The sequence below is a fragment of the Rattus norvegicus genome, chromosome 1, assembly GCF_036323735.1.
Source record: "Rattus norvegicus strain BN/NHsdMcwi chromosome 1, GRCr8, whole genome shotgun sequence".
In the NCBI taxonomy this organism is placed as follows: Eukaryota; Metazoa; Chordata; class Mammalia; order Rodentia; family Muridae; genus Rattus; species Rattus norvegicus.
The window spans coordinates 149107814-149251992 of NC_086019.1; the positions used below are offsets into that span (position 1 = coordinate 149107814).

At 37.0% G+C, this 144179-nt stretch overlaps 2 protein-coding genes across 2 annotated transcripts; both read right to left on the minus strand.

Annotated features, from left to right (window-relative positions):
- Nucleotides 1-1510: 1510 nt before the first annotated feature.
- On the minus strand, nt 1511-68175 carry Vom2r42l1 (vomeronasal 2 receptor, 42 like 1). The gene is made up of 6 exons (XM_039101062.2): nt 67840-68175; nt 33680-33959; nt 30631-31437; nt 29710-29937; nt 28893-29016; nt 1511-2796 (listed from the first exon to the last, which is right to left on the minus strand). The coding sequence occupies exons 1-6, from the start codon at nt 68034-68036 to the stop codon at nt 1889-1891; spliced, it is 2544 nt and encodes an 847-aa protein (XP_038956990.1). The 5' UTR covers nt 68037-68175; the 3' UTR covers nt 1511-1888.
- A 29938-nt stretch (nt 68176-98113) lies between these two features.
- Nucleotides 98114-120642, minus strand: Vom2r43 (vomeronasal 2 receptor, 43). Its single transcript, NM_001099512.1, has 6 exons — nt 120437-120642; nt 104499-104778; nt 103307-104113; nt 102124-102351; nt 101574-101697; nt 98114-99012 (listed from the first exon to the last, which is right to left on the minus strand). Exons 1-6 carry the CDS (start codon nt 120640-120642, stop codon nt 98114-98116), a joined length of 2544 nt encoding a protein of 847 aa, NP_001092982.1.
- Nucleotides 120643-144179: the final 23537 nt, after the last annotated feature.

Sequence of the window (144179 nt, forward strand, 5' to 3'; positions counted from 1 at the left end):
CCATGTGAGGACACCTCAGTTCCACTTGGGAGAGAGAAGAAAAAAACCACAGTTGGGAAAGGGGGAAAAGGTACAGGGAAAAGAGGGGAACATGATCTGGTATTGGGTGGAGGAAAGGACAAAAGTCCCGAGGGACCACATTAAGAATAGAAACAGGCAACCTCAGTAGGTAGGGCTTTCTGAAGACCCTCCAAAGTGTATCAGAGACCTGGAAGGTGAGAGACTCTCAGATATCAAATGAAGAGACCCTAGATGAAATGCCCTACAGTGGGGAGAGGGAACTTGTAGAGCCCATCTCCAGCAGAAAGACAGTATATTAAGTATGGGATGAGGTTTCTATCCCACAGTCACAACTCTGAACCATAATTGTTCCTGTATGAAAGAATTGCAGTGATGGAAATGGTGAAGATCCTGAGGAAAAAAAGGTCCAGCAAGAGGACCAAAATGGGATCCAAATCAAGGGGAGACCACAAGGCCTGACACTTACTGAGGCTATGACGATCTCACAAGAAGGGAACTATCATGACTGCCTTTAGAAAGACACAACAAGCAGCTGAAAGTGTCACATGCAGATATTTTCACCTAACCAATTAATAGAAGGTGCTGACCTCTGTTGTTGAATGAGGAAAAAGCTGGAAGATGCTGAGAAGTAGAGCAGTTTTGTAGGAAGATCAGCATTCTCAATTTTACCTGGACTCTGGAGATCTCACAGACACTGGATCACCATTCTGGTAATGTATATCAGGTGATATGAGTCCCCCAAAACAGATCACCCGTGAGTGTAGAATGGATACAGAAAATGTTCATTTACACAATGCAATACTACTCAGCTATTAAGAATTATTAAGACAATATTTCTAAAATATAGAAAGACAAAGAAGTAACAAAGTTCTTCTCATAAATGCTAATTAGACTTTAAAATTTTATGATTCTACATTCTTTATCTTTATTATTGAGACTACAGTAACTAAAAAGTGTGTGAAAGTAATCAAAATTACATTCATTACCTACATCAGATCATTTTCATTTTGTAACTTACCTGCTCTGTTTCTATGTTATTGTGTGCAATGTGTTCCTTAATATTTGTAGTGGTCCTCCAACAACTCCAAATTTACTCCCTTTTTAAACTTTGTACTATATATGTTTTGTTTTACTTATTTCTTTCTTGTTCTACTATCTTACTAGTTATATTTCTGGGTGAGACTTTTAGAAAATGGTATGTGATTAAATGTACTATTTCTTAACCCATACAAGTTAACTCTTATCAATCCCAAACACCATATTTTCAACTTTTTAATGTTGCTTTTTAATTATTCACAATGTCCTTTTAATGCTGCTAATATTTGAACATATGGGGGAATGATTTGGTGGAGCATTGTCATACTGCCAGGATCTAAACTGAAAGAGGATGGAATTTCTTATTTTAAAACATCTTTCTTTGTATCATCCATAGTTCTGTAGTATATCTGTCTCTTATATCAAAATAAAGCATTCCTCTATTTATCAAATATCTGTAAACATTTATCTCACCATTCTTTATTATGGAGCACAACAAAACACACTATAGACATTTTTCCCAAGAAAAGTGAAATTAGAAATTAATTAATAAACCCAGAACCCATTTCCAGCATTTACATTCTTCAACTATAAGCATAAAATAAAGAAATACAGCATTACAGTATTCGAAATGACTGATCATACAGTTTGATTCATGAGAACTGAGATTTAAGCCATGTTTTTAAATTCTAATATATAGCACTCCTTTTCTTTTTTTATTGGGAAAAATTACATGTTTTTTACCTAAAATTTGATTACAACTAGGAGTGTCAGTGGAGACTTGTGAATAAGTTTGGTATAGCAAATGTGTCAGAAAAATTTAATGAATGTTTTAAATTTTAGAATGTATATTCTGAAACTTCTGAAAAGATTTTTTCTCAGGCCTTAACATAATAATGAAGCACTTTGGTGCAAAGATGCAAATAAGAAGCCCTGCACTAGATGCCAATATACAGAAAACTTCCACAGCCACCATAGACTTGCCCTTGGTGCTGTGATAGACAGGAAGAAAGGTGATCCAGACACTGCAAAATACTAGCATGCTGAATGTCAGGAACTTGGCTTCATTGAATGTGTCAGGCAGATTCCTGGCTAAGAATGCAAGGGTGAAACTTCCAATGGCAATGGAGCCTAAGTATCCCAGGACACAATAGAAAGCAAGAATTGAACCTTTGTTACAGAAAATCAAAATGTGGCCTTTTTCAACATATCCATCAGTATCAACAAATGGAGGAGAAGTACCCAGCCAAATTCCACAGAGAATCAGTTGAATCATTGTGCAAATTGGAATGATGAATTTAGGTGCCCCTGATACCAGCAGCCACCTCATTTTTCTACTTGAATTAGTAATCTTGAAGGCCAATACTACAATAATTGTCTTTGCCAAGACAGTAGATGCAGCTACAGTGAACACAACAGCAAATGTGGCCTGCTGCATGATACATGTGACAAAGTTGGGATGACCAATGAAGAGCAAGGGACATAGAAAACAAGAGATGAGGGAGGTGAGTAGAACATAGCTGAGAGTTCTGTTATTGGCCTTGACAATGGGTGTTCCTTGGTGCTTCAAAAAGATACCAAGAACAAAAGCTGTGAGAACAGAGAAGCACAGAGCCAAGATAGCCATAGACATTCCCAATGGATCTTCATAACCCAGGAATACAATAACTTTTTTGAAGCAGTGAGTTCCTCCAGGATTGGCATACTGATCATTTAGACACTTGATACATTGATTCATGTCTGGGACAGAAAAAATATCCTTTATTCACTAGACATATTAATGGATCAGAATTTTATGGTCATGATGGCTTTAGCTATTGTGATAAGTAGAACATTATATTTGGTTGCTGTTTAAGAATTAGTAGCTTCTTCAGCCCTTTCCCTAGCTTTTCCATTGGGATGGGGTGGGAGCGATTAAATGGGTGGAGGAGCACCCTCAAAGAGGCAAAGCAAAGGCAGGGAGAGGGATTGTGGGATGGGAAGTGGTGAAGGGTTGAATGGACATGGGGGTATCATTTTAAATGTAAATTAATATAATGATTGATTAAAAGAAACCAAACCAAACCAAGCAAACAAAAAAACTGAATTAGGCTCAGTCCTATAGTTGGTTGTGAGTATCTGCATCTGTATTGGTCAAGTGCTGGTAGAACATCTGAGGACATAGCCATATTAAGTTCTAATCAGCAAGTATTTCTTAGCATCAGCAATATTATGGGGTTTTGGTTTCTTCAGATGGCGTAGATCCCTAGGTGGGGGCATGGTATCTGGATGGCCTTTCTTTTCTTTTCTTTTTTTTTCTCAGAGCTGAGGACTGAACCCAGTGCTTTGTGCTTGCCAGGCAAACACTCAACCATGAGCTAAATCCCAACCCCTTTCTTTTAGTCTCTGTTCCATATTTTGTTCCTGTACTTCCTTAGGACATAAATATTTCTGAATTAAAATTTTTGAGAAGCGTGATTGGCCCCATCCCTTAACTTGGGTCCATGCCTATCTAATGGAAGTGATCTGTACAGGTTTTATTTTCCCTTTGTTGTATATTTTGGCTAAAGGCATTTGACATGGGCTCCTGGAAATCTTTCAATCCTTGGAGTCTATGATTTTCTAGTAGTTACTAGCAATTCCCCATCCCCTGCTGAAGGGGATTGCAACTCCATAAGATGAATAATATCTTCTAAGTGAATGACCCAGAGCCCCAAGGTACTAAATCACCAACCAAAGTGTATTCATGGAGGGACAAAGGACTCCAACCTGGACATATATGTGTGAGGAGAGAGGCTTGATGCTCCAGCATAGCAGGATGCAAGAGGGGTAAAGTGAGAGTTGTTGAAGGGGTGGAGGAGCACCCTCAAAGAGGCAAAACAGAGGCGGGGAGAGGGGTTGTGGGATGGGGGTTGTGGAAGGGAGACTGGACATAGGGGTATCGTTTTAAATGTAAAGTAATACAATGATTGATTAAAAGAAACAAAATAAAACCAAAGGGTAAAAAACAAAGAAAAAAGAATTAGGAGCATTTTCAAAATCTATGTTCATTGTACAATTATGCAAACCTCTTGACTGTATTTATCTTGCATATTCAAGAAAATTTCAGCAGCTTGTTGTAAAATAATAGAATAAGATAGACTATTGATATTTTTATAACTAAATATATTTCTGACTGAAAATCACAGAGGCACATATTTATTTTTAACATTTCTGTAAACTCTGAAATACAAAAATAGAAAACCAGCTTTTTCCCTGTACATTTTGATACATCTATTAGACATAAGGTTAAAACCATATAGTAAAATCTTTCTGTAATCGATTGAGTATGCAAACACCACATATGTCAGAAAACAGTTCATGAATAGGGATTAAAACCAATCAAAAAGTGCCTAAATCATTTTGTAGTTAAAATCCCTATATGTTAAAACAACACTACTAGGATTCAATGTATGAATTTTAGTAAGAAATTGTACATACCAGTTTTACCAATTTATAATTATGTCTTTCTTTGCTCTCCAACAATATTTACAAACATTTTGATGCAAAATTATTTAATTATGTTCATAAAAATTTGTTCATTTTGAAAAAACAATATATTGTATTATATAAGCCTTACATATGACAACTAAAATTCAAAATTAGAGTTTTCCTCAAAATAAAAGGTCTAAGTTATTTAATCAAATTAAAAAATGATGTCAAAGAATCCATTGAGCACTAAGGATTAGATATCCAGGTACTTCTAACTCACTCTTTGAAGGAAGGAAACTTTCTCACATTAAAGTAGAATAAGAAATAAAAGACCAATTATTATAAATTGACTTACTGACTTCATTAGTGATTTATTTGAAGTACTGCTTATAGTCTTGTTAATCAAGCATGACTTCATGAGATACTTGGAAGTAAATGACGTGGGGAAATAGCTGAAACAGTGAGTCTTTGCCCCTATTATCCTGTTGATTATGAGTAAAATTGTCTAAAATCTTTCTTGTTTGCCCAGTCTACAATGCAGTAAGTATAAAATGAGAATCAGGGAACTCTAGACACTCTGAAGTGCAGATACTCCTGAAAAACCAGAGGAGACTACTCTATTCCCACATTGCCGACACAAGAGGAAAATGTCTAGTGCCATCTGTGCCCCCTGCCCACAGGGACCTAGGAGCAGTGGGGGGCAGGACCTTTCTGGTTGCATCCCTCACCCAGAGTTGAAAGCTAGCCCTACCAGGAGTGCCTACACACATGAGAACAGAGGTAAGAACAACTTTTCTGCTCCAAGTGACCTGCCTGGTGGATTCAGAACACACAAAGGCAGAAGTCCTCTGGGACCGGGCATTTCTGGTTTCTGGCTGTGCGTGGAACTTTTCACTTCCTATCACACACCTCCCTGCTAAAAATCCTGTGGGAGAGAGCTGAACACCAAAAGTACAAACAATCCTGAGACTGCAGGACAGACATCCACTTCTGCCCACCTTTTCCCATATCTGTGGATGAAGAGGAAACTGCATATTGCCTCTAGACACAGAAATATAGGAGCAGTCAGCAGTCCACACCTCTGGTTCTGGTCTGTGCCTAGAACTGAACTGAACCAAACCAGTCAGACAGCTCCCATGGGGTACGGAGTGGAGTGCTAGACCTTCAGAAATGAGGACACTCCTAAGAAACCAAATGATACTACTCTCTGCCCACATTCCCGACCTAAGAGGAAAACGCCTAGTGCCATCTGTGCCCCCCCACACCCTGCACACAGGGACCTAGGAGCAATAGGGTCAGGAGCCTCCCGGTTGCTGCCCTTGCTGAGAGTTGAAAGCCAGTCACCAGGAGCGACTACATGCCTGAGAGCAGAGCAATATGTTGCCATAACTGGCTGAAATAAAACAGCTCTACAAGAGTGCTGGCATACAGTCCTACAGGAGGGTTAAGCCACCGTCAGAAACAGCAAGACAAGTTAACACCAGAGACAACCTGATGGCAAAAGGAAGCACAAGAAACCAAGCAATAGAAACCAAGACTACTTGACATCATCAGAGGCCAGTTCTCCCACCAAAGTAAACACTGGCTATCCAAACACACCGGAAAAGCAAGATTTAGATTCAAAACCACATTGTACCATGATGATGGAGGACTTTCAGAAGGTCATAAATAACTTCCTTGAGGAAATACAGGACAACACCAGTAAATAAGTAGAAGCCCTTGATGAGGAAACACAAAAATCCTTTAAAGAACAACAGGAAAACACAATCAAACCACGGAATGAATTGAACAAAATCATCCAGAAGCAAAAATGGAAATGGAAAAAAAAGGGAAAAGAAAGCACAAAGGGAGACAACTCTAGAGATAGAAAACCTAGGGACAACATCAGGAGAAATAAACACAAGCATGACCAAAAGAATACAAGAGATACAAGAGAGAACCTCAGGAGCAAAAGATACTACATAAAATATTGACACAATCCTCAAAGATAATGTAAAACAGAAAAAAGCTCCTAGCCCAAAACATACAGGAAATCCAGGACACAATGAAAAGAGCAAACCTAAAGATAATAGGTATAGAAATAGGTGAAACTTAAAAGGACAGTAAATATCTTCAACCAAATTATAAAGGAAAACATCCCTAATCTAAAGAAAGTGATGCCCATAAACATACAAGAAGCCTACAGAACTTCAAAAAGATTGGACAAGAAAAGAAATTCCTTGGGTCACATATTAGTCAAAACAACAAAGGCACAAAACAAAGAATATTAAAAGCAGTAAGGGAACAGATCAAGTGACATATAAAGACAGACCTTAAGAATTACAGCAGACTTCTCACTAGGCACTATGAAAGCAAGAAGATCCTGGACAGATGTCATATAGACCTTAAGAGAACACAAATGCCAACCCAGGGTACTTTTATTCAGCAAAACTCTCAATTAACGTTGAGGGAGAAACCAAGATATTCCATGATAAAACCAAATTTACATAGTATCATTCTACAAATCCAGCCCTATGAAGGATAATAGATGGAAAATCCCAACACAAGGAGGGAAACTATACCATAGAAAAAGCACCGCCGGAATCTGAAGGAAACAGACCAGATAAACAGTTCTCTGCACCCAAATCTCATGGGAGGGAGAGCTAAACCTTCAGAGAGGCAGACACGCCTGGGAAACCAGAAGAGACTGCACTCTGCACACACCTCTCGGAGGCCAGAGGAAACCACCAAACACCATCTGGAACCCTGGTGCACTAAAGCTCCCGGAAAGGGTGGCACAGATCTTCCTGGTTGCTGCCGCTGCAGAGAGCTTGTGGGCAGCACCCCGCGAGCAAACTTGAGCCTCAGGACCACAGGTAAGACCAAATTTTCTGCTGCAAGAGACGTGGTGAACTCGGGACACACAGAGGCAGAATTCCTCTAGGACAGGGCACCTCCTGTGTTTACCGGGAGTCCCACACCCGCGGATCCTGGCCCGCAGGAGCTCTCTGCTCCCAGACACCGTGGGAGAGAGACCCCACCGCCTGGTCAGGTGGGCACTCCTGAGGCTGCAGAGCGGAAGAGACCACCAACACTGCCCACCCCTGCCCACATCCCTGGCCCAAGAGGAAACTGTATAAGGCCTCTGGGTTCCCATGGGGGAGGGCCCAGGAGAAGCAGGACCTCTGCGCCTGAGACACTAAAGGAACCTGAAGGAAACAGACTGGATAAACAGTTCTCTGCACCCAAATCTCGTGGGAGGGAGAGTTAAACCTTCAGAGAGGCAGACACGCCTGGGAAACCAGAAGAGACTGCACTCTGCACACACATCTCGGACGCCAGAGGAAAACAACAAACACCATCTGGAACCCTAGTGCACAGAAGCTCCCAGAAAGGGCAGCACAGATCTTCCTGGTTGCTGCCGCCGCAGAGAGCTCGTGGGCAGCACCCCGCGAGCAAACTTGAGCATCCAGACCACAGGTAAGACCAACTTTTCTGCTGCAAGTGACCTGCCTGGTGAACTCAACACACCGGCCCACAGGAACAGCTGAAGACCTGTAGAGAGGAAAAACTACACGCCCGAAAACAGAACACTCTGTCCCCATAACTGGCTGAAGGAAAACAGGAAAACAGGTATATAGCACTCCTGACACAGGCTTATAGGACAGTCTAGCCACTGTCAGAAATAGCAGAACAAAGTAACACTAGAGATAATATGATGGCGAGAGGCAAGCGCAGGAAGCCAAGCAACAGAAACCAAGACTACATGGCATCATCGGAGCCCAATTCTCCCACCAAAATAAGCATGGAATATCCAAACACACCAGAAAAGAAAGATCTAGTTTCAAAATCATATTTGATCATGATGCTGGAGGACTTCAAGAAAGACGTGAAGAACTCCCTTAGAGAAACACAGGAAAACATTAATAAACAAGTAGAAGCCTACAGAGAGGAATCGCAAAAATCCCTGAAAGAATTCCAGGAAAACATAAATAAACAAGTAGAAGCCCATAGAGAGGAGACGCAAAAATCCCTGAAAGAATTCCAGGAAAAGACAATCAAACAGTTGAAGGAATTAAAAATGGAAATAGAAGCAATCAAGAAAGAACACATGGAAACAACCCTGGATATAGAAAACTAAAAGAAGAGACAAGGAGCTGTAGATACAAGCTTCACCAACAGAATACAAGAGATGGAAGAGAGAATCTCAGGAGCAGAAGATTCCATAGAAATCATTGACTCAACTGTCAAAGATAATGTAAAGCGGAAAAAACTACTGGTCCAAAACATACAGGAAATCCAGGACCAATGAGAAGATCAAACCTAAGGATAATAGGTATAGAAGAGAGTTAAGACTCCCAGCTCAAAGGACCAGTAAATATCTTCAACAAAATCATAGAAGAAAACTTCCCTAACCTAAAAAAAGAGATACCCATAGGCATACAAGAAGCCTACAGAACTCCAAATAGATTGGACCAGAAAAGAAAAACCTCCCGTCACATAATAGTCAAAACACCAAACGCACAAAATAAAGAAAGAATATTAAAAGCAGTAAGGGAAAAAGGTCAAGTAACATATAAAGGCAGACCTATGAGAATCATATCAGACTTGTCGCCTGAAACTATGAAGGCCAGAAGATCCTGGACAGATGTCATACAGACCCTAAGAGAACACAAATGCCAGCCCAGGTTACTGTATCCTGCAAAACTCTCAATTAACATAGATGGAGAAATCAAGATATTCCATGACAAAACCAAATTTACACAATATCTTTCTACAAATCCAGCACTACAAAGGATAATAAATGGTAAAGCCCAACATAAGGAGGCAAGCTATACCCTAGAAGAAGCAAGAAACTAATTGTCTTGGCAACAAAACAAAGAGAAGAAAAGCACACAAACATAACCTCACATCCAAATATGAATATAGAGGAAGCAATAATCACTATTCCTTAATATCTCTCAACATAAATGACCTCAACTCCCCAATAAAAAGACATAGATTAACAAACTGGATACGCAACGAGGACCCTGCACTCTGCTGCCTACAGGAAACACACCTCAGAGACAAAGACAGACACTACCTCAGAGTGAAAGCCTGGAAAACAACTTTCCAAGAAAATGGTCAGAAGAAGCAAGCTGGAGTAGCCATTCTAATATCAAATAAAATCAATTTTCAATTAAAAGTAATCAAAAAAGATAAGGAAGGACACTTCATATTCATCAAAGGAAAAAATCCACCAAGATGAACTCTCCATCCTAAATATCTATGCCCCAAATACAAGGGCACCTACATACGTAAAAGAAACCTTACTAAAGCTCAAAACACACGTTGCACCTCACACAATAATAGTGGGAGATTTCAACACCCCACTCTCATCAATGGACAGATCATGGAAACAGAAATTAAACAGAGACGTAGACAGACTAAGAGAAGTCATGAGCCAAATGGACTTAACGGATATTTATAGAACATTCTATCCTAAAGCAAAAGGATATACATTCTTCTCAGCTCCTCATGGTACTTTCTCCAAAATTTACCATATAATTGGTCAAAAAACGGGCCTCAACAGGTACAGAAAGATAGAAATAATCCCATGCGTGCTATCAGACCACCACAGCCTAAAACTGGTCTTCAATAACAATAAGGGAAGAATGCCCACATATACGTGAAAATTGAACAATGCTCTACTCAATGATAACCTGGTCAAGTAAGAAATAAAGAAAGAAATTAAAAACTTTTTAGAATTTAATGAAAATGAAGGTACAAGATACCCAAAATGTATGGGACACAATGAAAGCTGCGCTAAGAGGAAAACTCATAGCACTGAGTGCCTGCAGAAAGAAACAAGAAAGAGCATATGTCAGAAGCTTGACAGCACACCTAAAAGCTCTAGAACAAAAAGAAGCAAATACACCCAGGAGGAGTAGAAGGCAGGAAATAATCAAACTCAGAGCTGAAATCAACCAAGTAGAAACAAAAAGGACCATAGAAAGAATCAACAGAACCAAAAGTTGGTTCTTTGAGAAAATCAACAAGATAGATAAACCCTTAGCCAGACTAATGAGAGGACACAGAGAGTGTGTCCAAATTAACAAAATCAGAAATGAAAAGGGAGACATAACTACAGATTCAGAGGAAATTCAAAAAATCATCAGATCTTACTATACAAGCCTATATTCAACAAAGCTGGAATTTCTATAGGAAATGGACAATTTCCTAGACAGATACCAGGTCCTGAAGTTAAATCAGCAACAGATAAACCAGTTAAACAACCCCATAACTCCTAAGGAAATAGAAGCACTCATTAAAGGTCTCCCAACCAAAAAGAGCCCATGTCCAGACGGGTTTAGTGCAGAATTCTATCAAACCTTCATAGAAGACCTCATACCAATATTATCCAAACTATTCCACAAAATTGAAACAGATGGATCACTACCGAATTCCTTCTATGAAGCCACAATTACTCTTATACCTAAACCACACAAAGACCCAACAAAGAAAGAGAACTTCAGATCAATTTCCCTTATCAAAATCGACGCAAAAATACTCAATAAAATTCTGGCAAACAGAATCCAAGAGCACATCAAAACAATCATCCACCATGATCAAGTAGGCTTCATCCCAGGCATGCAGGGGTGGTTTAATATAAGGAAAACCATCAACGTGATCCATTATATAAACAAACTGAAAGAACAAAACCACATGATCATTTCATTAGATGCTGAGAAAGCATTTGACAAAATTCAACACCCCTTCATGATAAAAGTCCTGGTAAGAATAGGAATTCAAGACCCATACCTAAACATAGTAAAAGCCATATACAGCAAACCAGTTGCTAACATTAAACTAAATGGAGAGAAACTTGAAGCAATCCCACTGAAATCAGGGACTAGACAAGGCTGCCCACTCTCTCCCTACTTATTCAATATAGTTCTTGAAGTTCTAGCCAGAGCAATCAGACAACAAAAGGAAATCAAGGGGATACAGATCGGAAAGGAAGAGGTCAAAATATCACTATTTGCACATGATATGATAGTATATTTAAGTGATCCCAAAAGTTCCACTAGAGAACTATTAAGCTGATAAACAACTTCAGCAAAGTGGCTGGGTATAAAATTAACTCAAATAAATCAGTAGCCTTCCTCTACACAAAAGAGAACAAGCCGAGAAAGAAATTAGGGAAACGACACCCTTCATAATAGACCCAAATAATATAAAGTACCTCAGTGTGACTTTAACCAAGCAAGTAAAAGATTTGTACAATAAGAACTTCAAGACACTGAAGAAAGAAATTGAAGAAGACCTCAGAAGATGGAAAGATCTCCCATGCTCATGGATTGGCAGGATTAATATAGTAAAAATGGCCATTTTACCAAAAGCGATCTACAGATTCAATGCAATCCCCATCAAAATACCAATCCAGTTTCAAAGAGTTAGACAGAAAAATTTGTAAATTCATCTGGAATAACAAAAAACCCAGGATAGCTAAAACTATCCTCAACAATAAAAGGACTTCAGGGGGAATCACTATCCCTGAACTCAAGCAGTATTACAGAGCAATAGTGATAAAAACTGCATGGTATTGGTACAGAGACAGACAGGTAGACCAATGGAATAGAATTGAAGACCCAGAAATGAACCTACACACCTATGGTCACTTGATTTTTGACAAAGGAGCCAAAACCATCCAATGGAAAAAAGATAGCATTTTCAGCAAATGGTGCTGGTTTAACTGGAGGTCAACATGTTGAAGAATGCAGATCGATCCATGCTTATCACCCTGTACAAAGCTTAAGTCCAAGTGGATCAAGGACCTCCACATCAAACCAGGCACACTCAAACTAATAGAAGAAAAACTAGGGAAGCATCTGGAACACATGGGCACTGGAAAAATATCCTAAACAAAACACCAATGGCTTATGCTCTAAGATCAAGAATTGAGAAATGGGATCTCATAAAACTGCAAAGCTTCTGTAAGTCAAAGGACACTGTGGTTAGGACAAAAGGCCAACCAACAGATTAGAAAAAGATCTTTACCAATCCTACAACAGATTGAGGGCTTATATCCAAAGTATACAAAGAGCCGAAGAAGTTAGACCGCAGGGAGACAAATAACCGTATTAAAAAATGGGGTTCAGAGCTAAACAAAGAATTCACAGCTGAGGATTGCCGAATGGCTGAGAAATACCTAAAGAAATGTTCAACATCTTTAGTCATAAGGGAAATGCAAATCAAAACAACCCTGAGATTTCACCTCACACCGGTGAGAATGGCTAAGATCAAAAACTCAGGTGACAGCAGATGCTGGCGAGGATGTGGAGAAAGAGGAACACTCCTCCCTTGTTGGTGGGATTGCAGACTGGTACAACCATTCTGGAAATCAGTCTGGAGGTTCCTCAGAAAATTGGACATTGAACTGCCTGAGGATCCAGCTATACCTCTCTTGGGCATATACCGAAAAGATGCCCCCACATATAAAAAAGACACGTGCTCCACTATGTTCATCGCAGCCTTATTTATAATAGCCAGAAGCTGGAAAGAACCGCGATGCCCTTCAACAGAAGAATGGATACAGAAAATGTGGTACATCTACACAATGTAATATTACTCAGCTATCAAAAACAACGACTTTATGAAATTCGTAGGCAAATGGTTGGAACTGGAAAATATCATCCTAAGTGAGCTGACCCAATCACAGAAAGACATACATGATATGCACTCATTGATAAGTGGCTATTAGCCCAAATGCTTGAATTACCCTAGATGCCTAGAACAAATGAAACTCAAGACATATGATCAAAATGTGAATGCTTCACTCCTACTTTAAAAAGGGAACAAGAATACCCTTGGCAAGGGAGAGAGAGGCAAAGATTAAAACAGAGACTGAAGGAACACCCATTCAGAGCCTGCCCCACATGTGGCCCATACATATACAGCCACCCAATTAGACAAGATGGATGAAGAAAAGAAGTGCATACGGACAGGAGCAGGATGTAGATCGCTCCTGAGAGACACAGCCAGAATACAGCAAATACAGAGGCGAATGCCAGCAGCAAACCACTGAACTGAGAATAGGACCCCCTTTGAAGGAATCAGAGAAAGAACTGGAAGAGCTTGAAGGGGCTCGAGACCCCATATGTACAAGAATGCCAAGCAACCAGAGCTTCCAGGGACTAAGCCGCTACCCAAAGACTATACATGGACTGACCCTGGGTCTGACCTCATAGGTAGCAATGAATATCCTAGTAAGAGCACCAGTGGAAGGGGAAGCCCTGGTTCCTGCTAAGACTGAACCCCCAGTGAACTAGATTGTTGGGGGGAGGGCGGCAATGGGGGAGGATGGGGTGGGGAACACCCATAAAGAAGGGGAGGGGGGAGAGGATGTTTGCCCGGAAACCGGGAAAGGGAATAACACTCGAAATGTATATAAGAAATACTCAAGTTAATAAAAAAAAGGGGGGGGGGGAGAAAAAGAAAAAGGAAGAAAGTAAACTCCTTGCAACAAAACCAAAAGACGAGAAACACACAAACATAATACCACTCTAAATATGAAAATAACAGGAGACAACAATAACTATTCCTTAATATCTCTCAACATCAATGAACTCATTTCCCCAAGAAATAGACATAGATTATCAGTCTGAATATATAAAGAGGACCCAGTAATATGCTGCATACAGGAAAAAACACCTCAGAGACAAAGACAGATATTACCTTAGAGTAAAAGACTGGAAAATGGTCCGAAGTAGCAAGCTCGAACAGCCAATCTAATATTTTAAAAAATTTGTTTTCAGCCAAAAGTCATCAAAAAAGTTAAGGAAGGACACTTTATATTCTTCAAAGGAAAAATCCACCAAGATGAACTCTCAATCCTAAATACCTATGCTCCAAATACAAGGGCACTTATATTCAAAAAAGAAAAAAAAGTTACTGGAGGTCAAAGCACACATTTCACTTCACACAGTAATAGTAGAAGATTTAAATACTGCAATCTCATTAATGGACAGATCATGGAAACAGAAATTAAACAGAGTCAAGGAGAAAGTAGCAGAAGTTATCAACCGAATATACTTAAGAGATATTTATAGAAGATTTCATCCTAAAACAAAAGGATACACCATCTTCTCAGGACCTCATTGTACATTCACCAAAATTGGCAATATAATTGGTCACAAAACAGGCGTCAACAGATACAGGAAGATAGAAATAATCCCATGCATCCTAGCAGATCACCATAGACTAAGGCTGGCCTTCAATAACAACAATAAGGAAATAACTCCCACATATACGTAGAATGAAAAGTGCTTTACTCAATGATAACTCAGTCAAGGAATAAAAAAATAAATAAATTAATTAATTAATTAAAGACTTCTTAGAATTTAATGAAAATGAACGTACAACATACCCAAACTTATGGGAAACAATGAGAGCTGTGCTAAGAGGAATACTCATAGCTCTGGGTGCCTGCAGAAAGAAACAGGAGAGAGCATATATCAGCAACTTGACAGCACACCTAAAAGCTCTAGAACAACAAAAAAAAAAAGCAAATTCACCCAGGAGGAGTAGAAGGCAGGAAATAATCAAACTCAGAGCTGAAATCAACCAAGTAGAAATGAAGAGGGCTATACAAAGAATCAATGAAAGCAGGAGCTGATTCTTTGAGAGAATCAACAAGATAGATAAACTTTAGCCAGACTAATGAGAGGGCATAGCAAGCATGTCCAAATTAACTAAACCAGAAATGAAAAGGGAGACAATGCAATTGAATCTGAGGAAATTCAAAAATTCATCAGATCCTACTACAAAAGCCTGTATCCAACAAACCTTGAATATTTGGATGAAATGGACAATTTTCTACACAAATATCGGGTACCAAAGATAAATCAGGAACAGATAAACCATCTAAACCGTATAACTTCCAAAAATGTAAAAGTAGACATTAAAAATCTCCCAAACCAAAAGAGCCTAGGACCAGATGGGTTCAGTGCAGAGTTCTATCAGACCTTCAAAGAAGATCTAATACCAATATTATCCTAACTGTTCCAAAGAATAGAAACAGGTGGAGAACTACCAAATTGCTTCTATGAAGCCAGAATTACTCTTCTACCTAAACCACAGAAAGACCCAACAAAGAAACAGAACTTTAGACCAATTTCCCTTATGAATATTGACACAAAAATAGTCAATAAAATTCTTACAAACCAAAACCAAGAACATATCAAAACAATCATCCATCATGATCAAGTAGCCTTCATCCCAGGTATGCAAGGATTATTCAGTATACAGAAATTCATCAATGAACTCCAGCATATAAACAAACTCAAAGATAAAAACCACATGATCATTTCATTAGATACTGAGAAAGCATTTGACAAAATTCAACATCCCTTCATGATAAAAGCCCTGGAAAGATCAGGAAGTCAAGGTCCATACCTCAACATAGCATAAGACATGTACAGAAATACAGTAACTAACATTAAACTAAATGGAGGGAAATTTGAAGTAATCTCACTGAAATCAGTGACTAGACAAGACTGACCACTCTCCCCCTACTTATTCAGTATAGTTCTCTACATCCTAGCCAGAGCAATAGACATCAAAAAGAGGTCAAAGGGATACAATTTGGAAAGGAAGAAATCAAAATATCATTATTTGCAGATGATATGATAATATACTTAAGTGACCACAAAAGTTCCACTAGAGAACTACTAGCCTGATAAACAACTTCAACAAAGTGGCGGGGTATAACATTAACTCAAACAAATCAGTAGCATTCCTCTTCTCACAGGATAAACAGGCTGAGAAAGAAATTAGGGAAGCTACACACTTCATAATAGTCACAATTAATATAAAATAATTTGTTGTTATGTGAACCAAGCAAATGAAAGATCTGTATAAGAACTATAAGTCTCTGAAGAAAGAAATTGAAGAAGATCTCAGAAGATGGAAATACTTCACATGCTCATGGATTGGGAGGACTAATAAAGTAAAAACAGCCATTTTGCCAAAAGCAATCTACAGATTCAATGCAATCCCTATCAAAATTCCAATTCAATTCTTCATATATTTAGAAAGAAAAATTTGCAAATTCATTTGGAATAACAAAAAACGCAGAATGGCTAAAACTACTTTCAACAATAAAAGAACTTCTGGAGTAATCACCATCCCTGACCTCAAGCAGTATTACAGAAAAATAGTGATAGAAATTATATGGTATTGTTACAGTGGCAGGCATATAGATCAGTGGAATAGAATTGAAGACCTAGAAATGAACCTACACATCTTTGGTCACTTGATTTTTGACAAAGGTTCCAAAACCATTCAATGGAAAAAAACATAGCATTTTCAGCAAATGGTGCTGGTACAACTGGAAGTCAGCATGTAGAAGAATGCAAATTGATCTATTCTCATCACCCAGTACAAAGCTTAGGTCCAAGTGGATAAAGAACCTCCACATCAAACCAGATACACTCAAACTAATAGACGAAATGTGGGGAAGAATCTCACACACATGGGCACTGGTGTAAATTTCCTCAAAAGAACATCAATGGCTTATGCTCTAAAATAAATAATCGACAAAATGGGACATCATATAATTGCAAAGCTTCTGTAAGGAAAAGGACACTATGATTAGGACCAAATGCGAATGAACACATTGGGAAATGATTTTTACCAATCCTACATCCAATAGATGACTAATATCCAAAATAAAAAAAGGAACTCAAGAAGTTAGACTCCAGAGAGACAAATAATCCTATTAAAAATGGGGTGCAGAGCTAAACAAAGAATTCATAGCCTAGGAATATCAAATGGCTGAAAAGCACCTAAAGAAATGTTCAACATCCTTAGTCATCAGAGAAATGAAAATCAAAACAACCTTGAGATTCCACCTATATCAGTCAGAATGGCTAAGATCAAAGCTCAGGTGACAGCAGATGCTGGTGAGGCAATTATAGAGAGGAACATTGCTCCATTATTTGTGGATTTGCAAACTGGTACAATCTCTCTGGAAATCAGTCTGAAGGTTCCTCAGAAAATTGGACATTGCACTATCTGAGGACCCAGTTATACCTCTCCAGGGCATATACCTAAAAGATGCTCCAACATGCAACAAAGAAACATGGTCCACTATGTTCATAGCAGCCTTATTTATAATAGCCAGAAGCTGAAAAGAAGTCAGATACTCTTCAACATAGGAATGGATAAAGAAAATATGGTACATCTACTCAATGGAGAACTACTCAGCCTTCAAAAACAATGACTTCATGAAATTCATAGGCAAATGGATCAAAATAGAAAATATCATCCTGAGTGAGGTAACCCAATCACAGGAAAACACACAGGGTATGCACTCACTGATAAGTGGATATTAGCCCAAAAGTTCGAATTACACAAGATTCAATCCACCGACCACAGGAAGCTCAAAAAGGATGACCAAAATGCGGATGCTTCAATCCTTTCAAAATGGGAAATAAATATATACATAGGAGGGGATATAGAGGCAAAGTTTAGAGCAGACACTGAAGAAATGGTCATTCAGAGACAGCCCCGCATGTGGCCATACATACACAGCCACCGAACTAGATAAGATTGATGAAGCTAGGAAGTACATTCTGACAGGAACTAGATATAGATCTCTCCTCAGAAACACATCCAGAACATGTCGAATACAGAGGCGAATACTAACAGCAAACCTCTGAAGTGAGAGTGGGCCACCGTTGAAGGAATTAGAGAAAGGACTGAAAGAGCTGAAGGGTCTTGCAACTCCATAAGAACAACAATACCAACCAACTAGAGCTCCCAGGGACTAAATAACAGCCCCAAAAGTATACATGAACTGACTCATGGCTCCAACTGCATATGTAGCAAAGGATTGCCTTGCTGGGCACTAAAGGAAGGAGAAGCCCTTCGTCCTGCAAAGGTTGGACTACCAGTGTAAAGGATTGCTAGGGGAAGGGTGGTAAGTGGGGTGGGTGTGGAGAACACCCTTATAGAAGGGGAGGTGGAGGGATTAGGGGGCTGATTTACAGGAAACCAGGAAAGGGAATGTTTGAAATGTAAATAAGCAATACCCAGTTTTAAAATAATGAAAAAATAATAAATTAGAGAGAGAGAGAGAGAGAGAGAGAGAGAGAGAGAGAGAGAGAGAGAGAGAGAGCAAACTAGACCTGGGATCAAAGCCTTTCAAGAGTTATTGTGTGGTTGGGCATTTAGCTCAGTAGTAGAGTGCTTGCCTAGCAAGCAGAAGGCCCTGGGTTTGGTCCCCAGCTCCGAAAAAAAAAAAAGAAAAAAAGAGTTATTGTGACTTTTGTCTCCAAATGGCATCTCTCTTCCAGTGTCATTGACATCAAGAGTGCTTTCTCCTAAATGATTCCCCTATCAACATCATGTGAAGCACATTTATATGGTTATTCACCTTCAACACCTCTGAAAGTATATTGAATAATTAAATCTTTCACATTTTATGTGTCCTAAGTGGTTTTGCAATTAAATAAAACTATTTCTAAGGAAGCAAACATACTGATCTGAAAATATACAGGAGAGATTCCCTTGCTACACTTATTTTCCCTGCCGGTTGAGCCATCTGGGCACGCCCAGCTGCCCTGAACATCCTGCTATCCCTGATTGGTATCCATTTTCTTGTCACCTCTCTACACTCCTTCATCAGTCCTGCTGAACTGGAACCATAAAGGCAATATTCTCATCCCACAAATACCTTCCCTGCAAGGTCTGCTGAATTCTCTGTGGTACCACCAGCTACCCTGGAACACCTTGGTATCCTCAATGGACCCATATTCTGAAAACATCTTTGAGCACACTGTTGTCTGACAAGCTGAGCTGGAATCATTTAGTTCAAAAATACCCATCAGAGATCTGCTGCCCCAGGATCTATCAGGAGCCTACAAGCTAATAACTGGCAGGTGTTCTTCCTGAAATCATTTTGCCTTAGATTGATATCTAGGATGAACTCTGGGAGGCTTGGCCAATGAGAAAGTCCTTTTAGGAAAGATCCTTGCTAATATTATGCTTTTCTTGTTACTGTTACATATATAGCAACCACTAGGTATTAGCCCATTTTATTGAGCAGATTTCTGCAGAACTATGAAGATGTACTTTCTCGCAGTGATGCTATCATTAATATTTAACGATGATCTCATAAGAATTCCTAGAACTATATGAGTATTTTTGAATCTCTTTTATAGTGGAACTGTTCTTAGCTTCTTTTCTGATAGTTAAAATTGCAATGACAATTCTGTTAGTCTCCCATTGTATTAACAATTAATTGCCTCTTATAAAATAACCAGATGTTTACTACTCAGAACACATTCCAAGATATTGTAAAACCATTAACCACAGGTTATAAAAAGGGAACTGATGATTTATTATGGGTTCTATGACAGAAGATGAAATATTAACTGGCTTTATCTATACAAAACTTCACTAATAACTTAGTTATAGTTTTTAACATTAGATGAACCTGTGGAGCCGTGACAGCTAAAGAATGTTTAGTCATATAAATATTCCTAGTGTATATTCATGTAAAATTCAATATTATAAACTTCTTATTCCATTTATGATTTGTTTTACTGAGTGAACTTGTGATGAACTTTTACCATGTGATCATGTATTATGAAAGATGCATAAGTACTGTGATCAAAGAGAAGAGTGCAAAGATTTTTTTCTTATCTACCTTTTTCATTCATCCAAATTTTTCCTTTTTCTAAGAGAGGAAATTTTGACAATTTAATTATAAACTTTAAAATCACTTTACACAGTGTCCATTTTTCTTTCTGTGAGCAGACTGAAAGTTAGAGCATTGCAGCAGTACCTGCTGACATAGAACAAAGGTCACATTACTTAATCTCCTGCTGTTAGGGTACAGGTGTGCATCACCTAAGCCAGAAGCTTTTTATGCTCAGAAAGAGCAAGAAAGTGTTTAGGATGCTTTAGATATTATCATCAGCATTTTAGTATAGTTAGAGAGCTTGAACATCTGCAGACCTTCCAGTCTTTAAAGTCACACCAGAGTTCTACTTTGTATCCCATTTTAACCTGCTCCAGGCCAGAAGGTTCCTAGCAAGGATCACTGAGGTTAGGCCTCCTCCAAGTATTCGTTTCCAACAGAATTTTCAGGCACTAAAGACATTCAGACAACTAAAGGGCCTTGGAACAACACAATAAAGAAAATAAAAAACAGGGCAATATGACTACTTCACAGCACAGCTACACTACTGCATAAAGCACTGAAGAACCTAAAATAACCAATGCCCAAGAAAATCACTATAAATTCAATCTTGTAAATACAATAGAGGCCTTTAAAGAGGAAATGAATGAGCCCTTTAATGAAATACATATAAGTACAGTCAAAAGGTAGAGGCTTTTAAAGATGAAACAAATAAATCCCTTAAAGTAGTATGGGGAAATACAGTTAAATAGTTGAAGGAAATAAATATAACTGTTTAAGACCTGAAAATGGCAATAGAAGCAATAAAGAAAAGACAAACCAAGGGAATCCTGGAGATGAAAAACCTAGGGAAGAGAAGAGGAACAACAGATGCAAGAATTGCCAACAGTATAGATAGGAGAGAGAATCTCAGGTATAGAAAAGACAATAATGCAAATTTATACCTCAGTAAAAGAATTTATTAAAACTAAAAATTTTCTAATGCCACCTCCCAAAAAATCCAGGAAATCTGGGATAACAGGAAAAAATAATTTAAGAATGTAAGGCATGGAAAAAGAAGGTAGAGTTCTAGTTCGATAGACTAGGAGATATTTTCATCAAAATTATAAAAGAAAACTTTTCCAACCCGAGCAAAGAGATGCTTATAAACATACAAGAATCTTACCGAAAATAAATTAGAGTGGACTGGAAAAATGTTATCTTCCAACAAGTCTACCAAACAAAGAAAAGTATAATAAAAGAGACAAAGGAAAAAGGCCAGGTAACATACAAAGGCAGAAATGGCAGAATATTACAAGACTTCTCAACAGATACTCTAAAAGCTATAAGAGCCTTCATGCATATCTTGCAACCTCTAAAAATACACAGATGCCCAGATATGCTAATATATATATAACAACACTTTAAATTATCATAGAGAAATATTATTTATCCTCAAATACATTCCTATAGAAAATACTACAATTTCCACTCCAAAGGGAATAATAACATCCAAGAAAACAAAAAGGTATCTCTATACCAGCAAAAACAAGGAAAGTACACACAGGCACACATAAGAATGTGCACATGCACACATAGTAACACTGTCAACACTAAAATAACAGAAATTAACTATCATTTTTCATTAATAGTCTTAAACATCAATGGATCAATGAACTCAATTCTCCAATAAAGATGCAAAGGCTAAAAGGATGAATGCAGACACAGGATCCATTATTCTGCTACATATTAGAAACATATCTCAGCAATAAAGATAGACATTAGATTAAAGGGCTGGAGAAATGTCTTCCAAGCAAAAGGTCACAAGAAAAAAGGTAGAGTAGCCATTCTATAGCTAATAAAATAGACTTTCAACAAAAATTAATTGAAACAGAAAAGAAACAAAACTTCATACTCATCAAAGGAAGACTCTACCCTGATGTTATCTTAATTCTAAACATGTATGCCTCAAACTCAATAGCAACTATGTTTGTGAAGGATGATTGATAAGGATTAAATGGTAAATCAAATGCCAAACACTAATAGTGGAAGACTTTAACATCCCAGCCACAAAACCTGACATATCCAACAGAAAAAACTACACAGAAATGATGAAACTACCAGACATTATAAATCAAATGAGCCTAACAAAGATCTACAGACTATTTCATCCAAACACAAGAGAATGTATCTTCTTCTCAGGACATCATGAATCCTACTGTAAAACTGTCCATATAATCAGTAACAAACCAAATCTCAACATATACAAAATATTGAAATACTATATTGTAACTTATAAAATGACCATGAAATAATGATGTACTTCAACAGCAACAGAAACACCAGAATGTCTACACATGTATGGAAATAAAGGACTGTGTACTCAGTGATCTCCAGGACATCAAAGAAGTCAAATAATAAAAACTTTTCTAGAATTCAATGCCAATGAAGCACTACATATTCAAACTTATGGGACACAATGAGAGCAGTGCTATGAGAAAGGTTCATAGCACTGTCTGCACAGAGAAATTAGAATGCTCTCATACCAAGAATTTAAAAATACACAGGAAAGCTCCACAAAAGGAAAGAAAAACATAAACTTAGAATACCTAAGAAAAAAATCACAGATCATATGTACATCAAGAAGAAGGAAGATCAAATGTGGATGCTTCAGTCTTTCTTAGAAGGGGGGACAAAATACTCATGGGTGGAGATACAGGGACAAAGAGTGGAACAAGGACTACAGAAAAGGTCATCTATAGACTGTCCGATATGGGAGTCCATCTCATATAGAGATACCAAACCAGTCATTATTGCTGATGCCAAGAAGTGTTTGCTGACAAGTGTCAGACATGGGTGTCCCATAAGAGGCTCTGCTAGAGCCCTACTGATACAGATGAGAATGCTTGCAATTAACCCTTGGACCGAACAAGGGGACAACAATGGAGGAGTTAGAGAAGTGACTGAAGTAGCTGAAGGAGTTTTCAACACCATAGTAAGAATAGTATCAACCAAATAAACCCCAGCACCCCACCCACACCCAAAGCTACAAGGGTATACAACCAACCAACCAAGAGTATACATGGAGGTACCGATGACTGCAGCCACATATGTAGCAGAGGATAGCATTGTCCAGAATCAATAGGAAGAAATGACCTTGATCCTGTGAAGTTTCTTTTCCTCAATGTAAGAGAATGCTAGGGCATTGAGGTAGGAATGGATGGATGGGAATGGGAGCATCCTCATAGAAGCTGGAAGGGGGGTAGGGAATACAGGAGTGGTGGGAAGGGAATAATATTTGAAATGTAAATACATAAAATATCCAAGAAAAATAAAATAAAATTGTTCTGTTTTAAATAAGATATGAAAATATTAAGTGTGAATTCAAGCATGACTGCATAATTTCCTTGTGAGTCATATGAGAATCCACACGAGTGATTTTCCTGATGAGGGCAAATATAAAACCTGTTTGTTACATAAGTATCTTCTTATAATTTATGTATTTTATAACATTAAATTATTGTAACTTGTTATTGCAGTCTCACAAATATTACAGAGTAAGCAGTTGTTTCTTACACAATACTTAATATAATAAAATAAGATTTCATTTTTTAAAAGAGTAAAGACAGAAAATAAGCAAGAGCATAGATGAAGTCAATCAATTAGAAATAATACAAAAAATCAAGGAAAACAAGAGCTAGTTCATTGAGAAAAACCAAGATGAATAAACCTTTAGCCAATTTAGTCCAAAGACATAAAGACAGTATCCAAATAATCAAAACCAGAAAGGAAAATGGAAACATAACAACAGACAACTAGGAAATTCATTGATTTTATTTCAAAAGCCTGTGTGCAGCAAAATAAAAAAATACAACAATTGTCTTATCTAAATGTAAGGTTTTCCATACAAGTAGGAATTAACAAAGTTAAATGAAGATCAGGCAAACTATTAAAACAGTCCTATAAACCCTAAAGAAATAGAAGTCCGTAAAAGGCACCTGAGAGAAAGCAAGCCCAAGACCAGTTGTTTTTAGTGTAGACTTTTATCAGAGTTTGAAAAAAGAGCTAACACCAACACCCCTGAAACTGCTGAACTAAACAGAAAGAGAAGGAAGACTGCCAAACTCATTCTATGAAGCCACAGTTCTCCTGAAGCTTAAACCATACAAAGATCACACAAAAAGAATTTCAGAAACATTTTTCTTATAAACATTGATGCAAAAATAATTTAAAAATGCTTGTAAACTAAATCATAGGAACACATCAAAAAACACCATCCACCATGATCAATTTGGTTTCATCCAAAGGATGCATGGATGGTTCCATATGAAAAGCATAATACACCATAAAAGCAAACTGATATGAAAAATCATATGAACATCTCATTACATGTTGGAAGAGGCTATAGCAAAATCCAACATTTATTATTTCACTATGAAAGTATTAGAGAGATCAGAATACATGGCACATACCTAAACATAACCAGAAATATACAGGAAGACATGAGACAACATCAAATTAAATGAAGAAATACTAAAGCAGTTCCACTAAGATCAGAGACAAGGCATGGCTATCCCTTCTCTCTAATAATATAGTACTTAAGTTCTAGATAGAGCAATTAGACAAGTAATAGAAATCAATGGAATAAAAACTGGAAAAGAAGGAGTCAAATTCTCATTATTTGTGGATGATAGAACAGTATGCATAAACATAAGCAACAAAAAAAGTTCTTCTAGAGAACTCCAAGAGCTGATAAACAACTTCAGTAAAATGGATGGATACAAATTAACTAAAAAAATAATTGCCTTCCTTATTACAAATGATACGTAGACCAAGAAAGAAATTAGGGAAACAACAGCCCTCACAACATCTACAAATAATTCAACATATGTTCCATGCTCACGTATCAGTAGGATTAACATAGTAAAAATTTCCATCTTTCTGAAAGCAATGTACAGTTTCAGTTCAATGCCATCAAATTTCCAACACAACTCTTTCAGATCTTGATAGTGAAATTCTCAACTCCATGTACTAAAACAAGCAAACATTGAAAACAGGATATCTAAACAATCCTGAACAATAAAAGGACACCTGGAGGTATTTCCATTCCTTATTTCAAGTTGTACTACAAAGCAATATTAAAAAAAATCTGCATGGTGTTGATATAGAACCAGATAGGTTTATCAGTGAAAATGAATTGAAGTCCCAGAAATAACATGATACACCTATGGACTTTGGAATTTTGACAATGCAAAAAGAAAGGATGCTTTTCAAATCATGCATATACAATAATGAAATAAATCCACATCTAACACCTTGAGAAAAAATCAACAATCAAAAAACCCTCAAGTTCAAGTGGATCAAAGACCTCAATGTAAAACCAAATATACTAAGTCTAATAGAAAAGAAAAATTGAAATAGCTTTGAATTCACTGTTATAAGAGACAGCATCCTGAATAGAACGCCAACGGCCCAGGCTCTAAGATCTACAATTGATAAATGGGATCTCATGAAAATTAAAATCTTCAGTAGGGCAAAGTAGAATATCAATAGAAAAAAATGGCATCCTCCAAATTGGGAAAAGATCTTTACCTATCTTCCATCTGACAGCGGCCTTCTATCCAAAATTTATAAAGAACACAAGAAGTTAGATTCTGACATCCCAAAGCAAAGTAAAAAATGGGGTGCAGAGGGAAACAATTTTCAATTCACGAATCTCAAATGACTAAGAAGTACTTAAAGAAATGTTCAAAATCCTTAGTAATCATGAAAATGCAGATTAAAATGTCTTTAAGGTTCTATCTTATACTGATCAGAATATCTAAGATCTGAAATCTCAACTGATATCGCATGGCAAGTGTATGGAACAAGGAAAACACTTCTTCATTGCTGGTGGGAGTGCAAACTTGTATGAGCACTTCAGAAATCAATTCTATGTTTGCTCCCAAAAATTCAAATAGTTCTACCTTAAAACCAAGGTACACCACTCCTATGCCTGCACCTAAAAGTTGATCCTATATACTATGGAGATACTTGCTCAACTATGTTCATAGCATTTTTATTAAAATTACCTGGGAACTGTAAAAACCTTGAAGTCCCTCAACTTACAAATGGAAAAAAGTGTAAAGTACATCTACAAAATAGACTTCTATTCTTTCACTAAAATAAAAGATATGGAACTTAAGAATATCATCCTCAGTGAGGTAACCCAGATTCAAAAGGACATGCATAGTAAGTACTGAGTTATAAGTGAATATAGCCATAAAATAAAGGACAGTCATGCTACATTCACAGATCCAAAGACACTAAACAAAAAGGAAGGCTCACATGACGGTGCTTGAATATCACTTAGAAGGGGAAATAAGATAGTTCCAGAAGCAGATTCATGGAAGGCGCTAGGTGAAAGAGGGTATAGGAAAGTGGTGGGAGGGGTACAGGATCAGGTGTGATAGGAGACAGGGAAGGTGGCCAGATGGCCATAAGAAAGACTGAATTCTGTAGTTGGAAGTAGTGGGGAGGTGGAGAATGTGCCAGAGACCTGGCCTAAAGGAGGCACCCAAGAATCAATGGTGGTGACTAAAATGAGATTTGCAGAAGTCGGGTATGAACCTGAAGAGGTCACTTTCTGTAGCCAGGCAGGAATCCCAGTGGAGGGATAAGTACACCAACCCATCCAAAACTGTGATCCAAAATTTATCCTATCTACAAGACATATAGCAAAAAAGATTGAGCAGAGACTAAGAGAATGTCCAATTAATAACATGCCCAACTGTAGAGCCATTCTGTGTGCAAGCACTAATTCCTGATTCTATCAATGAAGCTATTATGTTTGCATGCAGGATCCTAGTATATCTGTCCTCTGAGGGATTCCTCCCAAAAGCTGACTCAGACAGATTTAGATACCCATGTCAAAACATAGGCTTAAGGTTCTGGGCTTGTATAGAAGTGTGGTGGAAAAGATAGAGGCTCCTGAAGAGGATGTGAACTCCACAGGAAGACCTACACTTTCAGCTGACCTGGACCGTTGGGGTCTCTAAGAGTCTAAACCACCAACCAAAGGGCACACATGGACTGGACTTAGGACCCCAGCACATAAATAGCAGATTTGGAACTTGGTCTTCCTGTAGGTCCTGAAGTACTGAAACAGGGGCTATTCCTAATGCTGTTGCCAATCTTTGGAATAGGTTTGTCTACCTGAGTTGCATTGTCTGGCCTCAGTGGGAGAGGATATGGCTAGCACTGCAGAGACTTGGTGTGCTAGGGTGAGGGGATATGGGAGGTAGTACACCTTCTCAGAAGAAAAGGGGAGAGGACAGTGGGAGGTCCTATAGAAGTGGGAGAAATGAGAATTTAAAAGTTAAAATATTTCTAAATGTTATTATGATGTTAGTCTTCACATGTTTCAAAAAATAAAAACATATTCCTAAACAGCATGGAAAGAAGCTTTTCTATCTCTTGAAGATGTAAATATGCCAATTAACACAGAAGAGATAGTTGATATATATTATGTAACATATAATATGACATCTTCAAATCTCTTTCAATTATGGATAGACAATAGCACAAACTTAACAGTAATGTTATTGTTAATTAATTTAAGGAATTATATTCCTTTATAATTAATAATGTTTTCTTATATTTTTCTAAGCAGTGATATTTAACTTTTTAGGAAAAATATTCAAATATTTTATTTTTCAAGTAATTTATAAATATTACTTGTTATAAAATGCTTTATTTTCAAGATTTTAATATACAAATAGTAGCAAGCAAATTTTAAAATTTCTGAGGCAACGTTGTTTTCAATTACTCAAAATTCACTATATTTAAAAGATAATTTTCTTCAATATTTTCTAGATAGTATTCCATGAAGCTGGTTTTAGCCTACTATTCACTTGTGTGCTTATCATTTCAGTGCTATGTCTCTGAATTCTACATGCATCTTAAATTTAAATTATATGAAACAAAAGGATGTTGGTCTGCAGATTAAATTAAGGTGTACATTTATTATTTACATATGTACCATAAATGCAAAGAATTACTTCCATCTTTCAATAACTTGATGCAGTAAAAATGGCATCAGTATTAATGTATCATAGGATCATTGTCACAAAGAAGATATATCCTTCTAAATATGAAATGTTTATTTCATACTTCTCAAAATTATTCTAAAATTTTGATTTCAAATTCTATTTTGCCTTTCAAATTTATTTATGGATTGTGTACAAATGAAAATACAATTCATGAAAGGACAGCAGGCTCTATCATAGGGCACACTACAAAATACATGCTTTTCAAACAAACTTCAGCATCTCTGAGTATCTACACCTTTTCCATAAGCTTATAGTATGCCTGATAAATAAGAATATGCAACTGACATATCTCAGAGAAGATGAAATTTAGGTGTATTACATAGTGCTATGTTACATCCTGCTGAATTTGAGGCTTAAGAGAAGTGCTATAGTGATTGTTAGAACTCTAAAGCAATTTCCAAAAGAAACTATTTGGTACAATGTTTTGAGAATAATGAATCAAAATGTAGTTCAGGATTTGGGAGAGTTTTTTTTTCTCCATCTTTGTTAGAGAAAGGACTGAAAGAACTTGGGAGAGTTTTAAGTTCCTGATTCTTTTTATTTTATGTTGAGACTTAACTTCACAGTTGTGGTAATTCCTCACTGTGAACTATGTATAAATGAGAGAAATTAATTAATCTAATTAAACCTTTGGTAAGTTAAATGCTTACTTGTCATGTTGGAAATTTCATTCTCTGGGCAGGGTGTACAATCAAAACAGCACACAGGCTTTCCCTGCTGAGGGGATTTTCTGAATCCTGGACTGCAAGGAATACTGCAAATTGAGGTTGGAGACTGAGAAAAATCACAAATGAATTATAAATAAAAATACTTATCTAACTGGAAGTAATTACAATGACATAAACAATGAAAACGTTGAAATGAAAAACTGAAAAAAATATTTTCACATGCATTAAATTGAGAAGAAATGCTTCACTGAAGTTTGTGATTAAAAATTATAGTTGTATTGTGATTTATATAATTGTTTTGAATTATAATTATATCATGACTTATATACACATATGTGCATTTATATGTACATATATATAATCTACATCTATATATCCTAGATAGACAAATACGTAGATAGATGATAGATGATAGATAGAAAGATAGATAGGTGATAGAAAGATAGATAGATAGATAGATAGATAGATAGATAGATAGATAGATAGATAGATAGATAGATAGAAAGATGAATATAGAGATGGATGGATGGATGGAATGATGGATGGATGGATGGATGGATGGATGGACATACAGATTGATGGACAGATAGACATACATACAGACAGACAGATAGACAGACAGATAGAGAGAGAGAGAGAGATAAAGGTAGATACATGTCCTGAAAGCAAGTCTAGGAATATAGGGAATGAGTTTGTAAATAAATTTTAAAATGCTCTATCCTTTGAAAATGATCAAGTCAACCTTGAGATTTTGGGTACTTATATTGCATGTAGAGTTTAACAAGTAAATCCAATAAACCTGTTGATGGCCTGTGTTCCACTCTATTATTTCTTTCAACATATATAATTGTGGACCATGTGGCAGATTTTGGGAAAATGTTCCAATTTTCAGCTTAAATACAGGATTTGGCAAAAAATCCATAGTCTGGTGAATGTCATACTCTGTATCCAGTTTTTCCTTGTGATTCAGGTTCACTTTGTCTCCAGCAGGGTTTATAAATTGGACATTTTTCAGGAAGGAGACCATCTGAAACATTTATTATTTTAGTTTTAACTGTGCCTACAGATTAGGAATGAAAACAGTTTAATCTGTCTCTGATTTTAACTTGTCCTAATAATGTGTCTTAATGACAAGTAGTCTGATATCAGAGGGGGAAAATACCACATATAGGTACAATAACATCAAAATTCCTAAATACTTCTTTCTCAGTGAAGGTATTCCTCTAAAATATGCACAGATGAAATATGAGTGGGAGTAGTTAAACATTCTTCACCTCATTTTCTCTATATTATTATCTGATAAAAAAGTAGGAAATCGAGGTCCTCATTGAAGAAGAAACTGCCAGAATTTTTCTATTATTTGGGACATATTCACTACACATATTATCAATTTCTTGATCATGTAAAAATGCCAGTCACCTTCTTGTTGCCAATAAGAATTTCATGAGAAAGCAACATATTTTGTTTCAAATATTAAAGACATAAAATTCATTTATGGTAGAAATATGGAATCTAGAATTAATAGATTATGAAACTAAGAATATTTCAGTGTTGGCTGCACTAGAGTTAAGGAAACAAAAGAATTTACAATGATATGCAGTGAAAGAATAAAACAATTGGTGTATTTGAAAGAAAAGAGCTTAAAATCTTAAAAGCAACAATATTCATTGGAAAAATTACATCTATGACTCTGTGTGATATGTAGTGGAATAGATATTACCTGCCAAGGGTCAAATTGCAGTTCTTTTCCATCATCTATTTGCAGGCTATCTGCTTGTTGCAGAAGCATTTGTTGGAGTGTGTGAGCCACAGCATACACAGAATTATATAGGTCATAAGTAGTATCACTCAAAGACATTTCAAAATGGTGCCTGTATAACCATCTAAATATTTTTTCCTTTGAACAAGTTTGAAGATTCTTACAATTAGAAAATGACAAAGAACAATTAAAATATATCCACCATAATCTAGCAAGGGAAATGTCATCACTGTAGTTTGAAGGGTATGCTGTCTGGATAAATGTTTTAAAACCAGATAATTCAGGATAGTGATGTGAAAAAGTGAGAGTCCCATAGGAGGAAAGGAGGAGGAATTTTCCATTATTTATGATCATATCCCACTGTGAGGTAGTGACCCAGATTCTTTGGATATCTATTAAATGCCATAGTCTAAAGTTCAACTGTAGAGGAGACTCTTTGTCTCCATAAATGATTACAACTTTTGCTGATGACATCGTGATCTGGTTGTAATAGATATTATACCTTTTCACAAATAATATGTCATCGCTAACAATGACACTCACAAAGGCTAAACACACACTGTTCATTTGCATTTCTCTTCTCAATTCCAAGATAAATTCATAACCTGGGTCATCATCTGAAACAACTGCTCCCACCCAGTTCCAGTTGAAATGGACAATCAAAGAAACCATGGCCAGTGCCAGAGATGTGTCCTTAGGAGTCATCTGATAAAGATACGGATACAGTTCTTGGCTGCTCAAGAGAGGGTGAAATGGCCCGAAGTAAAGCTAAAAGCCATAGAATATGAGAAATAACATGAAAAAGTTGGAATACAAAGTGCTAGTCTCATTGAAGTATTTTATGTTATCTGTGACTATTGTAAATTTTGTTGTTTCCTTAATTTCTTTCTCAGTCAGTTTATCCTTTGAGTAGAGGATGGCTACTGATTTTTTGAGTTATTTTTTTATCCAGCCACTTGGCTGAAATTGTTTATCCACTGTAGAAATTCTCTGGTGGAAGTTTTGAGTTACTTAATTATACTATCATATCATCTGCAAATAGTGTTAGACTTTTTTTTCCAATTTTTATCCCTTTGACTTCCTTTTGTTGTCTAATTGCTCTGTCTAGGACTTCAAGTACTATATTGAAGAAATAGGAAGATTGTGGGCAACTCCTGATTTTAGAGGGATTGCTTCAAGTTTCTCTCCATTTAGTTTGATATTGTCTAGTGGTTTGATGTACATTGCTTTTATTAGGTTTAGACATGAGTCTTGAATTCCTGACCTTTCTAAGGCTTTTAACATGAAGGACTGTGGAGTTTTGTCAAATGCTTTCTCAACATCTAACGAGTTGTTCATGTTTTTTTGTTCTTTGAGTTTGTTTATAAAGTGGTTTATGTTGACACATTTCCTTATGGTGAACTGATGCCTGCATCCCTGGGATGAAGCCTACTTGATCATGATGGATGATTAATTTGATATGTTCTTTCTTGTATTCGATTTGCAAGAATTTTATTGAGTATTTTTGCATTGATACTCATAAGGAAAATTGTTCTGAACATCTGTTTCATTTTTAGGTCTTTGTGTGGTTTAGGTATAAGCATACTTGTGACTTCATAGAAGGAATTGGGTAGTGGTCTGTCTGTTTCTATTTTGGGGAATAGTTTGGACAGTATTGGCATTAGGTCTTCTATGATGGTCTGATAGAATTCTCCACTGAACCCATCTGATCCTGGACTTTATTTTGATTGGAGACTTTTAATGACCGCTTCTATTTATTTAGGAGTTATGGGACTGTTTAGATCTTTTATCTGATGCTGATTTAACTTTGGTACCTTGTAACTGTCTAGAGAAATGTTGATTTCCTCCAGATTTTCCAGTTTTGTTGAATATCGGCTTTTGTAGTAGGGTCTAATATGTTTTTTTTTAATTTCCTCAGATTCTGTTGCTATGTCTCCCTTTTCATTTCTGATTTTGTTAATTTGGATATTCTTTCTGTGCACTCTGCTTAATCTGGCTAAGGGTTTACCTATCTTGTAGATTTTCTCAAAGAACAGTAACATTTGAAATGTAAATAAAATTATCAATAAAAATAACAAAGTGATAGTCTAAAAAAAGTGTGATAAACAGAACTTGGGAATGTTAGGAACTGTACCATTATGATAATTGTACATAATTCCTTAAGTTTTATAGAGTACAGAAAAGGCTAAGTCTGATAGTGAAGCACATCAAATTTCTATTGCACTTAAGTCCAATTCATGCTAAAGAAATGGCATGTGCCTCTAAATGTTTGTGTATTTATGCTTTTAATTCTATGCATCAAAATAGAAAAATTCATTTGCTTACTCTCAACTAGCCTCAGGATAAGAAAGTTAAAAGTGTAGAGGAATTTTAATCCAGCAACATGTTTACACTTAAGGGATGAAATCTGAAGACTTGTAGTCCTATAATATCCTGCTGGGATATATCCATTCCTTGGAAGGCAGGAGACAGAGGTAAGCAGATCACTTAGTTCAAGGTCAGTCTAGTATAAAGAAATTTTCTAGTATAGGAAAGTTTAGGTGCAGGTGTGATAGTACACAACTTTAATCCCAGAACTCAGGAGACAGAGGAATGCATATTTCTGAGTTCTAGTAAGTCAATTGCATTCAATTCAGTAGAGTTAAGCCAGTCTTTTGAGACTCAATGCAAAGAATGCAGTGCAATGGAGTTATTTTGTGAGTTTATGCAGTTCTATGTGTGTCAGTAGAGGCAACTGCAGTCAAAATATTATGGAGACAGAAGATTAAAACAAATTGACAGTGATAGTTCAAGCAAAGGAAATCAGTGAGAAGCTGAGAAAAGCCATATACAATCAGTGACTTTAGGTAAGAGTTTGAGTCAGAATAGTTGAATTGATCCACCTAGGCAGGGTCAGAATGAACTTGAAAATATGAGCCTATTAAGTAGTAATTAGATCAGGCAAATAAATATTATTTTTACAAAAAGAAAATAATCAATGCTTCATTAACATCAGCTTCTTCAAACTTACCTCTGGCCTCTTAGAAATATATAGGAGTGGCCCAACTATGACAGATGGTAACCACATTGGTCCTGTAAGTACAATTAAATATCTTCTCTGATTTTTACAGTAGTAGTTAGGAAGATATTCTTCTCTTTTAGAAGATAAGCTGTTTATTCTCCAATCATCCAGCAGACTACATTCAATTTTAACTAGCAGTGAAATGTTAGGTAGAATATGGGGGTTCATGTTTATTTCTTCAAGGGCAAAATAAAGAGTCAAAATCAAATGGATATTCTTAGTTGTCAACCTGAAAGCAGAAGGAAAGGATGGATGATTATAGAATAGACTCAGCATAATATTAAATAACATTAATATTGTTTATGTATTCAATGCTTGCTTGCTTGAACTAATGCTATAGTGATACAAGCATTGTTACTGTGATGTATTAGAATATCATTTCTCTGTAATTATGTAAGGATTTTAAAAACCTGTTTTAGTAGATTATTATTCAAGTGAGATTCTGTAATTTTGTACTTTTATACAATTTTATTAACATATCTGTTAGCATGGTAGGAAGCATGTCCCCAAAGACAGTGAATCTGCTCATTCCTTTACTTTGGAACTGTAACACTTACCATATGTAAAAAATGCAGGGCTATAAATCTGCTACCTAAACTATGATATTTCTTTTACTCAGAAGCAGGACTGACCAAAACATGGTTTATTTATGGGTAAATTAAATAGATAGACAAATATGTCTACCTTTGTCACTAGCTAAGAAAATTCTTTTGGGTTTAGGCAAATAGCTTTGTTATTTTTAGTCTTTCTATTATATGTAGATTTTTCCTCTTCTAATTCTAGTTGATATTTTCACTGTCTGGTGGTATGCTGTTGATAATAACAATAACATTTTCTATCAGTAGTGAGCTTATGTATCTTCCCATGAATCTCTACATTTATAATGATGTATTTTGCCTTTATTCAATCGTATGAACACAGATTTGGCTGTGGTTATTGTTGCTTTCTTTTGATAAATAAAGGTATGTTTCTTCTTTAGTCACTCAACTCTAATGTGTACATTTTAATCCTATACATTATAACATGATATACATCATTTGATATAAATTTCTTATTCATTTTCACAGTCATGTCTAATAATGTGTATCACTTTATTGATTTTTGTAATGTTCCAGTTTTTCATTTATCTTGTGTAATATTTTTATTGCTTTGTAAGAATGTTATACAATAAAATATATTACCCCACTTTGTAGATGGATGGCTAATATCAAAATGAAAAGAAAATACATATGCTTTATAATTTTGTGATCCTCATGTTTGACTAAAAGGATTTTTGGAGTGTTTTATTTCTTAAACATTTCTGTCTTAGTAATAAATTCTCAAACCTGAAATGTTTTCTAGTGCCTTTCCATATTATATTGAATGTTATTGATATATGTTTTCTTCAATATTATATTTGAATTCTTTTATTTACCCAGTGATATTACTTTTTTATGATATTAACATCTTAAATTGCATAGATCTTTGTCTTCCAAGTATAGTTTTAGAATTTGAACTTGTTTTACTTATGAAGTCAAACCATCAGCTTCTGTGAACTTATATTTATTTCTTTAGTGTTTAAAGTTTTGATATCAAATCTTTTCAAAGTACTTTACATATTCAACCAAACTAGAAAATCTGGATGAAATGGACAATTTTCTAGACAACTACCAGGTACCATAGTAAAATCAGAATCAGATAAATCATCTAAGCAGTCCCATAACTCCTAAAGAAATATAAACAGTTATTAAAAGTCTCCCATTCAATAAAAGACCAGGACCATATGTGTTTAGTGGAGAAGTCTATCAGATTTTAGGAAGACGTTATACTAATACTGTCCAATCTATTCCACAAAATAGGAACAGAAGGTACCTTACCCAATTCCTTCTATGAAGTCACAAATACACTTATACCTCAGTCAAAAAATGCTCAAGAAAAAAAAGAAATTCAGAGCAATTTCCCTTATGAATATCAATGTAAAAATACTCAATAAAATTCTTGCAAACTGAGTCCAAGAACCCAGTAAAACAATCATCCATCATGATAAAGTATGCTTCATCCTAGGGATGCAGGGATGATTTCAAAATATATACATCTATAAATGTAATCTACTATATAAACACAGTCAAAGGAAAAAAAAACACATAAACATCTCATTAGATGGAAAGATGGTGAGAAGTCATTTGACAAAATTCAACACTGCTTCATATTAAAAGACTTGGAAAATTCAGGAACTCAAGGCCCATATCAAAACATAGCAAAAGCAATATACAGCAAACCAGTAGCTAACATCAAACTAAATGGAGAGAAACTTAAAGCAATCCCACTAAAATCAGGGGCTAGACAAGGCTGACAACTCTCTCCCTATGTATTCAATATAGTACTTGAAGACCTAACCAGTGCAATCAGACAACAAAAGGAGGTCCAAGGGATACAAATTGGAAAAAAAAGAAGTCAAAACATCACTATTTGCAGATGATGTGATGATATACTTAATTAACCACAAAAGTTCAACCATTGAAATACTAAGCCTGAAAAACAACTTCAGCAAAGTGGTTGGATATAAAAGAAACTCAAATAGATCAGTAGTCTTCCTCTACTTCCTCTAAATATGCTGAGAAAGAAAGTAGGGTAACGACACCCATCACAGTAGTCACAAATAACATAAAATACCTTGGTAGGGCTCTAACCAAGCAAGTGAGAGAACTGTATGACAAGAACTTCAAATATCTGAAGAAAGAAGGTGAAGACCTCAGAAGAAGAAAAGATCTCCCCTGTTCATGCATTGGCAGGATTAATATTGTAAAAAATGGCCTTTTTGCCAAAAGCAATCTACAGATTCCATGCAATCCCCATCAAAATTTCGACTCAATTTTTCATAGAGTTAGAAAGAGCAATTTGCTAATCTATTTGGAATAACAAAAAAACCCAGGATAGTAAAAACTATTGTCAACAATAAAATAACTTTTGGAGAAATCACTGTCTCTGACCTCAAGCTGTATTACAGAGCAGTAGTGATAAATACTGTATGGTGTTGGTACAGAGACAGACAGGTAGATCAGTGGAATAGAATTGACAAAGAAATGAACCCACAAAATTAAGGTCAGTTGATCTTTGACAATGGAGCTAAAACCATCCAGTGGAAAAAAAAAGATAGCATTTTCAACCAATGATGTTGGTTCAACTGGAGGTCAGCATGTAGAAGAATGCAAATTGTTCCATTGGTTCCATTCTTCTCACCTAGTGAAAAACTCAAGTCCAAGTGGATCAATGACCTCCACATAAAACCAGATACAACCAAACTAATAGAAGAAAGAATTGCGAAGAACCTCGAACACATGGACACTGTGGAAAAATTCCTGAACAGATCATCAATGGCTTATGCTCTAAGATCAAGAATTGACAAATAGGGGCGCTTGCCTAGGAAGGGCAAGGCCCTGGGTTCGGTCCCCAGCTCCGAAAAAAAAAAAGAAGAATTGACAAATAGGGCCTCATAATAATGTAAAATTCTGCAAGGCCAAATATACTGTTATTAGGACAAAATGGCAACTAACACATTAGGAAAACTTCTTTAACAATTCTACATCAGAGAGAGGGCTAATATTTTATATATACAAAGATTTCAAGAATTTAAACACCAGAGGAAAAAATAAACCTATTAAGTTGGGTACAGTGGGGTTGGGTTTTTAACTCAGTGGTAGAGCGCTTGCCTAGTAAGCATAAAGCCCTGGGTTCGGTCCTTAGCTCCGAAAAAAAATGGGTACAGAGCTAAACAAAGATTTCTCAGCTGAGGAATTTTGAATGACTAAGAAGTATTTAAAGGGATATTCAATATCCTTACTCTTGAGGGAAATGCAAATCAAAATGAGACTGAGATTCTAACATGCAGCAGTCAGAATGGCTAAGATCAAAACTGCCAGTGACAACAGATGCTGGTGATGATGTGGAGGTAGAGGAACACTACTCAATTTTTGGTGTGACTGCACACTTGTACAACAACTTTGGAAATCATTCTGCAGGTTCTTCAGAAAATTGGTCATAGTACTACCTGAGGACCCAGCTGTACCACTCCTAGATATATACCCCAAAATGCTCAAACATATAACAAGACCTGCTCCACTATTTTCATAGCAGTCTTATTCATAATAGCCCTAAGTTGAAAAGAACCCAGATGTCCTTCCAAAGAAGAATGGATACAGAAAATGTGGTACCTTTACACAATGGAATACTACTCAGATTTTGAAAGCAATGACTTTATGAAATTCATTGGGAAATGGATTGAACTAGAAAACATTTTCCTGAGTGAGGTAAACCAATCACAAACACAAACACACACATGCGCACACACACACACACACACACACACACACACACAGAGAGAGAGAGAGAGAGAGAGAGAGAGAGAGAGAGAGAGAGAGAGAGAGAGATAGTATGTACTCACTGATAAGTGGATATTAACCCTAAAACTTGGATTACCCAAGATACAATCCACAGACCAAATGAAGATCAAGAAGGATGACTAAGTCCAGATACTTCAGTCCTTCTTAAAAGAGAGAGCAAAAATATTCATAGAAGAAGCTATGGAGACAAATTTCAGAGCAAAGACAGAAGGAATGAGCATTCAGAACCTGGAACCCATCTCACTTGGAGACATTGCATATATATATATATATATATATATATATATATATATATATATATATATATATATATATATATATATCTCCACCAAACCTAGACAATATTGATGAAGTCATGAAATGCATATTGACAGGACCCTGATATAGCTGTCTCCTGAGAGGCTTAGCCAGATTATGATGAAAACAGAGCGAAACACTAGCAGCAAACCTTTGAACTGCGAATGGAGTCCCCATTGGAGGAGTTACAGAAAGGACTGAAGGAGCTAAAGGGCTTCCAACCCCATAAGAACAACAATACCAACCAACCAGAGCTCCCAGGGACTAAACCACTACCCAAAGTGTACAAATGGAAAGGCCCATGGCTACAGCTGCATATGTAGCAGATGTTGCCCTTGCTGGTCTCTATTGGGAAGAGAATCCCTTGGTCCTCCTAAGGCTTGATGCCCAGTGTAGGGGAATGCCATAGCAGGGAGTAAAGAAGGAGTGAGTGGTTGGAAACAGGAACCTCCCCATAGAATAAGGGGTCTGGGAGTTGGGATAAGTTTTTTATGGATGGGAAACTGAATAGCATTTGAAATGTAAATAAAAATATCTAATTAAAAATTTAAAAAAATTTGGTGACATAACTAATCTTTTCACACTTCCTTATTTGTTTGAGGACCATTTACTCACTAGTTCTGGTGTTTGAACTATGGCTAATGGTGTTTAGCTGGAGATTATCTCTTTAACATATCACATATTTTTTTCTGCTCCCAAACATGAAAATGGCATGGTATTTTAAATCTTGCATTCACTGTTAATTTTTAGTCTCAAATTTTGGGGTCATCATTTGTTTATAATCTTATGAAAATCCTAAGTTTTTAGGATAAATATAGCTCATTATTAATAGTGACAATCCTAATTTCTTATTTTCTTGCATCATCTGTATTTCTTTTAGATTTCTTTGGCTTTATTTTATTTAATTTGCTCTGCTCTGAAAATACAGTGTGTGTGAATAGCAGAAATATGTAGACTCAAATATCCCTCTCTATAAAAATTGATGAATATTTGTAAATGATAAGTGCTAGGTGTCAGTTTTCTAGAAGGACATGGTTTCTAGTGGAAAAATTACAACTTTGAGGTTCCATAGGCAAAAGAATGTCAGCAGCATGAATTACACTAAATGGGTGTTTTCAGGAGGAAAGTAAGTACTGTGAAAACAGAATATAAAAAAAAATTGTCCCTGATAACACTTTGTACTATATGGGAGAGAGTGATTTTCAAAAGCATTCATATAATCTTTTATATATAAAATAAAAGTATCTTCAATCAAAATATAGGATGCACACTATGAATTATTTAATATTCATATAAGATACAGATATTGCCAAAATGAAACGAAATTCTATCATTCAATTTACAAGCATTCTGAGACTCTGAGATCATTAAATAAAACTATATATAGTGAAAGAAATCTCTCCTGCTTCCATCTATCAACAAATTACATGTTATTGCTATTTTGGTATTTTTGTCTTCCAGGAGAATTTGAGAATTGATTTTCTTATGTCTTTCAATAATTGTATTGGGATTTTGAACATGATTGCAATGAATCTGTAGATTGCCTTTCGGAGGATGGCCATTTTTACTATGTTAAGTCTGCCAGTCCGTGAGCCTAGGTGATCTCTCCATTTTTTGAGATCTTCTTGGATTTCTTTCTTGAGAGACTTGAAGTTATTGTCATACAGATCTTTTACTTGCTTGGTTAGAGTTATCCCAAAATATTTTATATTATCTATGGCTATTATGAAGAGAGTTGTTTCCCTACTTTCTTTCTCAGCCTGTTTATCATTTGTATAAAAGAAGACTAATGATTTGAGTTAATTTTGTGTCTGTCCACTTTACTGAAGTTGTTTATCAGTTGGAAAAGTTCTCAGCTTGAAATTTTGGGGCTGCTTATGTATACTATACTATCATCTGTAAATAGTCATACCTTTATCTCATCTTTGCCAATTTGTATCCCCTTGGTCTTTTTGTTCTTGTTGTTGTTGTCTTGTTGTTCTAGCACTTTGAGTACTATCCTGAATAGATATGGAACTGTGGGCATCTGTGTCCTGTCTACGATATTAGTGGGATTGCTTCAAGTATCTCCCCATTTAATTTGTTATTGGCTGTTGGTTTGAAATAAATTGCTTTTATTATTTTGAGTTTTGAGCCTTGATTTCCAGATCTCTACAATATCTTTAACATGAGGGGATGCTGTATTTGGTCAAATGGCTTTTCTACATCTAAGGAGATGATCATGTAATTTTTTTCTTTGAATTTGATTATATGATGGATTACATTAATGGATTTTAATATATTGAACTAATCATGAAGCCATGGGATGAAGCCTACAAGATCACAGTGATTAATGGTTTTGATACTTTTTCTATTTGGTTGCAAGAATTTTTGGGTATTTTTGCATCAACAGTAATAAAGCAAAATTGATCTGAAATTCTCTTTTTTGGGGGGGTTGGGTCTTTGTGTGGTCTAGGTATCTGAGAAATTTGACTTCATAGAAAGAATTAGGTATTGTTCCTTCTGTTTTTATTTTATGAAATATTTTGAAGAATATTGGTATTAGATCTTCTTTGGAGGTCTGGTAGAATTCTACTGGAAAGCAATCTTATCCTGGGCTTTTGTTGGGTGGAATTTTTTAAATGACTTCTTCTATTTCCTTATGGGATATGCACCTGCTTAGATAGTTTATGTTTCATTAACCTGGCTACTGGTGAGAGTGGGGTGTTGAAAGATTCCACTATTATTGTGTAGGGTTCAATACATGTTTTGAGCTTTAGTAAACTTTCTTTTATAATTATGGATGCCCTTGCATTTGGAGCATAATATTCAGAATTCAGACATTCTATTATTGCTTTTCCTTTTGAATAATATGAAGTGTCCTCTGCACCCAAATCCCGTGGGAGGGAGAGCTAAACCTTCAGGGAGTCAGACACACCTGGGAAACAAGAGGAGTCTACACGCAGCCCACATCTGACTCCGGAGGAAACACCAAAAGCCATCTGGAACCCTGGTGCACTGAAGCTCCCAGAAAGATCTTCCTGGTTGCTGTCGCTGCGGAGAGCTCATAAGCAACACCCCACGAGCAAACTTGAGGCTCTGGATCATAGGTAAGACCAACTTTTCTGCTGCAAGCGACCTGACTGGTGGCCTTGGGACACAGAGAGGCAAAATTCCTCTAGGACCAGACACTTCCGGTTTTTAGCCAGAGTCCCAATCTCGCGCTCCCTGCCTCCAGCTCCCAAACCCTGTGGGAGAGAGAGCTCACCGCCAAGACAGGTGGGCACTCCTGAGACTTTAGCGTGGAAGAGACCACCAACACTGCCCACCCCTGCCCACATCCCTGGCCCAAGAGGAAACTGTATATGGCTTCTGGGTTCCTTGGATAAGAGCACAGGAGCAGGAAAACCACTGTGTCTGAGACACCACCGGAACCTGAAGGGACCGACCAGATAAACAGTTCTCTGCACCCAAATCTGTGGGAGGGAGAACTAAACCTTCAGAGAGGCAGACACGCCTGGGAAACCAGAAGAGTCTACACTCGGCCCACATCTCTGACTCCAGAGGAAAACACCAAACACCATCTGGAACCCTGGTGCACGGAAGCTCCCTGAAAGGGCGGCACAGATCTTCCTGGTTGCTGCCACCTAGGAGAGCTCATAAGCAACACCCCGTGAGCAAACTTGATCCTCGGGACCGCAGGTAAGACCAACTTTTCTGCTGCAAGCGACATGCCTGCTGAACTCAAGACACAGGCCCAAAGAAACAGCTGAAGTCCTGTAGATAAGAAAAACTACACACCCGGAAGCAGAACACTCTGTCCCCATAACTGGCTGAAAGAAAACAGAAAGAAAGGTCGACAGCACTCCTGACACACAGGCTTATAGGACAGTCTAGCCACTGTCAGAAATAGAAGAACAAAGTAACACTAGAGATAATCTGACGGTGAGAAGAGGCAAGTGCAGAAACCCAAGCAACAGAAACCAAGACTACATGGAATCATCGGAGCCCAATTCTCCCAACAAAGCAAACACGGAATATCCAAACACACCAGAAAAGCAAGATCTAGTTTCAAAATCATATTTGATCATGATGCTGGAGGACTTCAAGAAAGACATGAAGAACTCCCTTAGAGAAACCCAGGAAATCATAAATAAACAAGTAGAAGCCTACAGAGAGGAATCACAAAAATCCCTGAAAGAATTCCAGGAAAACACAATCAAACAATTGAAGGAATTAAAAAATGGAAATAGAAGCAATCAAGAAAGAACTCATGGAAACAACCCTGGATATAGAAAACCAAAGGAAGAGACAAGGAGCCATAGATACAAGCATCACCAACACAATACAAGAGATAGAAGAGAGAATCTCAGGAGCAGAAGATTCCATAGAAATCATTGACTCAACAGTCAAAGATAATGTAAAGCAGAAAAAACTACTGGTCCATAACATACAGGAAATCCAGGACTCAATGAGAAGATCAAACCTAAGGGTAATAGGTATAAAAGAGAGTTAAGACTCCCAGCTCAAAGGACCAGTAAAATATCTTCAACAAAATCATAGAAGAAAACTTCCCTAACCTAAAAAAAGAGATACCCATAGGCATACAAGAAGCCTACAGAAGTCCTAATCGATTGGACCAGAAAAGAAACACCTCCCGTCACATAATACTCAAAACACCAAATGCACAAAATAAAGAAAGAATATTAAAAGCAGTAAGGGAAGGGGTTGGGGATTTAACTTAGTGGTAGAGCGCTTGCCTAGCCCTGGGTTTGGTCCCCAGCTCCGGAAAAAAAAAAAAAAAGCAGTAAGGGAAAAAGGTCAAGTAACATATAAAGGCAGACCTATCAGAATGACACCAGACTTTATGCCAGAGACTGTGAAAGCCAGAAGATGCTGGACAGATGTCATACAGACCCTAAAAGAACACAAATGCCAGCCCAGGTTACTGTACCCTGCAAAACTCTCAATTAACATAGATGGAGAAACCAAGATATTCCATGACAAAACCAAATTTACACAATATCTTTCTACAAATCCAGCACTACAAAGGATAATAAATGGTAAAGCCCAACATAAGGAGGCAAGCTACACCCTAGAAAAAGCAAGAAACTAATCATCTTGGCAACGAAACAAAGAGAAGAAAAGCACACAAACATAACCTCACATCCAAATATGAATATACCAGGAAGCAATAATCACTATTCTTCAACATCAATGGTCTCAACTCTACAATAAAAAGACATAGATTAACAAACTGGATATGCAAAGAGGACCCTACATTCAGCTGCCTACAGGAAACACACCTCAGAGACAAAGACAGATACTACCTCAGAGTGAAAGGCTGGAAATCAACTTTCCAAGCAAATAGTCGGAAGAAGCAAGCTGGAGTAGCCATTCTAATATCAAATAAAATCAATTTTCAACTAAAATTCATCAAAAAAGATAAGGAAGGACAGTTCATATTCATCAAAGGATGAAATATCTATGCCCCAAATACAAGGGTACCTACATATGTAAAAGAAACCTTACTAAAGCTCAAAACAAACATTGCACCTCACACAAAAATAGTAGGAGATTTCAACACCGCACTCTCATCAATGGACAGATCATGGAAACAGAAATTAAACAGAGAAGTAGGGAGACTAAGAGAAGTCATGAACCATGGACTTAACAGATATTTATAGAACATTCTATACTAAAGGAAAAGGATATACATTCTTCTCAGCTCCTCATGGTACTTTCTCCAAAATTGACCATATAATTGGTCAAAAAACGGGCCTCAACAGGTACAAAAAGATAGAAATAATCCCATGCATGCTATCAGACCACCACTGCCTAAAGCTGGTATTCAATAACAATAAGGGAAGAACTCCCACATATTCGTGGAAGTTGAACAATACTCTACTCAACGATAACCTGGTCAAGGAAGAAATAAAGGAAGAAATTAAAGACTTCTTAGAATTTAATGAAAATGAAGGTACAACATACCCAAACTTATGGGACACAATGAAAGCTGTGCTAAGAGGAAAACTCATAGCTCTGAGTGCTTGAAGAAAGAAACAGGAGAGAGCATATGTCAGCAGCTTGACAACACACCTAAAAGCTCTAGAACAAAAAGAAGGAAATACTCCCAGGAGGAGTAGAAGGCAGGAAATAATCAAAGTCAGAGCTGAAATCAGCCAAGTAGAAACTAAAAGGACCGTAGAAAGAATCAAGAGAACCAAAAGTTGGTTCTTTGAGAAAATCAACAAGATAGATAAACCCTTAGCCAGACTAATGAGAGGACACAGAGAGTGTGTCCAAATTAACAAAATCAGAAATGAAAAGGGAGACATAACTACAGATTCAGAGGAAATTCAAAAAATCATCAGATCTTATTACAAAAGCCTATATTCAACAAAACTTGAAAATCTGCAGGCAAGGGACAATTTCCTAGACAGATACCAGGTACTGCAGTTAAATCAGGAACAGATAAACAACTTAAACAACCCCACAACTCCTAAGAAAATAGAAGCAGTCATTTAGGTTTCCCAACCAAAAAGAGGCCAGGTCCAGATGGGTTTAGTGCAGAATTCTATCAGACCTTCACAGAAGACCTCATATCAATAGTATCCAAATTATCCCACAAAACTGAAACATATGGTGCACTACCGAATTCCTTCTATGAACCCACAATTTCTCTTTTAACTAAACCACACAAAGATCCAACAAAGAGAACTTGAGACCAATTTCCCTTATGAATATCGATGCAAAGATACTCAATAAAATTCTGGCAAACTGAATCCGAGAGTAAGTCAAAACAATCATCCAACATGATCAAGTAGGCTTCATCCCAGGCATGTAGATACAGAAAACCATCAACGTGATCCATTATATAAACAAACTGAAAGAACAAAACCACATGATCGTTTCATTAGACGCTGAAAAACATTTGACAAAATTCAACACTCCTTCATGGTAAAAGTCCTGGAAAGAATAGGAATTCAAGGCCCATACCTAAACATAGTAAAAGCCATATACAGAAAACCAGTTGCTAACATTAAACTAAAAGGAGAGAAACTTGAAGCAATCCCACTAAAATCAGGGACTAAACAAGGCTGCCCACTCTCTCCCTACTTATTCAATATAGTTCTTGAAGTTCTAGCCAGAGCAATCAGACAACAAAAGGAAATCAAGGGGATTCAGATTGGTAAAGAAGAATTCGAAATATCACTATTTGCAGATGATATGATGGTATATTTAAGTGATATTAAGTATATTTAAGTGATCCCAAAAGTTCCACCAGAGAACTACTAAAGCTGATAAATTACTTCAGCAAAGTGGCTGGATATAAAATTAACTCAAATAAATCAGTAGCCTTTCTCTACACAAAAGAGAAACAAGCCGAGAAAGAAATTAGGCAGACAACACTCTTCATAGTAGACCCAAACAATATAAAGTACCTCGGTGTGACTTTAACGAAGCAAGTAAAAGATCTGTACAATAAGAATTTCAAGACTCTGAAGAAAGAACTTGAAGAAGACCTTAGAAGATGGAAAGATCTCCCATGCTCATGGATTGACAGAATTAATATAGTAAAAATGGCCATTTTACGAAAAGCAATCTACAGATTCAATGCAATCCCCATCAAATTACCAATCCAATTCTTCAAAGAGTTAGAACAATTTGCAAATTCAACTGGAATAACAAAAAAACCCAGGATAGCTAAAACTATTCTCAACAATAAAAGGACTTCAGCGGGAATCTATCCCTGAACTCAAGCAACATTACAGAGCAATAGTGATTAAAAACTGCATGGTATTGGTACAGAGACAGACAGATAGACAAATGGAACAGAATTGAAGAACCAGAAATGAACTCATACACCTATGGGCACCTGATTTTTGACAAAGGAGCCAAAACCATTCAATGGAAAAAAGGTAACATTTTCAGCAAATGGTGCTGGTTCAACTGGAGGTCAACATGTAGAAGAATGCAGATCGATCCATGCTTATCACCCTGTACCAAACTTAAGTCCAAGTGGATCAAGGACCTCCACATCAAACCAGATACACTCAAACTAATAGAAGAAAAACTAGGGCAGCATCTCGAACACATAGGCACTGGAAAAATATCCTAAACAAAACACCAATGGCTTATGCTCTAAGATCAAGAATTGAGAAATGGGATCTCATAAAACTGCAAAGCTTCTGTAAGTCAAAGGACACTGTGGTTAGGACAAAAGGCCAACCAACAGATTAGAAAAAGATCTTTACCAATCCTACAACAGATTGAGGGCTTATATCCAAAGTATACAAAGAGCCGAAGAAGTTAGACCACAGGGAGACAAATAACCCTAATAAAAATTTTGGTTCAGAGCTAAACAAAGTATTCACAGCTGAGGAATGCCGAATGGCAGAGAAACAACTAAAGAAATCTTCAACATCTTTAGTCATAAGGGAAATGCAAATCAAAACAACCCTGAGATTTCACCTCACACCAGTGAGAATGGCTAAGATCAAAAATTCAGGTGACAACAAATGCTGGCGAGGATGTGGAGAAAGAGGAACACTCCTCCATTGTTGGTGCGATTGCAGACTGGTAAAACCATTCCGGAAATCAGTCTGGAAGTTCCTCAGAAAATTGGACATTGAACTACCTGAGGACACAGCTACACCTCTCTTGGGCATATACCCACAAGATGCCCCAACATATAAAAAAGGCATGTGCTCCACTATGTTCATCGCAGCCTTATTTATAATAGCCAGAAGCTGGAAAGAACGCAGATACCCTTCAACAGAGGAATGGATACAGAAAATGTGGTACATCTACACAATGGAATATTACTCAGCTATCAAAAACAATGCCTTTATGAAATTCATAGACAAATGGTTGTAACTGGAAAATATCATCCTGAGTGAGGTAACCCAATCACTGAAAAACACACATGGTGTGCACTCATTGATAAGTGACTATTAGCCCAAATGCTTGAATTACCCTAGATGCCTAGAACAAATGAAACTCAAGACGGATGATCAAAATGTGAATGCTTCACTCCTTCTTTAAATGAGGAAAAAGAATACCCTTGGCTGGGAAGAGAGAGGCAAAGATTAAAACAGAGGCAGAAGGAACACCCATTCAGAGCCTGCCCCACATGTGGCCCATACATATACAGCCACCCAATTAGACAAGATGGATGAAGCAAAGAAGTGCAGACCGACAGGAGCTGGATGTAGATCTCTCCTGAGAGACACAGACAGAATACAGCAAATACAGGGGCGAATGCCAGCAGCAAACCACTGAACTGAGAATAGGACCGCCGTTGAAGGAATCAGAGAAAGAACTGGAAGAGCTTGAAGGGGCTCGAGACCCCTTATGAACAACAATGCCAAGCAACTAGAGCTTCCAGGGACTAAGCCAGTACCTAAAGACTATACATGGGCTGACCCTGGACTCTGACCTCATAGGTAGCAATGGATATCTTGTAAAATCACCAGTGGAAAGGGAAGCCCTTGGTCCTGCTAAGACTGAACCCCCAAGTGAACGTGATTGTTGGAGGGAGGGCAGCAATAGGGGGAGGGTGTAGGGGGATCACCCATAAAGAAGGGGAGGGGGAGGGTTTAGGGGGATGTTTGCCCGGAAACCGCAAAAGGGAATAACATTCGAAATGTAAATAAGAAATACACAAGCTAATAAAAAAAATATGAAGTGTCCTTCCTCATCACACTTGATAACTACTTTGAGATAGTGTCTGTCTTTGTTATTGAAGTAGCTTCTTAACCTTGTTTTTTCCCCAGGTCTGAGGACTGAACCAATGCCTTGCACTTGCTAGGCAAGTGCTCTACCCCTGAGCTAAACCCCCAGCCCCCATGAAGTATGCTTCTTTTATGCAGCAAAATACAGGATCTTGTTTGCATATCCAGTCTATTACCTTATTTCTCTTTATAGGTGAGTTGATTTCATTAATATTGACAGATTTTAAAGACAGATGACTGTTGATTCCTGTTATATTTTATTTTTGTAGAAGGCTGTATGTGCTTCTGGTTCTCTCCTATTGGCTTTGTTGTGAGATGCTTAATATTTTGTCTAATCTTTGTTGTAGGTACCTTCCTTGTGTTGGAGTTTTTATTCTAAGATCCTCTGCAGGGCTGGATTTGCAGATAGATACTGTTTGAATTTGGCTTTGTCCTGGAATATTTTAGTTTCCCTATCTATGCTGATTGAGAGTTTTGGTGGATATAGTAATCTGGGCAAACATTTGAGTTTTCCTAGGAATGCCTTCAAGCTGTGGTGTCCAAGTGCAGTAGCTCTCCTGGGATGTCTCCAGTAATTGTATCAGATGCCCCGGTTGCAGCAGATCTTCTGGAATGCCTCAGGGTGTGATATAGAATGTTTTGAGTACAGTGGTTCTTCTGGTATACTTCAGGATATGATGTCAAAATGTTCTGAATACAGTGGGTCTTCTGGTATGTCTGAGGATATAGATTCTTCCAGGGAGCAGTCAAGTTTGCATTCTGTCCCAGCATAAAGGACCAGTCAGTAGGAGATTAGTATTTGGCAGGTTGGGGGTTTGGGAAGATGTCCCTGACTCCACTGGACTCCAGCAGCTGCCTTGGTACTTGGTGGGGGGATGTTCTTACCAAATGCTGAGTGCAGCTAATCCTTCAGTATGTTTGAAGATATAGCCTCTTCAGCAGAGTAGCTAACAGTCTGTCCCAGCAGAAAAGACCAGGGAAAATGGGGGCAATATTTATTGGGTCGGGATTCAGGGGGACAGTATGTCCTTTAGTCCATTGGGCTCTCAGCTGCAGCTTTGGGACTTAAGGAATTTTCTTACCAAATGCTCTGAGCTCAAGGGAATTTCTAGAATGCCTAAGGATGTGGTGTCTTCGGGGCAAGCAGACTAGTTGGCAGTCTGTCCCAGCAGAAAAGGCCAGGAAGAAAGGGTGAATGGCTAAGGAAAACACTATCTCGACCTCAAACTCTACTACAGAGCAATAGTGATAAAGTTGCATAGTATTGGTACAGAAACATGAAAGGTTAATCAACTAAATAGAATTGAAGACACAGATATAACACCAGACACATACACTTGATCTTTCATAAAGAATCCAAAAATATACAATGGAAAGAAGAGTGTCTTCAATGAAGGGTGCTTGTCTAACTTTCTGTCTGTATGTAGAAAAAAGAAAATAGACCCATTATTGTCAGCTTGCACAAATCTCAAGTCCAGGTAGATCAACGGCCCAAAAATAAAGCCAGATACCCTCAATCTAAAAGAAGGGAAAGGGGGAAAAAGCCTTGATCTCTTTGACATAGGTAGAAATTTTCTAAAGAGAAATCCAATGTCTCATGCTCCAAGATCAAGAATTGATAAATGAGACCTCATGAAACTGGAAAACTTCTGTAAGACAAAGGACACAGTCAATTAGACAAATTAGCAAACTACCAATTGGGAAAAAACCTTCACTAACCTAACATCTGATAGAGGGCTAATATCTAAAATATATAAAGCACTCAAGAAGCTAATCACCAAAAAGCAAAACAACCCAATTAAAAAATGGGATATAGAACAAAACTGAAATTCATAACAGAGGAATCTTGAATGGCTGAGAAGCACCTAAACAAAGGTTCAAAGCCTTTTGTGATCAGAGAAATGTGAATCAAAAGTACCTTGAAATTCCAACTTTCACCAACTAAAATAGTTATGTTCAAAACCTCAGGTGACAACACAAGTTGGAAAGTATGTGGAGAACAAGATACACCTCCACCCCCATTGCTGGTGGGATTGCAAACTTGTACAACCACATTGGAAATCAATTTGGAGTTTCCTCAGAAAAGACCCAGCAATACCACTCTTGGGATTATACCCAAAAGATACCCAACCATGCCATGGGGACACATGTTTCACTGTGTTCACAGCAGTCTTATTTGTGATAGCCAGAAGCTGGAAACAACCCAGATTTCTTATGACAGAAGAATGGGAACAGAATCTGGTGTTCATTTACAGAGTGGAATATCACTCAGCTATTAAGAATTAGGACATCTGAGTTTTGTAAACAAATGGATAGAACTAAAAAATGCCTTTGTGAGTGAGGTAACTCAGACACAAAATGGCATACACGATATGTACTCACTAATAAGTGGATATTGGCAAAAAAATACAATACCCGAAATATAGTCCACAAAACTCAAAAATGTCAACAAGCTGAAGGGCTAAAGTTAGGACACCTCAGTGCCACTTGGGAGGAGAAGAAAGCAATCACAAGTGTGTCGCAGGGAGCAAGGTACAGAGGAAGGAAAGGGGATGAGTGTTGGTAGAGAAAAGAACATCATCTTGTATTGTGTGGGGGGAAGCACAGAAGCCCAGGCCAGCATTAAGAATGGAAACAGGCAACTTCAGGAGGTAGGAGTTTGAGTGGACCCTTCAGAATGTACCAGAAACCCAGGAGTTGATAGATTGTCAGGAATCAAAGAGAAGGACTCTAGATGATATGGCCTACAGTGGGGAGAGAAAATTGTAAATCCAAGCTCCAGCAGAAAGACAGGGCATTAAATTTGGGATGGGGTTGCCATGCAGGGATGGAAATTGAGAATAGCCTGAGGAAAAGAAAGTCTAGTGACTTTTCTTCCAAATACTCTAGTTTGTCTCAGGGTAAAATCCTGATGTTCTACTTGGTCTCTTAATAGCAAGCAATGAATTTTATGACTACTTTTTCAGGTACACTATAATAGCACAGGATGTTCATATGAATTGTCTGACAAAACGTGATACTTTGTGCTTCCTAAAATTTCATATTACTATTGCCATAACATGATATACTCAAATGTATATCACAAATAATTGTCAAAGAATATTATGAAGTCTTCAATCTCAAATGACATTTTACCAGTTAGTAAATAGTCTTTGAAAATAAAAGATATATGTACTTCTGATTTTTGCCTCAACATTCAGGATGTCTAGGTGTTGCAGTTACAAATGCCTTGCTCAGACCTGGGGGAAGTATGAAATAGTGAGTTCTGTAGTCTGCTTTTCTTCTAAAGTGTGAAATACCAATGTATAGCAGGCTGGTGATATGAGGCACAATGGAAGATGAATAGCATTCTCAGAACTCAGGTCCAGCTAGCAAGACCAAACCATTGTTACCACTCTTAGAAGAGGAGTAGAGTAATTCAGACAGATAGTGCTAGGGTTTCGGCTTCCATTGCAGTGTTGGCAATGTCAAAGGGCACACATTATGATGTGTGAGCTCTGTAAAGTGATGTAATACTGGCTAAGCAGGTAAATCCAAAGGGACAAGGATGTGTGCTAGAGGAAAGAAAGCCTTTTATTAAGTGTTACAGCTCAGTTAAAAACAGTCAGTGTAAGACAATTCTTGGTGAATTAGCTTATGGCCTTTATTACATAAGATCAAGAATTATATAAAACTTATTACCGGCGGATCCCGGACCGCAGCAGCTCTCTGCTCCCAAACCCCGTGGGAGAGAGACCCCACCGCCTGATCAGGTGGGGACTCCTGAGGCTGCACAGCGGAGGAGACCACCAACACTGCCCACCCCTGCCCACATCCCTGGCCCAAGAGGAAACTGTATAAGGCCTCTGGGCTCCCGTGGGGGAGGGCCCGGGAGCGGCAGGACCCCTGCGCCTGAGACACTGCCGGAACCTGAAGGAAACAGACCGGATAAACAGTTCTCTGCACCCAAATCCCGTGGGAGGGAGAGCTGAACCTTCAGAGAGGCGAACACGCCTGGGAAACCAGAAGAGACTGCACTCTGTGCACATCCAGGCGCCAGAGGAAAACACCAAGCACCATCTGGAACCCTGGTGCACGGAGGCTCCTGGAAAGAGCGGCGCAGATCTTCCCGGTTGCTGCCACAGCGGAGAGGACTTAGGCAGTACCCCACGAGCAAACTTGAGCCTTGGAACTGCAGGTAGGACCAACTTTTCCCCTGCAAGAAACCTGCCTGGTGAACTCAGGACACACAGAGGCAAAATTCCTCTAAGGCCGGGCACTTCCTGTGTTTACCGGAAGTCCCACACCAGCGGATCCCGGACCGCAGCAGCTCTCTGCTCCCAAACCCCGTGGGAGAGAGACCTCACCGCCTGATCAGGTGGGCACTCCTGAGGCTGCAGAGCGGAGGAGACCACCAACACTGCCCACCCCTGCCCACATCCCTGGCCCAAGAGGCAACTGTGTAAGGCCTCTGGGTTCCCGTAGGGGAGGGCCCGGGAGTGGCAGGACCCCTGCGCCTGAGACACTGTCGGAACCTGAAGGAAACAGACCGGATAAACAGTTCTCTGCACCCAAATCCCGTGGGAGGGAGAGCTGAACCTTCAGAGAGGCGGACACGCCTGGGAAACCAGAAGAGACTGCACTCTGTGCACATCCAGGCGCCAGAGGAAAACACCAAACGTCATCTGAAACCCTGGTGCACGGAGGCTCCCAGAAGGAGCGGCACAGATTTTCCCAGTTGCTGCCACAGCGGAGAGGACTTAGGCAGTACCCCACGAGCAAACTTGAGCCTTGGAACCACAGGTAGGACCAATTTTTCCCCTGCAAGAAACCTGCCTGGTGAACTCAAGACACAGGCCCACAGGAACAGCTGAAGACCTGTAGAGAGGAAAAACTACACGCCCGAAAGCAGAACACTCTGTCCCCATAACTGGCTGAAAGAAAACAGGAAAACAGGTCTACAGCACTCCTGACACACAGGTTATAGGACAGTCTAGCCACTGTCAGAAATAGCAGAACAAAGTAACACTAGAGATAATCTGATGGCGAGAGGCAAGCACAGGAACCCAAGCAACAGAAACCAAGACTACATGGCAACATCGGAGCCCAATTCTCCCACCAAAGCAAACACGGAATATCCAAACACACCAGAAAAGCAAGACCTAGTTTCAAAATCATATTTGATCATGATGCTGGAGGACTTCAAGAAAGACATAAAGAACTCCCTTAGAGAACAAGTAGAAGCCTACAGAGAGGAATCGCAAAAATCCCTGAAAGAATTCCAGGAAAACACAATCAAACAGTTGAAGGAATTAAAAATGGAAATAGAAGCAATCAAGAAAGAACACATGGAAACAACCCTGGACATAGAAAATCAAAAGAAAAGACAAGGAGCCGTAGATACAAGCTTCACCAACAGAATTCAAGAGATGGAAGAGAGAATCTTGGGAGCAGAAGATTCCATAGAAATCATTGACTCAACTGTCAAAGATAATGTAAAGCGGAAAAAGCTACTGGTCCAAAACATACAGGAAATCCAGGACTCAATGAGAAGATCAAACCTAAGGATAATAGGTATAGAAGAGAGTGAAGACTCCCAGCTCAAAGGACCAGTAAATATCTTCTACAAAATCATAGAAGAAAACTTCCCTAACCTAAAAAAAGAGATACCCATAGGCATACAAGAAGCCTACAGAACTCCAAATAGATTGGACCAGAAAAGAAACACCTCCCGTCACATAATTGTCAAAACACCAAACGCACAAAATAAAGAAAGAATATTAAAAGCAGTAAGGGAAAAAGGTCAAGTAACATATAAAGGCAGACCTATCAGAATCACACCAGACTTTTCGCCAGAAACTATGAAGGCCAGAAGATCCTGGACAGATGTCATACAGACCCTAAGAGAACACAAATGCCAGCCCAGGTTACTGTATCCTGCAAAACTCTCAATTAACATAGATGGAGAAACCAAGATATTCCATGACAAAACCAAATTTACACAATATCTTTCTACAAGTCCAGCACTACAAAGGATAATAAAGGGTAAAGCCCAACATAAGGAGGCAAGCTATACCCTAGAAGCAAGAAACTAATCATCTTGGCAACAAAACAAAGAGAATGAAAGCACACAAACATAACCTCACTTCCAAATATGAATATAACGGGAAGCAATAATCACTATTCCTTAATATATCTCAATATCAATGGCCTCAACCCCCCAGTAAAAAGACATAGATTAACAAACTGGATACGCAACGAGGACCCTGCATTCTGCTGCCTACAGGAAACACACCTCAGAGACAAAGACAGACATTACCTCAGAGTGAAAGGCTGGAAAACAATTTTCCAAGCAAATGGTCAGAAGAAGCAAGCTGGAGTAGCCATTCTAATATCAAATAAAATCAATTTTCAACTAAAAGTCATCAAAAAAGATAAGGAAGGACACTTCATATTCATCAAAGGAAAAATCCACCAAGATGAAGTCTCAATCCTAAATATCTATGCCCCAAATACAAGGGCACCTACATATGTAAAAGAAACCTTACTAAAGCTCAAAACACACATTGCACCTCACACAATAATAGTGGGAGATTTCAACACCCCACTCTCATCAATGGACAGATCATGGAAACAGAAATTAAACAGAGATGTAGACAGACTAAGAGAAGTCATGAGCCAAATGGACTTAACGGATATTTATAGAATATTCTATCCTAAAGCAAAAGGATATACCTTCTTCTCAGCTCCTCATGGTACTTTCTCCAAAATTGACCATATAATTGGTCAAAAAACGGGCCTCAACAGGTACAGAAAGATAGAAATAATCCCATGCGTGCTATCGGACCACCACGGCCTAAAACTGGTCTTCAATAACAATAAGGGAAGAATGCCCACATATACGTGGAAATTGAACAATGCTCTACTCAATGACAACCTGGTCAAGGAAGAAATAAAGAAAGAAATTAAAAACTTTTTAGAATTTAATGAAAATGAAGGTACAACATACCCAAACTTATGGGACACAATGAAAGCTGTGCTAAGAGGAAAACTCATAGCACTGAGTGCCTGCAGAAAGCAACAGGAAAAAGCATATGTCAGCAGCTTGACAGCACACCTAAAAGCTCTAGAACAAAAAGAAGCAAATACACCCAGGAGGAGTAGAAGGCAGGAAATAATCAAACTCAGAGCTGAAATCATCCAAGTAGAAACAAAAAGGACCATAGAAAGAATCAACAGAACCAAAAGTTGGTTCTTTGAGAAAATCAACAAGATAGATAAAACCTTAGCCAGACTAACGAGAGGACACAGAGAGTGCGTCCAAATTAACAAAATCAAAAATGAAAAGGGAGACATAACTACAGATTCAGAGGAAATTCAAAAAATCATCAGATCTTACTATAAAAACCTATATTCAACAAAACTTGAAAATCTTCAGGAAATGGACAATTTCCTAGACAGATACCAGGTATCGAAGTTAAATCAGGAACAGATAAACCAGTTAAACAACCCCATAACTCCTAAGGAAATAGAAGCAGTCATTAAAGGTCTCCCAACCAAAAAGAGCCCAGGTCCAGATGGGTTCAGTGCAGAATTCTATCAGACCTTCATAGAAGACCTTATAACAATACTATCCACACTACTCCACAAAATTGAAACAGATGGAGCCCTACCGAATTCCTTCTATGAAGCCACAATTACTCTTATACCTAAACCACACAAAGACCCAACAAAGAAAGCGAACTTCAGACCAATTTCCCTTATGAATATCGACGCAAGAATACTCAATAAAATTCTGGCAAACCGAATTCAAGAGCACATCAAAACAATCATCCACCATGATCAAGTAGGCTTCATCCCAGGCATGCAGGGATGGTTTAATATAAGGAAAACCATCAACGTGATCCATCATATAAACAAACTGAAAGAACAGAACCACATGATCATTTCATTAGATGCTGAGAAAGCATTTGACAAAATTCAACACCCCTTCATGATAAAAGTCCTGGAAAGAATAGGTATTCAAGGCCCATACCTAAACATAGTAAAAGCCATATACAGCAAACCAGTTGCTAACATTAAACTAAATGGAGAGAAACTTGAAGCAATCCCACTAAAATCAGGGACTAGACAAGGCTGCCCACTCTCTCCCTACTTATTCAATATAGTTCTTGAAGTTCTAGCCAGAGCAATCAGACAACAAAAGGAGATCAAGGGGATACAGATCGGAAAAGAAGAGGTCAAAATATCACTATTTGCAGACGACATGATAGTATATTTAAGTGATCCCAAAAGTTCCACCAGAGAACTACTAAAGCTGATAAACAACTTCAGCAAAGTGGCTGGGTATAAAATTAACTCAAATAAATCAGTTGCCTTCCTCTATACAAAAGAGAAACAAGCCGAGAAAGAAATTAGGGAAACGACACCCTTCATAATAGACCCAAATAATATAAAGTACCTCGGTGTGACTTTAACCAAGCAAGTAAAAGATCTGTACAATAAGAACTTCAAGACACTGAGGAAAGAAATTGAAGAAGACCTCAGAAGATGGAAAGATCTCCCATGCTCATGGATTGGCAGGATTAATATAATAAAAATGGCCATTTTACCAAAAGCAATCTACAGATTCAATGCAATCCCCATCAAAATACCAATCCAATTCTTCAAAGAGTTAGACAGAACAATTTGCAAATTCATCTGGAATAACAAAAAACCCAGGATAGCTAAAGCTATCCTCAACAATAAGAGGACTTCAGGGGGAATCACTATCCCTGAACTCAAGCAGTATTACAGAGCAATAGTGATAAAAACTGCATGGTATTGGTACAGAGACAGACAGATAGACCAATGGAATAGAATTGAAGACCCAGAAATGAACCCACACACCTATGGTCACTTGATTTTTGACAAAGGAGCCAAAACCATCCAATGGAAAAAAGATAGCATTTTCAGCAAATGGTGCTGGTTCAACTGGAGGGCAACATGTAGAAGAATGCAGATCGATCCATGCTTATCACCCTGTACAAAGCTTAAGTCCAAGTGGATCAAGGACCTCCACATCAAACCAGACACACTCAAACTAATAGAAGAAAAACTAGGGAAGCATCTGGAACACATGGGCACTGGAAAAAAATTCCTGAACAAAACACCAATGGCTTATGCTCTAAGATCAAGAATCGACAAATGGGATCTCATAAAACTGCAAAGCTTCTGTAAGGCAAAGGACACTGTGGTTAGGACAAAACGGCAACCAACAGATTGGGAAAAGATCTTTACCAATCCTATAACAGATAAAGGCCTTATATCCAAAATATACAAAGAACTCAAGAAGTTAGACCGCAGGGAAACAAATAACCCTATTAAAAATGGGGTTCAGAGCTAAACAAAGAATTCACAGCTGAGGAATGCCGAATGGCTGAGAAACACCTAAAGAAATGTTCAACATCTTTAGTCATAAGGGAAATGCAACTCAAAACAACCCTGAGATTTCACCTCACACCAGTGAGAATGGCTAAGATCAAAAACTCAGGTGACAGCAGATGCTGGCGAGGATGTGGAGAAAGAGGAACACTCCTCCATTGTTGGTGGGATTGCAGACTGGTAAAACCATTCTGGAAATCAGTCTGGAGGTTCCTCAGAAAATTGGACATTGAACTGCCTGAGGATCCAGCCATACCTCTCTTGGGCATATACCCAAAAGATGCCTCAACATATAAAAGAGACACGTGCTCCACTATGTTCATCGCAGCCTTATTTATAATAGCCAGAAACTGGAAAGAACCCAGATGCCCTTCAACAGAGGAATGGATACAGAAAATGTGGTACATCTACACAATGGAATATTACTCAGCTATCAAAAACAACGAGTTTATGAAATTCGTAGGCAAATGGTTGGAACTGGAAAATATCATCCTGAGTGAGCTAACCCACTCACAGAAAGACATACATGGTATGCACTCATTGATAAGTGGCTATTAGCCCAAATGCTTGAATTACCCTAGATCCCTAGAACAAAGGAAACTCAAGACGGATGATCAAAATGTGAATGCTTCACTCCTTCTTTAAATGAGGAAAAAGAATACCCTTGGCAGGGAAGGGAGAGGCAAAGATTAAAACAGAGACTGAAGGAACACCCATTCAGAGCCTGCCCCACAGGTGGCCCATACATATACAGCCACCCAATTAGACACGATGGATGAAGCAAAGAAGTGCAGACCGACAGGAGCCGGATGTAGATCGATCCTGAGAGACACAGCCAGAATACAGCAAATACAGAGGCGAATGCCAGCAGCAAACCACTGAACTGAGAATAGGTCCCCCGTTGAAGGAATCAGAGAAAGAACTGGAAGAGCTTGAAGGTGCTCGAGACCCCAAAAGTACAACAATGTCAAGCAACCAGAGCTTCCAGGGACTAAGCCACTACCTAAAGACTATACATGGACTGACCCTGGACTCTGTCCCCATAGGTAGCAATGAATATCCTAGTAAGAGCACCAGTGGAAGGGGAAGCCCTGGGTCCTGCTAAGACTGAACCCCCAGTGAACTAGACTATGCGGGGAGGGTGGCAATGGGGGGAGGTTTGGGAGGGGAACACCCATTAGGAAGGGGAGGGGGGAGGGTGATGTTTGTCCGGAAACCGGGAAAGGGAATAACACTTGAAATGTATATAAGAAATACTCAAGTTAATTAAAAAATAAACTTATTGAGTGGGATGTTATTGAGGGGTAGGTAAATACATTCTCTTAACTGAGTTTGAGATGATAGTGGTGCTCTACCTGCCTGTGTAAGAAATCCAATGATAAGCGACTTGGCAGGTATATAATAAAACAAAGAGAATATTAAAATGTATTTTATATGTTGTTAACTCTTAAAATGAGTCGACAAACACAAAACTTCCACACAATATTTAGCAAATTCTAAATAATATAAAAGATGGCATTTATAATACTAACAAGTTTTTAACTTTGTACAAATGATCAAAATGTTTTAAATTAAATGTGACACACACACACACACACACACACACACACACACAGAGAGAGAGAGAGACACAGTCATCACCAATATCAAAATAACAGGAACTTACAGTCATTGGATATTAATATCCCTCAATATCACTGGACTCAAATCACCAATAAAACAATGCAGATTATCAGACTGAATATATAAACAGGACCCATTATCCTGCTGCATACAATAAAACATACCTCAGATAAAAGATAGACACTACCTCAGAGTAAATGTTGTAAAATGGTATTCTGAGAAAATGGATGAAAGAAGCAAGCTGTGGTATCTAGTCTAGTATCTGATAAAATAGACTTTAAACCAAAATTAATCCAAACACTTGGGGAAAGGCAATTCACATACCAAGACGACATCTCAATTCTGAACATCTATATCCTAAATGCAACAAAACCAACATTCATAAAAGAAAAACTACTATAGGTCCTGCCACACAGTGAACATTACACAGTACTGAGTACTTCAGTATCCCACTCTCACTAACGGATATGTCATAGTCAATGTACAGGAACTAGTCAAACTCTGGGATAAAAATCAATCAATTATAAACAAGAAAACGATACAAATAATTAACAATAGCAAGAGCTGGTTCTTTGAAAACATTAAGAAATAGACAGACCATGAGGAAAACTACCCAAAAGCCAGAGAGAAAGCATCCAAAGTAACAAAGTCAGAAGTGAGAAGGGAGAGGTACAAAGGAAATTTAAAAAAAAATATTAGGTCTTACTTCCAAAGCTTATACTTAACAAAATTGGAAAATGTAAACAAAATGAATGATATTCTAGACAGATATCACCAAAATTAAATCAAAATCAAACAAACAACTTACACAATCCTATAGTCTGCAAACAAAATGTAAGCTGTAATTACAAGTCTCCCAATGAAAAGAATCACAGTGTCAGACAGATGGTTTTAGCACGGAATTCTACTGGACTTTAAATGAAGGTTTAATACCAATACACATCAAGTTATTCGTCTACAAAATAGAAACTGAAGGAACACTGCCATATATATTCTATAAGGCCACAGTCATTCTGATACCTAAGCCACAAGAAGACTCAACAGAGAAAGAGAATTATTTATCACTTATGAACAACTATGAAAAAACAAACAATAAAATTCTCACATACTAATTCTAAGAAAACATCAAAAACATCATTCATTATGATCAAATAGGCTTCATTATAGGGATATGGGACAGTTAAATGTAATCCACCACATAAACAAATTGAAAGATAAAAGAAATCAGATGATTATCTCATTAAATGCATCTAATTTTTTGATATCTCATTTTTGTTAAAAAATAAGTCATTCATTAAAAAAAAGTCTCTGGGAGACTATGGACAAAAGGCAAATTCCTAAACCTAAAAAAATCAACAGAAAGCAAGAAAATGGCCAACATTAAGTTAGAGAGAAACTTAAAGCAATCTCACTAAAATCAGGGATGAGATAATTCTGCCCATTGTCTCCCTATCTATTCATTTTAGAAATTGAAATTCAAGCCTGAGCAATAAAACACCTAAAACAGATCAAGTGGATAGAAATTGGAAAAGAAGTCAAAGCATTACTATTTGGAGATGATATGAAAGTATACATAAGCAACCCCCAAATTCTACCAAATACCTCCTACCTGTGGATAAACACATTCACCAAAGTGGCAGAATACAAAATTAATTCAAACAAAGTGATATCCCTCCTTTATACAAATGATAAATGCAATGAGAAAGACATTAGGGAAGTGACACCCTTCACAGTAGGAACAAATTTTATAAAGTATCAAGGTTTAACTGTAATCAAGAAAGTGAAACACCTGTATGAAAAGAATTATCAAGTCTCTGGAGAAATAAATTGAAGAAGATATTAGAATGTGGAAAAAACCTTCCATGTTAATATATTAGTAGAACTAACATAAGAAAAATGACCATCATACCAAAAGCAATGGACAGATTTCATGCAATTCTTACCAAAACTCCAAGACAGTCTTAAAGAAATTGAGAGAGAAACTTCATATGGAAAATGAAAAAAAAAAACCCAGACTAGAAAAAATAACACTGAACAAAAAAATTTCTAGAGGAATCTACATCCCTGATCTCAAGCTACACTACACAACAATAGTAATAAAAACTGTATGGTATTGGTATAGAAACAGACATGTTGATCAATGGAATATAATTGAAGACCTTGGAATAAAACCTCACACCTATGAACACTTAATTTTTTGACAAAGAAATCAAAAGTATAAAAAGAAAAAAACTTAATAGTTTTTTTTAAAAGCAAATAGTGCTGGTCTAACTCTTGGTCAAAATGTAGAAAATACAAATAGAGCAATATTTAACATCCTGCACAAAGCTCAATTTCAAGGACACCAACTTAAAATCAGATACACTGTTTCTAATAGAAGAGACATTTGTAAATAGTTGTGAACACATTGGAACAGGCCTCAATTTCTTGGAAAGAACACCAATGGTTCATACTTGAAGATCAACAGTTAATAAATAGAACCTCATGAAATGGAAAAGCTTCTGTAAGACAAGGGACACAGTCTATAGGTACAGATAACAGTCTACAGATTGGGAAAAAATCACTAACCCTATATTTGACAGAGGGTTAATACTCAAAATATATAAGGAACTCAAAAAGGTAGACTGCAACAAACTGAATAATTCAATTAAAAGTGTGGAACAGAGCTAAACAGGATACTCAACAGAGAAATATCAAATTGTTGAGAAACACTTAAAGAAATGTTCAAGTCCTTAGTCCTCAGGTTAGTGCAAATCAAAAGAACCCTGAGATCCCATCTTATACCAGTTGGAATACCTAAGAGCAAAAACTCAAATCTCATCTGATGCTAGCAAAGATTCAGAGAATGGTGAACACTCCTCCATTGTTGGTGGGTTTGCACACTTGTACAGCAATCTAGAATTTATCATAAAAAAGGAAATAGTTTTATATACTATCTATAATGCTCCAGGGCACTTACCTCCAAAAATGCTCCACCTTTGAACAGGGACACATGCATCACCATATTCATAGGAGTTTTATTTGTAATATCTAAAAATTGGAAACTACCCAGATGTCCCTCTGCTGAAGAATGGATACCAAGAATGAAGTTCACATTCACAATTGAATATGAGCTATTAGAAACAAGAAATACATAAATTGTGCCAGGAAATGGACTGAACTAGAAAATATCAACCAGAATAAAACCCAGACCCTAAATTATGTGCATGTTATGAACTCACTGATAAATGGATAATAGCCATAAAGTGCAAGATATCCACCATACAATCTAGACCCAAAGAAGCTAAACATGACGGAAGTGCTATGAAAGAGTGATTGAATCTCACTTAGATGGGTGAGTAAAATAGTCATACAATGCAGAAGACTAGAGACAACGGTTGAAAGATGAGATGGAGAGGGCGGAGGAGAGTCAGGATCAAGTGTGTGGAGAGACAGAGAAAAGGGCAAGAGAGCCAGAAGAATAAATGGAAATCTGCAGCTGGCAGTGGTGGAGACTGGGGGAATCTCTAGGAGGCGCCAGAGACCTGGGGTGTGGGAAGCTCCCAGGAGTCAATGCAGGTGACTTTAGCCTAGATGCAAATCAGTGGGGATATGGAACCCAAAGAGGTCACCTCCTGTAGCCAGGCAAAAACTCTAGTGGAGGGATAAGGACACCAACCCACTCAAAAAACTTTTGACTTAAAATTTATCCTGTTTACAGGAAATGCATCGACAAAGGCCGAACAGTGACAGAAGGAATTGCCAAGCAATAACAGGTTCAACATGAGACCCATCCCATGGGCAAGCACCAATATCTGTGTCTATATGAAACTCTGCTAAGGTTGAAGACAGGACCCTACTATATATATCCTCTGAGAGGCTTCACTCAACAGCTGACTGAAACAGATGCACATACCCACACTCTAAATTTGAGACTTTCTTGGAACATTTCAGGGAAGAATTACAGGCCCTATATTGGATATGAACTCCCAGGATGACCAACAGAGTTAACCCACATGGACCCTTGGGGATTCTCTGAAGCTTAGTCACCAACCAAAGAGCATTTACATGTTGGACCAAGGTCCTTGGCACATAGACAGATGTTCAGCATGGTGTTCATTTGAATACACCAACAACTGAAGAAAAAATATCTCAGAGCTGGTGCCTGTCTGAAATTTGTTCCCTAACAGGGCTAACTTCTCTAGCTTCAGTGTGAGGTGATGAATCTGATTTTGCAGAAACTTGATGTGCCAGGATTGGTGGAATGCCCAGGTGGTCCCAACCCTCTCTGAAGAGAAGAGAAAGGGGGGATGGAGAGAAGAATCTATGATGGAGGACTAGAAACTGCAGTGACTGGGATGTCAAATGAATGAATAGATGAATGAATTAATGAATTAATGAATTAATTAATGGAGAAAAATAGTTGAAAACTATATATAAAGTTGCTTTAATATCAATACTGTACAATTTTTATGTTCATTATCTTACAGTTTAGTCTTGCATTTATTCAAGAGACCCATCAATTGATGGAGTATTCTACAAGTTGGTGATAGGGAAACATTAAGATGTGAGGATATTGGTTTGTGTTCATAAAAGATTAACATATTTCTTTTGAGATCTTCTGTTTTGTCTCTGGATACTTGCTTTTCATTTCAATATCTCTACATTTGCTCTCACCACTGTGATACTATATGCCATGATATCCACAGTAAGATCAAGACTCTGATAGTTCTAGATCATTTCTCCTGAATTGTGAATAAAACAAAACTCTTTTCTTAAAACATAGACATTGCTTTTACTCTTTGCTCTTCACCATAACTAGATGGTACCTACTGCTGTGTACATATTGCTAATTTCACCTACTCACTTTGAGTGTAGGATGTAGATAAATCAACCTTGATGATTCAGGAAAGATTTCCCTAATAACTAGCTTAAACAGTTCGAGAAGGTTGTCTGTAGGCATCTAGAAAGAAAGACAACAAAGTTCTTACCCAACACTGTGCTCAGCATATCAAAATATTGACCCGTCTGTTATGTGTCTTTTGGTCACATAGTGGTGGTATACACATGGGACTTTCCAAGCACCTTGCAATTTCTTGTTCCTGAAAGACACTGTAAATACGGCCAAATGTTCTTGACTGGGGAGATAGCCATTTTGCCAAGTGGTCATACTGTCAAATTGCTTTTTAAGCATTGATGCTTCTACAGCAGTTTGTATTGCTTACTGCTTTGGTCAGAGATGCTTCTTATTTCAGTTAGTAGTAGCTACTGTAGAAACTTATGGCTATTCAATGTATCTAAAATAAATAACACTGAGTGCTCAGTTGCAGGTGAGTCATCTGTATTAACTTATCCCTATGTGAAGTTCAGAAAATGGAGTATAAGGAGACAGAAAAATGCAATACCTAGGGAACAGGGAGTATATCTGTAAAATAAATACTAGCTTACACAAGTGATGTGACTGTTACATTTCATCCACTCACAACAGGCTCCTGCATGAAACTTATACAAGGTCAAGCAGAGGAAACTTCCATTGTTCAATGGGAAGGGACCTCACAGGCCTCATCTTTCGCAGAGTTGCTAATGGCCATTGGTGACTGTAGAGGGAGGGAGAGTCACTTCCCTGATTATGTGGCCACTGGTAGGTAGCCCATTCACAAGTGGATGGTTTTATATACTTGTCCATATGAGTAAGATTAATTGGACTTAGGAGTTACTGATTTAAAACACAAAGGAAAACATAAATTTGAGAAGGAGATGTCCTGGTAGGTAGTAGTTGTTGTAAGAGAGAGGTAGGAAGTACCATATTCATATAATTAAAATCTACTGCATATATGTGAAGTTTTTAAATATAAGTAGAAAATATTATTTTAAAATTTGTTTATTTGTTTTATTGTTTTAATTGTGATTTCAGAAAACTGTTATATATTTATAAATATATGAAATATTATAGATTAATATTTTAACTACTTGTTTTTATTTAGAGAGACATGTTTGAAAATAATTGGATTGCTAATTTATGTATATAATCATGTATATATTATGCATTCATAATCTATATAAATAAAATTAAATACTATAAAAATGTTAAAATTAAATAATTGGGCAGAATAGCTATTCATAATTCAAAATAATTTTCCATTAGTAGTACAAGCATACATCTGAAATAATGAATATATACATATATATGTATATTTCAACTAAATAATTTGTAATGTAGCTGTGTTTACAAAATCATAATTTACTCCACTGACTCCATAAATTATATCTTACTAAATTTGACAAAAGAACATATAGGTAATATGTGCTTCAATATTTTTTGTACAGTTTCAGTCTTGTTAACTTTTTTCCATGTTATTAACCATAAGAGAAGAATCTGAATAGTTGTAAAGCATCATTCAAATGTGTTGGAAAAATATATGAACAGAGACAAATTGCAGGTATAGAAATATTCTTTTATGATAATTTATATTACAAGTGGATATTTGACAGAGGATTATATATAATAAGCTCAATTTTGAATAAATTTGTGATTTTCTTTGTAAAGTTTAGGAAATGATCAATACTATTACAGCAACTTTTGTAGTTCATGAGATCTATGCCTATATAACTCACTATTGGATAGACAAGTATTCTAACAATGCTTGAATACAGGGAAGATCACATCACTGATGTATGCTAATTCCTCAGCTGTGAGGAATTTCAAATATCCTTCCAGAATTTTTAAGATAGTTTTTGATTGTTACCTCAAATATTTCTAATATTTCTCTGTTATTTTGTTTTTCTGAAATATTTCTTTGCTTTTCCATTTTATCATGACCATTATTTTGTCTGTTTAATTAATGTCTGATGACATGTAGCATCACTTCTCATTTTTCATTATCTGTGGATACGTTTTATATCTCTAGACCAGATCACTGCAGTTTTTTTTCTTGTTTTCACTTCTTTAATGAAACTTTCTTGCATCTACTCCACAGTCCCAAACATCCTCTTTGCTATTAATTTTTATTTATCCATATGCTATAAATAATTAAAGTGAATTTGTTCAAAATTTTAAAACCTTACTGTGATTTTCCTCAGAGATGAAGCACTGTTTCACATTTGCAGTGTTCACTATCAAATATTTATAGTGATTTTTATGCACTTTCCTTTATGATGTACATGCAATGTCCCTACCATGCCATGGGAGGCATTGCTATGACTGCAAAAATAGATCTCAAAGCCAGTATACTTCATTAATAAAGAAAAATTATGGTAAAATATACCATATATATATGCAGATATAGAATGCATTGTGTATATATACTCACAATAAGCAAAAGCATTTTTGATAAATGAGAAACAAGGAATCAGCAGAGAGTCAATACATGGAAATTTAAAATTAATCGTAGTAAATATACCATATTTGTGATGTTATTACTTATTAATTCTCTTTCAAGTGCTGGTAAGTGTGATGTACAATACCATTTTTAAATAAAATGCAATATTAATAAGTTTATAGGCAAATGGATGGAACTAGAAAATATTATCCTGAGTGAGGGAACTCAATCCCCGCCCCGCAAAAAAATCTCACATAGTATATACTCACTGATAAGTGGATATTAGCTTAAAAGCTCAGATTACCCAAAATAAAATCCACAGAACACATTAAGCTCAAGAATGACAACCAAAGTGCAGATGTTTCACTCCTTCTTAAAAGGGGGAACAAAAATATTCATAGAATAAGATAAGGAAAAAAATTGGAGCAGAGACTGAAGGAATGGCCAATCAGAGCTTACCCTGTCTGGGTATCCAGTCCATATACATATAGCCACTAAACCCAGACAATATTGCTGATGCCAGTTAGTACATGCTGACAGTAGCCTGATATAGCTGCCTCCTGAGAAGCTGAGCCAGAATGTAACAAATGCAGGGGAGAATGCTACCAGCCAATGGTTGAAGTGAGAAAGGGGTCCTAATTGGAGAAGTTGGAGAAAGGATTGAAGGAGCTGAAGGGGCTTGAAACCCCAAAAGATTAACAATACCAAATACCAGAGCTCTCAGGGACTAATCCACTACCCAAAGAATATACATGGACAGACCTATGCCTCCAGTTGCATATGTAGGTGATGATGGCCTTGTTGGGCACCAATAGGAGGAGAAACCCTTGGCCCTGCCAAAGCTGGACACACCAATGTAGGGGACTGTCAGGGTGGGGAGGCAGGAAGTGATGCAAGGTTGGGTGGGAGAATACATCCCAGAAGAAGGGGTAGGGTGTTGAGTTAGGGGGTTATGGAAAAGACAACATAAATAAAAAAGTATCCAATTAAGAAAAAGAAATGTGCACATAAAGCCAAAAGGAAATATTAATACTTTACTTCCCAAGAATTGCCATTCGACGCTGATGATTTTTGATCAGGGACATCACTTATGCAATGGCACTGCCCCTATTAAGTGTATGAATATACAAAATAGTAGGCAGTATATGTCATCTAGGCCCTTGCATTAAAAATATGCCTCTGAAATGATGGAACAGATACACTAAAAGCATGATAAATAGGGAGATCATCAGGAATAAAACAAAATAAATCTTAGTTATGTCTTAGATAGTGAGGGAGAGCAAATAAGAGAGAAAACATGGAGTATGGCGTATTAAGATCTGGCAAAGTATTTCCATACTATGTATTATTTGCATTGCTATACAGCTAAAGACAAATATATTAAACACTCTTACCGCTTGTCTAGATCCCCACTGAACTGTTCATTCTTTACATGTCCAAATTTTGTATAAATAAAAAAAAAGCAATCAATATCTTTGTCTCCATCCCAAAATTTCTTGGTTTTTAATCTCCAAAAACAATGGTTGTCAATTTGACTGCACAAAAGAAAAGAAAGCTCCAGGACAAGAAGTGCAAACAGAAAAGTGAACATCTTTGTAATTTCACCAAGAAAAAATAATTTGTAAACATGCAGCAAAGCAAGTTACACAGAAAAGCACCTGCCAGATAAGCAAATACATATATCTGCCTATTTTTACTATTGTAGTCACTAACCACTGCATTTATTTGAATTCTTTTCTTCTTAGCTTGCTCTCTGGAGAACTCATCAGCATTCTCAGGCCTTGGCCTCTGCATCTGTGTTCTTATGCCCAGGAGCAAGCAACATTCAGTCATTTTGTTTAAGGATCATTCTTCAATATTATTTATGATTCTGTACCTATCAGTCAACTTGAGGTCTCTAGGCAAGTACCCTCCTGGGTAAATTGTAAAATCACAATTTTAAGTACTCAATGTAGATTATATTAGACATACTAAGCAAGTTTGAGATGGAACTTAAGAAACCACCATTCCTAGACAGAGTGTACTATAGACATAGAGGTACCATGCCCTAGAACACCTGTGATATGGAATGTATTGTCATATATTTTGTGTTCATACATCTATACACCCACAGTACACACACACACACACACACACACACACACACACATGAACAACATGTACATGCATATGCACACACACATTCACTCATACTTGATTGTCATTATACTGAACTAAATCTCAGAAAATGGGAGATATTAGAGAACCAATCATCCTCCTGAAATCAGAAATATCTAGCAGCTTTTCAATATCAAGCCAGAATCCAAAACACAATTTGACTTCTGTGCATAATCTGGGTCTCATTTCCCATGAATTGATATCTTAAGATCTGACATTTCCCTAACTGAAATAGTACCTTTACTAATTATTTATTCTTTTTTATATGAACAGAGTACTACCTAGAATGGAATCAGTAGTTTTAGAATAAGTTCTTCCTCGTCATAAAGAATACATCTGAATTTCTTTCCCTTTTCTTTTTAGGAAATATTATTTCTGAGTTTATGGTTTTCTCTTGTTGGAAATAGCTTGTTTTCTCAAATCATATATTTTGATCACATTTTCCCTTTATTACTTTTCTCCTTTCCTCCCTACAAAACCTCCTATTGTTATTCATCAACTTTCTGTTTCTCAGAAAATAAACAGATATCTAAGGTCTTAGGGATAATTAAGATAAAACAAAATAAAACATTACATAGTCAATAACTAATCCCTGGTAATTGGGAGAAACTTATAAACATTAAGAAGAGAACCCACAGGAGCACATGAGAATCACAGAGCTACTTGTTTTGAGACTCAGAAACCCCATAAAAAATAGTAACTTGTAAGCCATATTGTTTATGTAAAGGATTTGCATGGTAGAAGAGAGAATGGAAAATATACTAAAATAAATAAAATTAGTCCATAATGAAAACATTGCCAAATATAAAGAAAACATTGTACATTACATTATGAAATAAGATACTCCAAAAAATATACTTGAGTTTCCTTTCTATTTACCATCTAATACTGGCATGAAGTCTATCCTCAGTATAATTGTTCCCTCATATCAAATCTGGTATGTCTCATTTTGAATAAGCCAAATTATCATTTAAAAGTACTTATCAATTGGTGATTGCTTTTCTCATAGGAATAGGAATGTATGTTCACTTTTTTCTTTTGTTTTTAGCTTTGGGCACCTATCTGATGAAGACCAGTGAAAGTCTTGTACATGGTGCCCAGTTTCTCTATGTCCATATGGACATTTATCAGGTTGATTTAGAGGATCTTCCATCTTCTTTGGCTCTCATACTCTGCCTACCCTTCTTGAGATTTCTCTGAGCCCTGAGTAGAAGAATTTGATAGAGATATTGAATGTAAGGCCAAGGATTATTATAAGGTCTCTCATTCTGCATAATGTCTAGCTATGCTGTATTTATCCTCATCTGCTGCAGGAGAAAACTCTGACATTTTCTAAACAAGGTACTGATCCTGAATATAGTGAAGGAGTCAGTTTATTGATTCTTTGCTTTGCTTTGTCACTCTATGCATTTTCTATCTTTCTCTCTGGCTGCCTCTGTCTCTGTCTGTCTCTCTGTTTCTCTGTGTTGGTCTGTGTCATCTCTCTCTCTCTCTCTCCCTCCCTCGCTCCCTCCCTCCCTCACTCACTCATTTTTCCATTCTCTCCTCTCTCTCTCTCTCTCTCTCTCTCTCTCTCTCTCTCTCTCTCTCCCTCTCCCTCTATCTCTCTCCTTCTTTCTCGCTCTGTCCTCTGGTGCCATAGAATTAGCATAATTTGTAGGCAGCAGACCTATCCATTCCAGGACACCATTGTTGAACACCTGGCTTCAATAGCGTTCCTTACTCATGATGGGATATTCCAAATCTACTTTCTTGTATCCTTAAATCTTAAACCTAGACTACATTTCCAAAGCTATCAATTTCTGCTACTTTCTGGGGCTTGAACCTGTCCTTCCTGATTATTTATAAGTTAACTAATGACCTCGCGGATCCCTACCCGCAGCTCACTGCTCCCAAACACCGTGAGAGAGAAAGAGCTCACTGCACGGACAGGTGGGCACTCCTGAGAATGCAGAACGGAAGAGACCACCAACACTGCCCACCCCTGCCCACATCCCCGGCCAAAGAGGAAACTGTATACGGCCTCTGGGTTCCCGTAGATAAGGGTACAGGAGCAGCAGGTCCCCTGTGTCTGAGACACCACCGGAACCTGAAGGGACAGACTGGATATACAGTTCTCTGCACCCAAATCCCGTGGGAGGGAGAGCTAAACCTTCAGAGAGGCAGACATGCCTGGGAAACCAGAAGAGACTACACCCTGGTGCATGGGGACACACCAAAGGGCGGTGTATGTCCTCCTGATTGCTGCCCTCTCAGAGAGCTCATAACCAACACCCCACGAGCAAACTTGAGCCTCAGACCACAGGTAAGACCAAATTTTCTGCTCCAAGTGAACTGCCTGGTGAACTCAGGACACAGGCCCACAGGAACAGCTGAAGACCTGTAGATAGGAAAAACTACACACCCGAAAGCAGAACACTGTTCCCATAACTGGCTGAAAGAAAAAAGGAAAACAGGTCTACAGGACTGCTGACACACAGGCTTATAGGACAGTCTAGCCACAGTCAGAAATAGCAGAACAAAATAACACTAGAGATAATCTGATGGCGAGAGGCAAGCGCAGGAACCCAAGCAACAGAAACCAAGACTACATGGCATCATCGGAGCCCAATTCTCCCAACAAAGCAAACACGGAATATCCAAACACACCAGAAAAGCAAGATCTAGATTCAAAATCATATTTGATCCTGATGCTTGAGGACTTCAAGAAAGACATGAAGAATTCCCTTAGAGAAATGCAGAAAACATAAATAAAAAAGGAGAAGCCTACAGAGAGGAATCACAAAAATCCCTGAGAGAATTCCAGAAAAAAAAATCAAACAGTTGAAGAATTTAAAAATGGAAATAGAAGCAATCAAGAAAGAAGACATGGAAACAACCCTGGATATAGAAAACCAAAGAGGCAGCTCTCTGCTCCCAGACCCGGTGAGAGAGAGACCCAACCGCCTGGTCAGGTGGGCACTCCTGAGGCTGCAGAGCGGAAGAGACCACCAACACTGCTCACCCCTGCACACATCCCTGGCCCAAGAGGAAACTGTATAAGGCCTCTGGGCTCCCGTGGGGGAGGGCCCATGAGCGGCAGGACACCTGCCTGAGACACCGCCCGAACCTGAAAGAAACAGTCCGGATAAACAGTTCTCTGCACCCAAATCCCGTGGGAGGGAGAGCTAAACCTTCAGAGAGGCAGACAAGCCTGGGAAACCAGAAGAGACTGCTCCCTGCACACACATCTCGGACGCCAGAGGAAAAAGCCAAAGACCATCTGGAACCCTGGTGCACTGAAGCTCCCGGAAGGGGCGGCACAGGTCTTCCTGGTTGCTGCCGCTGCAGAGAGCCCCTGGGCAGCACCCCACGAGCGAACCTGAGCCTCGGGACCACAGGTAAGACCAAATTTTCTGCTGCAAGAAAGCTGCCTGGTGAACTCAAGACACAGGCCCACAGGAACAGCTGAAGACCTGTAGAGAGGAAAAACTACACGCCCGAAAGCAGAACACTCTGTCCCCATAACTGACTGAAAGAGAGGAAAACAGGTCTACAGCACTCCTGACACACAGGCTTATAGGACAGTCTAGCCACTGTCAGAAATAGCAGAACAAAGTAACACTAGAGATAATCTGATGGATAGAGGCAAGCGCAGGAACCCAAGCAACAGAAACCAAGACTACATGCCATCATCGGAGCCCAATTCTCCCACCAAAACAAACATGGAATATCCAAACACACCAGAAAAGCAAGATCTAGTTTCAAAATCATATTTGATCATGATGCTGGAGGACTTCAAAAAGACATGAACACACTTAGGGAAACACAGGAAAACATTAATAAACAAGTAGAAGCCTACAGAGAGGAATCGCAAAAATCCCTGAAAGAATTCCAGGAAAACACAATCAAACAGTTGAAGGAATTAAAAATGGAAATAGAAGCAATCAAGAAAGAACACATGGAAACAACAATGGATATAGAAAACCAAAAGAAGAGACAAGGAGCTGTAGATACAAGCTTCACCAACAGAATACAAGAGATGGAAGAGAGAATCTCAGGAGCAGAAGATTCCATAGAAATCATTGACTCAACTGTCAAAGATAATGTAAAGCAGAAAAGGCTACTGGTCCAAAACATACAGGAAATCCAGGACTCAATGAGAAGATCAAACCTAAGGATAATAGGTATAGAAGAGAGTGAAGACTCCCAGCTCAAAGGACCAATAAATATCTTCAACAAAATCATAGAAGAAAACTTCCCTAACCTAAAAAAAGAGATACCCATAGACATACAAGAAGCCTACAGAACTCCAAATAGATTGGACCAGAAAAGAAACACCTCCCGTCACATAATTGTCAAAACACCAAACGCACAAAATAAAGAATATTAAAAGCAGTAAGGGAAAAAGGTCAAGTAACATATAAAGGCAGACCTATCAGAATCACACCAGACTTCTCGCCAGAAACTATGAAGGCCAGAAGATCCTGGACTGATGTCATACAGACCCTAAGAGAACACAAATGCCAGCCCAGGTTACTGTATCCAGCAAAACTCTCAATTAACATTGATGGAGAAACCAAGATATTCCATGACAAAACCAAATTTAGACAATATCTTTCTACAAATCCAGCACTACAAAGGATAATAAATGGTAAAGCCCAACATAAGGAGGCAAGCTACACCCTAGAAAAAGGAAGAAATTAATCGTTTTGGCAACAAAACAAAGAGAAGAAAAACACACAAACATAACCTCACATCCAAATATGAATACAACAGGAAACAATAATCACTATTCCATAATATCTTTCAACATCAATTGTCTCAACTCCCTAATAAAAAGACATAGATTAACAAACTGGATATGTAATGAGGACCCTGCATTCAGCTGCCTACAGGAAACATACCTTAGAGACAAAGACAAACACTACCTCAGAGTGAAAAGCTGGAAAACAACTTTCCAAGCAAATGGTCGGTAGAAGCAAGCTGGAGTAGCCATTCTAATATCAAATAAAATCAATTTTCAACTAAAAGACATCAAAAAAGATAAGGAAGAACACTTCATATTCATCAAAGGAAAAATCCACCAAGATGAACTCTCAATCCTAAATATATATGCCCCAAATACAAGGGCACCAACATATGTAAAAGAAACCTTATTAAAGCTCAAAACACACATTGTACCTCACACAATAATAGTAGGAGATTTCAACACCCCACTCTTATCAATTGACATATCATGGAAACAGAAATAAAACAGAGATGTAGACAGACTATGAGAAGTCATGAACCAGATGGACTTAAGAGATATTTATACAACATTCTATCCTAAAGCAAAAGGATATACATTCTTCTCTGCTCCTCATGGTATTTTCTCCAAAATTGACCATATAATTAGTGAACAAACGGGCCTCAACAGGTACAGAAAGATAGAAATAATCCCATGCGTGCTATCAGACCACCACGGCCTAAAGCTGGTATTCAATAACAATAAGGGAAGAACGCCCACATATAAGTGGAAGTTGAACAATGCTCTACTCAATGATAACCTGGTCAAGGAAGAAAGAAAGAAAGAAATTAAAGACTTCTAAGAATTTAATGAAAATGAAGGTGCAAGATACCCAAATTTATGGGACACAATGAAAGCTGTTCTAAGAGGAAATCTCATAGCTCTGAGTGCCTGCAGAAAGAAACAAGAGAGAGCATATGTCACCAGGATGACAGCACACCTAAAAGCTCTAGAAGAAAAAGGAGCAAATACACCCAGGAGAAGTAGAAGACAGGAAATAATCAAAGTCAGAGCTGAAATCAACCAAGTAGAAACTAAAAGGACCATAGTAAAGAATCAAGAGAACCAAAAGTTGGTTCTTTGAGAAAATTAACAAGATAGATAAACCCTTAGCCAGACTAACGGGAGGACACAGATAGTGTGTCCAAATTAACAAAATCAGAAATGAAAAGGGAGACAAACTACAGATTCAGAGGAAATTCAAAAAATCATAAGATCTCACTACAAAACCCTATATTCAACAAAACTTGAAAATCTGCAGGAAAGGGACAATTTCCTAGACAGATACTGGGTACCGAAGTTAAATCAGGAACAGATAAACCATTTAAACAACGCCATAACTCCTAAGGAAATAGAAGCAGTCATTAAAGGTTTCCCAACCAAAAAGAGCCCACGTCCAGATGGGTTTAGTGCAGAATTCTATCAGACCTTCAGAGAAGACCTCAGAACCATACTATCCAAACTATTCCACATAATTGAAACAGATGGAGCACTACCGAATTCCTTCTATGAAGCCACAATTACACTTACACCTAAACCACACAAAGACCCAACAAAGAAAGAGAACTTCAGACCAATTTCTTTTATGAATATCGACGCAAAAATACTCAATAAAATTCCAGCAAACCGAATCCAAGAGCACATCAAAACAATCATTCACCATGATCAAGTAGGCCTCATCCCAGGCATGCAGGGATGATTTAATGTACGGAAAACCATCAATGTGATCCATTATATAAACAAACTGAAAGAACAAAACCACATGATCATTTCATTATATGATGAGAAACATTTGACCAAATCAACACCACTTCATGATAAAAGTCCTGGAAAGAATAGGAATTCAAGGCCCATACCTAAACATAGTAAAAGCCATATACAGAAAACCAGTTGCTAACATTAAACTAAATGGAGAGAAACTTGAAGCAATCCCACTAAAATCAGGGACTAGACAAGGCTGCCCACTTTCTCCCTACTTATTCAATATAGTTCTTGAAGATCTAGCCAGAGCAATCAGACAACAATAGGAGATCAAAGAGATACAGATAGGAAATGAAGAAGTCAAAATATCACTATTTGCAGATGATATGAAAGTATATTTAAGTTATCCCAAAAGTTCCACCAGAGAACTAATAATGCTGATAAACAACTGCAGTGAAGTGACTGGGTATAAAATTTACTAAAATAAATCAGTAGCCTTCCTCTACATAATGGAGAAACAAGCAGAGAAATAAATTAGGGAAATGACACCCTTCATAATAGTCCCAAATAATATAAAGTATAGTGGTGTGACTTTAACCAAGCAAGTAAAAGATCTGTACAATAAGAACTTCAAGACTCTGAAGAAAGAAATTAAAGAAGACCTCAGAAGATGGAAAGATCTCCCATGCTCATGAATCGGCAGGATTATTATAGTAAAAATGGCCATTTTACCAAAAGTGATCTACAGATACAATGCAATGCCCATCAAAATATCAATACAATTCTTCAAAGAGATAGACAGAACAATTTGCAAATTCATCTGGAATAACAAAAAATCCAGGATAGCTAAAACTATCCTCAACAATAAAAGGACTTCAGCGGGAATCCCTATCCATGAACTCAAGCAATATTACAGAGCTATAGTGATAAAAACTGCAAGGTATCGGTACAGAGACAGACAGATAGATCAATGGAACAGAATGGAAGACCCAGAAATGAACCCACACACCTATGGTCACTTGATTTTTGACAAAGGAGATAAAACTATTCAATGGAAAAAAGATAGCATTTTCAGCAAATGGTGCTGGTTCAACTGGAGGACAACATGTAGAAGAATGCAGATCGATCCATGCTTATCACCCTGTACAAAGCTTAAGTCCAAGTGGATCAAGGACCTCCACATCAAACCAGATACAGTCAAACTAATAGAAGAAAAACTAGGGAAGCATCTGGAACACATGGGCACTGGAAAAAATTTCCTGAACAAAACACCAATGGCTTATGCTCTAAGATCAAGAATCGACAAATGGCATCTCATAAAACTGCAAAGCTTCTGTAAGGCAAAGGACACTGTGGTTAGGACAAAATGGCAACCAACAGATTGGGAAAAGATCTTTACCAATCCTACAATGGATAGAGGGCTTATATCCAAAATATGCAAAGAACTCAAGAAGTTAGACCGCATGGAGACAAATAACCCTATTAAAAATGGGGTTCAGAGCTAAACAAAGAATTCACAGCTGAGGAATGCTGAGTGCTTGAGAAACACCTAAAGAAATGTTCAACATCTTTAGTCATAAGGGAAATGCAAATCAAAACAACCCTGAGATTTCACCTCACACCAGTGAGAATGGCTAAGATCAAAAACTCTGGCGACAGCAGATGCTGGCGAGGATGTGGAGAAAGAGGAAATCTCCTCCATTGTTTGTGGAATTTTAGACTGGTACAACCATTGTGGAAATCAGTCTGGAGGTTCCTCAGAAAATTGGACATTGAACTACCCGAAGACCCAGCTATACCTCTCTTGGGCATATACCCAAAAGATGCCCCAACATATAAAAAAGACATGTGCTCCACTATGTTCATAGCAGCCTTATTTATAATAGTCAGAAGCTGGAATGGACCCAGATGCCCTTCAACAGAAGAATGGATACAGAAAATGTGGTACATCTACACAATGGAATACTACTCAGCTATCAAAAACAATGAATTTATGAAATTCATAGACAAATGGTTGGAACTGGAAAATATCATCCTGAGTGAGGTAACCCAATCACAGAAAAACACATGGTATGCACTCATTGATAAGTGACTATTAGCCCAAATGCTTGAATTACCCTAGATGCCTAGAACAAATGAAACTCAAGACGGATGATCAAAATGTGAATGTTTCACTCTTTCTTTAAAAGGAGAACAGGAATACCCTTGGCAGGGAATAGAGAGGCAAAGATTAAAACAGACACAGAAGGAACAGCCATTCAGAGCCTGCCCCACATGTGGCCCATACATATACAGCCACCCAATTAAACAAGATGCATGAAGCAAAGAAGTACAGGCCGACAGGAGCCGGATGTAGATCTCTCCTGAGAGCCACAGCCAGAATATAGCAAATACAGAGGCGAATGCCAGCAGCAAACCACTGAACTGAGAATAGGACCACCGTTGAAGGAATCAGAGAAAGAACTGGAAGAGCTTGAAGGCGTTCCCGACCACATTTGAACAACAAGTCAAGCAACCAGAACTTCCAGGGACTAAGCCATTACCTAAAGACTATACATGGACTGACCCTGGACTCTGACCTCATAGGTAGCAATGAATATCCTAGTAAGATCACCAGTGGAAGGGAAACCCTTGCTCCTGCTAAGACTGAACCCCCAGTGAACGTGGTTGTTGAGGAGAGGGCGGCAATGGGGGGAGGATGGGGAGGGGAACACGCATTAATAAGGGGAGGAGGAGGGTTACGGAGATGTTGGCCCAGAAACTGGGAAAGGGAATAACACTCGAAATGTAAATAATAAATACTCAAGTTAATAAAAAAATTAATAAAAAAGTCAGGTAACTAACAATGCCTTTGTTAACTGCCTATATTGGTGGTCCTGGAAATTTCTCTAGAATCCAGAATGTTTTTGAACTGAGATATATGCTTACATCTGTTCCCCCCAAGTGCTGGTATTAAAAGTATGCATTATACTGAGCCCCAAGCTTTTATTTTCTTTCCATAATTTGAAAGCTTGGTTGAGTGGGGTCTTACCATGAAATCACCACTCATTTATTTTTTTCCATTCAGGATCAGGCTTTTCTTCAAACATTTTCCTAGTATTCATTTTCTTCACAAACTGTGTATATTTTATTAGATTGTCCTTTTTCATTATACATATTTATCAGACTGTCCACTAATAAGCACACAACACAGTCAATACTAGGATTATGTTATATTACTAATGCTGTTAATCTGAAATTCTTAAATTTAGCTTCAGGAAGATTTATTTTAGCCAAGGGCCAGAAACAGTCACATTCTTCATCAAAATATAACAATAAGTGTTTCTAAGCTGTATTTTAATATTCTTCTCTGAACCTCATGTGTCAGTGTGTCATAGTTCATATCACTTTCAGCACAATTGTCTTCCATGTTCATATTACTACGGCCCCTTATGGTCAGCTTGAAAATTCAGTTGCTTTTCCCTACAAAAGTCCCAAAGTTCACATTTCTCATAACAAAAGCACAGTCTAGCTTATCACAGTAATAAAATAGTCCCTGGTACCAATTTCTGTCTTAGAGTTCTATTGATTCAAAGACACAACATTACTGTTGTGATACTTATAAAGGAAAATATTTAATTTCAGGCTAGCATACAGGTTCAGAGGCTTAGTTCATTATACTTATTCTGTGATGCAAGGTGGTAGTAGTCATACGTGGTACTAAAGAGGTAGCTGAGAGTTATACATCTGAATTAGGCACTAGGAAGAGAGAGACCTTGGCTTGGCTTGATCTTCTGATACTACATTTATTCAAACCATCCTAACTTTCAGCCTGTATCCCTTACATCTCTTTTGTCTTATTGCTCTAGCTAAGAGGTCAAATACTATATTGAACAGGTATGGAGAAAGAAGACAAAATTGTCTTATCCCTGATTTTATTGGAATTTTCTTCTCCTCCTGGTCCAACAATCCACCACACAGTTGGCAAATCCCATACTTCCTCCCTGTCCCCCTGAACTCCCTCACTCATCTCCACTAGGATGTCTCCACCTGACCCACCCCAGCAGACCTCTAAACTTCCTGAGGCCTCCAGTATTTTGAGGTTTAGCTGCAACTTCTCTGACTGAATCCAGACCCAGTTGTCCTCTGTTGTATATGTGTTGGAGACCTCATCTCAGCTGCTGTGTGTTGCCTGGTTGGTGATCCAATATCAAAGAGATCTCAGGGTTCCAGGTTAATTGAGATGGCTGGTCCTCCTACAGGATTTCCATCCTTCTTAGCTTCCTCCAGCTTTTCCCTAATTCATCAAGAGGGGCAGCAGCTTCTGTTCATTGGTTAGGTTCATATCTTCATCTGACTCAGCTGCTTGTTGGGTCTTTTGGAGAACTGTCATGTTAGGTCCTTTTTTGTGGACACCCCATAGCTTCAGTAATGGTTTCAGGTCCTGGGGGCCTCCTTTTGAGTTGGATCCCACTTTGGGTCTGTCACTGGACCTTCTTTTCATGTGGCTCTTCTCCAGTCCATCCTTGCATTTATTTCAGACAGGAAGAATTATGGGTTAGAGCTTTGACTGTAGGGCGGCAACCCCATCCTTCATTTGATGCCATGACTTTCTGCTGGAGGTGGATTCGATAAATTTCCTCTCCCCACAGTAGGACCATTTGTCTAGGTCCCCACCTTTGAGTCCTAAGAGTTTCTCACTCCACAGGAGGTTTCTGGTACATTCTAGAAGGTCTTTATCAATGCCCTTCCTCCAGAGGTCTCTTGTTTCCATTCTTTCTGTTGACCCTCAGGGATTAAGTATTTTTCTCCACCCAATAAAAGATCATGTTCTCCTTGCCCCCAACACCCACCCCCTTTCATTCCCTGTCTATTCCTCCCTCCCTGCTTGTGGTTTCTTCATTCTTCACTAAATTCCCAAGTGGAACTGAGACATACTCACTTGTGCCCTTCAACTTTGTGACCTTTTTGAATTCTGTGGACTCTATCTTGGATATTCTCTATTTTTTTTATTTTTTGCTAATAACCACTTATTAGTGAGAACATACCATGCATGGTTTTTTTTTTGTTTTTGTTTTGTTTTTGGCTATGAACACCTCACTCAGGACGACATTTTCTAGATGCATCCATTTGCCTGCAAAACTTAGGATGTCATTTTTTTGGATATTTTTATTTACATTTCAAATGTTATTACCTTTTCTGGTTTCCCAAACCCCTTTCCCATCTCTATCCCCTTCTACTATAAGGTGTTTCACTCCCCATCTATGCCTGATTCACAATATTACAATACACTGGGGGTACAAGCTTGGCAGAACCAAGGGCTTCTCCTTCCATTGCTGCCCAACAAGGTCATCCTTTCCTACATATGAAGTTGGAGCCATGAGTCATTTCATATACAGTCTTTAGGTAGTGGTTTAGTCCCAAGAGACTCTGGTTGGTTAGCATTGTTGTTCTTATGGGGCTGTAAGTCCCTTAAGCTCTTTCAATCCTAACTCTATTTTCTCCAACAGTGGTCCTGTTCTCAGTTCCGTGGTTTGCTGCTGACATTCACCTCTGTATTCGGCATACTCTGGCTGTGTCTCTCAAGAGACATCTATATCCAATTCCTGTCAGCATGCCTTTCTTAACTTCATGAATTTTATCTAGTCTTGGTGGCTGTATAAATATGAGCACATGTAGGGCAAGCTCTGAATAGCCATTTATTCAGTCTGTGCTCCAACGTCTGCTTCCATATCCCCTACTATGAACATTTGTGTTCCCCTTTTTAAGAAGGAGTGAAGCATCCGCACTTTGGTCATCCTTCTTCTTGAGTTCCATGTGTTTGGTGTACTGTATCTTGGCTAATTCAAGCTTTTGGGCTAATATTCACTTATCAGTGAGTGCACACCATGTGTGTTCTTCTGGGATTGAGTTATCTCACTCAGGATGATATTTTCTAGTTTATTCCATTTGCCTATGAATTTCATGAAATCATCATTTTTTGATAGCTGGGTCATAGTCCATTGTGTAGATGTACCACATTTTTGTCTCCATTTGTCTTCTGAAGGGCATCTGGGTTCTTTCCAGCTTCTGGCTATTACAAATAAGGCTACACTGAACGTAGTAGAGCATGTGCCACTATGTTGTATATTTGGAGCATTTTTTTGGGTATATGCCCAAGAGAGGTATAGCTTTGTCCTCAGGTAGTTCAACGTCCAATTTTCTGAGGAACCTCCAGGCTGAATTACAGAATGGTTTTACCAGTCTGCAATCCCTCCAACAATGGAGGAGTGTCCCTCTTTCTCCACATGCTCGTCAGCATTTGATATCATCTGAGGTTTTTTTTTTTTTTTTTTTTTTTTTTTTTTGTAGTCATTCTGACTGGTGTGAGATTTACACCTCATCTCAGGGATGTTTTGATTTGCATTTCCCTGATGACTAAAGATCTAAAGATGTTGAGCATTTATTTAGGTGCTTCTTGGCCATTTGATATTCATCAGCTGAGAATTCTTTGTTTTGCTCTATGCCCCATTTTTAATAGAGTCATTTGGCTCTCTGGAATAAAAATTATTGAGTTTGTTGTATATGTTAGATATTAGACTTCTATCAGATGTAGGATTGATAAAGATCATTTCCCAATCTGATGGTTGCCATTTTGTCTTAATGACAGTGTCCTTTTCCTTACAGAAGCTTTGCAGTTTTATGAGATCCCATTTGTCGATTCTTGATCTTAGAGCATAAGCCATTGTTTCATTGACAAAATTTCCGGAGTGCCCATGTGATCGAGACACTGCCCCACTATTTCTTCTACTAGTTTGATTGTATGTGGTTCGATGTGGAGGTCCTTGATCCACTTGAATTTAAATTTTGTACAGGGTGATAAAAATGGATAGATTTGCATTCTTGTACATTCTGACCTCCAGTTGAACTGACGCCATTTGTTGAAAATGCTATCTTTTTTTTTTTTCATTGGTTGGTTTTAGCTTCTTTGTCAAAAATCAAGTGACCACAGGTTTATGGTTTCATTTCTAGTTCCTCAATTCTATTCCACTAATCTACCTGCCTGTCTCTGTGCCAATACCATCCAGTTTTCTGTAATACTGATAGAGGTCAGGGTTGGTGATTCCCTCAGAATGTCTTTTATTGTTGAGTATAATTTTCACTATCCTGGGTATTGCAAATTGCTCTTTATAGTTCTATGAAGAATTGGGTTGGTAGGTTAATGGAGTTTGCATTGAATTTGTAGATTGATTTTGGGAAATTACCATTTTTACTATATTAATCCTGCCAATCCATGATCATGGGAGGTATTTCCAGTTTCTGAGATCTTCAATTTCTGTTGGGAGCAATGCCCTTGAAACTCTCCATTATTGATATTAATATTATGGTTAGAATTAAGTATGACTGGGTTCATGGAAAATCCCCAGTCAGCTGCAGAAGACTAATACAATCTGGTGGTCAGAATAATGAATAATGAATAATGATATGATAAAGTTCTGACCTTGCCGAGAAATACATCTGATGTCAAGTTGCCCAATCTGATGACCTGTATGTAACCTTTCTGAAAAACCACCATCCTATTGCCATCAGCTGACCAAACGAGTACTGTGTCCTTGACCTGCATAAATGTTTCCCACTTCCCCCCTCTCTCTGTTACCTCTGTTATGGTCTAAATTCAGCTTTGGGAAAAAATAAAATTGTCGCCTTGATCAGATTCTTGTCTTGACGTCCTTCTTCACGTCTCTTGTCCCCCATTCTCTTCCAGGTACACTCAGCACCCTCGTTGACAAATTTCTTTCTTTAGAGACTTGAAGTTCTTGTTATACAGATCATTCACTTCCTTGGTTAAAGTCACATTGAGGTATTTTATATTATTTGGAACTACTGTGAAGGATGTCATTTCCCTAATTTCTTTCTCAGCCTTTTTATCCTTTGAGTAGAAAAGGGTTACTGATTTGTTTGTTTTAATTTTATACCTAGCCACTTTGATAAAGTTGTTTATCAGGCTTAGTAGTTCTCTGGTAGGAATTTTGGTCTCACTTATGTATACTACCATATCATCTGCAAATAGTGATATTTGACTCCTAATTTTCAAATTTGTATCCCTTTAACCTCCTTTGGTTGTACAATGGCTCTGGTCAGGAATTACACTACTATATTGAATAAGTAGGAATAGAGTGGGCAGCCTTGTCTCATCTCTGATTTTAGTGGGATAGATTTGAATTTCTCTCCATTTCATTTAATATAAGCTACTGGTTTTCAATACATTCCTTTTACTACGTTTAGGTATGGGCCTTGAATTCCTGATCTCTCCAGGATTTTTATTATAAAGGAATGTTGAATTTTGTTAAATGCATTCTCTCAGCATTTGGTGAAATGATCATGTGGGCTTTTATTATTTTATTTTATTTTTTTTAGTTTGTTTACAGAGTGGATTAAGTTGCTGGTTTTTTGTATATTGAACCATCCCTGCATCCCTGGGATGAAGCCTATTTGATCATGCTGGATGATCATTTTGATGTGTTCCTTGATTTGGTTTGTGAGAATTTTATTGAGTATTTTTACATCGATATTCATAAGGGAATTTGATCTGAAGTATTCTTCTTTTTGTTGGTTTTTTGTGTGGTTTAGGTATAAGAGTAATTGTAGCTTCATAGAAGGAATTGGGTAGTGATCTGTCTGATTCTATCTTGTGGAATAATTTGGACAGTATTTGTATGTGTTCTTCTAAAGGTCTGATAGAATTTCTGAATGCTGCTATGATCTTACCTTGATGATAATGCACTGCATCTCTGATCATGTAAGCAAGCCCCAATTAAATTTTGTCCTTAAAAGAGTTTCCTTGGGCATAATGTCTGTTCATACCAGTAGTATATTATATATATATATATATATATATATATATATATATATATATATATATATATATATCTCACCCTGTAGAAAACTTAACTTAAAGTAGACCAAAGACCTCAAATTAAAGACACACTAAATCTAATAGAGCAGAAATTGGGGAGTAGCCTTTAATTCATTGTGACAGGAGACAACTTCCTGAACAGAACAATGTCTCATCCTATAAGATCAATAATTGATGGATGGGACCTCCTGAAACTATAAAGTTTCTGTAAAGCAAAAGACACTAACAATAAGGCAAAACGTCAACCTACTTTTTGGTAAAAATTCTTTGCCAGCCCTACATCTGATAAAGGGCTAATATCCACTTTATAAAGAATTCATGAAAGTAGAAACAGCACTCCAATAACCTAGTGAAATAAAGGGAATAGAATGAAAAAGAATTTTCAACAGTGGAATCACAAATAACTAGAAACACTTAAAGAAATGTTCAATGTCCTCAGTTATCAGAAAAAAGAAAATCAAAACAACTGTGAGTTACCATCTTACATCTCTCACAAGGGCAGATCAAAACTAAAATCAAATACTCAAATGATGGCACATACTGGGTAAGATACAGAGAAAGGGCAACATTCCTCCATTGTTGGTGGTAGATCGAACTTGTACAACCACTTTTGAAATCAATTGGGTTGTTTCTCTGAAAATTGAAGCTAGATCTACCTCTAGACACAGATATACTTCTCATCGGCATGTACCCAGAAGAAACCCAGCTATATCACAAGAACATTTGCTCAACTCTGATAATAGAAGCTTTATTTGTAACTGTCAGAAACTGGAAACAACCTGTATGACCCTAAACTGAAGAATGGATAAAGGAAACTTGATATAGACTGTGCCTGTGGCTGGAGTTGACCCAGTCCCACAGAGCCCTGACCCAAATCCCATGGGGTAGTGAGCTCAACTTTCAGAAATGCAGACAATCCTGAGAGCTCAGGGGAGACCACCAGTTCTGCTCACATTCTTGGCCCAATAGGAACCCCCCTAGATTATTCTGACAGAGAAACTTAGGAACAGTCATGGACAGGATCCTTCTGGTCTTTGCCTGTGCCTAGAGATGAAATCAAGTTTCCAGGAGCTTCTAACACACCTGAGAGCAGAAGTAAGATCAATACTTCTGCTCTGAGGGACCAGTCTGAAGCTCTCAGGACACAAGAAACAAGGAAACACCTGGGGTAGGATTCTGTTTTCTGCCTGTGCACTGACCTGAACCAGTCCCACAGCTCTCTGTACCCAGATCCCAAAGGAACAAAGACAACCTCCAGAAATACTAGCACACAGGGTTATTGGACATCAAGCTACTGTCAGAGACAGAAGACCAGCTAACACCACAGACAACAAGATGGCAAAAGGCAAGCACAAGAAACTAGACAACAAAAACCAAGACTACTTGGCATAATCAGAGCCCAGTTCTCCCACTAAACTAAATCATATACTACATATCCCAACACATTGGAAAAGCAGAATTTGGATTTAATCACAGCAGATTTTATCACATCTCATGATGATGATACAGCACTTTAAGTAGGGCATAAAGAACTCCCTTAAAGAAATACAGGGAAAAACATGTAAAAAATAGAAGATATTAAAATGGAAACACAAAAGTCCCTTAAAGAATTACAGATTAATACAGTCAAACAGGTGAAAGAATTGAACAAAACCACGCATAGTCTAAAAATGGAATAAGAAGCAATAAAGAAATGACAAAGGGAAATAACTCTGGAGTTAGAAAACAGAAAAGAGATCAGGAGTCTTAGACACAAGTATCACCAACAGAATACAAGAAATAAAAGAGCCAATCTCAGGGCAGAAGATTCCATAGAAAATCTTGACAGAACTGTTCAAGAAAATGTAAAATGTTTGCCTCTCCCTTCCCTGCCAAGGGTATCCTTTTTCCTCATTTAAAGAAGGAGTGAAGCATTCACATTTTGATCATCCCTCTTGAGTTTCGTTTGTTCTAGGGATCTAGGGTAATTCAAGCATTTGGGCTAATAGCCACTTATCAATGAGTGCATACCATGTATGTCTTTCTGTGATTGGGTTAGCTCACTCAGGATGATATTTTCCAGTTCCAACCATTTGCCTATGAATTTCATAAACTCGTTGTTTTTGATAGCTGAGTAATATTCCATTGTGTAGATGTACCACATTTTCTGTATCCATTCCTCTGTTGAAGGGCATCTGGGTTCTTTCCAGTTTCTGGCTATTATAAATAAGGCTGCGATGAACATAGTGGAGCACGTGTCTCTTTTGTATGTTGAGGCATCTTTTGGGTATATGCCCAAGAGAGGTATAGCTGGATCCTCAGGCAGTTCAATGTCCAATTTTCTGAGGAACCTCCAGACTGATTTCCAGAATGGTTTTACCAGTCTGCAATCCCACCAACAATGGAGGAGTGTTCCTCTTTCTCCACATCCTTGCCAGCATCTGCTGTCACCTGAGTTTTTGATCTTAGCCATTCTCACTGGTGTGAGGTGAAATCTCAGGGTTGTTTTGATTTGCATTTCCCTTATGACTAAAGATGTTGAACATTTCTTTAGGTGTTTCTCAGCCATTCGGCATTCCTCAGCTGTGGATTCTTTGTATACAGCCACCCAATTAGACAAGATGGATGAAGCAAAGAAGTGCAGACCGACAGGAGCCGGATGTAGATCGCTCCTGAGAGACACAGCCAGAATACAGCAAATACAGAGGCGAATGCCAGCAGCAAACCACTGAACTGAGAATAGGTCCCCCGTTGAAGGAATCAGAGAAAGAACTGGAAGAGCTTGAAGGGGCTCGAGACCCCAAAAGTACAATAATGTCAAGCAACCAGAGCTTCCAGGGACTAAGCCACTACCTAAAGACTATACATGGACTGACCCTGGACTCTGACCCCATAGGTAGCAATGAATGTCCTAGTAAGAGCACCAGTGGAAGGGGAAGCCCTGGGTCCTGCTAAGACTGAACCCCCAGTGAACTAGACTATGGGGGGAGGGCGGCAATGGGGGGAGTGTTGGGAGGGGAACACCCATAAGGAAGGGGAGGGGGGAGGGGGGATGTTTGCCCGGAAACCGGGGAAGGGAATAACACTTGAAATGTATATAAGAAATACTCAAGTTAATAAAAAAAAAAGAAAAGAAAATGTAAAATGCAAAAAAACTCCTAACACAAAACCTTCAGGAAGTCCAGGACATAATGAGAAGATTAAATCTAATGGTAATACATATAGAAGAGAGCAAAAATTCCTAACTTAAAGGGTCAGTAAATATTTTCAACAAAATTATAGAAAAAAATTTCCCTAACAAAATGTTAGAGATGCCCAGAAACATAAAAGAAGCCCACAGAACTCCAAATACATTGGACCAGGAAGGAAATTTCTCCCTTCAAATAATAGGCAAAATACCAAATGCACAAAACAAAGAAAAATGCTAAAAGCAGTAAGAGAAAAACGTGAAGTAACATATAAAGGAAGACCTATCAGAATTACATCAGATTTCTCAAAAGAGACTATGAAAGCCAGAAGATCCTGGACAGATGTCATGCAGACCCTAAGAGAACAAAAATGTCCACTTAGGCTACTATATACAACAAAACGTTCAATTAACTTAGATGGAGAAACTAAGATGTTGTATGGGAAAACCAAATTTACACATCTTTTTACTATTCCAGCCCTACAAAGGATATTAGATGGAAAACGCCAATACAAGGAGGAAAACAACACACAAGGAAAGGCAAGAAATAGCCTTCTTGCATCAAACCCAAAAGAGGAGTGCCACATAATTCCACCTCTAACAACAAAAATAACAGGAGAAACCTATCACTATTCCTTAATATCTCTTAACATCAATGGACTCAGTTCCACAATAAACAGACATAGACTAATGTACTGGATATATAAAGCAGGCCCCATGTTTGTCTGCATACAGGAAACACTCTTCATTGGGCTAAGACAGACACTACCACAGTTTAAAAGTCTGAAAAATAAATTTACAACCAAATATTTCCAAGAAATAGGAAGGAGTAGCCATTAGACTATTCAATAAAATCAACTTTCAACCAAAACTTATCGAAAAAGATAAGGATGGAAACCTCATATTCATCAAAGGAAAAATCTGATAAGATCAACTCATAGTCCTGAATATCTATTCTCCAAATGCACCTACATTCATAAAAGAAACCTTAATAAAGCTTAAAGTACACGTTGCACCTCACAAAATGAGAATAGGAGACTTCAACCCCCAACTCTCAGCAATGGACAGATCATGGAAACAGAAACTAAACAGAGACACAGTCAGAATAACAGAAGTTATAAATCAAATGGGTTTAACAGATATTTATAGAGCATTTCATCACACAACAAAAGAATATACCTACTTCTCAGCACCTCATGGTATTGTCTTCAAAACTGAAAATATAATCAGTCACAAAACAGGACTCAACAGACACAGGAAGATTGAAATAATCCTGTGCGTGCTATCAGATCACCATGAATAAAGGCTGATTTCAATAACAAAAAATGACATTAATCCCACATACAAATGGACAATAGACATTGATGTACTCAAAGAAAAATTGGACAAGGAAGAAATAAAGAAACAAATTAAATACTTCCTGGAATTTAATGAAAATGTAGGTACAACATAACCAAATTTATGAGACAAAATGAAAGCAGTGCTAAGAGGAAAGCTCATAGCTTTCAGTACCTCCGAAATACATTTCCTATCTATAGGCTTCTGCTGATTTATCTGTGTTTTCCTGCATTTCTCTAAGGAAGTTGTTTATGTCTTTCTTGAAGTCCTCCATCATCATGATCAAATGTGATTTTAAATCTAGATCTTGTTTTTCTGGTTGTTTGGATATTCAGTGTTTGCTTTGGTGGGAGAATTGGGCTCCAATGATGCCATGTAATCTTAGTTTCTGTTTCTTGGGTTCCTGTGCTTGTCTCTTGCCATCACGTTGTCTCTGGTGTTACCTTGTTCTGGTATATTTCTGACAGTGGTTAGATTGACCTATAGGCTTGTGTGTCAGAAGTGCTGTAGTTCTATTTTCCTGTTCTTGTTCAGCCACTTATGGGAACAGAGTGTTCTGGTTTCAGCCGTGTAGTCGTTCCTGTCTACTGGTCTTCAGGTGTTCTTGTGCGCGTGTGTCCTGAGTCCACCAGGCACGTCACTTGGAGAAGAAAAGTTGGTCTTACCTCTGGTCTCAGGCCTGGAGTCACTCCTCAGAGCTGGGTTACAGCTCTCCATGAGGGCAGCAATCAGAAGGGCCTGCCCCACCTTTGCTTGGGACCATGTGCACAGGGGTCCCAGATGGCACTAAACATTTACAGAAGTCTATAAATAGGAAATGCAATAATCCCTGAAAGAATTCCAGGAAAACACAACAAAACAGGTGAAGGAATTAAAAATGGAAATAGAAGCAATAAAGAAAGCACAAAGGGAGACAATCCTGGATATAGTAAACCAATGGAAGAGACAAGGAGAAGTCGATACAAGCATCACCAACAGAATACAAGAGATAGAAGAGAGAATCTCAGGAGCAGAAGATTCCATAGAAATCATTGACACAATGGTCAAAGATAATGTAAAACAGAAAAGGTTACTGGTCCAAAACATACAGGAAATCCAGAACTGAATGAGAAGATCAAACCTAAGCATAATAGGTATAGAAGAGAGTGAAGACTCCTAACTCAAAGGACCAGTAAACAAAATCATAGAAGAAAACTTCCCTAACCTAAAAAAGAGATGCCCATAAACATACAAGAAGCCTACAGAACTCCAAAAGATTGGACCAGAAAAGAAACTCCTCCCGTCACATAATAGTCAAAACACCAAATGCACAAAACAAAGAAAGAATATTAAAAGCAGTAAGGGAAATAGGTCAAGTAACATATAAAGGCAGACCTATCAGAATCACACCAGACTTCTCGCCAGAGACTATGAAAGCCAGAAGATCCTGGACAGATGTCATACAGACCCTAAGAGAAAACAAATATCAGCCAAGGTAACTGTATCCAGCAAAACTCTCAATTAACATAGATGTAGAAACCAAGATATTCTATGACAAAACCAAATTTCCACAATATCTTTCTATAAATCCAGCACAAACAATGGATAAAAAAAAATGCTAAATCCCAACACGGAGACAAGCTACACCCTAGAAAAAGCAATAAACTAATCATTTTGAAAAAAAAAAAACCGAGAAGACAAACACACAAACATAATCTCATATCCAAACACAAATATAACAGGAAGCAACAATCACTATTGCTTAATATCTCTCAACCTAAATGGACTCAATATCCCAATAAAGAGGCACAGATTAACAAACTGACTATGCAATGAGGACCCAACATTTTGCTGCCTACCGGAAACATACGTCAGAGACACAGACAGACACTACCTCATAGTAAAGGCAGGAAAACAAATTTCCAAGCAAATGGTCTGAAGAAGAAAGCTGGAGTAGCCATTCTAATATCGAATAAAACAGATTTTCAAACAAAAGTTCATAAAAAACGATAAGGAAGGACACTCAATATTCATTAAAGGAAAAATCCACCAAGATGAACTCTCAATTGTAAATATCTATGCTCCAAATAAAACGGCACCTACACACATAAAAGAAACCTTACTAAAACTTAAAGCACACATTGCTCCTCACGCAATAATAGTACGAGATTTTAATACCCCATTCTCATCAAAGATCAGATCATGGAAACAGAAATTAAATAGAGACAATAGAAGTCATGAACCAAATAAATTTAAGAGATATTTATGGAATATTCTATCCTAAAACAAAACGAAATACCTTCTTCTCACCACCTCATTTTACTGTCTCCAAAATTGACAATATAATAAGTCATAAAACAGGCCTCAACAGATACAGATGAAAGAATTAGTACCATGAGGCCTATCAGACCATTACAGGCTAAAGCTGGTCTTCAATAACAATAAGGAAAGAATGCCCATATATACATGGAAGTTGAACAATACTCTACTCAATGATATCCTGATCAAGGAAGAAATAAAGAAAGAAATTAAAGACTTCGTAGATTTTAATGAAAATGAAGGTACAACATACCCAAACTTATGTTACAAAATGAAAGCTGTGCTAAGAGGAAAACTCATAGCTCTGAGTGCCCGCAGAAAGAAATGAGAGAGAGTGTATATCAGCAGCTTGACAGCACACCTAAAAGCTCTAGAACAAAAAGAAGCAAACACACACAGGAGGATTAGAAGGCAGGAAATAATCAAACTCAGAGCTGAAATTAACAATGTAGAAACAAAAGGAGCTATACAGAGAATCAACAGAACCAAAAGTTGGTTCTTTGAGTAAATCAACAAGATAGATAAACCCTTAGTCAGATTAACCAGAGGAAACCCAGAGTGTGTTCACATTAACAAAATCAGAAATGAAAAGGGAGACATAAGAACAGAGTCAGAGGAAATTAAAAAAAATCATCAGATCCTACTACAACAGCCTACATTTAACAAAACTTGAAAATCTGGAAGAAAAGGACAATTTCCTAGACAGATACCAGGTACCAAAGTTAAATATGGAACAAATAAACCATTTAAACAACCCCATAACTTGGAAAGGAAAAGAAGCAGTCATTAAAGGTCTCCCAACCAAAAAGAGCCCAGGTCCAGATGGGTTCAGTGCAGAATTCTATCAGACCTTCGTAGAAGACCTCATACCAATACTATCCAAACGATTCCACAAAATTGAAACAGATGGAGTGCTACCGAATTCTTTCTATGAAGCCACAATTACTCTTCTACCTGAACCACAAAAAGACCCAACAAAGAAAGAGAAATTCAGACCAATTTCCCTTATGAATATCAATGCAAAGGTACTCAATAAAATTCTTGCAAAACAAATCCAAGTGTATAACAAAATAATCATCCATCATGATAAAGGAGGCTTCATCCCAGGGATGCAGGGATCATTTAATATATGGAAAACCATCAACGTAATCCACTATATAAACAAAATGAAAGATAAAAAACACATGATTATTTTAGTAGACGATGAGAAAGCATTTGACAAAATTCCACACCCCTTCCTGATAAAAGTCCTGGAAAGAATAGGAATTCAAGCCCCATACCTAAACATAGCAAAAGCCATATACAGCAAACCAGTAGCTAACATTAAACTAAAAGGAGAGTAACTTGAAGCAATCCTACTAACATCAGGGATTATACCAGGCTGCCCACTCTCTCCCTACTTAGTCAATATAGTTCTCAAAATCCTAGCCAGAGCAATTAGACAACAAAAGGAGATCAAAGGGATACAGATAGGAAAGGAAGAGATCAAAATATCTCTATTTGCAGATGATATGATTGCATATTTAAGTAATCCCAAAAGTTCCACCAGAGAAATACTAAACCTGATAAACAACTTCAGCAAGGTGGCTGAGTATAAAATTAACTCAAATAAATCAGTAGCCTTCCTCTACACAAAAGAGAAACAAGCTGAGAAAGAAATTAGGGAAATGACACCCTTCATGACAGTCCCAAATAATATAAAATACCTCAGTGTGACTTTAACAAAGCAAGTGAAATGTCTGTATGATAAGAACTTCAAGCCTGAAATTGAAGAAGATCTCAGAAGATGGAAAGATCTCCCATGCTCATGGATTGACAAGATTAATATAGTAAAAATGGCCATTTTACCAAAAGCTATCTATAGATTCAATGCAATCCCCATCAAAATTCCAACTCAATTCTTCATAGAGTTAGACAGAATAATTTGCAAATTCCTCTGGAATAACAAAAAACGCAGGATAGCTAAAACTATCCTCAACAATAAAAAGGACTTCTGGGGGAATCACTATTCCTGAACTCAAGCAATATTACAGAGCAATAGTGATAAAAACTGCATGGTATTGGTACAGAGACAGACAGATAAAAGAGTGGAATAGAAATGCAGAGCTAGAAATGAACCCACAAACCTATGGTCACTTGATTTTTGACAAAGGAGCAAAAACAATCCAAAGGAAAAAAGATAGCATTTTCAGCAAATGATGCTGGTTCAACTGGAGGTCAGCATTTAGAAGAATGCAGATCAATTCATTCTTATTACCCTGTCAAAGCATAAGTCAAAGTGGATTAAGGACATCCACATGAAACCAGATACACTCAAACTAATAGAAGAAAAAGTTGGGAAGAATATCAAATACATGTGCACTGCAGAAAAATTTCTGAACAAAACACCAATGACTTGTGCTCTAAGATCAAGAATCGACAAATGGGATCTCATAAAACTGCAAAGCTTTTGTAAGGCAAAGGACACTGTTGTTAGGACAAAATGGCAACCAACAGATTGGGAAAAGTACTTTAACTAATCCTACAACTGATAGAGGGCTTATATCCATAATATATACAGAACTCACGATGGTAGACTGCAGGGAGACAAATAACCCTATTAAAAATGGGGTTCAGAGCTAAACAAAGAATTCACAGCTAAGGAATTCTGAATGACTGAGAAGCACCTAAAGAAATGTTCAACATCTTTAGTCATAAGGGAAATGCAAATCAAAACTACCCTGAGATTCCACCTCACACTGGTTAGAATAGCTAAGATCAAAAACTCTGGCGACAGCAGATGCTGGCGAGGATGTGGAGAAAGAGGAACAGTCTTCCACTGTTGGTGGGATTGCAGACTGGTACAACCATTGTGGAAATGAGTCTGGAGGTTCCTCAGAAAATTGGACATTGAATTACCTGAGGACCCCGGTATACCTCTCTTGGGCATATAATCAAAAGATGCCCCAACATATACCAAAGACACATGGTCCACTAAGTTCATAGCAGCCTTATTTATAATAGCCAGAAGCTGGAAAGAACCCAGATACCCTTCAACAGAGGAATGGATACAGAAAATGTAGTAAATCTACACAATGGAATACTACTCAGCTATCAAAAACAATGGCATTATGAAATTCATAGGCCATTGGAGGATACTGGAAAATATCATCCTGAGTGAGGAAACCCAATCACAGAAAAACACACATGGTATGCACTCATTGATAAGTGGATATTAGCCCAAATGCTCGAATTACCATAAATAAACAGAACACATGAAACTCAAGAAGGAAGACCAAAATGTGAAAGCTTTATTTCTTCTTTAAAAGGCTAAGAAGAATACCCTTTGGAGGGAATAGGGAGGCAAAGTTTACAACAGAGGCTAAAGGAATGGCAATTCAGAGCCTGCCCCACATGTGGGCCATACATATACAGCCACCAAACTAGATAAGATTGATGAAGCAAAGAAGTGCTGGCTGACAAGAACCAGGTGTAGATCTCTCCTGAGAGACTCAGACAAAATAAGACAAATACATAGGTGAATGCCAGCAGCAAACCACTGAAATGAGAACAGGACCCCCTTTGAAGGATTCAGAGAAAGGACTGAAAGAGATTGAAGGGGGTTGAGACCCCATATGAACAACTATGCCATCCAACCAGAGCTTCCAGGGACTAAGCCCCTACCAAAGACTATACATGGACTGACTCTAGGCTCAAAGTGCGTAGGTAGCAATGAATAGCCTAGAAAGAGCACCAGTGCTAGTGGAAGCCCTTGGTCTTTCCAAGACTTAACCCCTAGTGAATGTGATTGCTGGGGGGAGGGCGGTAATGGGGGGAGGATGGGGAGGGAAACACCCATATAGGAGGGCTGGGGAGGGGTAAGGGGTATGTTGGCCTGGAAAACTTGAAAAGTAATAACAATTGAAATGTAAATAAGAAATACCCAATTTAATAAAGATGGAGGAAAAAATATAATATAAAGGAATATATCAATGTAGTCTACCATATAAACAAACTGAAAGAAAAAAATGATCATCACATTAGATGCTTAGAAAGCATTTGACAAAATTCAATATCCCTTTATGTTAAAAGTCATGCAGCAGCTTGACAGAACACCTAAAATTTCTAGTACGAAAAAATGCAGATATACCAAATAGGAGTAGAAGGCAGGAAATAATGAAACTCAGGTCTGAAATTAGCCAAGTAGAAACAAACAAAACTATATAAAGATTCATCAAATTCAGTAGCTGGTTCTTTGAGAAAATCAACAAGATAGATTAACCCCTAGCTAAACTAACCAGACGACAGAGGAGTATCTAAATTAACAAAACTAGAAGTGAAAAGGGAGATATAACAGCAGAATCTGAGGAAATTGATAAAAAATGATTAGATCTACTATAAAAGCCTATAGTCAATGAAACTGGAAAATCAGGATGGAATGGACAATTTTATAAACAGATTCAGAGTACCAAAGTTAAATCAGGATCAGATAAACCATCTAAACAGTTCCAAAACTCCAAAGAAAAAGAAACAGTCATTAAAATTCTCCTACCCAAACAAAGCCCAGTACAAGAGGGTTTAGTGGATAATTCTATGAGACCTGCATAGTAGGCATTATACCAGTATCATCCAGACTATTCCACAAAATAGAATCAGAATGAATACTATCTAATTTCTTCTATGAAACCTCAATTATGATTATACCTAAACCACAAAAAGATTCAACAATGCAACAGAACTTCAGACTAATTTCCCCTATAAATATCTACACAAAAATGCTCAGTATAATTATTGCAAACCAAACCAAAGAACACATCAAAATGATCATCCATCATGGTCAAATAGGCTTCATCCCAGATATGCATGGATGGTTCAGTTTACAGAAATCTATAAATGTAGTCCACCATATAAACAAATTCAAAGAAAAAAATCACATGATCATCTCATTACCAGATACCCCATTGTAGGGAAATGTCATGTTGGGAAGGTGGGAGGGAGTGAATGAGTGGTTGAGGGGGCATCCTCACAGAATCATGGTCCAGTGTGATAGTAGGTTTCTGGAGGGGAAACAAGGAAAAGAGATAACATTTACAATGTAAATTTAAAAAGCAATTATAAAAAGAGAAAAACATACAAACAAACAAAACCTGTCAATCCAAACTTGGTCCTTCTTGCAATATGAGTGGGATAAGGCTGAAACAGAGACTGAGGGGATAACCAACCAATTATTCCCACAACTTAGGACCACTTTTTAATGTGAAAGAACCAAACTGTGACACTATTAATGATACCCTTCTTGCAGAAATGAACCTAAGATAACTGTCTACTAAGAGGCCTCATCCAGCAATAGATGAAGGTTGATGTACATATCCACAGACAAGCATCAGGAAGAGCTTCAAGTATGTTTTGGAAGATTTGGGAATAAAAGTGAGGAAATAAGAAGGGTAAAGGACATCATAAGAAGACCCAGAGTGTCAAATAATCTAGGACAATGGCATCTCACAAAGCCCAGGTAACTAACTAGGGAACATGGAGGAGCTGAATCTAGACCCCCTACACCTTTGTAGCAAATGTGAAACTTGGTGGTCATGTGGTTCCACTAACAGATGAAATAGCAGCTGTCTCAGTCTTTACTCCCTGCCTTTGATGGTGTTCAAAGAAGGTTCCCCTTCTCTGAGAAGAAGGAAATATGACAATGTTGGGAGGAATTCATAATGACAGACTGGGTAGAGAGTGAATGAAACAAAAGTAATTAAAAAATATTCTTTTCTCTTTGCTCTCTCCTCAAGAAAGAAACAGATCACATATCCTTATATATTTGCTGAGCTTTTATTCTTCAGTTCTGAGTTTTCATTTTTATCTGCTAAATGATATAATAACTTAGCTGAAATTTTTTCTCAAAAATATGTTGTGTCAAGTGGCTTCTGTTAAAAACACTGTAGTTATAGGATTGTATTGAATGTATAGATTTAATGTTCTGGTTTATTATCCATTTACTTTTAAAATAAAATACCTATTATCTGGGATGTGCGCACACATGTGAACCCCCCCCCCCCACACACACACACACAGAGAGAGAGAGAGAGAGAGAGAGAGAATATATACCCATATATATATATATATATAATCTCCATATATACTCCATATATATATATGGATTGTTTATAGCATGTGAATTCTGAAGAGAGATGTATATACAAGCCAGAAGAGAGTGTCTGCCATTTTTGAGGACTGAGTGGACTTGGAATTACAGATCACTCAGTGCTGCAATGTCTGTGCTACCAAGTTAATCTAGGTTCTCGTGAAAATTAGTCAGTACCCTGAACAGGTATGTTATCTCTTAAGTATTGATAGTTTATTTTTATTAATTTTTAATATAGTTTCAACAGTCATTTTATAATCTAAATAGTAATCTGTTATTGAGAGAACCTCCATTGATCAACAGATAGAAAACAATAATTTCTCATTTATTGGTATTCATTTGTTTTGTTTTTTTAGCTTTTCCCTGTTTTAGGAGAATTGAAGACATTTACTCTTCCTTGGAAACAGTCTATCTACAGGGAGCAAAAATTAGTTCCAAAATAATTTAGAAAAGAAAATGACTGAAAAATGTGTCATTTTCTTCAGATGATAAATGCTAGAATAAGAAGATTACGTTTTATTTAATTCTTGGACCCTTCTTGATTACCTTTGGTTCAGTGGAAGATGACCTATCTAAGAGCACCAATGCCGCATATAAAAACATGACATAGTAGGATGTTTAAGATATGATTAATATCTGGGACTGTTTTTAGAAGGAAGTTAATGTGATCAGAGTGTATTTTATTAAATTTCTAAACCAAAATAAAGATATTAAAAATTCCAAAACTGATGTAGAAACATAATTGTCTGAATATTTATATTGTTGTTCATTAGAGGTGAGTTGAGCTATTGTGGGTAATTACTTGCTGTTTCCTAAAGGAAACATTGAACATGCTAGAGCTCTACTCCTTCCTAGAATTATAGAAGAGTAGAAAAGGTTACATATAGTATACATTAACCAATATGTATTATAGAATGCAATAATGATACATGATTTCTACTGGATATGATAGAATGGAATATTCATAAAACTAAGATTTAATTCCAAAAGACCAAGCAATTAACTCAAAGAAAAAATTAGAGGAAACCATTTTTAGAGGTAAAGAAATTGCTGATACCAAGGTTTTTTTTTTCATGATAACAGAGATCTGGGTCACATAGTAGAACTTTAATAAAAAGCTTATTTTAAAAAAAAATGGTGCATTGAAACAAATCTTGCTACTTGACCTGATATTTGATGATTAGAACCAGCTATGTAGTCTTTTTATGGGATATACTAATTAAATTCAGTGAGAAATTTTAACATTAGCATTTGTGCCTAAAGGTATGAAAAGAGTTGTTTTTAGGTGTTAACAAAATAATGTAGCATTTTGGAGCAAAGATGCAGATTAGTAGTCCTGCAGTGGAGGTCAAGATGCAGAATACCTCCACAATGACTAAGGCCTTGCCACTGGTGCTATGGTAGACAGGAAGGAAAGTGAGCCAGACACTACAGAACACCAGCATGCTAAATGTCAGGAACTTGGCTTCATTGAATGTATCAGGAAGATTCCTGGCTAAGAATGCTACAGTGAAACTTGCCAGTGCAATAGAACCCAAGTATCCTAGGACACAATAGAAGGCAGTAACTGAACCTTTGTTGCAAACAATCAAAATATGGCCATGTTCAATATGCCCATCACTATCAACATATGGTGGATAAGTTCCCAGCCAGATTCCACAAATGATCAGTTGGATCATGGTGCATATGGGAATGATCAAGACTGATGTTCCTGATGTCATTAGCCATCTCATCTTTTTACTAGGAAGAGTAAACTTGAAGGCCAGTACCACAGTAATTGTCTTGGATAAAACAGTAGAGACAGCAACAGTAAACGCAACTGCAAATATGGTCTGCTGCATGATGCATGTTACCATATGTGGTTTTCCAATGAACAGCAGAGAACAAAGAAAACAATAGATGAGTGAGATGAGCAGGCAGTAGCTGAGAGCTCGGTTATTGGCCTTGACAATGAGAGTGTCTTGGTTTCTTAAAAAGATACCAAATACAACAGCTGTGAGAGCAGAAAAGCATAGGGCCAAGCATGCTAGAGTCACTCCTATGGGGTCTTCATAAGACAGGAATATCACAGTTTTGGAGAGACAATGAGTTCCTTCTGAGTTGGCATATTGATTATCTAGACATTTGTAACAATAATCCATATCTGGTTTGGAAAAATACATATCATCAGGAATCATATTACTCTATTATTCAGAGGTTTAAATATACATAAGGAATTTAATGTATATATCAATGAATCAAACTGAATTAGCGAAATTGACCTTCCCCATGAAAGTAATTTAGATGTGCTTACTTATAATGAAAGACTCCCAGAGTGGGGAGAACCTCACTCAAGTCTTGGGATGACGTGTACCCCCAAGAACTCACACAAGACCATCCTTGCTGTAATCACATGAGGTTTATCGATAGGAACCACTGCACTGAGGTCGATACTCATATCCCACGCAGGGGTCCAGGAGTTTGATGCCCAGTAGCTGGGAGAAGGGGTATTTAAAGAAAGAAGCCACAACCCAAGGAGGCAGGGATGGTGTCATTGAAAAATGTGGAGAATACCAGTGTAAAGCCACAGGAGAAGCTTCCTGTCTCTCAAAATTGCTTTTAAGATTGTAATCTAACTTTATGGTCAGCTAGTTCCTGGGAGAAGTTTCTGTTATCTTTAGTAGGTCAGGAATCGCATATCTAAGGGCCTTATCTTTAATCCCTTTTATCCAGTTTCTGGGAGAGCAGGCTCAAGAAATGTGACCTTTTACCTACTTACAGGTAGAGAGCAGGGTCTGGAATTTGAGGTATTTAGGGCTTCTTAGGGGTGTGATAGCATTTCTAAATTTCTGACTTTTTGGCTGTATTTTTTATTCTTTCAAAAACAATTAATCTTGATTGTAGATTTCTTGAACTCATGTATGATTAAGGAAACATAATTCTTTATCATTTTTACATAATCAGAGTTGAAAGAAAATTGTGGGTAATATGAAAGAATATTGTGGCTACCATAAGAAAATAAATTGGAACGTATAATTCATAGAAGCCCATATGTATGACTCATATTACTCTAGACTAATATGTATTTTATTGTCAGGGTATCAGTCATAAGATAGGACTCAAATATCAATGTATTCATATGGTTCCTTACTTATACACACACTATTCAATTTATATCTTGCTTTAGTTTTTTTTCTTATGAAGCCAAGGAAAGCAGAGGAGTTATAAACAAATTATCAGCCAAGTATACACATTAAAATATTACCTTGTTCTTATGTTTCAATGTATGGATTTTGGTACAGCACAGTGTTTACCACTATTAATATTATCTTTGATATTTGACTGTCAATGATCTCAAAGGTATGATATTTATTAAGTGACATCACAAGCAAGATAACTTTCCATCTTTCAAGAAAATATATGTGACACTTAATACTGGATGGGAGAATGAAGTCCCATCCACCGGTATCTTTTTTAGTTTCACCATAATATTATTAAGTTTCTTCCAATCTCATTGTCTTAAATAATCAGACTGAAAGTGATGATATCTATCCATTTAAGAGAGTACATTCTATTTCTGTTGTTTCCACCCTCTCATAATTTTCTAAATGGCCTCATCTGAACTACCAGAATAATTATTTTAAAAATAACAAAATTGTTTACATTTATATCCTTATTCAATATTGTAAATACACCATGGTTTGTAATTCTCTTATACACCCCAAAATAAGCAGATCTTAAAACATTTCTTTGTAGAATCTTCTTGTTTAACCAACATTAAGAAAATAAATGTTGACTCTTCATTTGTTCTTGATTTTATTGCCATAATTTCATCTGATAGTCTAAGAGCTTTAATAACTTTTATACGATATGCCAAAAAATGCTGTATTTGCTTGTATTGCATATAATACACATAGTAGTTTTCTCTATCTAAAAATTTCACATTTCATTGACAATGTTCTGTATCTGAATTTGACCATTCTCCATATTTTCCACATTTAAATCATTTCCCTTAGTTGTACACCTGTCAGAAATTTAAATAAAACTCTAAGTTTACATATTTTTATTTTCTCTCAATCAATTAGAAAGTATTACTTTTCATTGGAGCTTAATATATTGAAGTAAACATTTCTTTCATGGTTTTCATTGGACCCTTGCCCCAATGAAGATATTATGACTTATTTAATACAAATTTAAATGTACACATTCCTCTCCCAAAATTATAACAAATGCATTAATTACATTTCTACATGTTGGTTTCTAAGTGTAAAGTTAAAGTAGAGGTAACTGAAAATACAATGTGAGTTGTACTCAGCATCATCTGTCATAAGATACCTTACAAAACTCTTATTTCTCAAAAAAGATACAACATTACTGATCATCAACACACTATCACAAAGCTCTTGACTTCAAAAACAAGGGTATGCAATTCTAATATTTTGGGGAAGAGAAAAATTAAATGCATTCTATTGCCTTGTGCTGAGGATAAATGGCATAGTTTACTACTCTAAAGGAGTTTCCAGGGTAACTATTATGTGCAATGCTTCTGGATAATTTCAAATCGTATGGGAAACGAAGTGTGTGTTGTTTCAAGGAGCAATATTAAACTTCTTATTTAATGATGACATTAAACATTTAAATTTCCATAGAGAATTCCTTGTGAATTTTGCAATGATAGGAGAAGTTAGCCAGTCCAGTGAAGACTTTTAGTGAATTCCTTCTTACCTGTCATATTGGAAATCTCATTCTCTGGGCAGGGGTTACAATCAAAGCAACAGACAGCCTTTCCCTCCTGAGGGGATTTTCTAAATCCTGGATTGCAAGGTGTACTGCATATTGAGGGTAGAGTCTGAGAGAAAAAAAAAACACATGGATTAGCAGTACAAAGTTTTAGTTATTGGGCAGGACATACAAGAACTTAGAACATGATAATATTGGAAGACCTTCTTTTGCAGACAAATATTAAATTTAAATGCATTTCATTGTAGCTTGTGATATTTATTCTGAATTTATTATGATTCATGTTACTAAATGTTATTACAAATATGTCTGTGCATATATATGCACACATTTGTGCATAAAACACTATTTAAAAATAACAAATCAGGAAAGAAAACAGGAGTATCGCGAGTTAGGAAACAAGTTTCTAGGGGGGGCTGGAAAAAAAAAGGAAACAAGTTTCTAAATGTGAAAGATAATATTCCATGAGGATGAACAAGTCTATGAAAAGATTAAGATTCTTATATAGAGAGTACTACATTTAAGTCCAACGCACCTGTCTAATATCTGTGGCCCAGTCTACCATTTCGTCAAACATAAGCAATTTTTGAGGTTGTGTGAGGTATTTGAAAAAGTTTCCTATTTTCACTTTAATTCCATAACTTTGTAAAAAATCTCCTGTGTAGAAAATATCATAATCTACATTCAAGTTTTCTTTCTGATTCAGGTTCACTAGGTCCCCAGCAGGATTTACAAACTGGATCTTCTTCAGGGAAGAGAGGACCTAAAGCACAATTTTTATTTTAGCTTAACTATACATATACATTAAAACAGAAAATATGAACTGTAGATTTCCAGTGGGTTTTAATTGCCTCCAAAATATAACTTTATTAAGCATCCTCACTTTTTAAGAGTAACAAAATTCATGTAAACATTGCAAAAGTTTAGAAATTCCAATTAGTCACTAGAGTGAATACCCTAAAACATGCACAATGAATGATATGCTTGGAGAGTACTGCAGATTTCGTCACCACTTTCTGTCTTTAGTGGTATCTTATAGCAGATATAATTTAAGTCTCAATTGGTCAAAAGTGGGAGTATTACATGATTTTATTTAGGAACAATTTGTTACATTGGGAAACAGCAGTTTGACAACTTGAACAAACATGTAGACAGTTGATGCTATTTAATGAGAAAACAAAAATAATGTAGTGCAGGAAACTAATTTAAAAAAAATTACTTCCTGAAGAAGCATGAAAGTTCTTAATTCAGCTGTTAAATGCATAATATTTCTATATGGTAATCATATTCTCTAAAACATTTTTTCATCAATTGTCAAATTGTGACTTTAGTACCTATGTTTGCAGGATAATTGATAGTGCCAATGTAGTTTGTATTATAAACCATGAAGGAGTAAAGAAATAACCGCGTTTGGGCAAACTTTTTATTGTAAGCCAAGAAGCAATAAAAAATCACCACCATTGGGCAAAACATTCCTAGATACTTGGTAATAGAGTTTATTATTTACTTTAATAAACTCACTTCAAAGATTCTACATTGAGCATCATATTATTCAAGTTGCTCATATTTTCTAAAGTTTAGCATCTTTTCTAAAGGATATTTCTTTCTCTTCTGAATAGCCTTAAACCATTTCTGTACCAGATAGTTATCAATGAATGATATGTCTTTAACAATGTACATGCTGTATTTGGGTATCTATTTAAAAAAAGACACATTACCTGCAAAGAATCAAACTCCAGTTCTTTCTCAACGTTATTTGACAATGTATTTGCTTGCTGCAGAATTAACTCATGGAGTGAATGGGCCACAGCATACACAGCATTGTATAGGTTATAATTTGTTTCACTCATGGCCATTTCAAACTGGTTGTTAGATAACCATTTCAGGAGCATTTTTCTTGAACATTTCTTCAATTTCTTACAATTAGATGATGGCCAAAAACAATTAAAATTCACCCACCATAATTTAGCAGGAGAGATAGTGTTACTGTAGTTTAAAGGGTACACTGTCTGTATAAATTCTTTAAAACCAGATATCTCAGAGTAATGATGTGAAAAGCTGAGGGTGCCGTGAAAGGAGTTGAAAAGGAATTCTCCATTACTTGTAATTATATCCCACTGTGATGTAGCAATCCAGATTCTCCGAATGTCTACAAACTGCCATAGTCTAAAGATTACTTGTAGAAAAGAATCTATGTCACCATAAATGATAACAACTTTTGCTAAAGACATTATGATTTGATTATAATACATGCCAGCCATTGTCAAGAATAATTTGCTGTTATATGTGATAACAGTCACAAAGGCTAAACAGATGTCATATCTTTGCATTTCTTCTCTCAACTCAGAGGCAAATTGAAGTCCTAGATCATCATCTGAAATCATCAATCCTACCCAGTTCCAGCTGAAATAAATCACCAAAGTCACCATGCCAATAGCTATAGATGTGTCCTTGATAGCCATCTGATACAGATAAGGAAATTGTTCATAGGTATTGAGAAGAGGATGAAATGGCCCATAGTAAAGCTGAAGAACATTAAAATCAATAAATAAAACAATCTGATCTTAAAGAAGATGAGGTACACAAATCTTAATCTAACATCTAAATATATTTAACAAGATCTGGCAGTGTTGGAAGGTGTAAATTATTCATCTCATTATTAAAATCCAAATCATTGTGATTTTCTTAAATAGTAGAGATGAACTTACTCTTCCACACACAATAGCTTCTTTTGCTATTTCCAATAAAGTTCGAATATATACAATATAAAGTTTATGAATGCTTATGATTTGAACTTTATAGATCAAGTAACACATAAATTCATACTCTGACTTCCAGTATGCTAAAACACTAAGAAAACAAGCATTAAAGTAGGTAATGCTTCATTAAACCCAAACTACCCCACCTCACCTCTGGAGTTCTGGAGATATACAGAAGTGGTCCAAGCATGGCAGTTGGGAACCACATTGGTCCTGTAAATACAATTAAGTATCTTCTCTGGTTTCTACAGTCGAAGTTAGGAAAGTAATCACCTTTTCTTGAGGATAAACTGATTTTACTCCGATCAGCCAATAAGTTACATTCAATTTTAACCAGCAGAGATATATTGGGTAAAACCTGAGGGGTGCTATTGATTTCCTCAATAGAAAAATAAAGAGATAAAATCAAATGGATGTTCTTAGTTGTCAACCTGTAATAGATCACAATATTCATTAAAGGTTATGCTGTAAATGTGGTAATCTAAAAACACACTTTGTGTTGAATTTACAAATGTGCCATTTTGTCATCCGGAATTCTCCTTAAGTTTACTTGTGTTATCTGTGAACATGATGAGTAGATTATAGAATATAAGGCGTTTTTGTCTAACTCCTTGTCTAGTGTTATCATAATCTTAGAATTCTTGTGTTTAACATATGTGAAAAGTGAAGGAGATTTACTGTCTCCTAAATGCATAGTGTTTCATTCCACAGAAACAGAAGTGCCTAAAGCCATAAAATTACTGGAAGTATGAGAAATGATAAATAAGATCTTTTCTCAATAGGTCACAGAAGTGTATGTATCCATAGATAAAGCAAGAATAACAATAGTCCTTCTTTCATTTCTTCCACTATTCTCCTTTCTTACGAACTTGAGAGTATAGAATCTGGGGGAATGTGGGATTATAATAATGTGGATTGCTATTAATATGCTTCATCCACTCATTTAACTGGATCTCATATCACTGGTCCTAGGCTTATGATAGCTGATTTCTGAATAGTGAAACTTTGTCCTTAAATATTTTAGCATCCAATTTCTTTGTTTTTATTTAAGATATTTTACAAGCATATATTTTATATAGCATTATTTTACAATTTATAATCTTATTTTAAAAGATTTATACTTCAGTCATTTTGAGTAAAGTGTTTTATTTTGCTATTGTTCTGGCATTTCTGTTTTGACAGATTTTTGTATAATTTACAGAGAACCTTTCTGCATTTGACTACCAATGATGAACTTTGGGAACTAATTGATGCTGGAACAGGGAACATCTGTTTTCCTTACAGTTTTTTAGTTTTTTCACTCATTAGGAACCTTGGTCCTGTGAAGGGTACCATATCCAATGCCATTTGGTAAACACAAATTAGACATGGATCATTTAAACAAAATGAAGCCACAGAGTTTAGTGAGGTTTGGAATGGTGACTAATATTGGAGAGTTGTGGAAGGTGTGTGAAGGTTTTCTAGTTACATTATGTTAAATTTTCAAGCAATGAAAGAAAAGTTTTAAAAATAGCACAAGTTTGTTTACATGTGTGCAAAATCAATCGTTAATAAAGTGATCCATGAGGCAACTATTCTGAATGCTTCTTTAGATATTGGTTAAAAGGAAAAAGGAACTCTAATGTGATATTTGTCTACAACTCTTCCATATAATATCAGAGGGAATAAAGACACTACACAGATACTTCCTAGATTTTTATTCTACCCTTTAAAAATTGGTTAAAATTGAAGTAAAGTTATGTTAATTGCCAACAGATGAATAACTGAAAAGTATGTTACAGGCCCAAGAATATCATTATTTCTGTATTCAGAAGAATACAGCCCTGTCAACTGGAAAGCAATTATAGACTATTGGTTTAAATAGGTGTAAAAGCCATACTCATAAGCAGAGTTGGCATGTTTTCAAACATGTAGAAGATCAAATAAAGTAAGTAGTTGATGGAAAAGTAGTAGGCATTCTCCTGAGACAAGGTATAGAACTAAAGGAATTGTAAAATAGAAACAAATAGAATCACAGTTAATCAAATCCTGGTACTCCAGTCAGAATGGCTAAGATCAAAAACTCCGGCGACAGCAGATGCGGGCAAGGATGTGGAGAAAGAGGAACACTTCTTCATTGTTGGTGGGGTTGAAGACTGGTACAACCATTCTGGAAATCAGTCTGGAGGTTCCTCAGAAAATTGGACATTGAACTATCTGAGGACCCAGGTATACCTCTCTTGGTCATATATCCCAAAGATGCCCCAACATATAACAAAGACACATGCTCCGCTATGTTCATATCAGCCTTATTTATAATAGCCAGAAGCTGGAAAGAACCCAGATGCCCTTCAACTGAGGAATGGATACAGAAAATGTGGTACACCTACACAATGGAATACTACTCAGCTATCAAAAACAATGACTTTATGAGATTCATAGGCCATTGGTGAGTGAGGTAACCCAATCACAGAAGAACACACATGGTATGCACTCGTTGATAAGTGGCTATTAGCCCAAATGCTCAAATTACCATAAATGCACAGAATGCATGAAACTCAAGAAGGATGACCAAAATGCAGATGCTTCACTCTTTCTTTAAAAGGGGAACAAGAATAGCTTTGGGAGGGAATAGGGAGGCAAGGTTTAGAACAGAGACTGAAGGAACTCCCATTCAGGGCCTGCCCTATCTGTGGCCCATACATATACAGCCACCAAACTAGATAAGATGGATGAAGCAAAGATGTGCAGGACGACAGGAACTGGTTGTAGATCTCTCCTGAGAGACAAAGACAGAAAAAGGCAAATACATAAGCGAATGCCAGCAGCAAACCACTGAACTGAGAACAGGACCCCAGTTGATGGATTCAGAGAAAGGACTGAAAGAGCTTGAAGGGGCTTGAGATCCCAAATGAACAACACAACCAGAGCTTTCAGGGACTAAGCCACTACCCAAAGACTGTACATGGACTGACCCTGAGCTCCAACTGCATAGGTAGCAATGAATAGCCTAGTAAGGGCATCAGTGGAAGGGGAAGTCCTTGGTCCCACCAAAACTGAACCCTCAGTGAACAGGATTGTTGGGGGAGGGGAGGATGGAGAGGGGAACATCCATATAGAAGTAGAGGGGGAGGGGTTATGTGGATGTTGGCCTGGAAATCGGGAAAGGGAAAAACAATCGAAATGTAAATAAGACATACTCAATTTAATAAAGACGAAGGAAAATAATAAATTCATCAAAGTAAGAAAAAAAAATCTCAGTACTGACATACAAAGTCTGAAGCAACATTTTTTCAAGACACAAATTTAACTCAAGATTGCAATTGTATTGTATATTTTCAGAGAGAGTTTATGAATGAAGAAAAGATACATAGGGAACTGTAGTAATAAAATGTAGTTTCCCTTTGAGAATTTAATATTTAATTAGGGAAAGTTTTATAATGGTATATTAATTTATTATGTTTTAAATAAAATTTAAAATACTAACACTGTAAAAATTAATTTTACCATAATTCTTATGTTTTCTCTTTATTATACAGCAAAATATTGAAAGAATGTATTGTGTCACTTCCATCTATTAAAACATGAGAAGTTGTTCCATTACCGGGATCAATAACCTCTTAGGTTCTGGTTTCTATAATTAGTATAAATTTCACCTTGTGGAATGAGTCTTAAATCTAATCAGAAGACTGTTGATCTTGGTCATGATACATGTGTCAAAATTACATAAGCAAGCATATCCTATGTAGCATGTCACTATTTGAGCATGGAAGGGTCATAGTCAAACAAAAATATTAAAGCCAACTCTCCACATTCATCCTGCATTGTTTCCTCTAATGCTATGAAAACAATCAGTACATTGGGATTCCCCAGCACAATCTTAGCTTTGCCGTTAAAATGTGCAGTGTCTTCAGCAATAGGGTCCTACCTACTAGCTCTTTAATAAAACCAAGATTAAAAGCAGTACCTTTCATGTTTGTGGAGCCTAAGGAACTTCCTGGCCTAGAAATTAGTGGGATGAAACCCATCTGCGGGAATAAGATTACACTCAATCACCTTATATGTTCCTGGATTGTCCATTTACATAGGGTTACTTTTGACACCCTAGAAGTTTGAACATTTTAGGTATTTTTTCAAAAACCTATTTTGTTTCATTCAGTTGATCTAGCCCCAATGGAGTTATAAGTTATGTGGAGGTACCATTGTAAATAGTTGTATTTGGTACAAATCTGTGTTCAGTTCAGTGAAATAGTTACCTTATTCACTACCAATTATATGGGCATGTGTACATAGCTCATTGGCTGAAAACCTTAATGGTTGCTTGATATATTCATCACCTCAATGGGAATGCTTTTAAGACTATTGTGTATGTGATCACACACATTTAGGGATAATTCTATCCCTCACTGACAGGCATAGGCTCTGAGAAGTCTACATGCTAATCTCTTACAGAGTAGGTTGATTTATGTGTGCATTCCATCAGGATATGCATTTGATTCAGATAATCAGCAACAGACCTCACATGTTTGAAAGATAAAATAACAAACTATTTTACACAAAGCCATTAACATTTTCTTTTAGTCAACCTATATTGGTTCATCCATGACAAGACTATGTTGACTACATGAGCAGCTTCCAAGGTAACCTGAGGGTAATTGTGCCATAATTTCATAAGTATATCTCTTTTCTGATTCACAGGAGAAAAATGTACTGTAGAATGCTACAAGAAAAATTGTCAAGGGTTCTGATTCCTGTTGAAGTTCTTTATATTTTGCTTTCCATACACAGGAATCCATTAAGTGGTGCTCCTAAATATTACCCAGATGTCAGTACAGATTTTCATGGGCCAAATATTATGAGTTATTATTTGTAATCCTATATCTGAAACCATTGTCTACTTGTTCCTTTTCTAGCCACAAGGCTACTGTTCAGTTTTGTTCCCACAGCTACTTATTCTTGTTCAGTATGTCTACAACCACCCTTTCTGTACCAGGCATCAAATAAAATGAGACTTATCCACTAAAGTACTTCATCTAGTTTAACTGCAGTTTAATTTACTAGGTGGAGGTTGGGGGGCTTTAAAGAGACTGTAAGATATTTTCAATTAGATTGGTGATATGGCTTCCATACACCATTCACTGTTTGTGTAATTATGATTGCCATATTTGCAAAGTTAAATTTCGTGCACTATTAGAAGATTTATCCAGAAAACCTTTAGTTCAGCACTTTATTGGGTATTCAGTATTTATCGTCATTGAGTTGAGACCAGTTATAAATTCCATCTGCTCTGTCGTTTGATTTAACAGTTTATTTGATTTTTTTTTATTTTATGCTTCTTCTTCTTTACAGAAATGAGACCAAAACCCTGTAGAAAGCATTTGATATGGTTGCTTTACCTATAGACCACTGCTATAGCCTTCTGAAATTTTGGCCAGTTTTAACAGGAATGAACAAGGGATACTGCAGAACACTGGTACTTATCTTGTCCTAAAAAGATGTTATTCTTCCCAAAAGATTCTTGAACTTTTATGTCACAATATCATATAACAGTCTTCTTTATAAAGCTAGATAAAGCACAGGGAGCTTGACAATGATGGTGTATTTAAATCTGCCAACATACCAAATACCTTCAAAGTTCCTGTAGCTTCTTTACACAGAAAGGTAGGCTTTCAGAAGAACGTTTAATATACAATTTGAGGGATCCTCTGTAGCATTATAGTACATGACAGGCCTAAAATTTTTAATGTATTCCTTTTTCTTTACATCCTGTGAAGATTGATCATTCTTTTAGACTTACCTCTATGTCCTTCAGATGTTTTTTTCTAAATATGAGCAAATATTCAGATGATAAATTATTTAATAAAACCTTTTCTATTGACATGAGAAAGAAACATCCTGAACCATGAACCTATAGCAAATACTGGGCTTACAGTGACAATTTGGAGAATCACTTTGAAGTCTATTGTTATTTTATCTTAACAATTGTGAGCTTGCCTAGGTTATTCACGGAAAGTATTAACTAAAATAAAAAAAAAGTCTAATACAGAATGCAAAACTTACCTCCATTTATAACAATTATTTTTGTACAGATCAAGATCTGTCACAAAAGCATAAAAGGGAGAGAGTAACTTTGTTATTTCTCACAATCCCTATTTATTCAGAGACACTACAATTATATATCCTAGAGTTTTTCTATGGAGCTTTCCTATACTTTTCTACCTCTGATTAATTAAGTTGCTTCGATATAATCTGTTCATTTCTACCCTGAAATAAGGAAGAACACTGCCATGCTGCACTTTTTTCAACTACCATGTTTCAGGAGTCCCCTGGTGTTAGTGGTTGACTCACCATTTATCTTACTTGGCTATTGGGATCTTAACTGGACAAATGATCTTCTCTAGCATACTATTTTGCAGGTGGGAAATATACAAACTGTTTTAATTACTTTTTTACAGTTATGAAAACAACATGATTGAATCAACCCATAAAACACAGGATTTAATTGTGGACTTATTTAGAAATAAAGAGTGTTGGTTTATGAATATTATGGCTAGGAGCAGGACAACAAATGCATATGTAGGTCCTTAAAAATTAACTATGGGCTTGCATTTATCCAAAAGTAGGAAGCATGGAAAACAAGAATGGGCTTGGTTCATGCTGTTTAAAGTCAATATTCTGCTCTCACAGAAGTAATAGTGATCCCTTTCACCTCCATGTTCTACAGAGTCTCTAAGTTCTCTGTGATAAGCTATTTAATTGCTGGTTGAAAAGGTCTCCTTATTTCTAGCAGTTCAGGTGTTTCCATAACTCTTTTGTTTGTCTTAACAGACTATGCTAAAAGCTCCCACCTGGATGTTGGGGGTCACCAATATTTACGTTGTATTTATGTTGCTGTTATTGTTACTGCTGGTGCTGCTGCTGCTGCTGTGGCTGTTATTTTGTTTTGCATTTTTTTCTTCTATTGTTTGGACTTAAGTGAAATCTTCCATGACATTTACTATATCTCTCTCATTCTCTCATTTATCTCACTTATTTGCCAGATAAAGGCTAAGATGTATGATGTCAGCTATTTCTTCTATTGCAATTCTTCCAATACACAAGCAATTTCATGATTCAAATTGCCATCTTAGATTCACATGTTTCTGCAGCTAAAAATAACATGGATCATGCAAACCTCAGCTTATCCTGTCATACAATCTTGACCCCTATGCACTAATCTCAAGAATGCACTTCTAAACTATTTTTCAGACTTTTCTGTATTTATGTAATGGACCAAACTAATCCATCACATGTCATGCCAAATCACATAAATGGAGAGTTTCTCCCAAAAGCTCTACTAATTCTGATGTACAGTTTTAGTTACATGTCTTATTAACGAAACCAGGAATCATGTTATGGTTGCCATACCAGAAAGGCATATATTATCACCCACTGTACAATCAAGGACAATTGTAATAGAATTTCTTGATGCTTCTTCATCGGGCTTCTAAGACTAGGTTGAATAACTTGCTAATATAGAAAGGACCACACACTCACTCCTCTCTGCAACTCTTTTATTGCACTGAATCCTTGTTTTGATGCCAGTTATGTTATTTGATTTACTTTCTTCTGGGATGGTAGAACACAAGCATATACACATAAGATTTAACATCCATAACAGACTAAAGTACAGATAAAACCAAGTTCTAATTGGTGAACTAATTAATTCTGTTGGGGCTATCTACAGTAACATATATGAGGAGTTATTAACAGAATAGGAAGTGACTGAGAGTCAGTTGCATCAACAAAGCCAAGCACAGTATGCATCATGATCACTCACCAAAACTGTGCACCTGGATCACACTGAATAATCTTCAGGAAAGAAGTGGGTGAGAGAGTGTTCTTTCCAGGAAGCTCAATTACTCTGAATCTCTTACTGTCAGCTAGGGTGTTTTTTGTATTTTTCTGGCCTGCTTGGTTGATCTCTGCTACTTTCAGATAACTGGGTTTGTCTTAGAGGGTTTTTTTCATAATGAGTTTTATAAAAGATTATCTCAGAATTCTTACCATTTTACTGTTGAGAGGCAGGGTCTTCAGGAATCCTGTCAGTTTTGTGAACTTCCTATCAGCTTTGAATTGTTTATTTTCTTTCTTAAGGAACTTGACTAGAGCATGGAGTATTTCTATCATGAAAGATTCTACTTCACAACACTAAAGAGTTCTGTAAACCCAACAACTTAAAATTAATACATATTTCTCCTTCACCTAGTAAATGTACATTTACAAAAGATTGTGCTTAGCATAGAGAACAGCAACCGAATTAGTTGCAGAGAATAAGGAACTATAGAATGTGCTGTATTTAAGAAAATATATGAAACAAACTCCCTTTCAAGTTCAGGGATTATGGAAATAAAGAGTGCAAAAATTATGTAATAATTCAAAGAGTATTTTGTAATAACAAAAAACAATCATCCGCTGGCCAATGGAGAGAAATTGCACATGTGAAGTTAAATTACCTGTGACAGCTTCTATAAAATCTTCAAAAGCCTAAGCCAGAAGACATTACAGCAAAAGGAGGGAAATTTGCCACACAATTCTACTCATATAAGCAATATCTGACTGTTTTGAGATGACATTGTTTTCTTCAAGTCTATAACTCAAGTCAGCTTAACCATTCTTCATTGAAAGATAACTTGACAAGCATAAGTTCCTCTTGAATAATTGCATTGGTTATGTAGGGGAAAAAGAATATGTAGAAAACTCTTGGTGGGGCTGGAGAGATGGCTCAGTGGTTAAGAGCACTGGTTACTCTTCCAGAGGTTCTGAGTTCAAATCCCAGCAACCACATGGTGGCTCATAACCATCTGTAATGGGATCTGATGCCCTATTCTGGTGTGCCTGAAGACAGTGACAGTGTACTTATAATAAATAATTTTAAAAAAAAAAGAAAGAAAACTCTTGGTGAAGGGAATTAAACAGCATAAAACCTGTTGTGGAAAACTATTAAAGGATTAAAAAGGAAAAGTCAGTCTAAGACCTTCTGCTTCAATATAAAACTGGTAGAGCTATTCTCACAATTTTTGAAATATGGTAAATTTAAAATAGTTGCAATTCTCAAATTCATCTGGAAAGCCAAAAAAAGAAAAAACCAAAACAAAACAAAACAAAAGGACCAAGAATAGCAAAAACAATTGTTAACAATGAAAGAAAGACTAGAGGAATGACCATCCCTAACCTCAAGCTCTACTACACAGGAATATTGATAAAAACTGCATGCTATCAGACAGGTTGTTCAATGGAATAGAACTAAAGAACCAGAAAGAAAATCACACTCTTATGCATACTTGATCTTTGACAAAGAAGGCAAAAATATATGATGGAAAATAGAAAGCATCTTCAAAAACTTGCTGTCTGTGAGTAGAAAAATGAAAATACACACATATTCATCACCATGCATAAAACTCATTGCAAACTGGTAAAACTACTGTGGAAATCAATTTGAAGTTTCCTCAGTAAATTGGAAATGGACATACCTAAAGACTCAGCAATACCACCCTTGGGAATGTACCGAAAAGATGCCCCACCATGCCACAGGGGCAAATGATTCACTATGTTCATATTGGCCTTATTTGTGATAGTCAGAAGCTGGAAATAACCCAGATGTTCCACGACTGGAGAATGGAAACATAAAATGTGGTTCGTTTACACAATGGAATATTACTCAACTATTAAAAATTAGGAAAACTTGAGTTTTACAGGCAAACGGATGGAACTAGAAAATATCAAGGTCAACAAGCTCCAGGGCCCAAGAAAGGAAGCCTCAGTCCATCTTGGGAGGGAGAAGGAAGCAACTAAAAGGGGGCAAGAAAGGAGGGAGGGGAAGGGAGGGAAAGTGGATGGGGTTTGGGGTAGAGGGGAGCATGGTCTGGTATTGGGTAGGGAAAATAGACTGAAGCTCTGAGGGCCAGCAGAAAGAATGGAAACAGGTGACTTTAGGTGGAAATATGTTGGGAGGATGCTCTAGAATGTACCAGAGACCTGTGAAGTGAGAGATTCTCAGGACTCAAGTGGGGAGGTGTTTAGATGAACAGTCCTACAGTGGGGAGAGCGAACTTATAGAACCCTTCACCAGCAGAAAGATAGAGTATCAAGTGAGGGATGGGTTTGCTTCCCCACAGTCAAAGCTCTGAGCCATAATTCTTCCTGTCTGAAGGAAATGCAGGATGGAAATGGAGACGTGCCTGAGGAAAAGAAGGTGCAGTAACAGGCTCAAAGTGGGATCCAGTTCAATGCGGGGCAAAACCTGACACCATTACTGAGGCTATGGGGGGCTTACCAAAGGGGACCTATCATGAGTTCCCTCCAAAAGATGCCACAAGCAAATGAAAGAGTCAGATGCAGATATGAGCACTGAACTAAAGAACAGAAGCTGCGGACTCCTCTGATTGAATTAGAAAAAATCTGGAGGAAGGTGAGGAGGAGGACAACCCTGTAGGAGGACCGGCAGTATCAATTAACCTAGACCCCCGAGATATCTCATACACTGGATCACCAACCAGGCAGTCTGCACCATCTTATACCAACACATATACATCAAAGGACTCCCAGGGCCTGGGTATAGACAGAGAAGATGTGTCTAACCCTCAAGAGACTGGAAGCCCCAGGAAGTTTATAGGTCTGGTGGGTTGGCAGGATGTGGATATCCTTGTGGAGACTTGGGGTTCAGGATACTGAACAGGTGTACACTGGGAGGGGAATAAAATCTGGAGTATAATAATAAATACCTAAAGTAATTAATTTTAAAAAGTTTCATTGATTTCCTTTATTCCTTTGTTTCAACTATGTACCTACATGAGACCAAAAATGGCCAAAACATTTGCTATGTAGCTCTGGCAATCAGGAACAAATATATTGAAAATTGGGATTAGACAATTCTGAAGGTGTGTATATATATAGACAGTATCTGAAACCTCCTGCTAACTATTACATACACAGTCTCTGCTGACCTGGATTTCAAAAAAAACATGCAAAACACCAGAAAGGTATCATATCTAAACTATACCAATGCTGATATTGGAGAAAAAACACACTTAAGTCCATTTTTATTGCACTAACCAAATTTCATATTACAATGCTTAACTATAAACACATAGATAATTCCCCTTCTGAGATATGGAAATTATGATTAAGTAGTGTATAGGACTGGTTGTATCAGATATTGTCAAGGTGTTTAAGATGGATCTCAGTTTTTCCAATGGACAGTTATCCCTCAAAAAAAAAATAAAACTATATACTTTTGAATGTACAGATTTTATCAGGTTGCATCAGACAGCAAATTCAATTTAGAAATATACAAGCAGCTACTTACTACCGGACAAGCTATCCTCATTTATTTTTCAATTATCCTACCAACAATAATGGTTACTTCTGGAGAAAGTGGAAAATCCCTTGAACACATAGGTACAGTAGACAGTTCCCTGAATGGAACACCAATATTTCAGGCTCTAAGATTAAAAATTGATAACTGGGACCTCAGGAACTGAAAAGCTTTTGCAAAGAACAGGACAATGTCAATAGGACAAAAAGGCAGCAGATAGGGAAAGGATCATTACCAGCCTTACAACTGACACAGTTAATAACCAAAATTTATAAAGAATTCAGGAAGTTAAACACTGCTCCTCCTGTGGATCTATCCCATATGCAGCCACGATACTCGGTCACTATTGGTGACGTCAAGAAGTGCTAGCTGATAGGAGCCAGATGTGGATGTCTTCTGAGAGGTTCTGCCAGAGCCTTAGTGATACAGAGGAGAATGCTTGCAGCTAACCATTAGACTGTGCACAGGGACCCCAGTGGAGGAATTAGAGAAACAAGTGAAGGAACTTAGGGATTTGCAACAGGATAGGAAGAACAACAATATCAACCAACCAGACCACACTAGATTTCCCAGGGTCTAAACCACCAAATAATGAATACACATGGAAGGACCCATGGCTCCAGTTGCCTATGCAACAGAGGATGGCATTCTCTAGCATCAATAGGAGGAAAAGCATTTAGTCTAACAGACCAACAGAATCAACTAACCTAAACGCTCAAAGAACATACACTGGCTAACTACCCTTCTCCATGCATGCCTGAGTTCCAAATTGGAACAGAGCTTGTCCCAAAAACCTGTATGTGGGATATGTTTTCTAGCTGGCCTGCCTTGTCTAATCTCAGTGGGAGAAGATGCCCCTAATCTCAGAGAGACTTTATATGTTGGGAAGGGAGAGTGATAATACTGGGGATCCAACTTTCTCAGAGGAGAAGTGGAGGAGGTATAGACAGTATAGAGGAAGGACTGTAGGAGGGGATGAGGAGGAGGGGACATTGAGCAGGAAGTAAAGCTAATAATTAAAAAAAATAAATAGAAATAAATTCAAAAAGGTATAAATAGCTCTCTTTTGTACTTATCTCTGAGATGCTACATTTTTAATCTTCCTGTAGTTTTCAGGGTTCAATAAAAGCCTGTTTGACAACTTGTAATGTTCTCCCAATGTAATTTCTTTCAGGAAGGGGACCAGAACAGTTGGAATATGAGAAGTCTAGTTTGTTAACCTATATACCAAGAAATGATTCCTGAATTCAGAAGGCTAATTACATTGTAATATTCAGTAAACCCTTACTATTACTGAAAGATTGCATCTGATGGTGTACTGCAGATACTGAGTATAGGTCTGGTATATTAAATGGATTCAAGATAAAAGCAAATGCATAAAGAAAGAGTTTAGGGTTGGGGATTTGGCTCAGTAGTAGAGCGCTTGCCTAGCAAGCACAAGGCGCTGGGTTCGGTCTCCAGCTCCGAAAAAAAAGGTGGGGGTTTACTTTAAGTATTGTAAATTCTTAGTAACTATATTCCTAAAGTTCTATATTACTTACAGCAAAGAAAGGACTAGAAATGGAATATAGCTACTTGTGTAGATTCATTACAGCATATGGTATTTTACAGTGCAATATAATGAAGTATGATATTTGCTTCTTCACAAAAATTCAAGGTCTTCTGTCCTTTAATCTTTTAAATTAAAAGTATTTGAGACAAGAAAGAATCCCAGAAATAATTTGTTCAGTGAAATAGAATCAAATAATCTTATCCAAATTGTAAACCTTGTGTAACAAAGAAAAATATACTGTAAAATTGATAGCCACTTAAAGCAAGTAATATACAGATCAATTGAAAAGTGCAGTGGATTATTACTATCATTGTAAATAATATATAGCAAATTATAAATAATAAAGCATACAGATTGATTATGTATGGCAATGACTGAAAACTTTTAAATTAAAAGTGTTATCAATAGTTCTGTATGGCAAAACTGTAATATATATATATATATATATATATATATATATATATATATGGTGTTGTTTGAATTATAACTATCCCCTAGAAAGCTATGATTCCCCCCTTTCACACATAATTTGATTACTATTCAGAAAAGAAAAACATATAGATTGATTTCATTCTAAGATTTGTTTCCATAAACTCATTTTGTTTGTCAACTAGGCTATTATGTTCCTAAAAATGAGAGAAAAATACAACTGATAAACTTACTTTAAATAGCCAAATAGCGTACGCTGTGGCATAGACAAAAACAAAACATATTATTACTTTAGAAACAGTATATTATCTTTTATGAAATATATGGAAACTTATCAGTGAAATAAATTAAACAGCCCTATATTTAGTTAACATAAATTTATATTAAAAACAAAATAAATAAATGACCTGGATTGTACATCTCCTGTACACATAAGACCTTTATGCTCATATTATTCTTTTCTTTGATAACAAGTACTAAATTTATGTAGAATATATATGCAAAAAGACAATGAAAGAAATATACAAATAAAATTTTTGTCTTGTTTTGCAACATTGAACTCTCATTGATTAGGAGAAAAAGAAACATTTCTTTGTGACTTATTTTGTGCCTTGTAACTTTGTCACCCTGAATAGGTTTATTACACAGTTTGGTACAATATTGATAAGGACTCAATGCTTAATAAAGGCAGGACTTAGAAATATTCTCAACTGGACTCTCAGAAAGACAAATTTTTCCTCTAATATCTAGGATGTCACATGCTTTTGAGTAACAGGATATTTATAATCCTCATCCTTGATGAAACTTTATGTTTAAACTATGCTTCACAATCACTTGATCATTCTCATTTATGTTTGATATTGAATTAATACATCATTTCCTCATCATTCCATATCACTATGCATATTCTTTTGTGAATTTAATCAATCTGACCCTATTCCCCATAATTCTTCATTTTTCATTCTTCAATATTCTTAAGGGTGCTTTTGCCTAATAAAACAGCAATTGTGAATTTTAAGGCACTTCAGACTATATGATCACTGAGATATAGAGGAGCATATAATAATGTCTTATGTTGAGGACCCACAATAACCAAATGTTACAGTGTAATTTGTAACAATTTTCTTGGCATGTCCAGAACACATTGCTAGAAATACCCAATTTCATATTTAAAAAAGCAATATACTCATTAAAAAATATTATGATCGAACATAAAATCAGAGTGTAGTTTGTGCACATCCACATGGTATATACCTTTCTATATTTAGCATACTTGGGAAGAGAAATAAACATGGAATAGCTATCGTTGCTTTCTTGCTCTCCTGATCTCTTGCTCTAACTCTCTTCCCCCTTTGTCCCTTCTCTCCCCTTCACTTTACCCTTCTCTTCATGGCCAGCATCTACTCCTCTTCTCTACTCCTCTACTTCTCTTCTCTTCTCTTCTCTTCTCTTCTCTTCTCTTCTCTTCTCTTCTCTTCTCTTCTCTTCTCTTCTCTTCTGTTCTCTTCTCTTCTCTTCTCTTCTCTTCTCTCTTCTCTTCCATTCTCTCCTTCTCTTCTCTTCTTCTCTCTTCCTCCTCTTCTTCTTTCTTGTTCCCCTCCCTCCCTCCCTCCCTCTCTCTCTCTCTCTCTCTCTCTCTCTCTCTCTCTCTCTCTCTCTCTCTCTCTCTCTCTCTTTCTCTCTGCTGCTACTAACCGCTTGACTCCCCTCCCCATGTCCTGAATAAACTCTATTCTATACTAAGAGAAATAAGACAGGGATAAATGAGATATGACAATTTAACATCAGTCAATGATCTTGATGGTGGGAATTTGCCTAAATTATAACCTTTTTAAGCTCTCTAAAATGTAAGCGGGTATCACAAGCAAGAATTTTTCTTTTTTCTTTTTTTTTTTTTCGGAGCTGGGGACTGAACCCAGGCCTTGCGTTTGCTAGGCAAGTGCTCTACCACTGAGCAAAGTCCCCAACCCCACAAGCAAGAATTTTTATTCTGATGTTTGAAGGAGGAATGAGGAGGTCATTGCTTGCAGGGGCAGTCCCTATTCTAAGACAGAAACAACTGTTGTACTGAAATACTTGAAATGACTTATTCTTGAGTTTGTAACCTGGAACTTTAAGTTCTGTCATTAACACAGAAAAAATATAGCTGTGTATGAAATATAACAAAAGGAAAAGGGAAGCACAAAATTCTCATAATGGACAAATATTTTGTTCCTATCACAACTTCATCTTCAAAAATCACACAGCAGAAGAGAAATAATATGTAGATTATTTGCTCAATCCAAAGTATCATTTCAAGACATTTAGCCATAGATTAGGCCGAATGCACCCTTGTTCTCTGTTGACAAATTCAGCATTCTTTTGTGATATAAGAAACACTAATATAGCACAGAAACATCAGTTATTCAGCATTTATGAAATGAATAAACGTTGTGTTTGAGGATGAGTTTGTTGGCGAAAGCATAAGACCTACAAATGGGAAATGGCACTAAACAGAGGTATCATTCTTGGACCATGGTAAATCATACATCTCCTTCAGGATTTTATCTGAAAATTGTGAATCTAGAGGATAAACAATGAAATATCCTATATTTCTGTAGAAACAATGAAATCATTACCAGTAAGACAAAAATAATTAAATAGATCCTAGGTAGGGAAGGAGAACCAAACAGATTGAAGACTGAGAGAATGGTGGTCTAAATCTTATTAGCTACAGTATCTATGTATCAAATAAGTAATTAATCCAAAGTAAATAAATGAAGAAAGCACTTACTGCTTGTCTAGATTTCCACTAAAGAAATCATTCTTCACATGCCCATGTTTAGCATAAATGGAAAAAAAACAATCAACTTCCTTATCTCCATCCACGTTTTTCTTGTCTTTTATTCTTAAAAAGCACTTGGGATCATTCAAAGTGCAGAAAAGCAAGGAAGCCTTTAAGAACAATAAGACTAAAATCAAGGAAAACATATCTATCATGTCACCCAAACTATGAGCCTTAGCAAAAGTTTAATATGATGGAATGTCACATGTATATACCCACTTGTCTGTTTTTATTACTGTACTTTCACCTAGAGTATATATTGATGCCTGTCAACACTTCTCTTTTCAAACTGTTTTACTCCTCTGGAGGATTTGTAAGCATTATCTTGCCTGGGGTTCTGCATCTGCATATGAGATGATAATTTTGTTTACTGTCATTCTCCTCAGTTTTGCTCACAAATCTACCTATGTCACTGGATATTGAAATCCCAGACATGACTCTGTTTTGGCACATATTCTGAAATGCCTAGTTTACCAAGCTACTTCTCTGACCTTCTTTTGAAATAGATGACTTGGTTTGCTTCATTCAAAAGTGGATTTAAGGTGGAATTGAGAAACAGAATATATATGACATACTTTCTCATAGTCTTACAAACAATTCTTATATAAATGGTCAACATAGTAGTTGCCTCTGATATTTGCTGTTCAGAAACAAGAGAACATCAACTACGTACCTCACACACATTGGAATACCTGATAACAATTCAGAATCACCTAAAATTTTGTTTATTGAATATAGAACCAATCTGAATCATTCTGAAAACAAAATGACCATCAATATCTCAGTATCATTATGGAAACTCATATTCTTATTAATATTCACTACATGGCCAGGAATTATTCTTCTGATCTGCTTTTTCATCATAGTATTGATCTTTTCTAGTTTTTATGCTTAAATTTAAATCATGTGTTTATCTGGGTAGTCCACCAACAATTAATAAATGAACAATTCTGTTTTCATTGAGAAACTATATGTAATTATGGCTTTACAAAAAATGAACTACCAAGGAGAGAATATAGATATTTATCTTAAATGAAAATTTAAGATTTCATATTTTAGAGTAATATGAGACCGATGAGATTTCTACTCTAAGCCAAAGCAATTGGTTTTGTCAAGATCTGACATGCATTGGAATTCACATTCAGAAGTGTTGAATAATCCTATGATTGGAATATCCTTTAAGGTTAATGCTTAACCTTTTTAAATAGTCCTCTTCTGTGATGATTTCATATTGAAGGTCTTTTGATAAATATACATAAACACAACCTAGTAGAAATTGTTACATACAGGAGGAAAATATTCTCTTTCTTAAGACAAAATGGAAAAATCTAGTGTCATCACCTTTTTGCATAAATTAACTGTTAGGTTGATTATGATTAATTTTTGGAAAGTGGTTTCAATAAATTTGCTTGAAATGCTTGATATTTTGTGCTTATATATAGTTATATGTGTTTTACTGTGCTTTTTTCTGTTATATTGGATTGCTCTACATTTTTTCTGTCAATTATGTAATGTTTTCTAAGACTGAAGTTATCTGCTTGCTAATATAATAATAAAATTATCTTTAAGATTAGAATGCATGATCTAGTATGGAATTTCAGGTTTCCCTTAGTGTATTAGAGCTCCTTTTACATTTTATGTGTGTTTTGTTTGGAATTTAAATAGTAATTTCTTTACATTTGTAGTCTCCTTTGTTAACCTCACATTTTTTAGTATTGAGAATGATGAGGCCCCATTACAGTAAGTGATTTCAGTTCACACAACCTTATATTTCTTTCTGTAGTGCTTTGATGTGTCAATTGGTACTTCAAAGGACGTCCTTTAATTCAGGCTACCCTTATACATGGCTTTTTTAATTTTGCCCTTGAACTTTCAACCTGTGCATTTCATATTCTATGTTCTGGGAATATCAGTTAGGCATTAGTTCACTTGACAAGGATGTTACAGTTTTCATATGATTGTCTTTCTCTTTCTCCTTAGATTTATAAAGAGGTATTTTGTTTTTAAATATTGTAAATAAATTCTTCATGATACTCTTTATAGCTGATATCAACAAATGCTAAAGAGCATTCTCACTATTTTTAATTCTATCAAATCTAAAGATTTTATAATAAAATCTAAAATCTTCAAGGGCCTCTGGTCCTGCACTGAAAATACTGAAAATTTAAAGCTCCCTTCTCTTTGACTTCTTGTTATGTCTCTGATATTTGATTGTTCTAGATAGTTCTTTATCACTATGAGGAATAAAGATAGAGTTTGTCATGCTATCTCAATGTATATTATTTAAAGATAATTTTTGCTTCATGTTCCACTTTTTGGAGATTTCACATATTCATTTGTCACAAGAAGGCTTTACCTGGTTTTTTCAGGACTTAGTAATGAAAGTATATTAAGCTTCATCTTGTAATTATCAGTCTTTTGCTATGTTCCTGTAACATAGCAAACATAACATCACCCTAGAAATATTAATGTGCTCTATTTCCTGATCTCATTACAACATAAGATTCATCTGTGATTCTCAGAAAGCAAACACGTAATTAAAGTTCATGTTCATAATAGTTTGTTAAATTTATGTTGTAAATATTTCTGAGAAAATTCCTTCATGTGCTTGCAATAAACATGCATATCTTTTGAAGATGTGTCTACCTTTTATTTTGTACCATGGCAATACTGGCATCACCATATGAGGATGTACTCTTCTAGTTCTTCCCTGCAGAATCTTATTTCACTGAGGTGCCACTCATCATTGCAAAATCTAAACAGGATTAAAACACATGGCATTAACCTCAAGGATGTCAGAATCTTTACTTCCAGTATTTTGCTAGCTCACAATATCTGAGAAGGTAAGAAACTTTTTCCTACACTGAGGGGGCCTAACATTATAAGAACCAAATTCTTTGGAGGTATGTCTCACTTTATAAGTGACATTGATAGCTTTAGCTACTCATAAAGTCGAGAATAACATTTACTAAGGAATTAAGATATTATTGTTCTTTTTTATTAGATTACCAGAGTTCCATAGTCTTATACAAATTAGATCCTGCTTTAGATTGTACTAATCCAAAACTCTACATGACAAAAGCATATCCTTTTGAATGTTGAGTCAGCATGCAAGAGAAGGCACGTTCTCACAGAAACATTAACTGGGTTCATGTAACATAGCTTGGAGCTACTGAACTGGATGCTATTAGAAATCTATTTGTGTAAAATTATCTAAACTATTATTAATGTTAGTCTTTTTCTCCTCTTTCTAGAATGTCATATTTGGCACACCATTATCTCTTCATTTCAACTGCATCATCATACTGACATCATTTTTTCAAATTGTCAAATAGAAGCCATAAAAAAATCTCATCATGGACAATTTAGGGATCATAAAACAATTCAAACTACAGTAATTGTAATTCATAGTAATAGGGATCTGAAAAGTCAGTTTCTTAATGGTGTGGCCATTTTGGTCCAACTATGTTTTGTGGGGTATTTCCATAATTTTATTGATTATTTGTTGATTTCATATGTTGCACCTCACTATCACCCATTTCCAGTCCTTCCAAATCTGTCCTCAAACTTTGTAACCACCAACCTAAAATTAAAATTTAAATATTATTTTTTAATGAAGATAAAATAAAACATCCTGAAGTAGAAGCTATGGTGTGCCTCAATGTGTTACACACTATTCCATTTTGTCAAAACACCAAAAGTTCATTGCATTGAGTCATTGGTCTGGGTCCAGGTCTGTGTCTTCTGGTATGCTAGCAATACTGAGGCCACAAGGAGATTTCTCTCAGATATTTTGCAATTGGCCTGACTCAAGGAGATCCTGCAGCTTTGGTTCTGCAGGATCCATCCCTTTATGTACTCCAGCTTCTCAATTGAGTTAGATGTTTGGGTGGCTAGCTCAAAGCCCTGGATGTAACCTAGGTAGTAGTAGAGTTGTTCAGCCTGACACCTCTTTCAAAAGTATAACGTCAGGATCAGCCTTCTAACACTTCCTAGTTGATGGCAAGGCCAGTTCTCCTAAACCCATGTCATAAGTCCAGGTTTCACATGAGATCCTGTTTAGGGGCAAGATAGCTCTTCTAGGCCTATGTCACTACTGGTGTCATCTTTTGGAGAGAGACTGTAGATGCAGCATGAACCCTGAATATAAACATAGCCTCAGATTGCATAAACCATGGATATTTATATTGGCTTTGGTGGTGACAAGGGCTACAGACATAGACACTGCAACTTGCTGCACTAAGAACATAGAACCATACATGGCCCTAAATGGAATCTTGGGCCCAAAGATTATCATGGCTTCAGGTGTCAGTGCAGGTATCTCATCAGGCTCTTCCTTACTACAATTATATCTCTTGTTTTTTCTCTCTTCATAGTGCACGAACAATTCTGTTTCCCTTTCTCTCCCATGTCTCCAACATATAGTTGCTCATGTGCTATGTCTGTGGCCTCTGGGTGTCTTCTGCCCTGGCATATATCATGCAGCAATGGGATGAGACCATCACTCTTGTGGAGTTTGACACATCAAGGGCTATAGAGGTAAAACAATTTGGTTTCGGTTGTTATAACGATATGATGTAGGAATCAAATGGCAGATACTAGATGAGCTGGTACAAGGATTAAAGAGTAGAAATGTTAACATGTGAATTGAAAATAATTCATGTATCTTTAATTACTTTTGTTCTTTTAGCTTAAAAATAAAATTGGGTAATATCATTTCTTTGCCTCCAGGCTTCTATCAAGTTCATGGATTCATTTATTCATTGACTTTTATTGTTTCTTTTGTTCTTTGTTGAGGTAGAGGTGGGGGTTGGTGTGTGTGTGTGTGTGTGTGTGTGTTTGTGTGTGTGTGTGTGTTTGTGTGTATATGCACCCGCTCAGTCTCTATAGGTTACTTGCATGCATATTTTCAGGGTTCACTAGATAGTATTTAAAATTCATAATGTGTTTCTTCTTATTGATATCTTTTTCTGTTCTCAGTCTCCCTAAAAGGCTGTTGATCGTTTTGTATGGTTGATGACTTACGAATTTCTCCTCCTCCACTTTGGCATATCTATTGATGCCAGCCTAGTTTAGCTTGTATTTAGGAAGTTGTAATAATATTTTTATGTTTGTAATTTCTGACAAACTTAGGAGTCACAATCTCATATAAAAACCCTCATTGGCTTTCTTTTTTTTATTTTTTTTGGATTTTTAAAATTTACATTTTGAATGTTATCCTATTTCTTAGTTTACATCCATAAATTCCCTATGCTTTCCCCTCCCCCTTTTTCTATGAGGGTATTCCCCTACCAACACACCCCTTCCTGTCTCCCCACCCTGATATTCCACTATACTGGTGCATCAAGCCTTGGCAGCACCAAGCTCTTCTTCTCTCATTGATGCCCAACAAGTCCATCCTCTGCTACATATGCAGCTAGAGCCATGGGTCTGTCACTGTATACTCCTTGGATAGTGGTTTAGTCCACAGGAGTTCTGATTGGTTGGCATTGTTATTCCAGTGGAGTTGCAAACCCTTCAGCTCCTTTATCCTTTCTCTACCTCCTCCAATGGGAACCCCATTCTCAGATCAATGGTTGGCTGTAAACATTCGCCTCTGTATTTTTAATGCTATGGCAGAGCCTCTCAAGAGACAGTTATTTCAGGCTCCTGTCAGCATGCAATTCTTCGTATCACCAATGTAGCCTGGGGTTTGTGTCTGTATATGTGCTGGAACCCCAGAAATGACAGTCACTGCCTTCAGTCTCTGCTCCGCACTTTGTCTCCCTATTTATTGCTATGAATATTTTGTTCCCCCTTTTAAGAAGAACTGAAGTATCCACACCACAGTCATCCTACTTCTAGACTTTGATGTGGACTGTGGATTGTATCTTGGATAATCTGAGCTTTTAGCTAATATCCACTTAACGGTGAATGCCTACCATGTGGGTTTTTTTGTGATTGGGTTACCTCACTCAGATATTTTCTATTTTCATCTATTTGCCTAAGATTTTCTTTTCTTTCTTTTATTTTACCATGCCAGAACATAACTAATACGAATGCTAGCAGCAAATCATTGAACTGAGAACAGGCTACCATTAAAGGAATAAGATTTCATGAAGCCATTGTTTTTAATAGCTGAGTAAATGTCCCACCTTTTCTGTATCCATTCCTATGTTGAAGAACATCTGTGTTATTTCTAGCTTCTGGCTATTATAAATAAGGTGGCTATGAACATAGTAGAACATGTGTCATTGTTATATGTTGGAACACTTTTTGGTATATTCCCAGGAGTTGTATAGCTGAGTCTTCCTGTAGTGCTATGTCCAGTTTTCTGAGGACCTTCCAGAATGATTTCCAGGGATTTATACCAGTTTGCAACCCCGCCAACAATGAAGGAGTGTTACTCTTTCTCCACGTCCTTGCCAGCATTTTTTGCTACCCGAGGATTTCATCTTAGCCATTCTGAGTAGTATGTAATAGAATCTCAGAGTTCCTTTGATTTGCTTTTCCCTGGTGACTATGGTTGTTGAATATTTCTTTAGGTGCTTCTCAGCCATTCAATATTCCTTAGTTGAGAACTCTTTGTTTAGGTCTGTACCCTATTCATTAGATGATGAGAAAGCATTTGAGAACATTCAACACCCCTTCATATTAAAAGACTTGGAAAAATCAGGAATTCAAGGTATATACCTAAACATAGTAAAAGCAATATACAGCAAAGCAGTAGCCAACATCCAACTAAATGGAGAGAAACTTGAAGCAATCCTACTAAAATCAGAGACTAGACAAGATTCCCCACTGTCTCCCTACTTATTTGATATAGTTCTTAAAATCACAGCCAAAGCAATTAGACAACAAAGGAATGTCAAAGGGATAAATTTGGAAAGGAAGAAGTCAAAATATCACTATTTGCAGATAATATGATAGTATAATTAAGTGACCCCAAAAGTTCCACCTGACAACTCCTAAATCTGATAAACAATTTCACCAAAGTGTCTGGATATAAACTTACTACAGACAAATCAGTGGCCTTCCTTTACTCAAAGGATAAACATTCTAAGAAAGAAATTAGGGAAATGACACCCTTTACAATAGTCAGAATTAATATACAATACCTCATTGTGACTTTAACCAAGCAAGTGAAAGATCTGTATGACAAGAACTTCAATCCTCTGAAGAAATTGAAGAATATCTCAGAAGATGAAAAGATCCTCAATGCTCATGGATTGGCAGAATTAATAGTGTCTAAATGACCATCTTGCCAAATGCAATCTACAGTTTCAATTCAATCCCCATCAGAATTCCAACTCAGTTCTTCATAGAGTTAGGAAGAGCAATTTGCAAATTCATTTGGAATATCATAAAACACAGTATAGCAAATAACTATTCTTAACAGTAAAAGAACTGGGGGAATCACCATCTTTGATCTCAAGCTGTCTTACAGAACAATAATGATAAAAACTGTCTGGTATTAGTACAGAGACAGGTAGGTAGATCAAGGAAATAGAATTGAAGACCCAGAAATGAACATACACACTTATCATCACTTGATCTTTAACAAACTATCTAAACACATCCAGTGGAAAAAAGATAGCATTTTCAACAAATGGTGCTGGTTCAACTGGAGGTCAGCATGTAGAAGAACGGAAATTGATCTGTAGATTGCTTTTGACTAGATGGCCATTTTTACTATATTAATCTTGCCATTACATGAGCATGGGAAATCTTTCCATCTTCTGAGTTATGTGAATTATTTCTTCAGGGACTTGAAGTTCTGATCATAAAAACGTCCTTGGTTAGTCATCCAAAGCTATTTTAAATCATGTGTGACTACTGTGAAGGGTGTCATTTCTCTAATTTCTTTCTCAACCTGTTTATTCTTTGAGTAGAGGAAATATAATGATCTGTTTAAGTTAGTTTTTTATGTAGGCACTTACTAAAGTTCTTTATCAGGTTTACTGGTGGAATTTTGGTGGTCACTTTATCACATGGTAACACACTCTAAAAATTGAGAGGAAACAGAGAAACAAAGGAAAAAAACACACAACCAACAAAGACCAGCACTTAGACTTAGTCATTGTTTAAAAATTATCTTTAATCTTTTATTTTTACAGTCCAGGTGTTATCTCCCTTCTGTTATTACCTCCTATAGTTTCTTATCCCTTTCTTAGCCACTCATTTTCCAGGAGGATGTCCCCATCCACTATATCTCACTTTGCTTCTCCACTCAATTGTACTTCAGGTATGTCCAGGGATAGGTGCTTATTCATTTACCAAGGCCAGACCAGAAAGTCCTCTGCTATATATGTGTTGGGAGTCTTATATCAGTTAGTGTATGCTACCTGGTTGGTGACTCAGTGTCTGAGATATCTCAAAGGTCCAGGTTAATTGAGACTGTTAGTCTTCCTATGGGGTTGCCCTTGTCCTCAGTTTCTTCCAGCCTTTCCCTAATTTAACTACAGGGGTTCCTGGCCTCTGTCCATTTTGTGTGTAAGTTTCTGCTTCTGAATCATTCAGCTGCTTGTTGGGCCTGTTGGAGGGCAGTCATGTTAGGTCATCTCTGTAAGTAGATCACAGCATAAGAAATAGTGTCAGGCCTCAGGGGCCTCCAATTGAAATGGGTCTCAGTGTGGGACAGTCACAAGACCTCTTTTACCCTAGTCTCTTCTCCACTTTTGTCTCTGTAATTCCTTTAGGCAGGAACAATTCAGGGTCACAGTTTTTGACTGTGGGATGGAAACTGAATCAATCCACTTGCCATATCTTCATACTGGAGGTGGACTCTACAAGTTCCCTTTCCTTGCTCTTGGGTATTTAATCTAAGGTCTTGAGTATCTCTATCCTGCAGGAATCTAGTACATTCTAGAGGGTCCCTCAACCTCCTACTCCCTGAGTTTCCCTCTTTCTTGCCTTTGTCCTGGTGCTCAGAGCTTCACTCCTGTTCCTGCCCCCCTCCCAAACAAAACTACTCATGTTTCTCCATTCCCTTCTCTGTCCTCTCTCCCAGCCAGGCCCCTCCCCACTTTTTCCTCTCATCTCCTTCTGTGATTGCCTTTATCTCCCTCCTAAGTGAGATTGAGGCATCCTCACTTGTTACCTTCCCTTTGACTCATTAACCTTCTTGAGTTCTGTGGATTGTATCCTGAGTATTCTGTACAATTTTTAGCTAATATTTACTTCTTTGTGACTACCATAGCTTGTCCTTTTGGGTCTGAGTTACCACACTCGGGATATTTTCTAGTTCAATCCATTTGCCTGCAAAACTTATGATGTCCTCATTCTTAATAGCTGAATACTATTCCACGGTGTAATTGGAAAACATTTTCTGTATCCATTCTTCCTTTTTGGGACATCTGGCTTGTTTCCAACTTCTGTTTATCACAGGCTGCTGTGAACATAGTAGAATGCATGACCCTATGTCATGTTTCAGGTATTTGTCCAAGAGTGGTATAGCTGAGTCTTCAGGAAGATCTATTTCAAATTCTCTAAGGAACCTCTGGATTCATTTCTAGAGTGCTTGTACCTGTATGCAATCCCACCAGCAATGGTGTATTGTTCTTATTTTTGTACATTCTCATCAACTTCTTTCTTTCTTTCTTTCTTTCTTTCTTTCTTTCTTTTTGTCTATCTGTCTGTCTTTCTTTCTTTTTTTTATCTTCTGGTTGATGTAAAGTGGAGTCTCTCAACCAATATGCTGGCTACATGGCAGCATAAGAATGTCATCAATAACAGCCAGCAGTACGCCTGTACCAGACCATAGCTATTCTACTATGTCACGATTAAATTCAAGAAAAAGACCTTAAAAGCATCTATATGAAGATGATACATGTCTTTAAAGAGTAAATAAACACCATAAAATTGAAAAAAAACAGTAGTTGGAGAAAATAAGTATATTCCTCAAAGAAAGCCAGGAAAAGACAAACAATTGGAGGAAATACAAGAATCCATTAAAGTAAGTCAAGAAAGAAACAAACAGATAGACAATAAAAAATTGAGGGGGAAAAACTTTTAAGGACATGAAAAATGAAATGAGAAGCAATAAAGAAAACAGAAACTGAAGAAGTCATGGAAATGCAAAACTTACAAATGCAAACAGGAAATGTAGAGGCTTTAGAAGGTCAATGGGAAGTGTAAGGCATGCTTTAAAATAGAATACAGGAGAAGGAAGAGAGACTCTAAGGCATTCCGGACAAAAGAGAAGAAATTTATGCATTGTTCTAGAAAATGTTAAATCTGAAAAAGACCAGATACTAAATATCTTAGAAATACAGGCATTTAAGATATAATAGAAGAAATCAGTATATTGTTCAAAAAATGATAAATCTAAAAATGACCAGATACAAAACATCATGGAAATATGATAACCTAAGAATAATGGGAATGAAAAATCAGAAGAAAAGAATCCCTAGTCAAAGTCCCAGAAACTATTTTCAATAATATCATAGAAAAGTCTTTTCTTAGCCTAAAGAAGAATATATATATCGAACAAACAAAAATATTGAATACATTTGTTTAGAAATGGAAGTCTTTTCACTTTGTCATAATCAAAACATTGAACATGCAGAACAAAAAATTTACATATGAAGGCAAGCCTATTAAAATTAGACCTGACTACTCAATTGATATTCTGAAAGCTACAAGGGATTTAACAGGTGTCCTGCATACTCTAAGAGATGGCAGATATAAAATCAGATTGCTAAAACAACAAAAACTCTCACCCAACTATCATATATGAAGAAAAGAAAATATTCAATGATAAATTCAAATTTTAACAGTATCTACCTGCAAATCCAGCCAGCCAAAATGTGCTAGAATGGAAAGTCCAAATTAAAAGCTAAGAACAATGGTGAAAGTAGAGGAAATAAATAGCCTCATATGAGAAAAAAAGTAAAAATTGTGGTTGTGTGCATGAACAAACACAGACACACACATACCTCCATCACCAACGACAAAGTAACAATAACTTCTGGTATACTTTATTAATATCTCTTAGTATCAATGCACTCCATTTACTAATAGAAAGACACAAGGTACAGAATGGATGTAACAGCAGGATCCATCCTTCTGGTTCATACAAGAAACATTCCTCAGCATCAAGGTAGATGCTATTTCAGAAATAAATGTTGGAAAAAAGAATTATCCAGCAAATGGACCCAAGAAGCCAGATGGTATAACTACTTCAATATCTAGAAAAATAGACTTTTAACCAAAATTAATCCAAAGAAACAAAGGACATTTATTATTTATCAAAGAAAGACCTATCAAGATGACATTTTCATTCTTAACATATTATCCCCCAAACACAATGGTGCGACTTTTCTAAGATAAACAAAAATATAGCTTAAATGAAATCTTGACTCTCTCACATGGATAACAGAATTTTCAACCCAAACAGAAAAGAGTTTGCACCACATATTTTGCCAAAATAGGGAATGTTTGCCAAAACTGACCACATACATAGACACAGAACAAGTCTCAAGAGATGCAATAAAATTGACAAAATTCTCTGTATCCTATCATAACACCATTGATCAAAGCTAGGTATCAACAAAAGAAAGAACAAAAAGTTTACACACTCTGAGAAATTGAATGTTCTTTCTAAGATGAAAAATGTATCAACACAAAAATAAAAATGAAAATAAATATATTCTAGAATCCAATATAAACAAATACATAACACCCAGATTTATGGGGCATAATGAAAGTGGTGTTAAGAGGAAAGTATATAGCAGTAAAGATCTACATAAAACTATTGGAGAAACTAAAATATACACACAAAAGCCCTTGAACATGAGAAGTAGGCATCTTCAAGAGTAGACGCTAAGAAATAATCCAACTGAAGGCTGAAACCAACATATTGAAACAAAGAGAATAATTTCAAAAATCACAGAAACAAAAATCAGAAAAGTAGAAAATCCCCTATCCACACTCAGAGTCTAAGAGAAGATATCCAAATTAATAAAATCAGAAACAAAAAGTGGAAGATAGCAGCAAACAATAAAGGTAAATATGTGGTGAGGTAACTTTAACAAAGCAAGTGAAAACATCTATCATAAAAACTTCAAATCTGTGAATTTTAAAAAAAGTAATTGAAGTAGATATTAGAAGATTGAATGATCTTCTATGGTCATGAATCTATAGAATCATCATAAAATAAAGGCCATGCTACCAAAATAATCTATAGATTCAAATTAATCTCTATCAAAAGTTCCTCATAATTCTTTGTGGATTTTGAAATGACAATTCTCAACCTAGTGCAAAGGAAAATGTCTGGAATCTACAAGGGTGATCCTATTGAAGACATCTACTAATGTAGAATGTGTATCCTGAGGCAGCCATCTTCTATAACCAAGGAAAGTTTTCAGTGATGGGTTTGGGTCACAAAACCAGCTACAAAACTTTTGACCTACAACTTATCCTGACTTTAAAATATGCTGAGATAATTGTGGCACAGAATTTCTGGGAGTTCTAGATGGGAGCCAAGGATTAGTGCAATTTGAGACCCTTTTTTTGAAAGGTAACATACGCCTCATACTGCATGGATATTCAAGAATAGAAACTGAGGATGGATAGCCCAGAAACTTAGGATAAAACCAAACCTGTCTGTCAAAAAATAAATAAAATAAAAATTCATCAATGAAATGATTCATAATGATCCTCTGCTTTACTCATTGATTTGTGACAAGCCAAATTCTCATCAGAGAGCCTTGATTTAGCACTGGTTGGAAGCAGATGCAGAAGTCCACCACCACACACTATGTGAGAATCAGGTACTTCTGTAGAAGATAGTGAGGACAGATTGTAAGAACCAGAGGGGTCAAAAACACCATAGGAAGACAGCCAACAAAATCAACTAAGCAGGGCTCATAGGGCTTACACAGACTACTAACAATTGTAATCACCGAGACTGTTTGTGCCTGAACTAGGTATTCTCTGTGTATATACAAAATTGTTTTGTTGCTTGGCTTTGGTTTTCTTATAAGACTTATACACACTTATAAAAAGAAATCATCTTCAACAAATGATGTTGTCCATAATGGATTTTGCATGTAGAGGACTGGAAATAGAACTAAACTCTAAATATATCACAGTCTCGTGAGGTTGCTGGGCGCTATTGGAGATTTATGCCTGGCTGGTAGTGATTGTGCTTTTATGCTGGGACACAGCCTTCTATGTATTAGGGGGTAATAATTCTAGTGTTGATATATTATCTTTCTTTTGTGGATATGTTGTACTTTGTTTATGCTGCTATCTCTGAATCTTAGTAGAGTATTGGTAGCTATGTGTTTCTGGTAGGATATATTTCTGAGATCCTGATAAATGTGACCACTAGAGTTTAGGTCAGATGGGATTCTAGATATTAGGACCTGACACTAAGGAACATGGATGTGGTAGGAGGTGTATTAATTGGGTCCAAAGGAGAGAGGAAAGTAGAATATTTAGAGAGCCTAGGCTGACTCCATGACAGGCTTCAAATTGCCAGTTCAGGAAAGTAAGCCTAAATCTCTGTTTCCAAAAACTAGGGAAGTCCATTTAAATCCAGCCCAGTAATGGTTCTGGAATGTTCCTAGAGATAGAGACAACTAATTGAGAAAGGAGTCACCTACCTCTTCCTAGAATTCCCCAAATGTGTTTACATTGGGTCTACAAGCTCACCAGGACTTCTCCATCATGGTAGATGGTATACCGAGCATGCTGAACTTCTGCAGAATAAAATACTCTTTGCTTTTGCATACTATTTGAGTTCAAGGCATCATTCTTCCATGAATTATGGACCCATACATTAGGGGGCACATGTCCAGGATTTACCCATTAGTGCTCCTCCATTATGGTAGATGGTAGACTGTAGCATGTAGGATTTCTGCAGGATAAAGCACTCTACTTTTGAATACTATTTGTGTCTTGAGTATCATTGAGGAAAAGAACAATATATGTTTTGCTATAGTTCTGGGCTGGAAACCTGGAGGTTGGAGGAGAAGCAGAAGTAAGGAAGAACTGCAGTTAGCCACCTAGCTTCCCCACAAAAGTGGCTTGATAGTGGTAGGTGAAAAAAAATGAAAAGAGAGAATATAGTCACTTAGGAAGAGCTCAACAATTGGTTGTTCAGCATCAAAAGGATAGCCGTGAAATAATTCATAAAATTAACATTATAGAGACTGAAATGTTTATATTAAGGAGTATATATATAGATATATGAATTTATGAATTTATACTCTTTAGTATATGAATATACATATATATGAATTTATATGCGTGCAATATTAGTCAATTTATAAATCATGGATTTGAATGAAAGTGGGAAGGGATGTAAGGAAAGTTTTGGAGGTAAGAAGTAGAAAGTAGAAATGTAAGTATATTGTAAACTGAAAAATGAAAAGGTATATAACATTGATTAGGAAGGAAAATAAATAAAGATTTAATACAATCAGGAATGTGGAAGAGTAGAAACCTTGTGTTATGCATTTAACTTAATTTTGGAAATTCAATACTCAGTGTTGTTCTTTAAATTATTCCCTTCAAGGCAGGTTAAACAGAAACAGGCTGATTACAGTGTAGGACATCAGGGTAAATACATGGATTTAAAGTTAATTGCAATGACTTGCAAAATCAAGCCTCTGAAGGAAAATTATTTTCAGAACAATGTATTGTCCCAGAAAGTGTCAGGATAGTAAGTTTGCTCTGATTGTAATGTAAGTCTATATTAACATTTGTTTTAAGTTGTGTGTTAGCAGAGCCTTGTTTAAGTAATTGTTTGAGATGCAAGTTTGGATGTAAGTTTTACTTTGATTACTGGTGGAATTCAGTACTGAATTTATCTACCACTGAAAATTTTAGTTGAAAAATTGTAATCAATGCCTCTAACTTATGGGGTGCCAGCAGTCTGTTTAAATCATTGCATTCATCTTGATTTAATCATAATTGACTAAGTATACATATAAATGATCCATATACTTCAAATTCTCCAATTCTGAGGAAAATTTATTTCTTTTAAATTAAAAATTGTATACAATATATTTTGATCATATATTTCCCCCTTTTAAACTCTTTGCTGATCCTCCCCACCCTTCTACCAACACACATACATACGTTGCCTGTCTTTCTATTTTAAAAAATAGGAAATCCACACAGTGAGACAAAATTATCAAAACAAATAAATAAGAAAAAATTCCCCACAAAAACTAGTTCTGGGCATCAGACCTATCTTGGAGTGTATTGATAAACCCATTTGCACTGCATTGGAGAACACTACTTACCCATATTTCAACAGTTTTCAAACTGCTTTATAGTGGTGGGACTTTGTATCTACTTCCATTGCTCACTTATAGGAGTCTGACATATTTGAAATTGTACAGGTTTCTCTATGCTTTCACAGACTCTGAGAGTTTATGTTTATCCATAATTTTATGCCATTAACAATCTCTTCTCTAGACTTCATCTACCACATTTATCATTTCTAATCTTTCTGTATCCCCTTCTGTATAGATCCCTTAAGGGCCTTAAAATCAACTTTCATAAGTGGTTGGCCACTTCCATAGCATTTGTGTCATTGTTGTGACAGTACATTTTTCAGGCAGCCTTCTGTTGTAGTTAAGAGTGTTTGTCTGTGTCATAGTGATGATTTCTTTCACCTCTGGCAGCATGCAGAGTGTCTTCCAGTATAATGAAGACTACTCTTTAGGGTTGAAGAGTTTAGTTTGGCACTATTTCTAGTTCTGCATGTTTAAAGACAATAATAAAAAAATTTCTTCAGTAGAAGGGTCTCACTATTAGGCTGCGGTAAGTAAATAGTAGACTTTAAAATTGTCTATGATGTTTGAATGAGTCTATGGGACCCAGTGTCCAATGATTTAACAATATATAGTGTATTTCTTTCATGTCTAATTGGTAATATTGTTTTACAAATAATGTGGAAAATTCTATTTATATATGTATATATTGAATGAGATAAAATTATCAAAGCAATTAAATAAAACAAAAATTCCCCATAACAACTGCTTCTGGGGATCGGGCAAGTCTTGGAGTGCAATTGAGAAACCCATTGTCACTGGATTGGGTTGCATATTTATTCCTTTGCTTTGAATTCCTGATCCTCACTAATTTCATCATCCTATTCCAGTTGGCCCTTCATGAGTTTCTAAATTAAACAGTCTTTCTACACCTTGGAATATCCCCTACTTAGTCCTGATTTATTGCTACCTCACTAAATAATTTATAATCAGAATGAAACACACATATCTAAGCTTAAGAGTTAGCATTTACATACATGTCAGCTAAGATCATACTTATCTTTTTTGTGTATGTTAACAAGGACTGACATTTTCTAGGTCCATACATTACTTAAAACGTTATTATTTCAGGATTTTTTTCCTGAAATACTTCATTGTATAAGTATATCACCTTTTCTTAAACTGTTCACCCACTGATGAACATTTACCATGTTTCTTATTTCTGGCTATTATGAATATTGAACAGGGAAAACATATCTCTGTTCTAGGATACAGAGTCTTTGGATGATATGCCTATAAATATGTTTATTTGAAAATTGAGATAGATTACTTTCAAATTTTTGAAGAATCATCACACTGATTTCAATAGTAGCTACAGTTATTCTCACTTCTATCATAAATTAATAATGTTCTCATTTCTCTGCATTTTCTCTAGGTTGTGTTGCCATTTGTTTTATTTGTCTTTTTATTTCTATTCAATTCTAGGAATTTTAAAATTCCTATTATGTCTTCATTCATCCAGTTTTGCTTTAGCAGCTTGTTGTTTATCTTTCAGCTCAGTAGAAAAATTCAATTTTTCTGCTTTTGCTTTTGCCAATGCTGGCCTTCTGTACTCTATTTTATAGAAAATTCCATGGGCCATTTGGAAACAAGTATATTATTTAGTGTTAGTGTGAAATGTTTTGTAGATTATTGCTAGTTCCATTTCATTTATCATTTTACATCCTGATTTTTCTTTTTAATTTTCCCCAACATATCCTATTTTTCACTGAGTGTAGAATATTCAACTAACTATAATTGTGTTCATATCAATTTGTGTATATTAGTCTACTGGTGATTCTTCTATGAAATTGAGTGCACCCGTATTTGGCCCATGAGTATGTATTATTGTATTTTCCTATGCTGCTATTTTATTTTTCTGTAATGTGTGTGGAATAGAATTTTGTTCCCCATTTTAAGAACATTTAATTGGGGTTCACTTATAGCTTTAGAGATTCCATCCATTATCATCAGGGAAGGTATGGTGGAAGAGCAGCTGAGACTTCTACATCTTCATCTGAAGGCTGCTAGAAGACTGACTGGCTCCTATGTCGTTAGGAGGGTCTCATTGCCCAGCCCTTCTGTGACACACCTTCTCCAACAATGTCAAACCTATACCAACAAGACCACACCTCCTTATAGTGCCACTCCCTGGGCCAAGCATGTTCAAACTACCATATGCACTAAGGACAATATCCCTTGACATGAACTAAGGACCTTATATATATATCCCTGTGCCATATAGAGCACTGTCACAGGAGTCATGTCTTATCTGGCCCACAGCTCTCATCTCCACTCAAGAAGAAGGAATCATTCTGAGTCATGGTCAGTTTGGAACTCTGCCAATCCCAGATGAAAACTGTACCTCTCTGGACAACACCCAGAAGAAGATGTCTCAAAGGTTTCTCTTTTCCATCTGGAATGTTTTCTGTGTTTAAAATGGATATGGTAGTTGAACTGTTGAAATGAATGGTCTTTTAACAAATGGTTTCTAAGCATAGAGAATGGACACTTCCTCTGAAAGTTAAGTAATTCTTGACTAACCCTCAGCTCTACCCTACTATTAACACATCCCTGTACCTAATCTAAAGACCATCCAAAACAGAGATATTTCGGAGGGCTGGTGAGTCTACTTGCAGTTAGCACAATCACCTGCTGTGTCTAAACATCCCCTTAGGGTTCTTGTCCTAGGGAAGCAAGATGCTGTGGATGATCAAAAAAATGATGGGACAGACAGTGCTAAGCACACAAAAGGCAATATGAAGGGATCATGTCTATTCAGAATGATACTACTCCAGCCTGTTCATGGATGCAGGCATACACTCTTGAATCCTACACATTGTCTCGTTTTCTGTCTTTAATGTTTCAGTAACTGGATGTTAGAATGCATGAAAGATAACAGGAGCTCTACCTGGAGCTAAAGCTGTCTGACAGCCCTCTGTAGCCAAATCCTGCCCAGAGAGAGCTGGTATCCCAGGAGCATTATCATTCCTAATCCCAGATATGAGACCATCACTTTTGCTACAATAACTGTCCAAATAGGTACCCACCAGGAGCAAACAGGGGCCAGGAACCACAGAGCAGTGTGGGAAAGTATACTTCCAGTCACCATCTGCACCCAGAGGTAAGACTGTCCCACAGTTCTATATACCCAAATCCTGCCCAGAGAGATCTGGTCTCCCAGGATTGCTCCCACTCCAAATATTACAGGCTCATAGGTCCACATGAGGGACAAGCTTCAATTAGAGACAGCAAAAACAACTAACATCAGAGGTAACCAAATAGTGAGAGGCAAGTGCAAGAATCTAAGCAATAGAAACCAAAATTTCTTGGCATCCTAAGAACCCAGTTTTCTTAGCATAGCAGTACTGGATACCCAAACACATGAGAAAAGCAAGACTTTGATTAGAATCAAATTCCATGGTGATGATAGAGGATGTTAAGAAGTACATAAATAACTCCCTTACATAAATACAGCAGAACACAGGAAAATGAGTAGAATCATTTAAAGAGGAAATGCAAAAATCCGTTAAATAATTACAGGAAAACCATATCCACTAATTCTTCTGTAAGTTTCAGTGTATCTGGTTTATGTGGAAGTTATTGATCCACTTGTACTTGACATTTGTACAAGGATATAAGAATGGGTAGAAAAGAATGTGGGGAAGTGCCTTGAACACATAGTAAAGGGGGAAATTTTCCTGAACAGAACACACATTGTCATCGACAGTGCTACGGGTACCTGAAAGAGAATGGGGGACAAGAGATGTGAAGAAGAACGCCAAGACAAGAGTCTGATCAAGGCGACTACTTTATTTTTTCCAAGGCTGAATTTATACCATAACAGAGGTAACAGGGGGAGGGGGCAAGTGGAAAACATTTATGCAGGCCTAGGACACAGTATTCGTGTGGTCAGCTGATATGAAGAGGATGTTTGTTTTTCAAAAAGGTCACAGGTTTGTCTTATTATTAGTCAGCAGGATGTTGTTTTTTCAGAAAGGTTACAGGTCATCACATTGGGTATCTTAACGTCAGATGTATTTCTCAGCAAGATCAGAACTTTATCATATCATTATTCATCTTGACCACCAGGTTTGTATTAGCCTTTTGCAGCTGGCTGGGGATTTTGCATGAACCAGTCATACTTTAAACACAATACTAACACCAACAATGGAGAGTTTCAGGGGCATCACTCCCAACAACAAATGGCTTATGCTCTAAGATCAAACATTGACGAATGGGATCTCATAAAATTGGAAAGGTTTTGTAAGACAAAGCACAATGTCAATAGCAAAAAATGGCAACTAAAAGATTGGGAAAGTGTCTTTACCAAGCCGACATCTGATAAATGGCTAATATTTAGCATATACAAAGAACCCAAGACTTTAGACTCCATAGAAATAAAGAACCCTATTTAAAAATGGGGTACACAGTTAAAGAATTCTCATGTGAGAGATATTGAATGGGTGAGAAAGACATAAAGAAATGTCCGACATCCTTAGTGATCAGTGAAATGCAAATGAAAACAACCCTGAGATTCTACCTCACATCAATCAATCAGAATGACTAAGATGAAAAACTCAGGTGACAGCAGATATTGGTTAGTATGTGGAGAAAGGAACACTCCTCCATTGTTGGGGGGATTGCAAGCTGATACAACCACTCTGGAAATCAGTCTGGTGCTTCCTCAGAAAATTGGACATAGTCCTACCCGAGGACCCAGCTATACCACTCCTGGTCACATATGTAAAAGATGTCCCAAAATATGATCCACTATATTCATAGCAGCTTTATGTTTAATAGCCAGAAGCTGGAAAGAAACCAGATGTGCCTCAACAGAGGAATGGATACAGAAAATGTGGTACATTTACACAATGGAGTACTACTCAGCTATTAGAAACAATGACTTCATGAAATTCTTAGTCAAAAGGATGGAAGTAGTAAATATCATCCTGAGTGAAGTAACCCAATCACAAAAGAACGCACATGTTATATGTGGATATTAGCCCAAAAACTCAGAATATCCAAGACACGATTCATAGACCATATCAAACTCAAGAAGAAGACCAAATTGTGGATGCTTTAGTCCTTCTTAGAAGGGAGCAAATACTCATGGGAGGAAATGGAAGGACAAAGAATGAAGCAAAGACTGAAATAAAGGCCATCTAGAAACTTCCCCACCTCAGAATCCATTCCATATGTAGCCACCAAACCCAGACAATATTGCTGATGCCAAGAAATCCTTGATGACAGGGGCTTGATATGGTTGTCTCCTGAGAGGCTCTGCCAGAGCTTTACTGATAAAGAATAGGATACTTGCAGCTAACCATGGGACTGACCACTGGGACATCAATGGAGCAGTTGGAGAAAGAACTTAAGAAGCTGAAGGGCTTTGCAACCCTATAGGAAGAACAACAATAACAACCAACCATATCACCCAGAGCACCCAGGGACTAAACCACAACCCAAAGAGTGGACCTGGAAGGAATCATGGCTCCAGCTCCATATGTAGCAGAGGATGGCATTCCCTGGCATCTTTAGGAGAAGTCCTTGTTCCGTTGAAGACTCATTTCCCCAGTGTAGGACAATGCCAGGGTGTTGAGGTGGGAGTGGTGGTATGGAATGGGAAGTATACTTATAGAAGTAGCAGGAGGGAGGATAGTGAATGGGGGAACTGGGAAAGGTGATAACATTTGAAATGTAAATACATAAAATATCCAATAAAAAGATTAAAAAGGATGAAAGAAAAGGAAATGTAGAGGGGGGAGGATTCATTCCAGCTTCTATATACATTTATTGGGCAGAAAGTTTATTGTTTTTATTTTTCTCAGTTGTTCTTTTAGCAACCAGGTACTCACTGTTACCTAGCATATTTGTTCTTTTTAGGCTATATGTGGTTTGTCCTCAAAACAATACAAGGTGAAATGTGCAGAACTCCCCATGTTATAGATATTCCTTAAAAACCCTTTGCAAATGGCTTTGTATTCCTCACCCCAACATGGAAACAATGTGAGATGTCATTAAATGGCTGCTCATAAAACGTCTGGGAAATTTAAGTGAATTTGGATTTAGTTCAGAAGTTTTTGGTCTAATTTTAAATTGAATTGTAGTCAGAACTTTATCAGTTCTGGAGTTATCAGAATGTGTCAGCAGTTCTCAGCAGGAGATTCTTTTGATTGTTAGATCTATAGAATGGTGTTTTCTTCTTCTTATACTTCTAATCTTTCATGTTAATTTTTTCTTTCTCATTTGAATTACTGTTTTCAACTATACTTGATACTACATGATAACACTAATGGTTCATTAGTGGTATGTATTCTTTTCAGGAAACCAAAAACTCTATAACTGGACTTTTGACAAACATAGCAATAGGGAAATCATCCTTAGTACAGGAAATCTGGTTAAATACTTAAGGGTAGTAATGTTATAGATGTTCAAGGAGAATATAATACCAGAACTATTCAAATCTGGCAAAATTACTAATTACATTCTAAGCGTGTTTTTTCTCATATGTACAGATAAGTGTAGCCCTCACCCCTAATCAGGGAAACTTCCTTTTTCAACAGATGGCTATCATTAAAAAAATACTTCAGTAAGTAGACCATGAGAACAAGCCTGGTAATGTCAAGCTAAAGGGACAGTAGGAGCTTCATCTGTTCCTGGCACCAGGCACCTATCACATTCTTGCAGATCCCCATAGATTTGTGGCAAGTAAGGGTAATGCACCAAGCCTTTCCTTGTGTAGATGAGGCATCTCTTACATCTCAGACCAAGACCATAGGAAAAGAGATCTGACCACACTCAAGTAGGCTCAAAACAGAGTTCTCCATGTTAATGAGGTACCAAGAGGCCTGGAGGCTGTTGCCAATAAGCTTCCCTTCCGAGACATTCCTCCCTGCAAAAAGTATTTAATCTCAGGCCCACCCTGAGAAGTGGGTTATAGTTTTATGCATCTATTTTTCACTATGACTAGAAACACGGGCTAGCTCTTTTCACCGATTTCTGCCATGGAAAGCCATGAAGAAAGATTTTGCCAACAGAGCTGAAACCTAATCTCCTGTAGAAGGCCTCTGTGTGCTCCCAGCCACAACTGCCAACAAGCCTGTATACACAACCAAGATAAGGACAATAATCTCCACTGGGACAAGCCAGAGATCCTTTTCTCCTGGTCCCAGGCTGGATGCCATCCCCAACAAATGGGCCCCTGGCTCTGTTCTCTGTTCTTCTGTGACTCCCAGTGGTGCCTAGATGTCCAAGAGTCTGAGAACTCCATGCTCCCAGCCTCATCACAGGCCTTGGAACCCTGAACCAGCTCTAGTTTTACCACTTGTCATACTGCTCTTTATTACTCCTGGTGGGATACCTCAGTGCTTATCTATGGCCCAGCAACAACCTAGGTGGCAGTGTGGGATAAGCACAATCAAACTTCCTGTGTTCTTCCTCCCAAAGTGGCTATGCCCAGTGATGGAGCAGAAGTGGGCCAAAAGCCCTACATACTTCCATCAAAATGCAGAATTATGGATACCAATCATAAAGGCTATAACTGTGTCACATAATCATCAGTGATCATTGCAGAAGAGGAGGAAGAAAGATTGTAAAATATACAAGGTTTATGGAATTTGTTTTTAGAATGTGTCCTCTAGTAATGTCAGAAGGTATACCAATAAATTCTCACCAACATGATTGCCTAAACATGAATTGAAGAGACTATTACCAAAACTGCATGAGGAAAATAGCCCATGGTATGTAAATCATACACAAACTAATGAAGGCAACTGAACAAAGTTAAGAGCAGTAGAATTTGTAGTACCCTGGGAAAAGTATACCAATTGTTTCTTTAGCAGCCAAACATCAGCCTTGAAAACATACACAATTTCACAATATATGGACTGAGGAGGATATACATACATGCATACACACACATAAACACACATGTACACACACATGTAACATATATCCATGGGCAACAATTAAAAAAAAAACATACTATGAATTTGAAAAATAGTACAAAGTGGTGATAGTAATGTTTAATATTATTGTTATTGTAATGTCAAAATGAAAAATAATAAAATGACAATGATTAGACAGGAAAATAATGAAAGAAAATATATTGTATAAAAATCCAAATAAAAGAAAATTTGAATATTCTATATTCTTGGAAATTTTACAGGATATGAAAAAATGTATGTATATTATTGTATCTTGATTAAATAAAAATCAATGATATATTTTAAAGAGACTTGTAAAACCAAGTAAAGTAAAAGCAATTGTTAAGTAGTTACCAAGTAAAAAGTTCCCCATGCTGGATTAACTCAATATTGATTTCTACCAATATATCAAAGAAGAACTAACATTAACTTAAGGCACAGAGTAGAACAGAAGGTTAAATACATGGCCTTAAATGATCTAAATGCATATTATTAAGTTATATGTGTAGGTCATGT

What these genes read in the sequence shown, in the direction of transcription:
- Vom2r43 (NM_001099512.1), bottom strand. Translation starts at nt 120,642, where the DNA reads ATGATAGATATGTTTTCCTTGATTTTAGTCTTATTGTTCTTAAAGGCT. An exon ending in AGTGGAAATCTAGACAAGCA is followed by an intron (nt 104,779 to 120,436) that starts GTAAGTGCTTTC and finishes GATCTATTACAG; the next exon opens with GTTGACAACTAAGAACATCC. An exon ending in TGGAGTTTGATTCTTTGCAG is followed by an intron (nt 102,352 to 103,306) that starts GTAATGTGTCTT and finishes ATTGTGCTTTAG; the next exon opens with GTCCTCTCTTCCCTGAAGAA.
- Vom2r42l1 (XM_039101062.2), bottom strand. Translation starts at nt 68,036, where the DNA reads ATGTTCACTTTTCTGTTTGCACTTCTTGTCCTGGAGCTTTCTTTTCTT. An exon ending in GGAACACAGGCCATCAACAG is followed by an intron (nt 29,017 to 29,709) that starts GTTTATTGGATT and finishes GATTTTTCTCAG; the next exon opens with TCTCCAACCTCAATTTGCAG. An exon ending in TGAAATTTCCAACATGACAA is followed by an intron (nt 2,797 to 28,892) that starts GTAAGCATTTAA and finishes TTTCTGTCCCAG; the next exon opens with ACATGAATCAATGTATCAAG.